Source organism: Sciurus vulgaris, assembly GCF_902686455.1.
Source record: "Sciurus vulgaris genome assembly, chromosome: 2".
NCBI classification, from domain to species: domain Eukaryota; kingdom Metazoa; phylum Chordata; class Mammalia; order Rodentia; family Sciuridae; genus Sciurus; species Sciurus vulgaris.
The window spans coordinates 26,719,817-26,863,523 of NC_136462.1; the positions used below are offsets into that span (position 1 = coordinate 26,719,817).

Sequence of the window (143,707 nt, forward strand, 5' to 3'; positions counted from 1 at the left end):
CCCTCCACTGGCTGGTTCCCTGAAGTGCCCGTTCCTCAGCTAAGGCCAGTCATTCAATATCCTGCATATAACCCCTCAACATATCATCCATTTCCTGTAGGGCTCTGCTGCAGATGCTTCTATAGTGCAGTGACTTTCCTTCTTGTCATTGCTACCATGACATTGTAAATCCCTTGGTGTGTCATGAGTCAACACAGGAATCCAAGTCCTCCTTTAAAGTCCAACAGACATCCACACCAAGCCCTACCACTAGAGGGAACCTAGAAATAAACACTTTCAGGGCAAGAAAGGGCCTCGGTTTTCCCCTAGTGGTCGGAGCAACAATAGCAGTGTTCTACTAGCCGAAAACCTTTAAAAACTCAGAAAAAGAAAACAGACCAACCTGGGTTGGAATCCTAGCTCAGCTACTGTAAGACCTCCCATGCCTAAGATTCTTATCTATAAACAGGGGCTATATCTGCTTCTCAGGCCTGCTCAGAGCCTAGCACTCCTCCTGGCACATACTATAGATGCGCAGGGCACGTTAATTCCCTTGCTTTCCAGTAGTCAATTGAGAAGCCCTGAGAACACTAGATGAGGTCCAGAAATACCATACCACCTCCTTCTGTTCTCCAGTGGAATGGCCAGGTCCTGGTATGGCAGAGGACCAAAGCAGAAAAAAAGAAAAGAACAACTCATCAGAAACTAGGCAATTGTGTTAAAAAAAAAAAAAAAAAAAAAAAAAAAACCAACCAACCACACACAATGCCCAAACCAACTGCAGCAAGCAATTAAGGAACAATAGCTAAATACTTTCTATAATTAGAGAAAAACCATCGCAAGTGATCAGAGATGCTTTGTCTGCACTGACCCTCTGCACCCGAAGATCTTGGCACACGTGAAATGCAGACCGGGGACAGGGATCTTGGGTCTTTTTTAGTTTTCTTGAGAAATTAAATCTCACACTACCCTTCTGTTGCCAGAGAAGGATGGCAGAGGAGGGAGCGAGGACCCTCTTGTCTGCAAAGAAAGGCAGCTGGAAACATGAGCCTTGCCGAGTGCAAATTCAATCCTGTGAGGAGAGCATCCTAAGCCCCTCCCTGAGGGCTACCATCATGCCAATGGCAGCAGGTGGGTGGCTTGGCATCTCCAGAGGAGGAAGAGGCAAATGGGCTTTGGCACCCACCTATCATGTCCCATTTGCTAAAATCTCAGGAGCAAAACCTTACCATGCACAATGGACATTCCAGGCAAATGGGTTTTTTTCCACAAATAGGAGAACTGCTCTCCTAGTCTTGACAGCAAGAGCAGGCAAGCTTCCTCACCGAACCCCAGCTCCTCCCAGGCCCTGCTATTCCCCAGGCCTCAGGTTCCCAGTTGGAGCGTCCTTATCTCTTCATTCTCCCTAACCCCTTATCACCACCTCAGCCTATGGACACTTCCTGACCTCTTCCCATCTCATCTTCCCCTTCCTCCACATTTCTATCACTCCAAGTCTAGACTTGGAGTCTAGTCTTTTCCACAGACTTCTGCCTGGTGCCCCTTCTTCCAGACTCCTCACCCTCATAGGTATTCCACAAAACACCACCCTACAGATTTCCTAAAGCACTACATTCACTCTGCCATCCTCTACACCAGGATTTTTTTTTAACTAAGGCTCAAATTCCCCTGATGGCACAGTAGATCATTTTCAGTGGTATGAACATGTTAGTGTCCCACACAGGTGCCCTTCACCAGGACAGTGCACTACATTATGGGGTCTCTGTGAATGTTGGCTTTCAAGAACACATAGCTGCCCCATTCTTCAGAAGACTGATGGGGCTGAGAGGAGTTTCCTCACCAGGTAATGCCTGAAAGGCTTCTCCCTTCCCCCCCACCACATAGCCAATGACTGACAGATACAAAGCACAAAAGGCCAGCCCCTTGGCCTAGAGGAGGGATACTCTTGAGGTGCTATTAGTGCTCTGTAGCTTCCTGTGGGGGAAAGGAACCTGTTTTAGTTAACTTTCCATCTCTGTGACCAAAATATATGACAAGAACAATTTTGAGGAAGAAAAGTTTATTTTGGCTCATGATCTCATGGTGGTCCAACATCATGGCGGAATGGTGTGGCAGAGGAAAATAGCTCAGAACATGGCTACCAGAAAGCAGATAGAGAACTCTGCTCATCAGGGACAAAATATAAACCCCAAAGTCACACTCCCAGTGACCCACTTCCTCCAACCCCATCCTACCTACCTACAGTTACCACACAGTTAATCCATATCAGTGTGTCTGGTCTCAATCTTGTGATCCTCCTGCCTCAGTCTCTGGAGTTACTGGGATTACAGGCATGTGCAACTATGCCTTACACTAGTTCGGTACTTAAATAAGCATTAGAAAAAAGTATAACTAGTACATCTCATTCAAGTTATTAGGGACACTGTTTCACAGGGTGAATTAAATTTACATAATAAAAAAAGTGATAAGAAGCTAGGAATAGTAGTTAGTACACACCTATAGTCAGTCCCAGCCGCTCAGAAGGCTGAGGTTGCAGGACCACTTGAGCTCACAATTTCCAAACAAGCCTGGGCAAAAGAGTGAGACCCCATGTCAAAAAAAAAAAAAAGTAAGAAGAGATTTGGTTAAAAAAAAAAAAAAAAGCACAGTGTTACAGGAGAGTCTGGCAGGAAAAACAAGGAAGTCATACCTGAGTGCTAAAGTCTGGAAAACACTGTCAAACTCAAATACCCAGAAGCAGTGATACTCAACCAAGGCAATTTTGCCCTCAAGAGAAATTGGGCAATTTCTGAGACACTATAAGTTATCATGACTTGGGGGCTGCTACTGGAAACCAGTGGATGGAGGTCCAAGGTGTTGCTGGACATCTTACAATTCAAAAACAGGTCTCTACCACAAACATGCTGTCAGTATCAATAGTTCTTTTTTTTTTTTTTTTTTTTTAATAAATGGAGCTAAGTTCAAACTCCAGACTTGGCATGAGCAAGACTCTCTTTCACTGAGTGCTCTACCTGTCCAGGGCTTTCCTGCCTCTGTGAGCCTCAACCAACCCTTCCCATGCTCTCCCTCTTCTGAACATCTCATGCTTATTCCTGACTCCAAATACACGCTCTTGTTATTTCTGCATCCCTATTCTTTCATCTCACCCAGCCTTTAAGTCAAGTCTGTATCTTTCTCCCCAAAACTTATTTCCAACCACTCTGGCACATACCTTATGTGTATTAGTCAAAATCTTCCTTTTGGGACTAGGAATGTAGTTCAGGGGTAGAGTGTGTGCTCAGCATACATGAGGCCCTGGGTTCAATCCCCCAGCATAGACATGTCCCCAAAATTTCATTGTTACTCAATCATTATCATAACCCTGTTGGTTTAATTTAACTAATACTAAATTCTTAAATCAGTGGTCCAGTCTGTTTACCCTTGGTAGCTTCCTAGGGATCATGACCCCTTGAAATTAAATGCCTTTGTATAAATCTTTGTCTCTAAGCACAAATGCACACAGCTAATACATTTTGAAGGGGTCTCTTAAAAATAGTAAAAACCACAACAGTATCTCTCTACTACCTTCACTTTCATTACCATGCAGCTAGTATCTAGCACCTGGCTAGCCACACTTGAAATCAGTCCCAGGAAAACAACTATTCAAGAGAATGCATGCATGCATGCATGCATGCACACATATATATATGAGCACACCCAATAAAGTTACCTAGGAGGAAAAAGACGGTAAAAATTGGGGAATATCTCAGTTCCTCGATTTTCCTGCACAGATTGACTTCCTTGTAAGTTTTTCATATTTTCATAACTATGTATTTCACCAGACTTTTTACTCTTGTAAACCCAAGTAGATTGTACTGTAGCTAGAAAACATTTAATTTGAATTGGTATTTTCATTTCAAAATACTATTAACTAAATGTACCTTTGCCAACCCCTGCGCACCTTGTGCTTTTGTTTCAAACATTCAGAATCTAAGGAGCAGCTATTGGTGAGGATAAGGGAGAAAAGGTTTTGGGGGATTGTTCTGCTGTCATGTATAACTAATTAAGGCAAATAATTAAAAATAAATAAAATATGGTTGGCAAAAAAATTTTTTAAAAATTTAAAAAGAGAGAAAAGGTGACAGCAGTCTTTTGTTTCCAAATCCAGTGAGCTTTATTGCAGCAGGATGACCTCGAGGCAGGTCATCCCTAATTACATCCAAGGCCATCACGTAGATATGGAGATACGGGGCCAAGAGGACTTGCTTTCTCTGGCACATTCTCACATCGTGCCTTCAGGAAGATATTCTGTTTCTCAACACTGGAGTGCTAATTTCTTTGGGAAAAAACTAAGTCAGTTTTACAGAATACCTGCAATTCAATTCTGCCTGGAAAGAACACCACTTGCCTTCCAGGAACATTTACTGGGTGTCTATCATGTTCCACATACTGAGCCACGTTTATGTGGAACTGAGCCTTGCTTTGCGGATATTGGTACAAGATGATGTTCCTGCCCAGCTGAGAAGCCAGTCCAGTGATGGTCCAGTGATTGATACGGATTTTTTTTCTACAATCAATTTGATAAGTGCTATGTAATGAGAAGCAATGTTTATGGAAAGTCATTGATTTGGATGAACCTCCCCACAGACCACACTAGAATGGAGTCACTTGTGCTAAGTCATCAAACTAAACTTTGAAATAGGCCAGCTTAAAAAAAAAAAAAAAAAAAAAAAACAGGTGATTCCAGTCAACCTGAGTCACCATCATAAAAAAAAATCCCATCTGCTTTTAACCTTATAAAATGATTTTGAAACAACCCAGTCTGCTCTTCTGTTCTGTTTCTGCTTTCTTCAGTCCTTTTTCTGACTATAAAAGCTAACATCCTCTGTTCAGTTCATTGGAACGCTCATTCTATTTTATAGAATAAAGTGTTGCCCAATTCTAGAATTGTAAATATAAGATGTGTTAGTCAGTTTAGCAGTACGATAAGACCTGAGATCATCAACTTATAAGGAGAAAATGATTTCTTTTTGTCCCACTGTTGTTGCTTGTTTTGGGTTTGGGGTTTGCAGCACTGGGGATCAAACCTGGGGCCTCATAAGTGTGAGGCAAGCGCTCTCCCCTGAGCTACACCCCCAGCCCACCATCTCACAGTTTTGGAGATTTCAGTCCATGATCCACTGGCCCTGTTGCTTTGCAGTCTAAGATAAAATAACATGTGGCAGAGCAAAGCTGCTCACCTCATGGTCCCCTAACACATGGACCTTTAGGGAATTCCACATCTGAACTAGAACAGCTGTTTAAACTAAATCTGTCGTAATTATGTGTTTTGAGGGAGGACATGTGTGAAGTAACGTTGGGGTGGGGTGAGGTCCTTGGTCCCTGATACAACGGAGCACAAGGAAATCTGGAATTCAGCAGCTGGGTTCTGGTGCCCGCTCTCCCACGTTCTGGAGAAGAGACTCCAGGCAAGGCATTGATGGCACCTGCAGGTCAAAAGGAGCAACTAAAATTCCTTCTGGAAGTCCAGAAGGAAATACAACAACTTGATGGCCATTGTCTCTGAGTAGTAGGGATGCAGGTGAGTTATTTTTCCTGGTGTTTCCTTCTATTTTTTTTTTTTTTTTCAATTTCCAAGAGAACAAAATCCTTTGACCACAAAAGAATCACTGAAGTTGCAAAAAGTGGTTTAATCCTCAAAAATATGCAGCAAGATCTACTCTTTTAAAGCATATTCCCTCCTTTCCTCCTTATCTATCTATTGTTCCTCAAAGGTTAGTTTTTAGGACCTACTTCAAAACCACTTGGAAGACTCAAAACACAAATTCCAAGCCCTATTCCCAGAGCCAGACGTTCTGGAGTGAGGCCCAGAAATCTGTATTTTAACAAGCTCCCTAAATGATTCTTTTCTGCACCATTAGCCTGAACCACTGCTGTGGAGAATGAAGCATTACATTCATATCAATTTTCCAGAAGCTAAGGCTCATCCACATTTATAACTTTTTTTAAACATTATACACATCCCTCTAAAATAAGTTTGCTGAACAAGTTTGTTTTCTTGGTGGTTGGAGGTCATGTCCATGAGATAGAAGGGAATTAAGATGCCTGCTTTCCTTCAGGGCATATCGTGTTGTAGGTGGTTAGTTCACACTCACTAAAGGAATCCTGGGCTCTGATACTTTTATAGTTCTCTCAGTTTTGTTCTATCATTCATCACCCAATGTCTATTATTTCTTACTTTTAAAAAATCATTCACTTACTACTTCCACACACACACAGATTGTCCCACTTAAAGAAACCAGGGCCCCTTAGAGAAAATGGCTCATTCCACATCTGGTCATGGAAATGCATAAGATGATCCTGGAATATTTTCTGTATTGTCAGCTTTTCATTACAATAATGAAATATCTCAGGCAGGCTAACTTGAAAGAAAAATAGATTTATTTTAGCTCACAGCTTTGGAGATTGGAAGTCCAACGGCGTGGCACAGGTTCTTGCAAGGGCCCCCCTTGGCATATCACATTGTGGTGGGAATACGTGGGTATTTTCCCCTCTTCTTATAAAGCCACTAGGACCAATCATGGGTCCCCACTCTAATGACCTTATCTAATCCTAATTGTTCCCTAAAAGTCCCATCTCTAAACACTAGAGTTAGATAAAGTTTCCACCCTTTTGATATCATTAACATGATTTGGGGGACTAAATTCCTGCCTGAGTTTGGGAGACCAAACCATATTTAAACCACAGCAATCTTGTTTTGTTATGGGGCGCAACTTAAGAACAGACCAATCACCGCTGAAAAGTCCAAATTTGAGAGTCTTTATTAAGCCAGCCGACTGACTGTCTCACACAATGCCCCAAAAAATGGCTCCTGGGAGAACAACCCTGAGACCACAGGGTTGTAGGGGTTCTTATACCAAAAATTACATTAATCATAAGTGTCGGTTGCTATGATTCAAAATTACACATTAACATCATGTGATCATCGACAGAGGGCAAGTGGGTCAAAATGACCCTTACCTAGGTACAAACTAAAGAATGGTTACTAACATCCACACAATCACTGTTCACATGGTACATTGTTTAGGAGCAATAGGAATCAAAAGAGAGCAATTTTTCTTTACATAGGAATTGTCATTATGTATTGTTAAACATGTCACACTAAGTAACTGATGATGGGGACAGAGGTAGGGTGTTCCCATGGAGGAAACTTATTTCCTACATAACATGGAGTCTCAGAGCAAAATGGAGTCTGTTTAGTCATTTCCCTTAGAGTCTGGCCTATAACATTCTCATGGAGCCAGAACTGTCAACCCATCATGGTTTCATCAGAAATCAAGGAACTTATCAAAGCCTACTGGGATGGGTCAAAAAGTCTCAGAAGTCAACATGAAGGAACTCCTACTTACTGAGAGTGGGACAATTTGAATCAATGAACTCAAGCACATCAAGGACTTTCAAATCCCTGCATATAGAATGATAACAAAAAAATTATTAGTCATTTCTGAAAAAATCCTAGGAAACCACCTGTTTTAAATATTGATCATTACAGAGAATCAGGCATTTATTTCCTCTTTCCTTTGGGATCTATTCTGAAGGGAGATAAAATAGTTGGTAAAAAGGAATTCTCTTTTAAAGAAATTATTCCAGCTAGTAATGGAAAAGGAATGACAGAATTAGAACATCACCAATTTTTAACCCCTAACCACATATGCATGCAACAACGATCATAAGTGGCTGCAAGCATCACAAAAAAGACCACCGGATATTGGACCTGTCTGAAGACGTAAACACCACTCCCCAAGAGTTTGCTTTGTGTCTCTCCCCACCCCACCACAAAAACAAAACTCTCTGATCAAACCTCTACCTCTAATGAAGAATTTACAGGAATGGCTGGGCATGTTGGCACATGACTATGATCCCAGTCACTTGGGAGGCTGAGGCAGGAGGATCACAAGTTCAAGGCCAGATCTTGGACAACATAGATCTTGTTTCAATTTTTTTTATTTGGGTGTGATAATAATACTTTGAGGTCTTTGAAAAGGAGCTCCTATCTTTCAGAGAAACATCCTGAAATACTAGCAAATGAAATATGATGTTTGAGATTTGCTTCAAAATAATCTGGGGGAGGAAGAAGGAAGTTGACCCTGTGTCAAAAACTACTAAATCTTGTGGTAAGTTTGTCAGGTTAATTTTTCCATTTTCTCTACTTTTGAAATGTTTGAAAATTTTCATAAATAAAATGTCCTACAAATTCATGGTTGAACTTGAAAATTTCAGGGAAGAAAATTTCAATTATCCATAATCCTACCCTACTGAGATAATCACTACTATCATTTTATAGTATATCCTTCTAGCCTTTTAAGTAATATATATCATAGAAATCCTGCTGTGAATATCATTTTTTAACTGCTTCTTCACTTATGATGGTATTTTTCCTTGTCATTAAAAAAAATTCCAGAATATTATTCTTACAGTTTTCAAAGGAATTTCAGTTCCTAACATTTATTTAATCAATCCTTTATTTCAGCTATTAAAATTTTTGTTGCTATGAACATTCTTGAAAATCTTTATTTTGGGATACCACTGATTTTCTTTAAAGTATAATTACTAGTTTAAAGAATATAAACATCTTCAGGTACTTAAAACTGCCAAACTGCCCCCCAGAAAGGTTATATTCACTTATGTTCCTAATAATAATGAGGTAGAATTCCCTTTTTCCCAAAATTTTACTCTTCTGGAAGCTTTTAATTAGCCTTATTTAATAAATAATTCTAAGTCAAAAGGGCAACTGACAAGTGTGTTGGAACCAGACAAGTCTATCTTTAAATTCAACTAACTGTGTGACATTAGGATAGTTATTTAACATCTCTGGGTCTGTTTCCTCATCTCTACAATGGGAGAAATAAAAACAGTAGGAAGTTATTGTCATTGAAGATCATAAATACGGTGATATATTATCTATAAATTTTCTAATACAGTGCCTGGCTTCATAAATGTTCACTGTAACTATCATTATTTTTGTCACTAATACATCTTTGCTCCCTGTAGGACAAAACTCATGGCTATTTCCCTTTTCGTGAAGAGTCCTTTTTCCTTGCTTCTGCGGTCAAGCCTGTATTTAAGCTAGCTCGTGGATAAGTTAGGGTGCTCTGGGTGGTTGCAAGCAACAGAAATCCCAGTCAAACTTACGTGGCTTCAGCACTCAGGTAGGGGCTCAGACATGTCCTGACAGATCTTGGTGATTCCCTTGGCTCTTCCCTTCTGAGTGTTCTTTTGAGCACCATACTAATGTCCCTAGAATAAGAGCTTTTAACAACAACTAAATCTACATGCTTCCATGTGAACAAAGAAAGAATCCCTGCCTGCTACAGCCTATTGGCTCTTAGATTTATAGTGGACAGGAGAACTGTTTTGCTTTCTTTTGGGGTTTATTACAAAATAACGAGCCCCTAAACAGATCTGTACATATGGACATTTGCATTTACATATGACAGAAGAAACCTGTAGATCAGTGAGGAAATAAAGACTTTTAGATAAATGCTATTGATAAAATTGAGCATCGTGTAGAAAAAAAGTGAAATTACACTGCCTCCTGTCTCATATCATGCACAATATGCAATTCCAGGTGGAACTGACAGTGTAAAAGGAATAAATATAACCTCTTACAAGATAAGGCCTCAGGACAGGAGAGAATTTCTTAAACAAGACACAAAGAGCACTAACCATAAAAAAAAATCGATAAATTCACTTACTTCAGAATTAATTTTTTTTCTGCTCATCAAAAGATACCATTGTGGGCTGGGAATATAGCTCAGTTGATAGAGTGCTTGCCTTGCAAACACGAGGCCCTGGGTTCAATCCCCAGCACTGCAAAAAAAAAAAAAAAAACCATTGTTAAAGCAAAAAGTCAAGCAGAGTGATGGAAGATATTTGCAATAGATAAAGGACTAGTATTCAACAACATGAAGAATTCTCACAGAGCAACAACAAATAATGTAACTCAGCAATAAACACGCAAGAGGCTTGATCAGAAACTTCACAAAAAAGAAAATCAAAGGGACTCCCCTTTAGTAATCACGGAAGAGCAAAATTAAATTGATACCATTGATATATATCAGATGTAAAAATTTTAAAGATGAGCATATTTAATTTTGTGTGGCGGGCGAGATCCAGGGCCCAGGGTTATGCCATGTGCATCTAAAGATGGCGACTGGCAGAGAGCAAATGGCATCGTGATTATGCCTGGAGAAAGGCAGGAAGCGTTTACAATTGGCTGTATGATAATCAGTTCAGCTGCCTAGCGCGTGGACAGATATACTTTACATGTATGCTTGAGCTAGTGATCGCTTGACCTTTAACAGGATTGGATGGACATATCTGGTTACAATTGCATATGCATGAGACTGCTTATATATTGAGGGTTTACCTGAATAAACGAGAAGCTGCTTCATGAACTTCTGAAGAGTATGTGTCTTTTGTCCCGCTGGTCGGGCCGTAAGAGCAAGAAGCAGCACCGAGCCCCAAGAAGTGACCCAGGCTAGAAGCGGCAGAAATCAGTAATTTTGGAGGGGATCTTACTGCAAGTGGGAAGGTAAACTGAATCAACCACTTTGGAAAACATTTTAGCATACCTATAAACATACCCTATGACTCAATGATCTATTCTTTAAGTGTATCCCTAGAGAAACCAATGCACATATTCAAGGGAGTATTATTTATTAATAATCCCAAATTGGAAACCACTCAAATGTTCACCAACAGCAAGATAGTAAGTCTTATACAACCTAAACATTACCAATTCTAATAAAAATAAGTAAGTAATAATACTTAACACTTATAGGGTACTTACTATGTGCTAAATACCATTCAAGGGCTTTAATATATCAATATTAACAAATATAATACTATATATATGTAAAATCATTGCAAACACTAACCCAGATTTACTATGTGCCAGGTACTATTTTCTACACATAGTTCATAATTCATATATTTGGTCATTTTATCTTCACACTTAACCTATGAAAAAAGGTAGTATTATTTTGTGTATTTTTCACATGAAGAAATTGATGTTAAGAAGTTAACTAACTTGCTCAAAATCATGCAACTAGTGGTAAAGTTGGGAATCTGTCTCCATGGAACATAATAAGAAAAGGTTCTAAGGCAGAACTTTAAGAAAAATCAACAGATAAGAAGTTAATAGGGCTGGGGATATAGCTCAGTTGGTAGAGTGCTTGCCTTGCAAGCACAAGGCCCTGGGTTCTAATCCCCAGCCACAAAAAAAAAAAAAAAAAAAAAAAAAAAAAAGTTAATAGGCAAAGGGTAGTCTCAGGAATATTAATAAATAAAAGGGAAAAATTCACTCGGTTCCCAGTAATCTTAGAGATAGTCTGAGGAAATTTAGAGGGCAGAATGTTTTTTTAAAAATAAGTTTTATTGAGACATAATTCACATACCATAAAATCCACCCTTTCAAAGTATATAATTCAGTGGTTTCATGATATTCACAAAGATGTACAACCACCACTAATATCTAATTTCAGAACTTTTTACTTTTCAATACTCAAAAAGAAAGAATTCTAACCCATTAGCAGTCATTTCCCTTCCCCACCCCAACCCAGGCAACTGCCAATCTGCATTCTGTGTGAATATGCCTGTTCCCAAAACCTCACGACAATGTCTAGTTTTTTGTGCAGCGTTCTTTCACTTAGCATTCTTTCAAGGTTCATATATGTCAAAGCATGTGCCACCAATATCTTGGTTTTGGAAATGCTGTATTTTGTTTATCTGTTGATTCACTGATGGACATTTGAGTTGTTTCCATATTTGGGCTCTTATGAAAAATGCTGCTATGCACAATTGTGTACAAGTTTTTGTTGGAAAAGATGTTGTTATGGTTTGGATGTGAGGTGTCCCCCAAAAGCTCATGTGTGAGATAATGAAAGGTTTGGAGGAGAAATGATTGGGCTCTAGCCTTAACAGAATCAGTGAATTAATCCCTAAAGGGATTAACTGAGTGGTAACTGGAGGCAGGTAGGGTGTGGCCGGAAGAAGTGGTTGGTTGGGGGTGTGGCTATGAGGTATCTATTTTGTATCTGGAGAGTGGAGTCTCTCTCTCTGCTTTGGGATCTTCATGTGAGCTATTTCACCGCACTCTTCTGCCTTGATGTTCTGCCTCACCTTGAGCCCTGAGGAAAGGAGCCTGCTGTCTATGGACTGAGGCCTCCAAAACTGTGAGCCCCCAAATAAACTTTTCCTCTGCTACAATTGTTCTGGTCGGGTCACAGCAAAAAAACTGACTAAAACAGATGTTTTCATTTCTCTTGGGTGTGTACCTGAGAGTAGAATCTCTGGGTCATGTAGTAACTCTATGTTAAAGATTTTGAGGAACTGCCAAATCATTTTCCAAATGGTCCGTACCATGTTATATTCCCTCCTTCCTCCATTCCCCCCCCCCACTCCCCATTATGTGTCATCATCTGCTTATCAGAGAGATCATTCGTTCTTTGGTTTTTTGAGATTGGCTTATCTCACTTAGCATGATATTCTCCAATTTCATCCATTTGCCTGCAAATGCCATAATTTTATTATTCTTTATGGGTGAGTAATATTCCATTATATATATATACATATATACCACAGTTTCTTTATCCATTCATCAATTGAAGTGGATCTAGGTTGGTTCCACAATCTGGCTATTGTGAATTGAGCAGCTATGAACATTGTTGTGGCTGTATCTCTGTAGTATGCTGATTTTAAGTCCTTTGGGTATAGGCCAAGGAGTGGAATAGCTGAGTCAAATGGTGGTTCCATTCCAAGTTTTCTCAGGAATCTCCACACTGCTTTCCAGAGTGGCTGCACTAATTTGCAGTCCCACCAGCAATGTATGAGTGTACCTTTCTCCCCACATCCTCGCCAACACCTATTGTTGCTTGTATTCTTGATAATCACCATTCTCATTGGGGTGAGATGGAATCTTAGGGAAGTTTTGATCTGCATTTCTCTTATTACTAAGGATGGTGAACATTTTTTCATATATCTGTTGATTGCTTGTAGATCTTCTTCGGTGAAGTGTCTGTTCATTTCCTTAGCCCATTTGTTGATTGGGTTATTTGTATTCTTGGTGCAGAGTTTTTTGAGTTCTTTATATATTCTGGAAATTAGTGCTCTATCTGAAGTATGGGTGGCAAAGATTTTCTCCCACTCTGTAGGCTCTCTCTTCACATTACTGATAGTTTCCTTTGCTGAGAGAAAGCTATTTAGTTTGAATCTATCCCAGTTGATTTTTGCTTTTATTTCTTGTGCTATGGGAGTCCTGTTAAGGAAGTCTGATCCTAAGCCAACATGTTGGACATTTGGACCTACTTTTTCTTCTATAAGATGCAGGGTCTCTGGTCTGATTCCAAGATCCTTGATCCATTTTGGGTTGATTTTTGTGCAGGGTGAGAAATAGGGGTTTAGTTTCATTCTGCTGCATACTGATTTCCAGTTTTGCCAGCACCATTTGTTGAAGAGGTTATCTTTTCTCCATTGCATATTTTTGGCACCTTTGTCTAGTATGAGAAAATTGTATTTATTTGGGTTTGTGTTCGTGTCCTCTATTCTGTACCATTGATCTACCTGTCTATTTTGGTGCCAATACCATGCTGTTTTTGTTACTATTGCTTTGTAGTATAGTTGAAGGTCTGGTATTTCAATACCCCCTGCTTCACTCTGCCTGCTAAGGTTTGCTTTAGCTATTCTGGGTTTCTTATTCTTCCAGATGAATTTCATGATTGCTTGTTCTATTTCTGTAAGGTACATCATTGGGATTTTAATTGGAATTGCATTGAATCTGTTTAGCACTTTTGGTACTATGGCCATTTTGACAATTTTAGTTTTGCCTTTCCAAGAACATGGGAGATCTTTCCATCTTCTAAGGTTTTCTTTAATTTCTTTCTTTAGTGTTCTATAGTTCTCATTGTAGAGGTCTTTCACCTCTTTTGTGAGATCAATTCCCAAGTATTTTATTTTTTTCGAAGCTATTGTGAATGGGGTAGTTTTCCTAATTTCTCTTTCTGAAGAGTCATCACTTATATATAAAAATGCATTGGATTTATGAGCATTGATCTTATATCCTGCTACTTTACTGAATTCACTTATGAGTTCTAAAGGTTTTCTGGTGGAATTTCCTGGTTCCTCTAAATATATAATCATGTCATCAGCAAATAGGGATAGTTTGAGTTCTTCTTTTCCTATTCATATCCCTTTAATTTCCTTGGTCTGTCTAATTGCTCTGGCTAGAGTTTTGAGGACAATGTTGAATAAAAGTGGTGAAAGAGGGCATCCCTGCCTTGTTCCAGTTTTTTAGGAGGAATGCTTTCAGTTTTTCACCATTTAGAATGATACTGGTCATGGGCTTAGCATAGATAGCCTTTACAATGTTAAGGAATGTTCCTACTATCCCTATTTTTTCTAGTGTTTTGAGCATGAAGGGATGCTGTATTTTATCAAATGCTTTTTCTGCATCTATGGAAATAATCATGTGATTCTTGACTTTAAGTCTGTTGGGAGTCTTGTTAAAGAGATTCAGGTCCTAAGCTGACATGATGAAGATTTGGGCCTACTTTTTCCTTCTATAAGGCTCAGAGTCTCTGTTCTAGTGCCTAGGTCTTTGATTCACTTTGAGTTGATTTTTGTGCAGGGCAACAGATAGAGGTTTAATTTCATTTTGTTACATATGGATTTTCAGTTTTCCCAGCACCATTTGTTGAATGGGCTATCTTTTCTCCAATGTATATTTTTGAAGCCTTGTCTAGTATGAGATAACTATATATATATATATATATATATATATATATATATATATATATATATATGTGGGTTTGTCTCTATGTCTTCTATTTTGTACAATTGGTCTGCATGTTTATTTTGGAGTCAATACCATGCCATTTTTGTTACTTTTGCTCTGTAGTATAGTTTAATGTCTGGTATTGTGATGCTTCCGGCTTCACTCTTCTTGCTAAGGATTGCTTTGTCTATTCTGGGTCTCTTATTTTTCCAAATGAATTTCATGATTGTATTTTCTAGTTCCATGAAGAATGTCATTGGAATTTCAATAGGAATTGCACAGAATCTGTATAACACTATTGGTAGTATGGCCATTTTGACAATATTAATTCTGCCCATCCAAGAGCATGGGAGATCTTTCCATCTTCTAAGGTCTTCTTCAGTTTCTTTCTTTAGTGTTCTGTAGTTTTCATTGTAGAGATCTTTCACCTCTTTAGTTAGATTGATTCCCAAGTTTGTTTTTTTTTTTTTTTTAGGCTATTGTGAATGGTTAGTTTTCCTAATTTCTCCTGCAATGGATCATCACTTATGTATAGAAATGCATTTGATTTTTTAGTACTGATTTTATATCCTACTACTTTGCTTAATTCATTTATGAGTTCTAGAAGTTTTCTGGTGGACTTTTTTGGATCTCCTAAATAAAGAATCATGTCATCCACAAATAGTGATAGTTTGAGTTTTTCTTTTCCTATTCATGTCCCTTTAATTTTCTTTGTCTGTCTGATTGCTCTGGCTAGAGTTTCAAGGACAATGTTGAATAGAAGTGGTGAAAGAGGGCATTCCTGTCTTTTTCCAGTTTTTAGAGAGAATGCTTTCAATTTTTCTCCATTTAGAATGATGTTTAAAAAATTTAAAAAAAAGAATGGGGCTGGGGATATAGCTCTGTTGATAGAGCACTTGCCTCACAAGCACAAGGCCCTGGTCTAATCCCCAGCATTTCAAAAAAAAAAAAAGGAACAATGTTGGCTTTGGGCTTAGCATAGATAACTTTTGCAATGTTGAGGAATGTTCCTACTATCCCTAGTTTTTCTAGTGTTTTGAACATGAAGAGGTGCTGTATTTTGTCAAATGCTTTTTCTGCCTCTATTGAGATAATCATAAGATTCTTGTCTTTAAGTCTATTGATACGAAGTATTACCTTTATTGATTTCTGTATGTTGAACCAACCTTGCATCCCTGGGATGAACCCCACTTGATCATGGTAAACTGCCTTTTTAATATGTTTTTGTATGCGATTTGTCAGAATTTTATTGAAAATTTTTGCGCCTATGTTCATGAGGGATATTGGTCTGAAGTTTTCTTTCCTTGATGTGTCTTTGTTTGGTTTTGGTGTCAGGGTGATACTAGCCTCATAGAATGAGTTTGGAAGGGTTCCCTCCTTTTCTATTCAAGGAATAATTTGAGGAATATTGGTGTTAATTCTCCTTTGAAGTTTTCGTAGAACTCAGCTGAAAATCCATCTGGTCTTGGGCTTTTCTTGGTTGGTAGGCTTTTTATGGCGTCTTCTATTTCATTGCTTGAAATTGATCTGTTTAAATTGGGTATGTCCTCCTGCATCAGTTTGGGTAGATCATATGTCTCTAGAAATTTGTTGATGTCTTCAGGATTTTCTATTTTATTGGAGTATAAATTTTCAAAATAGTTTCTGATTATCTTCTGTATTTCAGGAGGGTCTGTCATATTTCCTTTTTCATTATGAATCTTAGTAACTTGAGTTTTCTTTCTCTTTGTGATTTTTAAAACAGAAGCAAAAACTTTGTGTCTTCAATCACACAATTCCCTTGATCTATCTTTTGTTCTCTTTTGACAGCATTACAGGTATGTGAGTCACATCTCTCTGCCATGAGGACAACAGTGCATAATGAAGGGCAACTAACACCCTCCACTTTGGGACTGTGACTTATCTTCCCACATGGCCAACTGCATTCCACATGTGGATTTAGGCACACTGTGTCAGTTCTATCACTTCTAGAAATCTGGATCTTTATTAAAATTCTACCAACTTTTAAATGTCTGAAGCTAACTGAAATATTTTAAAGCATGGGAGGGACAAACAGTGCTTCCGGAGGCCAAACTGAACACACAAACCCCAGAGCTACCAACCCACTGGTTTATAGGACCTGACTGCGCAGTATTTAACTTTAAATGCCCCTCTCCAAATTAGCACAGGTGCTGGTACAGAGACAAAACTTGACAGATTTTTGAAAAACAGTTGATATCTACTTAGTACTCACCCTGGGTTAAGCACCTAGGCACTTGATATTCACTACTTCATGTCATCCCACAGCCTCATGATGTGGGTAGACTTGCTAAAGTTTTTAGAATGAAGTAATGATGGAGGTAGGGCTCTTTCTTAGGTCTGTCTGACTTCGGATTTCTTAGATAACATCATCTGCTTGGGAGATGCTGGTTAAGATGATGTTCTAGGAATTAATTTGACAAAATTATTCTATGTGCATGTGTAAACTCACCACAGAGAATTCCACCTAATGTATACCTATAAAGTGCCAGATTACTCACTTGCTATTTGCATTCTTGGGAAGTTTACATATTATTTCTAAGTCTCAATTTCCCCATCCATAAAATGGAGAGGGACTGAGAATGTGGCTCAGGGCTACAACATGTGCTTAGCATACACAGGCTTTGGGTTCAATACCCAGCTTTTAAAAAAAAGGAGGGACAGATGGATGGAACTGGAAACTATCATGCTAAGTGAAATAAGCCCATCCCCAAAACCAAAGGCTGAATGTTCTCTCTGATATGTGGATGCTAGCACACAATAAGGGAGGCAGGGTAGAGAAGAATAGAAGTACTTTGGATTAGACAAAAGAGAATGAAGGGAAGGGAGGAGGACAGAAAGAGGAAAGACAGTGGAATGAATCAGACATAACTTTCCTATGTTCATATAGGAATTCATGACCAGTGTAACTCCACATCATGTACAACCACAAGAATGGGAAGTTATACTCCAAGTATGTATAATATGTCAAAATACATTCTACTGTCATGTATACCTAAAAAGAACAAATTTAAAATTGTTTTAAAAGGGAGAGACAGATAAAATAACCACTCATAGGGTTGTTCTAAGAAGCATAAGCACAGAGGAACTCATCAACAATCAATAACCAATATTATTGTCCCACTGTTTCTTAATTATAGCCATCCATACCATATGCACTACAGCTCCTTAGCTTGCAAACAGGCATATTTTGGTGGAATATCTATCTTGTTACTAGAGGAAGAGAATGAAGTAATGTAAGAAATCACTTTAGATATCAGATGGCTGCCTCCTGAGCCAACTGCACACTTGATAGGAATGAAAATGATCAAAACAAATGACAGGGCTCAGAGCAAGGGGCAAATTGTTCCCCTGCCAGGCTATTCAATAGAAAAGGGAATAGTTCTCTTGGGTCTAAAGCTGCATCCCCAGTGGATCTTCACTGCTTTTATCCCCTTAAGGTTAGAGCCAACTTTCAAAAGGAATAATTAAATCTAGAAAGAAATAGGGTCAGCAGGTCTCACAATGCTTTTAAACAGAAAATCTCAGAGTGTGCAGAGGAGGTGGCTGAAAGCAAAGCTTCTTTCCTACTCATCAACCTGAAGAATTGCTCAATTCCAGGAAGAAAATATAGGAGCATGTCTCACCAGCACGAGTTGACCCTAACTTTAACATCATCTACAGGGTTGGGGTGTAGCTCAGTGTTAAAGCACAACCTAGTATGCACTAGACCCTACGATCAACTCTCAGTACCACAAATAATAATAATAATAATCTAAAGTAAAAAAATGTATGCTATCCATAAGTTGACACATTTCAGAACATTTTGGCTTGCTTAAGAAAAATTACTGATATATTTAGTAATCATAAAAAACAGATTGCATTCATGATAACAAAAAATGAAAAGCCTAAGAATTCATATCCTGAGAGATGCATTCAACTTGTGTAAAGACAACTTCAAAATGTTGTTGGAAGGTAAGAACTAAAATTTTAGTAAGGCAAAACCTAAACAGTGCTACTCAGTGAGAAAACATAAAATTACAAAGATATCAGCTCTCTCCAAGTTAATTTACAGACAACTCAATGCCAATCATGATGCCTCCATTTAAAAAAAAAAATTAATTCAGGCTGGGGATATAGCTCAGTTGGTGGAGTGCTTCCTTACATGCACAAGGCCCTGGGTTCAATCCCCAGTACAAAATTAATTAATTAATTAATTAATTAATTAATTAAAAAAATAAACAATTCTAAACTTTAATTAGGAAAAAATGAATAAATGAATACTTTATCATACTTTTTATTCAATTGTTTCTTCATTTCATACTTTTTATTCAATTGTTTCTTCATTTCATTGCTTTTATAATTTATCGAGACATATTTCATATACTGTAAGATTCATCTTGTTAAAGTCTACAGATTAGTATTTTTCAGTATATTCAGAGTTGCACTATCATCAACTCTAACTAAAACAAAAAACAAAACCCTAACAAAACCCTCATACGTATTACTAGCCATTCACTTTTCCTATCCCAACCCTAGGAACCCCAGGTAGGTAACTACTAATCCACTTTATTTCTCCTTGAATTTGTTTTCCTGGACATTTTATATAAGGAGAATCATACAACTGTTCTTTAGGTACTGACTTCTTTCACTTAGCATAATGTTTTCAAAGATTCTGTAGTAAATGATTTAACCTTGCCCAGAGATCAGGGCTTTGGCCTTACCTTCTGGTAGGTAATCTCTGAACTCTTAAAATGTCATACTTAGCATGAGTCCCTTTGTTTGCCTGGAGGTCTTGAGTTTTTTCACTCCCCACCGCACCCCAAGCCAGGGACGGAACTGAGGGCCTTCCACACACTACATAAGCACTCTGTACCCCCAGCAGCTATATCCCCAGCAGCTTTTCACTCTCTTGATGGTATCCTTCAAAGAACAAAACTCAAGTTGATTTAGTTAAGTTTATCTATTTTTTCCTTTATTACTTATACTTTGGGTGTCATGTCTAAGAATCCTTTGCCAAATACAACATCATTAAGATTTATCCTCACTGGGCATGGTGGCGCATGCCTGTAATCCCAGTGGCTCAGGAGGCTGAGGCAGGAGGATTGTGAGTTCAAAGCCAAGTTCAAAGCCAACCTCAGCAAAAGTGAACACTAAGCAACTCAGTGAGACCCTGTCTCTAAATAAAAATACAAAATAGGTCTGGGGATGTGGCTCAGTGGTCAAGTGTCCCTGAGTTCAATCCCCAGTACCAAAGAAAAGAAAGAAAAAGATTTACCATTTTCTTTTAAGAGTCTTTATAAGCTTTTCATTTTTATTTTTTACTAGAGATTAAACCTAGAGGTGCTTTACCACTAAGTTACATCCCCAGATCTTTTTAAAATATTTTAACTTTGAGACAGAATTTTGCTAAGGCAAGTTGCCCAGGCTGGCCTCAAACTTAAGTTCCTCCTGTCTCAGTCTCCCAAATCCCTGGGATTATAGGCATGGGTCATTTGTGCCGTTAAGAGTTTTAAAAGACTTAAAAACAAATGTGTTAGGCTGGAAGTATAGCTTAGTGGTAGAGTGCTTGTCTACCATGCATGCAACCCTAAATTCAATCCCCAGGACCACAAAGAAAAAAAAAAGTCTTCCATTTAGGTCTTTCATATGTTTTTAATATTTTTTCTGTCTTTGAGATGGGGATTTCACTATATTTCCCACTTACCTGGGCTCAAGGAACCCCCCCCCCCACTTTAGCCTCATGAGTAGCTGGGACTATAGGGATGCTCTTTTGTACTCAGCTTGATTAATTTTTTAATATTCTTCCTTTTATCCATGTTTTTATTGGTGCGTTATAGTTGTACATAATAGAAGGATTCATTGTTATATATTCATAGATGTACATGACATAACAATACAATTTGGCCAGTCTCACTCCCCAGTATTTCCTCTTTCCCTCCTCTTGTTCATCTCCTTGATCTTCCTTCAATTTTCATGAGATCTCCTCCCCAACTTTATTTTACTTTTTCCTCACTAGCTTCTTCATATAAGAGAAAACATATGATGCTTCACTTTCTGAGTTTGGCTTGTTTCACTTAACAAAATGTTTTCAAGTTCCATTCATTTCTTATAAGTTTTCCAATTTATTGGAATTATAAGTTTTCAAAATAGTCCATAAGGATCCCCTGGATTTCTATGATGTTATTTTCCTTTGCATCTCTAATTTTTATTAAATTGGTTCTTCCCTCTTTCTCTTTCAGTTAGTTTGGGTAAGGACTTACAAAAGTTGTTTATTTTTTCAAAGAACCAACTCTTCATTTCACTGATCCTTAAATTTTTTTTCTTGATTTCATTGATTTGGACTTTGATCTTAACTATTTCCTTCTTTCCCCTCATTTTGGAATTCATTTGTTCTTGGTTTTCAAGGGCCTTGAGATGCATGATTAAGTTATTTATTTGATCTTTCTGATTTTCTTATGTAGGAATTCTTATCTAAAAACTTAACTATAAGCCACCTTCAGAGGTTCTATTATGTTTTAACAGTATTCTTGTTTTATACTAAGATTTTTTTAGTTTTTCCCCAATTTATTCTATCACCCTTTTATCATTCAAAACTATATTGTTCAATTGCCATGTATTTATATAGTTTCTGTAGGGTTTTTTGGTGCTAATTTCTATGCTTAGATAAGATGCAAGGAATTATATCAATTTCTTTTGTATTTGCTAAGAACTACCCTATGACCTCGATTATGATCTATTTTGGAGAAGTTTGCATAAGCTGCTGAGAAAAAAGTGTGTTTGGCTGTCGTTGGATCAAATATTCTATAAATGTCTGCTAAATCCCATTGATTTGTAATATTTTCCAGGTCCAAAGTCGTTACTGAACTTATGTCAGATGAACTATCTATCGGTGAGATATGTGTTGCAGTCACCCCATATTTTTGTACTAGGGTCTACCTGAGGTTTTGAGTAATGTCTGTTTTATGTAAATAGGTGGACCAACATTTGAGGCATAAATATTTACTATCATTATATCTTCTCATTGGGTTGTTACCTTTACCAGTATGAAGTGACATTCTTTGTCTCTTCTAGTCAATTCTGGCTTGAAATCTCCTTTGTTGGGCATGAGAGTAGCTACTTCTGCATGTTTTAGACCTCTGTTTGCATGGTATATCAATTTCCAACTTTTCATTTTCAGCGTGTGGCTCTTTGCCTGTAAGGTGAGTCTATTTCAGATAACTTACAGTTGGTCTTGTTTTTTAAATAATTCCGCCATCCTGTGTTTTAATGGGAGAGGTGAAACCATTTTCATTTAATATTATTATAGAGAGAAATTTTTAAAGTGATGCCATTTTGATTTATTTCTAATTTTTAATTTGGTCCTATTTCTCATTTGTTTAGCCACTTTTCAAATGCAGTGAGGCCTGGGGTTTGTTTTTTATTTTTCTGTGCAAAATGTTTCTTCAAGTATTTTCTGTAGAGCCAGTTTAGTAGCCATGAATTGTTTTGGTTCCTTTTTATCTTAAATGGTTTTATTTTTTCTTCAATTCTGAAGGATAGCTTTGCTGGATATAACAATCTTGCTGGAGTTATTTTCTTTCAGGATTTGGAACACATCATTCAAATCTTCCTGGATTTTTAGAGTTTGAGCTTAGAAATCAGAAGTAATTCTGATTGGCTTTCATATAAATGTGACCTGATATTATTCTCTTGAGGCTTTTAAAATCCATTGTTATTCTATAGGTAAGGCATTCTAATTAATATGTGTCGTGGATAGTTTCTTTTTTGAACTTGTGTATCTAGGGTTCTGAATGACTCATGTGTCTGAATGTCCATTTCATTCTTGAGGTTTGGAAATTTTGTTATTTCCCTGAAGAGGTTATCTATACCATTAGCCTGCATCTCACTACACTCTTCAATACCAATGATTGTTAAATTTGGTCTCTCAATGTTTTCACAGAAAAAAAAAATATATATATATATATATATACACTCTGAATATAGAATATATATATATATATATATTCTTGTCATTACTCATTTTCCTTAATACTGTCTGAATGTTCAAGGATAGTTTCCTTGTCTTCCAGTTCTGAGATTTTTTTCTTCTGCACAGACTACTCTATTAGAGAGACTATCAAGTGAACATTTTTTTAATGTATTGTGTCTTTCATTTCTGAGATTTCTGTTTGCTTCTTCTTCAATATCTCCATCTCCTTATTGAATTTCTTATTCATATCTTGTAGTGAATTCCTTAATTAATTCAGTTGTTTTTCTGTGCTCCTTGGAATTCAATGATCATTTTCATAATCATTCTTTTAAATTCTTTATCTGATATTTCATCCACTTCAATATCTTTCAAGTCAGTTGTTGGAGAATTACAAACTTTAGGTGGCATCTTGTTACCTTATTTTTTCACATTTCTAATATTCCTGGGAATGGATATCTCTTCCACTCTTATGTGTGGGCCCGTTTTAGAGCATAGTCTTCTCTTACCCAAGTCCTACAATGATCTAGATTGAGACCCCTCATAGGTGTCATATCCATTGCTTTTGTGTTACTTCTCTCTGTATTTGCTGCAGAAGTATATGTCCATGAGTGAAACCTGTAGACTTCCTCCACCCATTCCTTCTTTGGGCCTGGTCATTAGTTTGGGGTTGTTTCTCTTCATCTTTGAAGTAAATATAGCTGCATTTTGAGTGTGGTTAATTTGTGTTTGAAGCAAAGTACACTGCCATTAGGCTGAGTTTAGTTCAGCAGCAGTCTCTACCCTGTGAACTTTAGTGTCCCTATAGATTCCCAGTACCTCACAGAAAAGGGGGAACAATCACAACCAACAAAGCAAACAATATATGGCATTAAAATAAATACCCAGCGCCTACTATGATATCTACAACACTAATTACCACAAAAAAAGATAGGAATGGGGGGGCCTCAGCAATCGCCAACAGCAAAAACAACAAATAACCATGAACTAGATGAGGAATTAAACAGCAGGTGTCAACTATATCATCCATAGTACTAATAACTGCAAAAACATGAATGGCAGGAGTTAGATAAACCAAATAGCTCTAAAATATGGTCAAAATATAGTTCATTAAGGGAATGTGATAGGGAAATAAAAATGAAAAAAAAAGATTTTGATGGAAAATGAAGAAAATATTTCCACCGAGGTGGTCAAAATAATAGATGAGGACAGGTGACCATTGCATATGTCCAACTGCTGTTCTTTCCATTTCTTCTTGGGTTATGTATTGAAAGAACATGTGCAACAAGTGTATGACAGCTGGGTTTTTTAACCCCTTCCACTTTTTGTGTCACTCACCAAGCTTCCAGCTGGAGGAACCTAAAACTGAAACTGGTTGAAATAGCTCTCAGATTCCCTTCTCATCATTATAAGGTGGGATGGAATGGGAAGTACTATTGATTGGAGTTCTGTCCAGATAGACCAATCAGCACACTCCCAGAGTGGGACTGCTGCAGATTTCTAAGAAGAGAGTTCTGTCAGCTGGGACTTAGGTCTAATCAGGCCTTAGGGTTTTGTTGGGTGGTATCTGCTCTGGTGAGATTAGATCAACACATTCCTAGGGTCAGGTTGACCTCTACTGGGGGTCTGAATTTCGGGAGCCACTCAAAAATTCTACTCACAGGGGTGGGAAAGCCAATCCTCCACACAGCCTGCTGCCCATGAGTACCAGCTTCCCTGGCTTAGACCCTGACTGTATTTGAACCTGCCTGTTCAGTTTCTCAACCCCCTTGAGTTGGTCATATAAGCCACTAGACTCACAAGGAAAGCAAGTGGCACTCCCCTCCATTTTTCTGACTTGAATCTCCCTGGATTCAGTCTTTTCTGTGCCTGTTTCACTCACATTCTGCTAGGTACACCCTAAGACACACTGTAGGCACTTACTGGGACTGTATGCAATGTTTGCTATGATCTCATGGGATTCTGTTGCAGCTTAGCTTGGCCTCCTCAGGACTGCTCCTCCTTGGCTCTCTGCTTGCCAGTTAAGAAATACACAGCACTTTTCGAACACCAGTTCACTATGCAGCCTCTGGATTAGCTACATTCAGGCTGCTTTTCTGATCTGGCAGATTTTTCCATGCCAAATCTCTGTGTTATCCCTCCACTTTGCAGCTCACCAGCACCAGGGTCCCTGCCACAACTAGCTTGGCTCCAATGTACTCTTTCTTGTTTTTTGCTCAATGCTCCCAAATTTCTGAGACATGTTTGTGTGGTGTGTGTGTGTGTGTGTGTGTGTGTGTGTGTGTGTGTGTGTGTTTTCCTAAGAGACTCTGACAGTCCAATATTAATTTCAGTGAATTCTCTCTTTAACCTGCCTCAGTGGGAAGCAGTACTCCCGCTGCTTGAATCCTGAGATCTGGAACAACTGGAAATACAGTCTTCCTCTAATCTGCCATCATGAATCACCTCTTGAATTAATTTTTTTTTATATATGGCATGAAATACGGATCCAACTTCTTTCTTTTGCATAAGGATTTCCAATTTACCAGCACCATTTATTGAAAAGACTATTGCAAAATAAAACCTCGGATGGTTTGGCACCTTTGTCAAAAATCAGTTCACCATAATCATGTGGGTTTATTTCTATTGATATATGTGTCTATCCTTATGTCAGAGCTACATTGTCTTGATTAGGATAGCTCTGTACTAGGTTTTGAAATTAGGAAATGTAAGTTCTCCAATTTTGCTTTTTTCTTTGAAAAGGTTTCTCATTTTATGTTTGAGCATTAGGGAATTCAGATTTTGTGATTATGCTATTTATACTTATTTTGCAAGTTTTTGTCTGTTCTGTTTCTTCTTCCTTTATTTGTTGATGTTTTATTTTCTGTTTAAATCACTTTTACCTTACTTAGGAAAAGCAGTGTACAGCAGAATATTGTATGTTCTAGGAGTAAGTTTTATTTAAAAATTAACTCTTAGTCAGGAGTGGTGTGCATGCCTGTAATCCCAGCAGCTAGGAAGGCTGAGGTAGGAGGATCACGAGTTCAAAGCCAGCCTCAGTAACTTAGCAAGACCCTGACCCTAAACAACTGAACAAGACCCTGTCTCAAAACAAAAATTTAAAAAAGGGCTGGGGATGTGGCTCAGTGGTAAAGCACCTCTGAGTAAAAAAAATAAAATAAAAATTAATGTAAATTAATTCTTCCAAGAGATTTTTTTTTAATGTGACTGGAATTTAACAAAATAAATTAGCTGCACTATAAATTACTATACACAAACTGGATTTTTCTTTTTTTGGTACAAGAGATTGAATCCATGCCCTCATGAATGCTTAGGTGGACACTATATCAGAGCTACATCCCCAATCCATTTTATTTTATTTTATTTTATGACAGGGTCTCACTAAGTTGCTTAGGCTGGCCTCAAATTTGGAATCCTGCCTCAGCATCCAGAGTAGCCCGAATGTATGCCACTATACCCAGACACAAATTAGATTTATCTTCAACTTTAAGAGAAGTTTTGAACATTTTTATAATGGATAGTTTATCTGGGTTACATGGTTTTAGTAACTAGGGTTTCTAGGACACCATTTAGTCAAAATTTAGTAAGAGTCTGTATAGTTTGCCTTGAATAAACTACTTCTATCATAGTTGTTGCATTGGGGACAAGGACTGGGAGGAAAAGACTTGTGGAGGAATGTGTAGAAATAAGGGACTGTATGTGTCAACTTGGCTATTTGGTCACACATCATTCTAAATGTTTCTGTGGTAGGATTAATACTTAAATCAGTAGGCTTAGAGTAGCTTATCTTCCGTAATATGGATGGAACTCATCTGATCTTTGGAGGCCTTACTAAGACTTTGCTCTTCTCTCTTAAATTTGTATTGTGAACAATTTCATATATATTTTTTCATATATATGTTCTTTCACATATATATATATATATACATATACACTAACATGCGTATGTGTATGTTGTATGTGTATATATGTAGAAGTTGAAACAATGATTCAGTAAACACCTATACAGCTCTGCCATTCAGTCTTAACAATTGTTAACATATTGCTATATTTGTGGTCTCTCTCATTCTCTCTTACTCTCTGGCTGTAAACACACACTTATTTTGTTATGTTGAACTATTTCAAAGTAAGTTGCACACATTTCTTCCCCAAATTCTTTGGCACACATCTCCTGAAAATAAGGATGTTCACTGGGCATAGTGGCATACGCCTGTAATCCCAGCGGCTTGGGAGGCTGATGCAGGAGGATCACAAGTTCAAAGTCAGCCCTATCAACTTAGCAAGGCTCTAAGCAATTTAGTTAGACTCCATTTCAAAACAATAATAAAAAAAGGTCTGGGATGTGGCTTAGTGGTTAAGCATCCCAGTGTTCAATCCCTGACAACAAAAAAATATAAATAAAAATATATAAAAGAACATTCTTCTACTTAAATATGATGTCATTAATACTCTTAAAAATTTAACTAAAATTCTATAATGTAGTCTACTACAAGTCCATATTCAAATTTCCCCAAATATCCTACAAAAAACTTTTATAGTTTTCCCCCAACTAGACCAGAATCCAATCAAGATTTGTTTATTGTATTTGATATGTCTCTCTTCAGTCTCTTTACATTTATTTTATAGACATTCTATGATATTAACATTTTAAAGAGTCTAGACCACTCTGGATTCTTGCTTCCTCATGCTGTCAGAAATGTTCCTTTATCGCCTGAATTTCTTATCCACTGGAAATTAAATCTGGCCTGATCATAAAATTGGGAAATTTTTTAAAATGAGAAATTTCCTATCGGAGACACCTAATGTCAGACTGTCCCACTATTAGTGATGTTAAAGTGAAGATATTAAAGAAGTTACATTTTTTTTCTTTTGTAGTTACTAAGTAACCTTTGGGTCTAGGCTTTTCCTCCCACCTTTGGATCTAGCCTTTTAAAGTATATTTTAACGAAAACCAATACTTCGGTGTTAAAAAAGTGTTTTAAAGATTGGGAGAGCAGAAGAAAGATATCTAAAAAGGAAGAACAGTGAGGTGCAGCAGCTCTGCTTTTTACCAGAGAGTGATAATAAAGCTTCACCAGTAACTTAAACATAATGGCATCAGAATCCAAAGTACTGGTATTAAAATAAACTCAAACATATAGCATACAGGAGAAAAGAATGTGTCACATAGCTCTGAAACCATTAAAAACCCTTACATGGTTTGCTACATGCTGCTAATTTGGGGATTACATTTTTGTTCTGTCTTGATGTTCTATTTTAGAGCAGACATGTCATCAGATTCCATACGCCAGAGCTGATGTGAACTCCCCTTTTTCCTTCTATAGTATGAATAAACTCTCCTTTCCTATGGAAGTGTTACATCAGACCTTGTTGAACTCACCACATGTGAGTTCCTGAGCTCAACTACTGGACTTCGAAGTACACATTAACTTGTGTTTGACCAAAACTTTGAGAGCTTAGGCCCTGGCAAGGCTGTACTCTGTCAGCCACTTGTCTATGGGCAGATATCAGGCTTCAGAAGGCCTTGGAATTCTGAGGCCTCACCTGCCAACACCTGCATCATCCTCTAACATACAGGGACTTAACACATCATATTGTCCTGGGTCTTGCCAGTGGTAGTTAAGCCAGCTTCTCCCAAGTACTGATTATATAAAGCTATATCTTGAACTTTAATTAAATTTTACTTCACGCAAAGGTCTGTGTGCACTTAATTGAAAAACTGGACTTGAATAATTTTGGAACTCATTATGTGGCTAATGTACCCCACTTAACTAGTATATTTACTAGTGAGCTTTTATGCTCCCCCATTTAGGCAGTGTGATTCTAAGAAAAACCTCAATTAATCATGTGATTCATAAAGTCATATTCTGATCAACTCATTTCCACCATACACAATACAACATTCATTATAAGGTAACCCAGAAATAAAATTGAGTTCAATTGCTTCACTTCATAGATGCAAAACATGAAGCCCAACAAGTTCAATAAATTTTAAGGTCAATTAAGTTAAGGACAGAAAATCATAATTATTTTTTGAATGTTTACTCTATGCTAGATATTGTTCTAAGCACTTTACATGATTAACCTGTTTAATCCTCCCAACAACTTCATGAGACACGTTATACTTACTTTACTTATTTTGTTTTGCCAGTGACAAAACTGGGAGACAAGCTAAGTGACTTATCAAGGATCTACAGGCAACTCAAGAAAACTGACTCCAGAATCTATGCTTAACTGATCTACCCTACTCTAGCAAGTTATTCTATTTGTGGCTACATAGTCACAACTAGTTAGGAATCAAATTAGGTTCTATGTTCTCTGAGAATAAATTCTACCCTCTATAGGGAATTCTAGGAGTGGAAGGAACAGAGTGTTTCTTGCAACCCAGCACAGCACTGATTCTGGGGTTGCACTGGGCTCTCTATTATGAGCAAGTCGCTGTTAAGTATCTGTCATGATGGGGGATGGATGAGTAAGGAAGATCCAGGATCCCAGAACACCAAACCCCTCTCCCACAAAACCAAACAAAGCACTAGGTCTTGAGGTATGATATCACATCATTTTCGCAAATTTGCTTTCTTAATTATGTTCTGCTTAAACTACTATTAAAGCAGGTTGCCATTCTCTTATACACCCCAAGGACAGCAAGGGATCATGACTGGTGCAAATGCCTCACATGATATGCCTCTGTGGAAAAAGAAAATAGATTGTAAGTGCTCTTCTCCCTCCCTTTCTTTCAATCTTACATCCCAGTTCTTGGTCTATGTCTTACTGATTTCCCAGGTTAATTATTTTAACCTTGTCCTTAGTGGCCTCTTTTGTCTCTCATTGCCATAGAAACGCAATCTGCCACAAGAGTTGTCTTTCTTGGTTGTTTCTTTGACCCAGGCCCTCTACTTAAGCCCTCCTTCAGCTCCAAATCAGGTGATGAATTAAGTCTAAGCTCCTTGATCTTGGCTGCAGGACCTTCTCTAATTTGCTCCTCTTTTATTCTCTTTTTAGAAATAATATATTCCTGGAACAAAGGTTAAATCAGACTATTGTCAGCCAAAATAGTAACTCTAAGAACTAATGTATTTATATAGAATTTTTGGAAAAGTAAAAAAAAAAAAAACTTACCTATACTTACCTATATTACCCACATTTAAGTCTCACAATCAGTGCATTATAATAATGTATAATATATATAAACACACACACATACACATACACACAACAAACTCTCACAATATTCTACCCTTTTAAAAACCTGTCACCCTTTCACTTAACATCATTGTCCCCAGAAGGCTTTTACATTTGGAACTTTACTAGTGGAGTGGAATGGGACTGTGTAGGGAATAAAATAAAACGGCTTAAAAGGCATTTCCTCCAGTTTCGTTTTTCTGCCTAAGGAACGCCATCTCAGGTCACAGTGTACGAATGACGGGGTTATATCATTTCCTAAATGCACTTGCTTCTGACTGAAGTGATTACCGTGATAAACCGCTTGGTCTGGTTAGGAGTACAGTGTGCTACTGTTCAAAGAACTACAAGTCCCACAAGGCCTTGCGGCCAGGGCGCCTGCGTACCTCGTGCTCTTTCCTTTCCGCTCCTTGTCGCCGGGAAAGGCCCGCCCCGCGGCGCTGTCGCTCGCCCTGGAAGAAGCGGAAGAAGATGGCGCTCACCAGGTGGGTTGTTGATTTGGGTCCTCGATACGGAAGGGTCTGGGAGTAGCTACCTTTTTCTTTTCTTTGTCTACACGCCCTCGGGCGGTGACCAGGCCTGGGGCGCAGGACGACGTGGGCTGAGATCATGGCTACACCTTCCCGCTGGCCGCCGCTGCGACTAGGCCTCGCCGAAGCCGGGGTCTTTCCTGAGGGGCTTCCCGGGTGGAGTTCCCGTTCCTGTGGCCGAGAGGCACGGCATGGCCTCGCGCTGGAGTCTCACGTGTTCTTCGCTTAAGCTTCACGGCGGGTTGGAGAGCGCTCCCGCATGCCCGCTGCTGGGGTGGGCGCGGAGGGCCGGTGGAGGGCAGCGCCTTAATTCCCTGGGAGGAGTGAGGCGCGCGGGAGGCGACTTCGCGTCTTTCGGGCAGTTTGCGATGATCTTTCTCCTGTTTCCAGAAACTAGAATTTTTTGGGGGAAGAAAAGAGTGTGGGGGCGCTGGAGGCGGAACTGAACAGAGATTTTAAACTGGCCTCAGTCGTGGCTGCTGTCTACTAATATGCACCTTTGCTGAGCACTTTAACTTTGGACCTTAGAATTTTTTCTGTAGATAGAACTACCTCAGATTATTTTGCTATTCTCGGTTGCCTTGGTAACCGAAGGTAAAGCGCTCCCGCCATTAATAAAATAGATGCTGTTAAGTGGGAAATTCCAAGAAGTTACATAACTCTTGCGACCTTGCTGCTCCATCTAAGTAGAAAAACTTTCCACCCGAACTCAACAGTAAAAGTCTGTTGTCAAAGAGGGCGCAAGGAAAGTAATCTTTTTAGGACCTCAGCTTGAAGACCTGTAACGCACTTCATTCAGACTCCTCTTATATTTCCTAACTGATAACAGCATGAATCCTAAAAACGTTTTAGTTGTAGAGAATTACTGTTACGTACCTGCCCTATCCAGGAGTCTTTTGTACAGAAGGAAATATAACTTTTCAGTGGCAGAGAAGATGGGGTACTGGTACAATCATAAGACAAAGAGCAACATAGTGCTTATTTGTTTAGTACCAGCCTAAGTACAAAAAGAATTAGATGCAATGAGCTGTATAGACTGAAGAGTTTCCTTTAGTAAATGATAATAGTCAACAAACATTTTAGTATCCTCCGTATGCCAAGCATCACAATAGATATTAGTAGAGTTATGAATGAAGAATTTTTGGAAAAGTGGAATTGGAAATGAACACCCAGGAACAATACCACAGATATGGTGGGTATTATGTGCTTAAAATTGCATTGGCAGATTGCAGTCTTTAAATGGTCAGTTTGGGGGACTATGTTGCTTTCCATAGGTTCCATCTGGTATTCATTGGTGTCTTTTGTAAAATCCTTTATATAAACCAGTAAAGGTAAGTTTTTGTTTTGTTTTTTTTTTTAAGTACCAGGATTTGTACCCCAGGGTACCACTGAGCTATATTGCCAGCCCTTAATTTAATTTTAATTTTATTTTACTTTGAGACAGGGTCTTGCTATGTTGTAGAGGTTTGGCCTTGAATTTGCAATCCTCCTGCCTCAGCTTCCCAAGTAGCTGGAATTATGGGCTGTCTGCTATCATACCTAGCTAAGTAAATGTTTGGGTTTTTGTGGTTGTTTGAGCCGAGGTAGTACAGCCAGTGAGTCAAAAGCCAAGACTTGAAATTGGCATCTAACCTGTGGGATCTGGAGCTATCTCCACATAGACAGTATCAAAATTGAATTGAATTAGAAGATACCCAGCTGGATACACTGAAGACCCTGCAGGAGAATTGATTGCTTAATGTGTAAGGGAATCATCCCACACATTTGGTTTCCTAAATCTTACATCTTTGTTGATTGTTGAGTGAGATAGCAGGAGAAAATGGTTTTCCTAAATCATTACATTCCCTATCTTCATGGAGCTTACATTCTAGTAGGACAGACTATATATGAGTAAAATCAATAATGCCTTCATTAATAAATGCTGGGAATAAGAAAGGATTAGATTGTGACTCAGTCTGGAGAAGTGGCTACTTTGGACAAGGTACACCTCTGAGGAGGTGTAATTGAGCAAGACTTTAATGCTAGGGTACCCAGGAATTGGATTTTTTTTTTTTTTTTTAGTAGGGCCAAGTTGCTGAGGCTGGCCTTGAACTTGCATTCCTCAGGCCTCAGGCTCCTGAGATTATAGTGCCCAGCAGGAGAAATTGTTCTTAATAAATAAATAGAATATTGTCTAATGTAAAGAGCCTGAGACGGCTTCTCTGAGTAAAGGTGAGAAAGCTATAGTGACTTAAAGATGGTGAAGGCAAGGGATGGAGTCAGTTCCCCTTGCAAACATTTAAGGTACTCCTACAGTGAGCTGGACAGTCCTGGACATTTAGGGTAAACTTGCAGAAAGCATAATTCCTAACCTTAAATTGATCACTATCTAGTGAGAGAACAATAGGTAAATGAATAGATGATTACAGTTCAGTAAGTAGATGTTCTTGTAGTGTTGTGCTGAGGGTCTAAAGAGAGCATAGTGTGGGGGCAGCCAATACCAATTGGGAAATTGTGGAATAAGCCCAACAAGTTGAACATTATCTAGATACTCTGCCAACTAGTTCATGAATGTTCTCATTTAATGCTCAAAAGAATCTCATGTGGTAGATATTCTTTAGTGATCTCTCAATATAGGTGAGAAAACAGGTTCAGAGAGGTAAGTAACTTACCCAGGTTTTTTTTAAGTGTCATAAGGTAGATTTTGAACTCTGAGCTCTTAGCCATTTTATTTATTACCTGACCTTCCCAAACTGGTAAACCCTCTGTTGAATGCTGTCATAGGACTCTATTTTTTAATACTTAATGTATTCATAATTATGGATTTGTGTGATTGTCTTTCTTCCTCATAAGACTCTTAAGCTTTCTCAGTTTATACTCTCATTGCCTGTCTAGTATAGTGTTTGCACCCAAGTGATCAAGAAATATTTTGAGGTGGGTGGGAAGGAGGTAAGAATGGAGGAAAGAGGAAGTGTATAGAGGGAAAAGAGGTGGGAGGGGTCGGGGGATAACGGAATGAATCCATGTAAAAGTATGACTACACAAATGGTATGCCTTTACTTCATGTACAAACAGAAACAATATGTATCCCATTTGTGTACAATAAAAATAAATTTAAAAAAGAAGAAATATTTTGAAGAACTGAATAAACTCTCCTACATATTTAGGTGTGCTTGCTAGCCAAGAATCACATAGGAACTTGAATTATTTTTCCCTTCAGTGTTCATCTACTGGAATCCTTTTTTTTTTTTTTTTTTTTTTTTTTTTGCTTGTTTTGTTTCAAATTTGGATATCATTATGATAACATAATATTTTAAAGTTGTTAATAATATGGGGTGGGAGTCTGCTCTTGATTCCTCAAAGGAAAAAGCATCATAGGAGAAGTCACCTGAGAGCCAATTTGCAATAATCAAATTAAATGTATGAGTTTTTTAAAATTCTGACTTATTTTCTATAGCTTTTTACCTGCACCTACTCAGCTGTCTCAAGACCAGCTTGAGGCTGAAGAAAAAGCGAGATCTCAGCGATCACGGCAGACCTCACTGGTCTCCTCCCGAAGAGAACCCCCACCATACGGGTACCGAAAAGGCTGGATACCTCGGTTGTTAGAGGTAAAAACGGATGTTCTGTTTTGATATATTAAATTATGCTGGAATTTATTATCGTATGCTTATAAAATAAATTTAAACCCTCTGATTATTAATGTCAGTTATAGAAATTCTAATTGTGAGCTCTTGAGACATCTGCTTCCTTCAGATTTATCTTTTTCTTTTTGCTTATTGTCAGTGGTTTGTGATTCCTAGAGAACTGCACCATTAGCCAGACTACTAAACATGTACGTAAAGAACTAACATACCCTTTATGAATCTACGTAGCATGTGGACAATAATGGTAAAATAAGAGGTAAAAATAAAGTGATTTTTATGTTTGCGTCCACCCCAACTTAAAAAAAATAACATATAACCCTGAAGAGATAGTTTCCTCCAAAGAAGCTCCAGTAGCATTTCCTTTGCTGAGTTTTTTTTCCCTCATCTGTTTTCTTCAGTTTGAGAATGTTAATTAACACATGTCTGATATTCAGATTAGATAATGTTTGGGGAAAATGTGAGAGGCAAAATTTTATGATTGATTAATAGGAAATAGAGGAGAAGGAAGAATCTAGAGTGATCCTTTTTTATATCTCCGCCTTGTTTCCAAAGAACAAACATCTCGACACCACCTATTCTCCTAATTACTCAGGATCCAATACATACATAAGTCAGTTCAGTTGCATTTTTCTTTCCCTGATTGCAGGAAAACCTTCCCATGCTAGACCACTGTGTTAGTCAGCTTTTGGTTGCTGTGACCAAAATACCTAACCAGAGCAGCTTAGAGAAGGAAACGTTTATTTGGGCTAATGGTTACAGAGGTTTAGTCCGTGGCTGGCCAACTCTTGTTTTGGACCTGAGGTGAGGCATAGCATCATGGCAGAAGGGCAAGGCTAAAGATAGCTGCTCACTTCATGGTGGCCCAGAAGCTGAGAGACAAGGGGAAGGGGCCACAGGGAAGATGAATCCAGGGCACACCCCAGTGACCCATCTCCTCCAGCCCATAGTTACCATCCAGTCAGTCCATTCAAACTGGGATGAACTGATTAGGTACAGCTTTCACAATTCAGTCATTTTACCTCTGAATATTCCTGCCTTAACATAGGAACGTTGGGGGGACATACCCAGACCATAACAATCACTTTCCTTATCTTGAGAGAAAACAAACATTTGAGGTAAATATTTTCTTACAGAAGACATACTGTGCTTTAATCAGCCTTTTTCTTCTCCCTCTCCCAACATTCATTCTGATTACTACAAATTTTCCATCATATCCCAAAAAATGTATGTGCCCTATTAAACTCTAAAATGGCTATACTTTTTTGCACCCATTTATTTTCATTGTATCACTTTCTTATATTCTGTTCTTATGTAGTTAACTTTTAATTCACACATGGGAGAGCTCTTGCCTTTTTCATATGCCTCCAAGTGGTGATCATAGTATTTTTTTAATTGAAACTTGTTGCTTAGAATCCTTTAAGAAGCCATCTGTATTCTTTCTCCTGGCACCACATGTTTGTCATTCCCTTGCCTGTCAGACTCTACAGAGCCTACAAGATGAACCCCAAGATAGATTGTACCTTGCCCTTACATATTTTGGGGATTTTTTTCCTCAGCTTTCCTATGGTCTTTATGAATTCCTGTGTGTAAAGACCAGCCTTACTGTATTGAGGGGTTTTTGTTGTTGCTTTTGTTCTCTCAGGGACTATAATTTGTGAGAAACAGCAAAATGAAATCACTGGGGTGTCTATAATGCCCTTTTTACCTGGAGCAAAAGGTAATGATTGGCATTAGTTAATTGAAGAATTCAGTTTCTCTTGAAATTATATCTTTTTTTAGCTTCTCAAGAGATTACAGAATGGGGGTGGCAGGCCTCATTTTACGTACAATGGAATCTCATCTTTGCATATCAGCTTTATGACATTTGGCTGCTTTTTAAACTCTTAATTAATTATCAAAGGTTTCATGTATCTTGGTGCAACAGAACTGTTTATTTGAAAATCAAACTAAATGGCCAGCTAATCTGGAAATGCCATGGATGCTTTGAGGGGAGCAAATGTGCTGTGGAAGAAGGCATTTTGTTCTAGTCTTCAGAGTAAAAGCTATGATTTTCTGGCAAGCTTAATGACCACATAATGCTACATCTACAGTTCTGAAGTGCTTATTATAGTTGAAGAACTCTAGCAAATCTGAGCATGTGTCAGATTGATGGTCTGGGTACTTTTCTTAGGAATGCTTTAACTATTTCTGCCTAATTTACAAGATAATTTCTCTCTTCTGTTTATTTTCATATATTTCAAATCTCTCAGCAAATAAGCCTAGTGTATCTAGGGACTCATATATGCTAGGTTTATCAGAATATTGCTTGAAGAAGTCTTGTAAAAGTGGATTTTTTAATAATTTTTTCATCAGACCCTTCTAAATGATGTATGTTTTTCTTATCATTCTTAGTAGTGCAAATTGAGTATTCTTATCTGAAATCCTTGGGACCAGAAGTTTTTCAGGTTTCAGAGTATTTTTCTAGACTTTACTGGTTTAGCACCTCTAATCTTGATCATGAGAAGTTTAAAATCTGAAACTTTGGAAGTCTATTTCAACCCTCAAAACATTTTGATTTGGGGGCTGGGGCTATAGTTCAGCGGCAGAATACTTGCCTGGCATGTGGATACTGGATTTGATCCTTAGCACCACATAAAAATAAACAAATAAAATAAATGTATTCTGTCCATGTACAACTACAAAAAAAAATTTAAAAAAAAAAAAAGTTTTGATTTTCAAATTGGGGTTTCTTGACCTATCTTAGTTTGGCTTTTTTTTTTTTTTTTTTTTTATTCTGTTTAGTTATACATGACAGTAGAATGCATTTTGACACATCATACCTAAATGAAGTATAATTTCTCATTCTTCTGGTTGTACACGATGTAAAATCATATTGATTGTGTAGTCATATATGTACATAGGATAATAATGTCAGATTCATTCTACTATCCTTCCTAACCCCATACCGCTCCTCTCCCTTCATTCCGCTCTACCTAATCCAGGTAGAGGAGAATTTTCTTCCCTAGCATGACCCTGCCTTACTGTGAATTGAAATCAAATATCAGAGAAAACATTCTGCCTTTGGTTCTTTGGGATTGGTTTTTTTCACTTAGCATGATAGTCTCCAGCTCCACCCATTTACCAGCAAATGCCATAATTTCATTCTTCTTTAAGGCTGAGTAAAATTCCATTGTGTGTGTGTGTGTGTGTGTGTGTCACATTTTCTTTATCCATTCATCTGTTGGAGGACACCTAGGTTGGTTCCATAGCTTAGCTATTGTGAATTGAGCTACTCTAAATATTTATGTGGCTACGACACTGTAGTATGCTGATTTTAAGTCCTTTTGGTACAAACCGAGGAGTGGGATAGCTGGGTCAAATGGTGGTTCTAAATGTTTTGAGGCGCTTCATCCCACTTTCCATGATGGTTGCACCAATTTGCATTCCCACCAGCAATGTATGAGTGTATCTTTTTCCCCACATCCTCGCCAACATTTATTGTGTGTATTCTTGATAATTGCCATTCTGATTAGAGTGAGATGAAAACTTAGTTTTGATTTGCATTTCTCTAATTGTTAGAGATGTTGAGTATATTTTTCATATATTTGTTGATCAGTTGTATTTCTTCTGTGAAGTGCCTATTCAGTTCCTTAGCCCATTTATAGATTGGGTTATTTTTTTTCCCAACCCTTTTTTTTTTTGGTAGACGGACAGCATGTCTTTATTTTATTTGTTTATTTTTTTGTGGTGCTGAGGATTGAACCCAGTGCCTCACATAGCAAGGCAAGTGTTCTGCCACTGAGCTACAGCTATAGCCCACCCCATCCCCACCCAGCCCTTTTTTTAATTTTGAGACAGTGTCTTGCTAAGTTGTCTAGGGCCACAGCCTCCCAAGCCACTGGGATTACAAACATGTGCCACTATGCCTGGCCCTTTTTTTTTTGTCAGTGTTAAACATCATTGCCAACACTGTTTAGCTTGTACTTTAGAAGTGTGAGCCCAGTGTAGTAGCATGCACCTGTTGTCCCAGCAGAGGCAGGAGGATCACTGGAATCCAGGAGTTTGAGATCAGCCTGGGCAATTTTGATTCCATCTCTTCTCCTCACTTTATCCCCCCAATAGTAATACTCATATACCTCGTGTGCATATGTGTGTTTCCTGCACACACTCACACGTGTGTTTTCCAAGTTGGGAACATAGCCCAGAGTAAGAATGCTTAGCATGCTTAAAGCCCCAGGTTTCATCCCCAGCATTACAAAAAGAAAGAAAGAAATGTGGTGACTCATTTCTAGCTTCTTCCTATCTTTCTTGCTTCTCATATAATAGTGAGTAAATGTTGTGTTTTTATTTTTTTAGTGCCCAGGATTAAACCCAGGGTCTTGCTGTGCTAGACAAGTGTTCTACCTCTAAGTTACTTCCCCAGCCCAATGATATTATTTTAATAAAATTTAATTCCAAGAAAAATTCTTTATAGTTCTGCCCCTGAGTACAGCTTTACCTCTTAACCTGCGTGTGTGTGTGTGTGTGTGTGTGTGCACGTGCATGCATACATGGATTTTCTTATTTTCTGTCACATGTATCATCCACATTGTTGGCCTTGAGCTGGAAGCACTTTCCCGATATGTGTTCTACCTGTGCAACCTGTGTGTCAGTTCCTCTGTCCTCAGTACACTATTAGCCTCACTGGACTTTTGTTTCCCAGAACAAGCCAAGCTCATTCTTGCAGCGGGGCCTTCACATTTACTGGTTGCTTTGCCTAGAAAAATGCTTGCCTCAGATCTTCCCATAACTGCTTTATCATCATTCAGGCTTTAGCTTACACATTATTCCTGTTGCTTCTTAACAAAGGCTTTAACAAGCACCCTATTAGAGTAGCACCTGGTTCCAGGATCTGTATTACCCTCATGTCACTCATCATGAACCAGAATATATTTTTTATATCTTTGCTCACTGGATTGTAGGCTCTACAATGCTAAAGACTCAATGATTATTTGTTGAATTAATGAATTTATCTTGAACCTCTAATTATTATTTAATCTTCCTCTTATTCATTTTAATATTCAGGATTTTGGAGATGGAGGTGCCTTTCCAGAGATCCATGTGGCCCAATATCCACTGGATATGGGACGAAAGAAAAAAATGTCAAATGCACTGGCCATTCAGGTGGATCCTGAAGGAAAAATTAAGTACGATGCAATTGCTCGACAAGGACAGTCAAAAGACAAGGTAATGTCTCATTGGGTGCTCTTTTAGTTTTTTCGTTTTCTCATTGACAAATATTTTGTGAAGTTTTTTTTTTTTGTTTTCTTTTTGTTTTTGTGTTGTAATAATAGTAGCAGTGAAGTTAGAGACACAGCTAAAATGGTAGAGCTCTTGCCTACCATGCACAAAGTCCTGGGTTCAGTTCCCAGCACCAAAAACCAGAAAAGTAGCAATGAAGTATACTTAGGTTAGCTTTGGTATTGTATCCAACAGTGACTTGTCCTTCCAAATTTTCCACAAATTGTTGATAGCTTGGGGAAGGGAATTGAACCCAGGGATATTCTTAACCACTGAACTGCATCCTCAGCCCTCTTTATTTTGAGACAAGGTGTCACTAAGCTGCCAGGGCTGACCTTGAACTTGAGATCATCCTGCCTCAGCCTCCTCAGTAACTGGGATTAAAGGTATATGCCACCATGCCTGGCTTGGTGATGACTTTTATATATATGGTTTTTACTTAATTTTATATTTCAAATACAAGTATTCTATAGTTCTGACATTCTAATTTTTTTAAAGTCTACAATTCTAAAACCCCAATAAAGTCAACTTTTCTTTTTCAGCTTTTGTTTTTTGCAGTGCTGAGGATTATACACAGTACTTCAGTTCCCTCCATGTGCTTATAGAATACATGTATAAGTGCTTATTCTATTTTATTTAAATTTTTGCATGTGTGGTGCTGTTTGTTCATCCAAGGGCTTTGCTCATGCTCTACCACTGAGCTATACCCCAGGTCTTATTTAATAGTTCATTTGGATATAATAAACACTAACTTCTTTTGTCCTAGATTAAGTACTGAACTAGCTTTTGCATCCAGATTTAGGATGGCCCTGCTTACAAAGTAATCCAAAGACCAAAAATAAATTTTGCTTAAAATAATCTTTTACAAAGCAGTTATGCTCAGAGCCAAGGAATTATTTTTGAGAAGACCTAGTTTGGTTTTTTTCCCCCCTTGTAAATAAATACTTGAGATAGAAGTAAAACATTTCTTTAGAATTGATGATGTTGGGGAAAAAAAAATACCTGAGAGCTTTCAGAACCTATCCTTTGTCCCCCCACTCCCCCCAGACTTTTTCATTTTGCCATCTAAAATAGCCCTGCAGCCATCCTTAGTCCTGCATCAGGACTTTTGAGCTTTTGGAAAAAGGCAGACATTCAAATTCATATCTCTAGCCCTGCTCCTTTCGTGCTTCCACCACGTTGTATGTAACCCCTTCTCTCCGTTCTGTCTTGTCCTGAACAAATGGCTCACATCTATTTCAGTATAAAGACAGAAGAAAACTGGCAACTTTATTCTGCATTTGCCTTTTTCTTTTTGTTTCCAAAAGAAATATCTTTTCTCTGAGCCTCATCTTTTTATTTTAAATTTCCTAGTATTTATATTTCGAAAGTTATAAGAAATGGTTGAAATTGATTATAATCACAGAACTTAGTATCTGAGCCTCATCTTGCCATGTGTATTCTGGTTCACAGTCCCTTCTCTTTCCCTCTGAATCTCACATATTGTTATTCTTCTCAACTGTCTTTTAGTTCTAATGTTTCCTTCCTATTAACATTCGAATATGTCTGCTTTTCTTATCTTTTGAAAGAAAAACTTCCTTGACTATCCTCAAAGCTCCCTCTAAGCTACCACTTAATTTCCACTTAATTTTCTTCAACTTTTCTCAAGATTCTTTAAAGAACTTGGTTTCAGGGCTGGGGAGATAGCTTAGTTGGTAGAGTGCTTGCCTTGCAAGCACAAGGCCCTGGGTTCGATCCCCAGCACCAAAAAAAAAACAAGAACTTGGTTTCACCCTACTTCACCTCCCTTTAACTCTGTAATTCACTACAGTATGGCTTCGCCTCAGCCTATTTGTGAAGGTAGCTTTCTGAAAAAGTCCAAGGTCTCTAACACTTTTTCACAATGCATTCTCCTTAACTAATGTAATTTATTTCCTCTAGGTTCTGTTGTCACTCATAGGTTGATAACTGTTCAATCTGTGTCTCCAGCCCAGTTTTCTTTGCTAAGCTCTTTTATCTTATTGTCTCTAAGGACAGGTATAGAAAGGTTTCCCTAAAATGCTTAATCAAATCCAAACCTAGGGCTGGGGAGATAGCTCAGTCGGTAGAGTGCTTGCCTTGCAAGCACAAGGCCCTGGGTTTGATCCCCAGCACCGAAAAAAAAAAAAAAAAAATCCAAACCTAATGCATAGCTTGTCTCTTAATCTACCTGCTATATTCTCTAATTCAGTGAATGGTTGTGATATCTCTCTAATTTCCTATATCAAAGACTCAGAGAGTTCTGTTTCCCCTTATTTTATGGATTTTTAAAATGTTACACAAGTAGTATATTCTCATGGTAAGATACCAGTGGTATACAGTCCTGCCTGGTTTTCTTTTCTTTTACCTGCCAGAGACAACTAATGTTACTACAATGATATATATCTTTCCAGACTTCTGTTGTGGATTTAGATACTGACATATATTTTCTCACTTTATATATGCATATCCATTTATAGATTTTTTTATATGAATGGAATTTTAATGCACCTTCCTTTGACTTTTTTTAAAATTTATTTTAATTAAAAATCATAAATTTACATAGGGCAATATTGTTTGATTCATTCTGTTATTTTTTTTCCCTTCCCCCGACCCCTCCCACCCCTCTTTTCCCTCCATACAGTCCTTCCTTCCTCCATTCTTACCACTCTCCTTATCCCTAAACCTAAACCTAACCCTAACTCTAACACTAACCCCTGACTTTTTTTTTTTTTTTTTAATGTTTTGAAAATTTTTGTTAGGATACATAGGGTTGTGTCTTCAAAAAAAATCTATGTAGACTTCTATGTGTGGTAATACCCTAATTTTTAAAGTATTGGTAGTTTTAATTTTTTTTGCTATTGCAAACAGCACTTTATTTAAGATAAGATACAAACCTCTTTTTGTACATTAGTGTCTATGTAAAATAAATTCTTAGATGTGGACTTAACTGATCCAAAGGATATTCCAGTTTCAGATGTGATACACACTGCCAGTGTGTTATCCCTTTGCTTAGCAATCATTCTAGTTCTTTAGTTTTCTTTAGACCCTCCATCTATTTAGGAACCATGCTCTGTCTAATTTCCTTAATACTTCTCAGTTATATTCCCTCTCTACTACTTATTTCAGGCTATTATTGTTTCTTGCTTGACTTAGCCACAGCAAAAGCTGAGCCCATCTATTTGCCATTTGTCTTGCCTGCTAGAAAAAAAGATACATCGTGTCTGCCATTCTCTCTCCTCTGCATATATACATAGAAGCATGCATGCTTACAGTCTTTTCTTGTCTTCTGTGGTCTCCTGGATAAAGGCCAACCTCCTTATGGTGTGTTTCCCCCCTTGCTTACCTTCCTAGTCTAGCCTCAATTCTCAGGACCAGAATACTGAAATAAAAAATAAACGGTTCAGTTTTAACCATATTTATTTTCAGCATAAAATAATCATTTTAGTGATTGTAAAGAAGAAAAATTTTTCATGCATTCTTCCACGAAGAACTACTTTTAGTTCCCATAATACAGCACAGTCTCTCTTATCTTGAGAACTTTCGTGGACTTTCTTCTCATGCCTGGAGTGCTCTACCCCTAAGTTCTATTGCTTTGAGATCTCAGCTTATTCTTTACTATTCCAGGATACTCTCCCTGATCTTCCTAACTACATTGGCTCTCTCCTCTCTAGTCCTAGTGTTTTTCATAGCAGTTTAACACATCATTTGACAATGAACTGTGTTGGATTGGCTCTTTCATCTTTTAAGTGCCCGAAAGCTTGACACACAAACATTTACTAGTGTTCCTTGGGTGAATAATAGCAGTATTCATTGTGTAACAGAAAACCACTTCTTGCTGGGTGTGGTGATGCATACCTGTAATCTCAGAAACTTGGGAGGCTGAGGCAGGAGGATTGCAAGTTCAAGGGCAGCCTCCCCAATTTAGTGAAGCTCTAAGCAATTTAGCAAGACCCTGTCTCAAAAAATAAAAGGACTGGAGGTGTAGCTCAGTGGTAAAGCTGGGTTCAATCCCTGGTATTTAAAAAAAAAACTGCATCTGAAATCATTGAAGAAGCATAATCTACCCCTGCAAAAGGAAAATGAGATGCCTGCACATGAAGGATTTATACTGGAAGCCTTCACTGGACTCTAGCTGCATTTGTTTTGGTACATCTCTCCCTCTGGGTTAGTCACTTCACTGGTATATGCTACCTCTATTCTTACCAGTTAGGAAAAAGCAACATTTTAGGGCAATAATTAGACATTGATAGATGCTAATATTTCAAATAAAGAATTTTGTCTGGTTTATAGGAAATGTCTGAAAATATTTTTATTTATGTAACAACCATTTATACTGATAGTTATTTTATATCAAAAATAGAGTAGACCATTAAAACTGAACCATTTATTTTTGGATTTCAGTACTTTAACCCAGTAAGGTTTCTAAAGCTTTGTTCCTTTGTACAGTGACATTATTTATATGCATACATGCTTCTCTATAATGCAGCCACTAGCACTGAACCCAAACTGGTAGTTTAAAGAAGAAGTACCACTCTCAAGTTTGCACTGCTTTTTTCCTTTTTTTTTTTTTTTCTTTTTTCTTTTTTAAGGAAGTGGATGGATTAATGCATGAAATTTTGGAATGCATTTAATAATTCAAATTTAAGCACACATTATATGCCATTGGCATTTTGAGGGAGAGTGACATTGCTTGATTATTCTGTACTGTCTTGAGCTTTGTAGAATGTTTAACATAACTGATTCTACCTATTAAATACCAGTAGTGTCGCTCTCCACCACCATTGTCTTAACCAGAAACATCTTGTACATTTATCAAGGCTACAGGAGGGGAGCTGGAGGTGACAGCAAAACTGTGTTTGAAAATCATTGACTTACACATGAATGGTGTGAATCTATATTGTGTACAACCATAGAAATGAAAAGTTGTACCCCATTTGTGTACAATGAATCAAAATGCAGTCTGTAAAAATAAAAAGATTTTAATTTAAAAAAATCATTGATTTACTATTTTTTTAAAAAATGGGAATCGACTACTTACTGTACCAAATGGAATTTTTAAAATTCATGATCATTTAGGAGACTTATGCAGAATTCTCGACAAAAGATGAAAACAGTTTTGGGGATTTTTAAATTTGTATTGTAGTGCAAAGATTTCTAACTTATCTCAGAAGGATCAGATAACAGAATTCTTACTGAAATATTAATAGAAAGCAGGAATGGAAATGCTAGCTAGCCAGGCACAGTAGTGCATGCCTCTAATCGGCACAAGGATTGCAAGACAAGGTCAGCCTCGGTGACTTAATGAGGTCCTCGGCAACTTAGCAAAACTCTGTCTCAAAATTAAAATTAAAAAATAAAAGACTAGGGGCTAGGGCTATGGCTCAGGGGCAAAGCACTTGCCTAGCACATGTGAGGCACTGGGTTCGATCCTTAGTACCACATAAAAATGAAATAAAGGCATTCCGTCCATATACAATTATAAAAAAATTAAAAATAAATAAATAAAAGACTAGGGATGTAGTTCACTGGTAAAGCACCCCTGGATTCAATCCCCAGTGCCCCTCCCCCCAAAAGGGAAATTCAAGCAATAGTTATTAAGAGGTAAGGAGAATGAGTCAGGATTCCAAGAGGTAATATTTAGAGCAAGTCTTAAGGCCATTGCTCTCTGTACATGTGAAGTAAGTATTTGTGTATATGACTTATCGGTAATATAAAATTAGGTAGAAGAAACTTTCTTGTAATAATCTTGGTAGAACTAACTGCTTCTCTTCATTTATGAACTTCAGTGATAAATCTTGAAATAAAGACCCTAGTATGTTTTTATTTCTGAAATAATTTCATAAGAAAATGATATATACATGATATTACCTAAAAGAACGCCCTTTAATTACATCCTAAAAAAAATTCCTTAACAACTTTAAACTATGATAAATGAGATGTTATTAATATTTTAAATAATTATACAAAGTAAGCCTAAAGATAGTGTTTTTTACCTTATATTGTGAGTATGTTGACAGACTTATCCTTTCATTTAGTCCAGTTCTTTCCAATTTCATTAATAAGAAATTATCTATTTTACAGATGAGTTACTGCTTTATCTTGTTCACAAAGCTCATTTATGCTTCTACCTTCAAGGATATATTGTAGTTTTCAGATAACCCTATCGAGCCCCATTACCTCCTGGGATGTACTGAGTCTTCAGCACATTTGGTTCTCAGGCTATAAAAATTGGGGGTTTTATACTTAATTACTGTGGAGGAATCTTGCTCTTCAAATGTCCTTCACTCTGCCTTGTGAGATGGTAGAGTCTTACTGATGCTCATTTAAAGGGTTATTAACTTTAGAATACCCAAATAAGAAACAGGAAATGGCTCTTGTATGCTAAATTAGTATTGAGACTTTATGTTGAACATACATGACTACTAAGGAGCTGTTTACTTAAGAATCTTCCTAAAATGATTGCTCTGTGAAAGGGATTAACTCTTCATAGTCTAGGTATCTTCTATAGTGTTGTTATTTAATTTTCAATTTGTGTGATGTGGATTTTTCCTTCCTGAGAAAAAGACATTTGATATGTTTTAGAAGCTATGTGATCTTAGTATAGTGAGCCTATCTTCTCATTAAAATGGGCTTTAGGGTTCCTTCCAAAACAAAACCTTCTTAAAGGATGATAACACTAATAGCTCACATGTCAATAGGACATCTTGTGCTAAATTTGTACTTTCTTACCTGGTCCGTCTTCTCATTGCTTAGAGAAATAAGCTAGAGATTTCAGTTTATAGCTATGAGATAGTTTTTCCTGAGAAAGCAATAACTTATCTAGAAAGTTCTTAGCTGAACGCAGTGGTATGCACCTGTATGTAGTCCCAGCTACTCTAGAAGCTAAGGCAGAATGGTTCCTTGAGCCCAGGAGTTCAGGGCCAACCTGGGCTGTCTAGCAAGATCCCATTTCTTTAAAAAGAAAGAAAGAAAGAGAGAGAGAGAGAGAGAGAGATTGGTTCTATAGGACCTAAAATGTAGTACCTGTAGCATGTAATAAAACTTCTCCAAATTATTTATTAATTTGTACAAAAAATTAACTGAATAACTCCTATGCACCAAGCATTGTTATTGGCACCAGAGATACTTTAATGAATGTTCTCATCAGTAATATGGCTATAATCATCATGCTTACCTCTTAGGGTTGATACAAAGATCCAATTAATTAATGTATATAGTAAAACAAAACAAAATAGTGACACATAGTGTGCTCAATAAGTATTAGCTATTTTTTATTTTAATAAGGGGAAACAGTAAACAAGTAGAATAGATAAATAACGTCATGCTGTGAATAGCACTTTGAAAACCGAAACAAGTGGGGTAAAGCAGAATGGTTGAGGGAGTGGGGCTGCTGCTTTAACAAGGCCAGTCAGGAGGCCTCACAGTATAGGCCATTTTAATCTGAGATAGAGATGAAGAGCTCACTTGAAGAACAGGGAACAGTACTCTCTGTAAAGGTCCAGAATTGGAGGAAAGCATGTTTAAGATACAGAAGCGCATGTGTGGCTGAAGCATGAGTGAAGGAGTGAGAATTTATAAACGGAGACTGATGCTGCAGGCAAAGCCAGGTCAGATCAAGTAAGCCATCAAATGTCTTTTGGTCCATTGTTTGAAGTGGGAAATTAGGAATAACGTGCATTTCCCTAAACTGTTTTAAGACCTGTCATTTGGTAGAACAAAATTATTAATATAAGACTTTGACTTACAGTTTCTTCTATAGAAAACTTTGGGTCTCAAATGCCTAGGAATTTTGTTTTCTTTCATATTCATAAGTTGTTCTTTGTCAAAAAATTCTAATTAAAGCATTAAAATCTAAAATGCTTATTATTGTAGCATTTAAATTTCTGTAATCTCTATTTAAAATCTACTATATGCATTTTTATGAAAATATTTGAAAACTGTAGATGTCTATGAAAGTAACTAATATTTTGTTTTAGGGGGGTGCCTGTCACCCATTGTCAGCCTAAAAGAATCTATGTTGGGCCTAGTAGAACTCACAACAGTCTTAAATTTTGGAATAAAATAAGTTATGTATATAGGATGTGTTTTGTTTTTTCTATTTCATTTTTTGTCTTCTCATGGAAGAAAATGTTCTGGGATTTTTCACTGTGGCACATATTCATTTTCTTAGTCTATGAATAGAATTGATGGCAGAAAAAGAGAAACATTATAAATAGGATGAGGTCAATGAAATTTTCTAGGCCCAGTGAATTTGGAAATTATTTGGTAACCTGACTTAAATTCTGATGAGTTTTTAATCCAAGATAATGATTCTTTGGGCAATTTATATCATCATTAATTTCAAGTCCTAGTGAGCCTCAAAAATAGAGATCACTGATGCATAAGATTTTTTTGGCACAATTTATTTGGATTCTGACTTGATTAGAAGATCTCAAATAATTTAAATGCATCGGGTCAAAGGAAAATTATTAACTTAGAGCTCAGGCAGCAATTTGTGTATATAGCTTAAGCTTTCTTGGTTTTAAAATCAAAAAGACAACTGAGTGTCCCAAATTTATAAGTGTGCTGAGAGGACATGTTGACATCTGGAATGACTTAATGAGGTTGCATTTTTTTCATTCTCTGCTTTTCTTAAGCTTGCTTGTGTTTGAACATTTCAGGTCATTTATAGCAAATACACTGACCTGGTTCCAAAAGAGGTTATGAATGCAGATGATCCAGACCTACAAAGACCTGATGAAGAAGCTATTAAAGAGGTAACTGGGAACTGATATATATAATTATCTTAGATGACTTTTTACATCCTTATTAACTTCCAAACCACTCAGTACAATGTTTCTTATTTCAGATAACAGAAAAGACAAGGGTAGCCTTAGAGAAATCTGTATCACAGAAGGTTGCTGCAGCCATGCCAGTTCGAGCAGCTGATAAACTGGCTCCTGCTCAGTACATCCGGTATGAGACCTGGAAGTCTTAGTTTCAGTTCAAATTTGATTTGACTTGGGAATTCTGGTATTCATTCACTGTCCTACATAGTCATAATTATAAATGAATTGTCTTGAATAGGGACTTGTATTGACTCTTTGCAAACAGTTTAAAGCAGAATTTTTTAAGATGTCCACTTGAAGATGTAAGCTGCCACTGTTATTTCCAAAGTATTTTTTTGATTGTAGAAAAGTTACTTGTGTATGATCCTAACCACAATTGTTACTTTTAGTTTTCCTTTCAACTATAATAGACATCTTTATAATCCTTCTAAATGTTGAGGAGTTTCATTCAACTAAATGTTTCTGTGGACAGATGAATCACATATAGACTTTAAGAAAAAACTCAGAGCTGCCAGGGCTGCTGCCATTATTCTTTCTTTGTTTTACTACTTAAGATTAATCAAAAACTACTGTAAGGTGCCTGCTGGGATTTTTATGTAGGTTATTTTTCCTCAAACACACGCTTAGAAAATAGCTACTATTTTCTAGACCTCCTCTTTGTAAAACTGAACAATTGCACCTTCCATATTAGAAAGTGGATGAGGATGAATTGCTGACAAACCACTCCAGTTTACATTGTTTGAATCTCATAATTTCTGCTAATTGTCTTATTTTTGTTCCTGATGGCTCTGCTTAGGTATTTTGTAATTTTCTGTTAATCCTTTGTGAAAACATTTGAAAATGTAGTCTTTAAGATTGTAATGGGAAAATACCTACTGAAAACTTCAATTAGTCACACCCTTAGTTTCCGTCTTTCTTTAGATACACACCATCTCAGCAAGGAGTAGCTTTCAACTCTGGAGCTAAACAGAGGGTTATTCGAATGGTAGAAATGCAGAAAGATCCAATGGAACCTCCAAGGTTCAAGTAAGTACATTGCTTCACAAGAATGAACCACTGTCCTTAAAGATATTAGAGGAGAAAAGTGTCTCAAATGTCCATGAAGCAAATGGATAAACTGGTCTATTGATGCGTGGAATATTACTGAGCAGTTAAAAAGAGGGGGAGCATGGGTGGCACATGCTGTAATCCCAGCAGCTCAGGAGACTAAGGCAGGAGGATCACAAGGTCAACGCCATCCTCAGCAACTTAGAGAGGCCCTAAGCAACTTAGCAAGGCTTGTCTCTAAAATACAAAAAAGGACTGGTTGTGTAGTTCAGTGGTAAAGTGCCCCTGGGTTCAATCCCCAGTACCCAAAAGAAGTCTCATTAAAAAAGAAAAAAAGTATATTAATATAATAACATTGATGAATCTCAAGATCATCATGCTGAGTAAAAGGAGCCAGGCAAAAACAACATACATATAATATGATTCCATTTATATAAAACTCTAGAAAATGGAAACTAATCTATAGTAATAAAAGGTAGATCAGTGCTTGCCTATGGGAAGGAGCTCAGGTCAGAAGAAGGAGAGACAAGAGGTATAGGTAGGGACAGTGCACAAACTTCTGGGGCAATGGGTATGTTCACTGTCTTAATTGTGATCCTTCCACAAATGTATCTTTGTGGTGAATCAAATTATACACTTTAAATATGTATAGTAAATTATATGTCAGTTATATCTCAATAAGCTGTACACATGTTGTTTAGTGCTGTGATAATGCTGGTGTGTCAGCTGAGTAATGATGACAGCATTGACCGTATTTTATTAATTGTTGGTGCCAAATGATAGATGTATGATGGGCATTCACTATGTCTATTTTGTCTGTGTTTAAAGCTTTACTGAACAAAAAACAAGAAGGGGAGTTTGGCAATACAATAACTAATAAGGGAAAAAGTATATCACTCTCTGTGTTTGATTTATCCTTCAGGATTAATAAGAAAATTCCCAGGGGACCACCTTCTCCTCCTGCACCTGTCATGCATTCTCCTAGTCGAAAGGTATTTGCTATAGTTCAAAATTTTATTTTTACTCATGATTATTAATTTTATAAATAAGCTCCCTATGCCTACAGGTACATGTTACCAAACTGATCAGTTTTCTTTTATCAATATCAAATAAGGACCCAGTCAAGACTACAAAGTATTGGTTCTAGAATACATATGAGAATGTATGCAAAATTTTAGCTATTAGTTTTATTATTAGTAGCTTCAATCCTTCTTTTAATGAAATGAACAGAATCTGTTTCATATGATGGCTATCCTTATATGAAATGAATACCATGGGTTCGTTAGTTCTTCAGTTGATAATTGCCTTTTTAGGTAAATTTTTTTATTACCCCAAAAGAACAAGTTTTCATCTGAAAGAGAGCCCATCACTTTATGGAAAAATACCAGCCAGCATTTGTAAGTGTCAGAAATAATTTCTAGATTCTTTTCCATTTTTCACTATAGTTGAAATTATTACTAGAATCCATGGTATGGGAGCACAGTATGTAGTGCTACCAAACAAATGGAATTTTACACTTTGACAATGTCTGTCCATATGTTGTTGTATGTGGAGGAGTCTTTGATGAGAAAAATCGTACTTGGGTTTTTAGCTAGACTGCGAATCTATAAAAATACTGCTTCTCTTGCTCTTTTCTCAACTCAGATGACTGTAAAGGAACAGCAAGAGTGGAAGATTCCTCCTTGTATTTCCAACTGGAAAAATGCAAAGGTAATTAAGTTGTTATTAGTCTCTAAGTATTATAATCTACTACTTCAGTTGAAACTTTAGCTTCATATCTGAATGTTCTCAGAAAGGAGTGCCAGGGACTGAGGGTTATAGCTCAGTGCCAGAACTCAAGTTTTGCTAGTGTAGGCCATGGGTACAATCTCAAGTACCAGCACCAAAATTTAAAAAGACTAATTTGTGCAACTTTCTAAAATGTAAATGTTAGTACAGCATGATCATGGGTACCATGTAGAGTCCTGTAGTGAATTTTAGCTGACACATGGGGCACAGTGGCATACACTTGTAATCCCAGCAACTCAGGGGTCTGAGGCAGGAGGAACTCGAGTTCAAAGCCAGTCTCAACAGCTTAGCAAGGCCCTAAGCAACTTAGGGAGACCCTGTCCCTAAATAAAAAATAGAAAGGACTGGGGATGTGCCTAAGGTTAAGCACCTCTGGGTTCAATCCATGATACAAAGAAAAGAAAAAAATTAAACCAGTCTCAGTGATGATGTGAGAAACTAATAGTAAATCTTTGGATATTTTCAGTACTTTAATTTTCAACTATTGGTCTCTGTTTATAACATTGCAGGTTTAGGCCATTTAAATCCTACATATCTCTACTAATACCCAAAGCCTCTAGGAGTTACTGAGAATCTGTAAAATGTGGGATAAATTGCCTAATCACTATTTCTCATTCTCCAAATTATATCATGATTCTGTTTTTGATGAGGGAAGAAGGCCAGTTTAACCCATGAGTTAAATGTAAGTTGTTCCTTAAAGAAAGTGATGTACTGTTGAGGTCCCACAAGAAGATTGGCTAATCTGATTTAGTCTGATTAATACATACGTAAGTATGTGATATGTTAAGTATTTGATTCTGTAACACTTTGTTTTGTTAGGAGACATGGACTAGAGGTCAGTGTTTGGGAATCTAGTCAGAAATCTGGAAGAACAAAGGAAAGCCTCAGAGTCACATGGATGTTCAAATATTATCCATGTAATGTTACCAAAATGGGATGAAAACTGCAGAATGTAGAATCTCAGTTACTTAGCAAACTTCCCACCCACCATTTACTAAAACTTAAAATCTAATAAATCATTAAAACAGCATGACAAATTAATAGCAAGATTATCTTGATTTGTGCTACCTTTGTATGACTTGATACTTCTACTCATGGAGCAACTATTTGGCTATTTGATAATGATTTTCTTTTATCGTACTCCACATGAAAATCTGTTTTTCGAGACCTTGGACTCTGAAATACTGTCAGAGTTTAAATCCTAGTTTATCCACTATCTATACAACTTTAGGGACATTACCTAAGCTCTCTACCTCACTGTCTTTATCTGTGAAATGTAAACAGTAACATTACGAGATTTACTTACTGTGACAATCAATGCCATGGGTGTGAAATGCTTTATCCTCCATACAAAGCACTCATTGTTACCTGCAGTTATTTTGCATAATTGTGAAGAAAGATGTAAGAAAGAGAACTTCATGCTCTAGAATGAACAGGTCTTAATTTCATTTTAAGTAATTATTATAGCTCTTCTGTACTGATATTTTCTCTCTGCTTTCACCCTTCCTAGGGTTATACAATTCCATTAGACAAACGTCTAGCTGCTGATGGAAGAGGACTTCAGACAGTACACATAAATGAGAATTTTGCCAAACTGGCTGAAGCACTCTACATTGCTGATCGGAAGGTTGGTCTGTTACAATTTTAGTTGTTTAAATTTATGATAATTTGTAAGGCCATTCTTGTTTACCTAAGGTACTGTCAATTTAGCTCTAGTACTGAGTATCTAGAGAGACTAACCTGTAGTGTGGGAGGTTCTAGTTGCAGCTCTGCACATGGTTCCAGCCTGTGTGTACTTGTGCACACACCCTGCACCAACAGTGATCCACCTCCCTCACGACCTGCTAGAATGATGATTCCCTAAGCTGATCCAGCTTTGCAAAGATTGTTAGGTTCTTTCTGTATTACATAATTTCCCAAAAGGGTCAGTTACAGGGATTGGTAGGTAAACATTCTGATAAATTGAATGCTACTTAAAATCGCATAAGGGTATTGGCTGTTGATATTAAATATTATGGTATTAATTTGTGAACTTCAAGTTTGCATGGCATGTTTTCAGCACATAGAAAAGAATGTCTTCTTTATCACAATGAGTACCCTTATAAACATTATCTCTTTAAAAATTTAGTCAGGTATGATGGCATACTCCTATAATCCCAGCTACCTGGGAGACTAAACCAAGCCGTTCAAGTTTGAGGCCAGCCTAGGCACCTTAGCAAGACCCTATCTCAAAATAAAATAAGAAAGTAAAATGGGGGCTAGGGATATAGCTCACTGATAGAGCACCTGCATAACATGCCTGAAGCTCTGGGTTTGATCTCCAGCATCCAAATACATATATCAATAAATATGTATATCTATTAGGCTAAAATTTTGTCTTAGGTTGGAGTCTTGCTTAAATTTATTTTTTGTTTTTGTTCTTTAATTGTTCTGAGAAGAGGTTTTGCTAGTTGTCCAAACTAATCTCAAACTCCTAGGCTTAAGTAATCCTCGCGCCTCGACCTCCTAAGTACTGGGGCAATAGGAATGCAGCTCCGTGCTAGCTAATTTTTGATTTTTAGATTGTTTCTGAGAATACATTGGTGAAACTTGACTTACAAGATTGATTGGGGTCACAATAGTTTCGGCCATTAAAACACTCCCCAGGGTGAAAAAGCTAACTTTGTGAAGTCTTCTAAGGCAGGATATCGTATTTTAATCAGCAATAACAAATATGAATTCTATTTAATTGCTCTTTCAATCCATACTTTAGTCAGGGAGTTGGATGACAGCTGTAAATATTTATCCCACAATAGTGTCCTGTTTAACATCAGATTTTACTAACAGGCTCGGGAAGCTGTGGAAATGCGTGCCCAAGTAGAGCGAAAAATGGCTCAAAAAGAAAAGGAGAAACATGAAGAGAAACTTAGAGAGATGGCCCAAAAAGCCAGAGAGAGGAGAGCGGGGATCAAAACCCATGTGGAAAAAGGTATGACGTTCTCTTTGTAGAATTTACTTGATGAATAGTATGTATCTCATTTTAGAAAACCTCTTTATTGTCTTTTTGTTTTTTAGTTCATACAAAAGTAGTAAATATAATAGAAAACTTCTGATATTTCAGAAATAGTGTAGAAATGGAGAGTAAACTCTACCTTACTAAGCTGAAGCAGCAGAAAATAAAAGTATGTATTTGAAGGTGAGCCTTTATTATGGGACTATACTAGAATTTTTGGGAATTTTAAGTTCTGAGCAATATATAGTTGGCCTTCCTAATCCTCAGAAACCACATCACAGATTGAACCACTGGTCCAAAGAGGGGAAAAAAATAAATAATCTATAATCTAGAGATGATTGAAAGTATAAAGGAGGATGTGTGTAAGTTTTATGGAAATGCCATCTTATTTTATATAATGGAATTCAGTATGCATGCATTCAGGTATCCCTGGTGAATGGTGGAACTAATCCCCAGGGGATATCAAGGAATGGTACTTTAAAAATCACATTATTATTTAGCTAGGCATGGTTTAATCCCAACTATCCAGGAGACTGAGGCAGGAGGATCACAAGTTCAAGGAGAGCTTGAGCAGCTTGGTAAGAACCTATCTCAAAATAAAAAGACTTAGAATGTAGTTCAGTGACGGAGTGATAGTTTCCATGTACAGGGGCCATGGTTTAATCCCCAGTATTGAGAGGGTGGGTATTTATTATTCAAATGATAGGCTGATGGGGGTTTTTTTGTTTTGTTTTTTTCTGTTTTGTTCTTGAAATTTAGAAAGAAATGAGATTTCCAACTGAGGAAGTCAGCTCACCCATATGGTAAAATAATCCAGTTTTTCTCTCTCACAGGCTAATGTATTCTCTAATCAATACAATTGCCAGTGTTCTCTCTGGTTTTATTTGGTGGTCTCCATTGGTGTATTAATTCCATTAGAGTACAATGATTCTCATTAAAGAAAATTTGTTAGGGTGACTTTTGCTTCATAATAAGTCCTAGACTAGTTCAATTATTCATTCTTTCATTAATTCAGTTCATATTCAGTACTTACTGTGTGCAGGATTTTTTTCCTAGACACAATATTTTCCACTACGTGCTTAGGGTGGTATGCGGGTAAGCAGTCAACTTCTGCTGAGTGTAGACAAGACAGTTAATCATACAGTAATGTGTGTAACAGTGTAATAAAAAGTAATAACTGCTATGGCTAAAAATAAAAACCCAGGAGAGGGTTATCAGACTGGACTCACTTCTGAGATGATAATACTAGCACAAAAACTTAGAAGTAAGGAAGTAAGCCACGTGGCTCTCTAGGGGAAGAGTATTCCAGGTAGAAGGATAAGCAAGTGCAGAGGCCCTGAGTTAGGAGTATACCTGTGTACTCAGAGACGTGTGGGGAGACTCGTATGGCTGAGGATGGTGAGGAAGGAGAAATCAGAGATGTCAGGGTGGTTAGGACAGGTGGGAAGAGTAGTGACCAGCCAGGATCACACAGTCTTTCAGCCATTGTGAGGACATAGCTTTTACATCAAGTGACAAAGGAAAGAATTGAAGAGTTTTGAACAGAGCAATATTGCCACCTTTATTGAGGTATAATTGGCAAATGAAAGTTATATATATTTAAGTTGTATAATGTGATATTTTGGGGGGTTTTTGTTTGTTCATTTTGTTTTGTGAGACAGGGTCTTGCTTTGTTGCCCAAGCCGAGCTCCTGAAGTCTCTCAAGAAGTTGGGGCTGTAGGTGGGCTCAGTGATATGCCCAGACTAAATTTTGTAGGTGTTGTTTTTTTGTTTTATTTTGTTTTGTGGTGCTGGGGATTGAACCTGGGGCCTCGAACATACTAATTAGCACATGCTCTACCGCTGAACTATACCCAACACGCACCCCAGTGTAATGTTTTGATGTATGTATACTTCATAAAATGTTTGCCACTGTTAAGCTAATTGGCCTATCAGTCATCTTGCATAGTCAGGTTTTATTTTTACCTTAAAACAACACAGATTGTGGGCTGCAGTTGTGGCTCAGTGGTAGAGTGCTTGTGTAGTATATGTGAGGCACTGGGTTCAATTCTCAGCACCACATATAAATAAATGAATAAAATAAGGGTCTATCAACATCTAAAAACAATTTTTAAAAAACACTGATTATTTTATAGTTACAGACATCAGAAATCTAAAATGGGTTTCAGGAAGCTAAAATCAAGGTGTTAGCAGGGCTGCTTCTTCCTGAAGGCATTCATTTCCATGCCTTTTCTAATTTTAGAGGCTTCATGTTCTTTTGCTCATGGCCATTAGCTAGCAGTCATGTTGTTGTGATCTATGCCAATGTCACATCTCCTCCTCTGCCTCTCCTGCCTTCCTCTTTTTTTTTTTTTTAATTAAATTTTATCTTTTTTAAAGTTTTATTGGAACATTTTAATTATACATAATGGTGGAATTCATTGTGTTTTATTCATATATGCATATTTCCCCAGTCCCTTTCTTTACCTCCTCTGCTTCCTCTCCTGTTATATAGTCAGTTTTTATATTTTTGGTGAGAACAATTAAGATGTGTCAACAAATTTCATTTATTCAACATAGAATTATTAAATACATTCACCATGCAGTACATTAGCTCTCCAGAGTCTATTCATCCAGCATCAGTGAAACATTGTACCCCTTTAACCCTTTAACCCGCATTTTTTTCTAACATATTTCTAAAAGATTACTCTGGCCAGTATGTTAAAAATAGAAAGAAAACTATATCCCAGCTACTCAGTAGGCTGAGGTAGGAGGATCACAAGTTAAACACCAGCTAGACAACTTAGTGAGACCCTGTCTCAAAATAAAAAGGCCTAGGAATGTAGCTCAATGGTAGAGTGCCCCAGTACCAAAAAAAAAAAAAAAAACTATGGCATGGGCATGGACAGAAGTAGAGAAATTAATTATTTGTAGGGTTATAATAAACTGGTATGAAAGAAAAGTAGGAATCATGAATAACTCAAGGTGCCAGGTGTGGTGGCACATGCCTATAATCCCGGCAGCCCAAGATGCTGAGTTAGGAGGATCGCAAGTTCAAAACTGGTCTCAGCAACTTAGCAAGGCCCTAAGCAACTCAGCAAGATCCTGTCTCTAAATAAAATATTTAAAGGGCTGGGGGTGTGGCTTAGTGGTTAAGCACCCCTGGGTTCAACCCCTGGTACCAAAAAAAAAAAAAAAAAAAGAATGGCTCAAGAACTTTTGACCTGAGCAATTGGGAAGGATTCAACTGCCATTTACTAATACTGGAGAACAGGATCGGAAGGGAAAGATTAGGAATTTGGTTGAGGACATGTTAAATTTAAGATGAAGGTGTTGAGCAGGCAGTCAATTATGGGAGCCTAGAGTTTAACTGTAGGGAAATAATTAAGGTTGCAAGTGGTAACCCACTTCCTTAATCATATATGAGGTAAGATATAAATGTCTGCCCGTTGTTCTAAATACTAATCCAAATATTTAGAAGTAAAATTTGTTAGATTGGAGGTGTAGTTCAGTGGGAGAGTATCAACAGGCACAAGGCTCTGGGTTCAGTCCTGTGTACTGCAAAAAAAGAAAGAAAATTTGCTTTATCTAAGTTGTCTCAAATGATTAAAGAAAAAAAGAAAGGAAAAACAGAATGGTTCTTAAAAAATTTAGTTTGAAAAGTCTGTTGCCAACATATATAGAATGCTTCATCCATCAAAGACTGAATACACTTTCGTTTTTTATTTTTTTAGTTATTGATGGACCTTTATTTTATTCATTTATTTATATGCAATGCTGAGACTCGATCCCAGTGCCTCACACATGCAAGGCAGGTGCTGTACCACTGAGCTACAACTCTAGCCTGCCTGAATACACTTTCTTTTTGGCAGCACATGGATCCTTCTCTAAAATAGACTATTTTAGACCACAAAGCAACTCTTAGCAGATACAAAAAAATAGAGATAATACCTTATATCCTATCAGATCATAATGGAATGAAATCAGAAATCATTGATAAAATAAAAAATAGAAGTCACTCTAAATAATATGCTGTTGGATGATAAATGGATAACACAAGAAATCAGGGGTGAAATAAAAAAATTAGTGTGGGGAACAGTGATTTGAATAATGTTTTCTCACAGTAAGAGATGTGCCTGCACTGTGAACTTACTGTGCAAGGGTGCAGGTCAAAACTGCCCAGTTGCTATGGTGACTTCCTGTTTAAAAGAGGTTCCGTGCAAGGCACAGGACTATCAGTTTTGACCCTGAGTTCAGACACCAGCTGCCAGGGGTAGAGAATTATGAACACAAGTAGATAATTACAATAGGCTTTGTCCTTCAGCCTGCCTGCCTGCTTCAAAGAAACTTCCTCACAGAAAACCCTTTTGATGATAAAAACCTATGTAATAAACGTGCTGAACTAGCTCTAGTCATTGTTCCTGCATCAGAGGATGGTGTTCCACTTGGTCCCAGCTTTCTCTCTTAAAAATCAAATTTCTGTCACAAAAAGGAAGTATATGGGAGATGGTGGGCTTATTAGCTAATCTGATTTAATTATTTTTGCATTATAAACATCAAAACATGTTGTACCCCATAAATATATACAATTATTATTTGCCAATTAAAAAAAAAGTCAGTGGCCATATATTAGTAAAATAACTAATATATTTATTGAATACTTAATATAAGCAGTTTACATGTATTACCTCATACAATCTCTTCAGCAGCCTTTGTGCATTGGTGCTATTATTGTCACTGCTTTACAGAAAAGGAAATTACAGGTCAGAGTGGTGAAGTAACCTGCACAAGGTCATATTGTTAATTTTGTCATTTAGAAGCAGGATTTGATTCCAGACAGGCTGGCTCCAAAGCTCATACTCCTTTCTGTACTGTATCCTCCCAGACTCGTAAGGGTAGAAAAAAGTGAAGGAAGACATAAATACAGTTAGGGATAAAGATGGCAGCCAGTCCCTGTGGACCACAAGCAAAGGGTTCCTTATTCATTAGAATCTTTTAAAATATAAGGAAAAACTTACGCATAATTCTTTTTTCCTGACAGTGAAATTTTCATAGAAAAATTGAAAGTACTGTGTATTGAACACTCATATCCACCCACCTAAAATTTACATTTCATTTTTTTAAAAATCATCCTCTCTTAATTTGCTTTATCACATGTATACCCATGTTTCTATCCATTTATCAGTCCACTGTACTACTTTGTACATGAAGACATCACTACTGTACACTTCAGTTGTGTGCATAATTCCAGAATTCACGTTCAAAAAGTTCTTCCACTAATACAGTGTGATGGCACATTCCTGCAATTCCAGCTACTCAGAAGGCTGAGGCAGAAGGATTGCAAGTTCAAGGCCAGCTTGGGCAATTTAATCAGAACCCTGTCTCAAATTGAGAAATAAAAAGGGCTGGGGGCATAGCTCAGTAGTAGAGCATCCCTGAGTTCAATACCTCTTCCTCAAAACCAAACAAAAAATTAAACTAACACTGTTTATTAGACTTGAATCAATTGCAAGTGAGGTTAAAAGGCTGAGTGTGACTACATAGAAGTATGTGGAATTAAGGTTAAAGAATATTATTCAAAATATTAATGGCTAAAATACAGTGATGAAGTGATTTTCAACTGTGTTCACACAGAGGATGGGGAGGCACGTGAGAGAGATGAAATCCGTCATGATAGACGAAAAGAAAGACAGCATGACCGGAATCTTTCTAGGGCAGCTCCTGATAAGAGGTATGTGTTATTCATTGTAAATATGAATGTGAAGAGGATCTTTTTTTATTAACTTTTGAAGCAGAGTTTTACTTCACTAATATCAGTTTTGCTTTTTCTTCCTTTCATTTTTAGTTTGCTAATAAGTTGGCATCTAATTTTCTTGTGCTTAACAATTTTGTCTTAGCAGAATTGACTATCCCTAGAAATAGTCTTTTCTTCCATCACCTTATAGGGTCATTTAGAATTAAGGGTGGGAATGTAGATAAAAGAATTCAGATCAAGTTTGTGAAGAGGAAGTAGTGAACAAGGCTGTTCTGATCTGTTCTTTTCCTATTTCAAATGGTGAGACAGATGATGTGCCTATGTTTTTAGACAGGAAATAAACTACCATACCTTTATTGACATCCTTTCATAATGCAGAATGCTGTGTCCAGTACAGTGGGCAGAGGGAAAGAAGTTTTGAAAGAAGTGAAAATTTGAGTAGTTAATTTGGGAAAATTTACGAAGCACTCTTAGTAAGTTACAAAATGGTATAAAACAAAAAATACATGTGTGGGGACATAAAGTAGGAATTGGGAAAGTTTGTAGTTCAGCAAAGGCTGAGGACCACAGTTGCTAAAAAGTGGAGGAAAGCTGTAATACAAAGGTGAAATTCTGAGTAGTGTTTAAATACAAATGTAAAACGTCTTCTTCTCGAACCATTTTCCATGCTCTGATCATCCTAGCTGCTGATACAATCCATTTTTTAAGTTATATCTTACATTATATCTACTGGTGGTGGTGGTTGTTGAAGTGGTGTATTTCATCTCCTTGGATAAATATAGTCATGGAAAAGCAAAGAATCTGAATTCAGTTGTGGATAAATCTACAAAATAGAAGAAATTAAATAGAGGAATTAAATTGAAAGGGTTCAATTAATGACACTCTTGGTTAGAATTTCCTAAGTTGTAAAAATTTAAATGACTTTGTACATAAATTGGGCCCTTAGAACCAGTAAAGTGACTGAAAATTGATAATGTGGAAAAGCCATAAATTTGTGATTGGATGAAAATCAGATTGTCTATGGAAATAATTTTAAGTGCTAAACGTCTAGTAAAATTAGTGATGACAGTTACCATGGTTTCATTCATTAGTGCATATGTACTAAAACCATAGAGAAATCAAATTAAGCCAAATATTTAAAATTTAGATTAAATCATTGACATGTGTTCCTCAGGATTCTAGTAGGATAAAATTATAGACTGGTTAGGTAAAAGAGCTGATCGTAGTGTGTGGAAAACAATTCATATGGTGCATCACTCAGCATCCACTTCCCAAGCCTTCATCTAATGATAGCAAATATAGACCATAGCAGTTTGAATTTTAGCATGGTTCTAAGGTGATTGATTGTAAATAACAAGAACCAATCTATTGGATGTTTTTTTGAGCTAACACAAAAGTCCTAATTGTAGAACCCTACCTCCTCTAATCCTATATCTGAAATGATATAACAGCTGCCAGCCTGATTATACATTATCAGGGAATATATGTTCACAAGATATAAATATGACATATTCATTTCCTTTGCTTCTGAGATTGGTTTTATTTAAATTGAATATATTCAACTTGTCTGTAAAGAGCGTTCAGTTAATTATATTGTGTTTGTAATAGGTCAAAGCTGCAGAGAAATGAAAATCGAGATATCAGTGAAGTCATTGCTCTTGGTGTGCCCAATCCTCGGAATTCCAATGAAGTACAATATGACCAAAGGCTTTTCAACCAATCCAAGGTACAAGGAGTTTAGAAACAGCCTATCTTGTGTGTTGATATGAATACCTATCCTTAGGGAAAAGAAAACTTATATGTCTTAGATTTGGATTACCAAAATTTGGCCACTGTGGTGGCAAAAAAAAATTGGATATTGTTACTTAAAAGACAAGATGAAACATTTCTGATTTTGACCTCTTGAATTTGGATACAATTCAAAGCACTCAGTAGAAAATGAAAGAAATGGGGTGATTAGGTGATTCTGGTATATCTTTTATTTGTAAACTAGAGCCAGTGTTCTGGCTACCTCAGTTTTTTTTTTTTTTATCTGTGGTTTTTTTTTTTTTTTTTTTTTTTTTTTTTTTTTTTTTAATGCTACAGAGATATTTCAACTTGAGAACTTTTAAAAATTAAGCCAGAATGATTGTCAGAAAATCTGATTTCTAGGGCTGGGGTTGTGACTCAGTGGTAGAGCGCTTGCTTGGGTAGCATGTGTGAGGCACTGGGTTTGATTTTCAGCACCACATATAAATAAAGGTCCATCAACAACTAAAAATATATGTTAAAAAAAAAAAGAAGAAGAAGAAAGAAAATCTGATTTCTAGTTCTGGAGGTCATTAACCAGTTAGGACACTGTTTCTGTTTTTTTTTGTGGATGCTAAGCACACGCTCTGCCACTAAGCTACATCCCCAGACACAGTGTTAATTCACCTAATGTTGATTAGCAACTATGCCTATGTTAGATCAAAAATAGATATGCCTTCCCCTTCAAGGAATCCATAGTCTACAGGAGAAAATAGCAGACAAGTGCATGCACACTTGTGTTCATATAAAAAGACAACCTATGCCTCAGCCTCCAAAGTAGTGGGGATTACAGGTGTGTGCTACCACACCTGGCTTACAGGCTTTTTTGTTTTGTTTTTTTAAGCACTGAGATAATACAACTAAAAGACTTAGAACTATGTCTGCAATATAAAAAGCACCCAACAAATTATAATAATTATAATAATATATAAGAGCTAACTTAAATGTTTTCAAATCGTCCTAGAGCCTCCAAGTCATATAGGACTTTATCCTTCTATATCCCAGTAGAACTTACACTTTTGTATTCATAACCACACACTTGGTGGGGTGCATTCCTGTAATCACCTACTCAGGATTACAAGTTTGAGGATAGCCTGGGCAATTTAGGGAGATGCCATCTCAAAAAGGACTGGGAATGTAGCTCCATGGTATAGCAATTACCTAGCATGTGTGGGAGGTCCTGGTTTCAATCCCCACCATCACCAAAAAACAAAACCATATGAAGGGCTAGGATTGTGGCTCAGTGGTAGAGCACTTGCCTAGCATGTGTGAGGCACTGGGTTCAATTCTTGCCACCACATGCAAATAAAAGTTCATAACAATTAATAAAAATGTTTTTTAAAAAAATGAAAAAAAAACATGAAGTCATTTAGCTAATAATTAAATGATGTAATTAAGATTGAAACTTGAATGTCTTGACCCCAAAGCTTTGTTCTTAATCGCTATATAAAGAGTTTAATCAGCCTGAAAAGAGTTGGTTTGAAGGTTCCACCTAAGTATTTCCAAGACTCACCTGTTACAAGCTTAAGCTGAAAGCATTTAAAAGTTGCTAGGAAAATATTTCATTTGATTTTAGATTTTCATTGAGGGTCTTGTGTGTAAAAGTGAAGTTCTCAGGCAATTAAGGGGTGTAACTACTCTAAATGGCATCAAAGAAGTATTTTATCATTTTTTCATCTTCTTGCCACCATGTATGTACAAGTAGAAATTTTTGAGTACCTGCTTATAGAAGCATCCCAGTTATGCTTTGTTTAATAATGTAATAGTTTTTATTTTTTTTTATTTGGTGGGAGGGCACTGGGAATTGAACCCAGGGGGACTCAACTACGAGCCACATCCCCAACCCTTTTTGTATTTTATTTAGAGACGGCCTTGCTAAGTTGCTGAGGCTGACTTTGAACTCATGATCCTCCTGCTCCAGCCTCCCAAGTCACTGGGATTACAGGCCTACACATCCCACTTTTAATGACTGCTTTGTTAGTTAAAACTTGAGTGCCTTTGTCTTCTCCGGGGAAGGACCCAAACATCATGTGAACAAAAGTTATGTATTTTGGAGTTTAACGAAGACTTTTTTTAAATTTGAAGTTCATATTTTTGAAATGAGAGCTATAAGTGAGCATTTATTCTTCATATAAGTATAATCAGATTGTTTTTAATAAAATATATTTTCATGCATTTTCTCACAGGGTATGGACAGTGGATTCGCAGGTGGAGAAGATGAAATTTACAATGTTTATGATCAAGCCTGGAGAGGTGGTAAAGATATGGCCCAGAGTATTTATAGGCCCAGTAAAAACCTGGACAAAGACATGTATGGTGATGACCTAGAAACCAGAATAAAGACCAACAGGTACCAAGGCAGACAGTTCAATTTCAGAGTTTACACCCATGAAATAAGTGGTTCATAGTTCCTTCTATTTTTCTTTAGATTTGTTCCCGACAAGGAGTTTTCCGGTTCAGACCGTAGACAGAGAGGCCGAGAAGGACCAGTTCAGTTTGAAGAAGATCCTTTTGGTTTGGACAAATTTTTGGAAGAAGCCAAACAGCATGGTGGCTCTAAAAGACCCTCAGATAGCAGCCGCCCCAAGGAACATGAACATGAAGGCAAGAAGAGGAGGAAGGAGTAGATATACCTCTCTTCAAAGGGAATGAACTATTATTACCTAGAACCCTAATGATGCAAGTCATGGGGGAACACTTTGTAAATGGTCAGGATATAAACCAAACCTGGGTGTCAGATCCCAGCACTACTTTTTACTACGGGAGATGGGGGTATTGAAAATTTTACTTTGAATTAATTTAGCTTTTTTAAACAGTGGGTTGTTTGTGCTTCTCCCACCTTTCAGCACTTACAGAACATACTGTCCACACAGAACTAAGACCATTTTGTGTGATACTAGTAGTCTTGGGGTAATATTTTACATAAGAACAACTGCTTATGAACAAGGTTACCCCATCCATGAGGAGGAGAATATTCATATATTAGGACTGTGCTACCAAATGAATTTTACCCCTATTGTGCTGTTTTACTTTGGAGTGGGGAAAATAAGGTCTTGCTTAGTACAACTATTTGTTTGAAATAAAAAACATTTAGACAAAATTCTCAGTTAAGTTTATTTAACTGGAAATAGTCAAAAATCCTTCTCTTCATCAGATGTTTGATCACCTTGCAACATTTTTCGTCTTTGAGCTTGAACGTGGACCTAAAAATAAATTAGCACTGTAAGGAAAGGCAATGTGTGCAAAAAAAATTAAAACTTCAGCAAGTACCATTTTATAAGAATATCGCATTAGGGACTGAGCACCCTCAAGCAGTTATTTGTACCTTGTTCTTGGGAGACTCCCTGAACTTTAATTTAAAATTATAAATCAATTTTGGCTCAAGATCACATATAATTATAATAAGTGGAAAAGTCAGGATTTCAACCCTGCTTTGCCCACCTTGAATGTGCACTCCTGTTTCCAGTGTCTGGTATTACTTATACCTGCTAACCATGAAAGGATCTTCCCCTGGTGGTAGAGCACATGCATATTACCTATGTGTGAGGCCCTGGGTTCAATCCCTAGCACTAAAAAATAAAGAGCCTTCGTCTGTTTCGCCACACCTTTTAGAAATGAACACTCTACCTACCACTCTTAACAAGCATTAAAGAACCTTGTCAGACCTAAATTTTCCCAAAATACCTGTCATTCCACACTTCTGACTTAAATAAGTAATACATGGAAAGCTCATAAGATATGTGAACATTTACCTTTACTCCATCAATAATATGATTTTCCTGTTGTATTGCATTCTGAAGTTCTTCTTCTGATGAAAACTGAACCCAACCCATACCTTTATGAAAGCCAGTCTCTTTGTCCTAAAAAATTTAAATAACAAAGGAAATGATTAATCATGAACTCTTTAACAAACTGATAACCAGGATTGCCATGTGCAATCCTGAGCAGAGATCAGTTCACCTGTGCCCACTTGTGAGCTCATCTGTTTTTTAGCCATTAAGTTTGTGGTAGTTTGTTATGCAACAATAGAAAACTAACACAAATACCTAAAGTTTTGTTGTTTTTTTTATCAGTCTCATCAATAACACCCATAACTTTATCAGTAAAGGCTAAACAGCTTCATTCTTTTGTTGTTGTTGTTGTTGTTGTTTGATACTAGGGCTCAATCCCAGGAGACTTATACCACTGAGCTATAACCCCAGCCCTTTTATTTTGACTAGGTCTTGTTAAGTTGCAATCCTCCTTTCTCAGACTCCCAAGTCATTGAGATGACAGTTGTGCACCACTGCACCTGGTTTCATTATTAATACATGTTGTTTGTTATGCTTTGATTTTTAAAAAGCAAGAGTTAGAGGGAAACAATGCCTTTTTTTTTTTTTCCCAGTACTAGGACGACACATGTGCTAAGGCAAGCCCTCTACTACTGAGCACCCCCAGTCCCCAATAGTTTTTTTTTAAAGATAATACTCACAAAAGGTACAGTACACTTTCGTATATGACCAAACTGAGCAAAGTGTTCTCTCAGCTCACCTGTACAAGGAGAGAAAACATACTAAAAATAGTTAACACATTTTGTTTTATAGCCTAGGTTGTAGACAGAAACCAAGGGGGTTTAGGAGTCCCCAGTCTTCTTGTGGGCAGGAACTTCTTTATATTTACTTAGCCTTAAGATTCAGCAAACAGCTACAGGACTGACCAAATTGCCATAATGTACCAGATTTGATGGTAGGTTAGGGACATGCTGAGCTGGCTACAGTCTCCATACTCAGCAAATACAAAGTATTTTCATCACACCAGATACTGTACAAGGTGTGTGAATTATAATCCTTGTGAGTAGATCACACAGAAGACAAAAACAATTACAATCCACGGTGTTGCCAGTTATATTAGAGGTCTCTAAACAAAATTCCAATTTACTCATGTAACTTAAGTTCATACGAGGCTAAATAACTGGTGCTTGAAAATGTGTTGTTGCCCTGCCCTGCCCTTCCTGCCTGCCTTCTCACTGCTGGCCCACAGTTCTCTAGATCTGAAGTCTTCATATCCTATCCCGTGGATTTCCACTTTTGTACATGTTGTTCTCTTCTATGTTATGTTAATGTTAATGTTCTATAATCCTATCTCCTTCCTAAATTGTAACTATCCTCCAGACTCAAGCCAAATATAGCCACTGAGTATGGGCTCCTATGCAACAACAGGAAACCTACCAGCCCTGTAAAAATCTCAAAAATATATAGCACATAAATGTATTTATTCATTGTTGCAGTGCTGGGGATCAAACCCAGGGTCTCATGCACACTAGGCAAGCACTCTTACCAATCAGCCACATCCCCAGCCCTATAGTGTACTATCTTAAAGATAAAAAACTACATGACCTCTTTTTCTTCTGAACTATAGTGGTTGATTTTGCTGGTTTTCATTTTATATTACTATATCTTGTAGTTCATCTAAATTTGATTGGTTCAACTCCCTACATTTGTGTTTGTAAGTCTTCTCAGCCCCACCATTACTCTATATAAGAATAAAAACCGTGTGAGATACACAGTAGGGCTTCAATATTGGCTGAATAAGTAAACAATTTACAGAATCTAGATTTCTGTAGGTCCCTAACAGTTGGTCAAACCAGCTGGAAAGATCAGATCACAGAACACGATACTGACAAAGCAAAATACAGTTAAACATGTATGTTTTATACCAACTATTATAAGTTCTAGAAAAGGCCTGGTTCCCAGTCTGTGGGCTACTGGGAGGTGGGAGAACTTTTAAAAGGGGGGGGGGGGGCTAGTGGAAAACAGGTCACTGGAGTACACCCTTAAGGGGATCCCCTCTCTTCCTCTCTCTCTGCATGAGGTGAAAGCCCTCTTCTTCCACATGCTCCCAACATACAGGTTATACTATGCTGCCATAGGCCCAAATAACCAGGGCAAGCAACCACAGACTGAAACCTAAAAAGAGGTAAAAATAAACCCTCCCTTCTTTGAGTTGTTCATCTCAGGTATTTCTATATAGCGATTAAAAAAAAAAAAAAAAAAAAAAAAAACCCTCTGGATGGTAACCTTTTTACCAAATCACCTATAACTGTTCAGGAAAAATAGCTACCAAAAAACAGGTACTTGTTAAATATTGGCTGACTGAGTGAATGAACTAAGAAAAAGTACTTCAAAGTTATGAAGCTTTAAGAGTTTTAGATCAGGCCAGTTGAGGTGGCACACTCCTCTAATCCCAACAGCTCCGAAGGCTGAGGCAGGAAGATGGCAAATTCAAAGCCAGTCTTAGCAACATAGGGAGGCCCCCCTAAGCAACTTAGTGAGACCCTGTCTCTAAAAAAAAAAATACAAAAAAGGGCTAGGGATGTGGCTCGGTGGTTCAATCTTCAGTACCAAAAAACAAAAAAAAGTTTTAGATCAGCCTTTATGGTAGAAATGTGCATCTACTAGATGCTGGTAAAAATCCTCAGCCTTTTTCTGAAACATTATTGGGTTTGGTCTTCACCACCCACATACTGAAAGATGGGGCACAAACCAATCTGCTTCCTACCTTGCTACTCTCATTTGAGCCACCAAAACAAAGAAAATGGCCAGTTGCTGCTGGTGCAGTGATGAACACCTGTAATCCCAGCAGCTGAGGAGGCTGAGGCAGGAGGATCTGGAGTTCAAAGCCAGCCTCAGCAAAAGCAAGGCACTAAGCAACTCAATGAGACCATGTCTCTAAATAAAATACAAAATAGGGCTTGGGATGTGGCTCAGTGATCAAGAGCTCCTGGGTTCAATCCCTGGTAACAAAAAAAAAAGAAAGAAAGAAAGAAAGAAAATAGCCAGGTGCAATGGTGCATGCCTGTAATACCAGCTAAGCAGGACATTTTTAAGTTCCAGGCCAACCTCACAACAAAGGGAGTCCCTGTCTCAAAATAAAAAAGGGCTGAGGGGTAGCTGAGCAGCAATGCCCCTGGGTTCAATTCTCAGTGGGAGAAGGGGAGGACAACCTAAGCAAAGTAACCCTGTTTCATTCTTTTGTTGAAGGAGACTGGCCTATACATGAGAACATCTACCAAAGTTAATCATGGATTTTTAAGTTTTAGTAAGCAAACATAAAAACCTTAATACTGCAGCTAACAAGAGATTTCAGAATTTTTCAAACCCTTTATCGCCAGAATAAGCCTCTCCCATGAGCTTCAATTTTAGTAATCATGAAAAATAACTAGATTCGTTGAGTACTTTCACTCTAACAAATCTAAGAAGTGTATGTATAAACTCGCTTAATCCTCTCCACAATCCTAGGAGGTATTGTTGACGCCATTTTTTAGATGATTAAACTGATGCACTGCTGTGAGTTTCTTTCCCATATTATCTTCAGTTATTCGGGTTATTTTTAACTACCAAATGGCTGAGTTGGTTTTAACCCGGGCAGTCTGGCCTCAGAGTCCACTTCTCAATCACAATGTACAACCGCCGCCCAATACCCTGACAGCGATCCCACAAGCTTCTAAAATCTCAACTTGCCCAGAACTGAAAAGGATCCCCATCTCCCCTCAGCCTGCTTCTCCTAAATTCCAACGACACAACTATCAACGCTAGAAATCTGGAGGTGTCCTTCTGCTCTTTCCCTCGTTACATAACACCACCACCACCACCACTCTTCCTAAGACATCACGAAACCCCACTGATTTTGTTTTCTGAAAAACCCAAGTGGATCTGATCCCGCCCCTTTTACCTCTTCCCTAGCTCAGGTCTTCAGTTTTGAATTACATGTAATTGCCTTTTATCTCGTATCCATGCCTACCACCTTGCCAGTCACAGCGGTTCCTTCGAAATCTTACATTTCGTTACCAAGTCATGAACTTTTCCACCAAATCTCCAAATTACAGGAGATCATGAACTCGTGCTCTCAAAGTTCAGGGGCATCTCTAAGCAGTTAAATGTGAAGGAAATGTCTGCGCGCTGGTTTGCTTGGAAGCAAACTCGGCCTTCTAATGCCTCCACACGCTGACTTGAGTGCTCTGCACAACGCAGAGGTTTGTCACCGCGTGGACCTACAGATTCCGCCTCCCCCACATCTCCGTCACTCACTCGACGCCGCGGTCCAAGGGATTTTTCTGACAAAAGCAACCGGACGACCGATACTCGTACGCAGAGCCACAGCACCTTTCGCCGCGGAGGCTGCCATCTTTCGACTGAAGGAGCTCGGTCAGCGCGTGTCGTGACCTCGGAAGAACCCGTCGGAACCCGAGCAAGAAGATATGCTTCCGGGTCGGAGCGGTCAGGGAGCGAGATGGGGAAGATGGCGGCGGCCGTGGGTCCTGTGACAACGCTGGTCACCGAACCTGGGGAGGACGCTTTTCGGAAACTTTTCCGCTTCTACCGGCAAAGCCGACCCGGGACCACAGACCTGGGAGAGGTCATCGACTTCTCGGCGGCCCACGCAGCCCGCGGCACGGGCCCTGCGGCTCACAAGGTACGGAGAGAGGGGCGGCTCGAGCGCCAGCGTCACCGCGCGTCGCTCGGGAAGGGGCTCCCTCGCCTCTTCTCGCCGCCAGACCGATGGTTAGGGAGCGATCCGTTCTCCTGGGGCTCGGAGTTGAACTCTCCACCAGCAGTCACACGCGGCGACACAGCGTTACTCTGCAGCTTTCACCTTGCTTTGCTTCTCTGCCTCGGTCAGAATCCTGAGAGTTCGTGTTTGTTCCTTCCTTGAACTGTCCTCTGACAGCTCCACTTTATTACACGTAGAATCCCTTCGAGGGCCATCGTAGACTTAGGGTAGCGCTCCGCGACTTCTGCCAAACCTAACACCGAGTAATCCCAGCACTGCAGAGGGCGGCCGTGGTTAAGCCTTCCGGCATGAGACTAGTCACAGACTTCTCTGAGTCTTATGGAAGAGGTCATTGGAAGGATTCTGAAGTCATCTCCCCAAAATCAAAATAAATGTCTGAAGAGTACATATAGAACCCAAGCACTCTTCCTTATTTTTATTTTTGCCACTGAAAATTAAGAAAGGAAACTATGGAGAAGGTGTTGTAGGGGAACCACAACTGTAGCGCAGTTAAGTTTTCTTTACAGCCTACTTTAACCTTGAGAACATCAAATCCCTTAATTGGCCCTTGGTGTTGTCCATAGATGTCCAGATGAGGCATTCTTTGCAAGCACAGTTATAGCTCTCAATAAAACTAATCCTATCCTAACCCCGTACTTGTCTAGAACTTAGCTTCTCAGCGACTTCATTTGTTAGCATAATAGTCATAGAGTTCTCTGAATATTATAGGTGTGCACCTGGAGTGTAATATACTTGACTAAGAAGAAACCTTCAGAACCTTATTAGCTTCACTTTCCTGTATTTTATCTTAATGCATCAATACTTTTTAGAATATAAGTCACTGATAACCCCAGACATTTTATGTCTAGCACAGTACCAAAAATAGCACTCAAAAAATTCAGTATGTGTTGAGTGCATGAAAGCTTAGGCATTTAGTTCCCCAGGTTAAAGCAGATTTAAAGTAGCATATTAGAGAAATTGCTATCATAAAACTGGTGAGAAAGGAAGAAAGTGATGCTGACAATCTGGCAAAAGAGGAAGCAGAAAAACTGTTTTAGGGGGTGGTGGGGAGCAATACTGGGAATTGAATCCAGGGACTCATGTATGCTAAGCAAGCACTTTACAATTGAGCTGTGTACCCAGTCCTCAGGAAAACTTACTTTAGAAATCTCAGTGGTTTGGTTTCATTCAGTTTAGCACATAATAGACTACGTACACAGACATGCATCAACTCTGAAGGTGTTGCTGAATTATAATGCAGTACAAAGTGCGGCCTATTTAAGAGATCATAAAAGTGTTTATCAGTTGGAAAACTCAGCTGATAGGTCTCTTTGAGAGTTCCAGATAATTGTTTTTTGTAACAACTAGTTACATACTTGTCATTTGTTGGTTTTTTGTCTAGAAATCTCCATACTTAGAAAAGTTGATAGGACAAATGATCACTTATCTTTGAAAGAGAACTTTTGATGTAGTCTAAGGAAAGTCAGCTCCTAAGTTAATTTATTCATAGAAAAATTCTCTTAATGTCCTTGACTTAATGACTGCATATAATGAGCTATAAGATAAGATGCTCTATGTGCAAAGAAATTTTCATTAATTCCTCTTATTTTTATGTAACCAACGAAAGCAAAAATTCTAGCATCACTGTTTCATCTAGAAGAGAAAATGTTCTACTTTTAGTTAATAGAATTCTCAGTGTTTTATTGAAATGGAGTACACCCTCTCCGTTCTCTTACCTGCAGAGCACCAACCATATGCAAGGGCATCAGAAGTATTATTAGAACTAACCAGAGTAAATACTATTGTGACATGGGATATTCCAGTACACCACACACCTTCTATGTAAGTTCTATTAAGAAGCAACCAAAGGCCAGGTGCAGTGGCACACACCTGTAACCCCAGCAGCTTGGGAGGGCAAGGCAGGAGGATTGCAAGTTCAAAACCAGCCTCAGCAACTTAGCAAGGCCCTACGCAACTTAGTGAGACCCTGTCTCAAAATAAAAAATAAACAGGGCTACGATGTCATTCCGTGGTTAAGTGCTCCTGGGTTCAATCCCTGGTACCAAAGAAAAAGAGCAACTGAAGTATGGTCTCAAAGGAAAAGGTAGTCTTGAAAGCCAAAACCAGTCTACTTTAATTTTCCTATTACCACTTTGCTTAATTTTATATAATTCCTTAGTGTTTGTTAGCATACAGATGAAGAAACTGGCTTTAAGAAGTTAAGTAACTCTTCTAAAAGTCTCAGATCAAGTATCTGGTAGAGCTAAGATTAGAATCCCAGATGTAAGACTCTTAATTTGCCGCATACCAGAAATTTCTGGAGATTTGAGGTTCCTACGGTTGACCTTCGAAGTACCTCTAGCCCTCTGACTTCTGTTTCCTTCCTGCCAGGTGGTCAGATCTCAGCTAAGTGTGTCCTCAGTGAGTGAGCAGGATGCACATAAAGCAGGACTTCAGCCAGTCAGCAAGTGGAGAGCCTATGGACTTGAAGGCTATCCTGGTGAGTGCACCTGACCTCAAAGAAAGTTCTCTAATTTCATAGGAGCTATGAGCATGAAAGTAGAAAAAGGAGAAACAGACATAGGCATCCCACTTGTGAACACATCCTAAATTGTGTCTTACCTAAGGTGCCCATTTATTTGCATTCCCAAAAGATAGAAAAGTAAGCAGTGCCTGACTTATATGGCAGAAAGTGGCCAACAACAAATTAAAAATAAAGACAATGACTCTGGGCTCCCTGTCACAACTCTAAACTTCTACCAGAATCATTGTTTTAAATAGTACAATAACTCATAATGTCATTCCAGTCACATTTTCTAATGGTGTAACAACTTAAAACGTTGCTATCAAGGTTGACTATTTGAAAAGAGAATTACAGGGCTGGGGATATAGCTTAGGTCGTAGAGTGCTTGCCTAGTATGCATAGGCCCTGGGTTCAATCCCCAGCAACGCAAGAAAAAAAAAAATGTCCTCTGAAAAGAGAATTACAAGTAATGATCAAAAGTTCTAATAGACTACTTTAGGATTTTTAATTTAATGATGTTGAGTAGGTGACTTTATAGAAAAATTAAGGTAAGAGTAATATTAATTAATCTTTTATCTCTTGGAGCTGTTGTAGGCTAATTATTATAAACCATTTATAGGATACAGAAATGCCTTATTTGGGCCAGATAATCTTATATCTGCCATCCTGGATTTGGATATATTTTTTTGTTGTTGTTGAGATAGGAGACTCACAGGCTGTTCTCAAACTTGGGAGCTCAGTCCTCCCACCTCAGCCCCGGGAGTAGCTAGGACTACAGGCACGCACTACCACATCCAGCTCTGTTTTTTTCCTGAAAGACAAAATGTCAATGTTGTATTTGTGATTTCCAATTTAGGTCAAAAGTGGGAGAATCTTCAAAAAGAAGTATTAGTTTTCATTACTGTGAGCCAGAACAATGTTAGAGCTCTTACTACATTATGACTACTAAAATATTTGTTGAATATTGGGAAAGTGTAACAGCTATACTACTTCCTGTAAATTCTGTGTGAATTCAGGAGGAAAACAGTTGAGGGATGACTTTTCGATATGAAAGCATCATTCTTTGTGAGTTTGGGTAAATTGGAATAAGCGCATAAAACACTGCTGGTTGTTTTATGCACTTATTCCTTGGAATAAGTAATCTTAGCTCTAGTGCCTGTTTTCAAAGTCATGGTTTTCTGTCATCTAAGCCTTCTTTTCTTGTCAGATTGTACTACAAAGTTACCAGTTCCACTTCAGTTTTGTATTGTCCAAACCGATATGCCTGCTTTTTGAAGTTTTCTAGGTTTTTCCTGCCATTGTAAGCTGCGTTAAATAGAAGTGTAATGTCCAGAGCATGAGCAATAATAGCCTCCTGTTGCTCTGAGTTAATCAGAAGGAATGTGTCTTCTTCTGGATCCTACTTACTTTAAAGAAACCTGATTATCCCACTCCTAGGCGTATATATACTCAAAGGAATTAAAATCAGCATACTTTAGTGACATGGCCACATCATTGCTCATAGCTGCTCAATTCACAATAGCTAAGCTATGAAACCAACCTAGGTGCCCTTCAATAGATGAATGGATAAAGAAAATGTGGTATATGTCCACAATGCAATATTACTCAGCCATAAAGAAGAATGAAATTCGTAGAATGAGACAGACATTATTACCCTATATACATGTGTGGGGAAAAAAAAAATTTAATAAAATAAAAGAAGAAGATTGGAATTATGGCATTTGCTAGTAAATGGATGGAACTGGAGACTGTCATGCTAAGTGAAATAAGCCAATCCCCAAAAAATGGGGTTGGGGCTCGAATTTCACCAGATTGAACAGTAGGAATAGAGGGGAGGGGAGGGAGGGTGGGAATGGGAAAGACAGTACAGTAAATCAGACATAACTTTCCTATATACTAAAGAGAAGGTCAGAAATGATACTAGGAGGCTTAGTCCAACCGTCTAAGGACTACTTTACCAATGTTGCACCTAATTTGGGAAATATTTAGAACTGGATCCCAAAGTCTGTGTGTAATTTGTTTTGTTTTTCTATTTCACTTAATATGTGAGGGCAAGGGATGATAGAATTTTTTGTTTGATTGAATTGTATCTTCCAGAATACTTTCAATAAAAGGACAACTGGAGTCTTTGATGCAGGGGAGGAATCTGAGTATACCAAATCTGTTCTTATAATAGTGAGCAGGAGAATCATAAGTCTGGAAACCAGGACCTTAATGTAGGGGAGAGAGGTCTTGAAGGGGGAACATGATAGTATCAAACATTTGAAAAGTGGTCAGATACAAGAAGGAATAGAAAGCATTTAAGATGAATGGTTAAGGCATTAGTTCTGGTGCCAGGCTACCTGGACTTTTCCTGGCTCTATCATGTACCAGCTGACCTAGGGAGATTTTCTTAATCTCTCCTGGCCTCAGTATTCATGTATATAAAGACATATAGAAATAGTGCTTGCCTCATTAGTTGGCAACGGTACAAGACAATCCAAAACAATAGAGTGGAGAGGGTAGAAAAGAAATTTACATGCTTCGGTCAGCGCCTGGAATATCATAAGTGCTCAATAAATGTTAACCATAAACCAGTAGGTGTTTATCAGAAAGAATTAAACACCAATTTGGGGTTGCTCAGTGTCAGAACTCAAAACCAAATCAAGTTCAGTGGCACGCACCTATAATCCCAGCAACTTGGGAGGCTATGACAGGAGAATCACAACTTCAAGGCCAGCCTCAGCAGCTTAGTGACATCCTGTATCAAAATTAAAAATTTTGAGAGGAACTAGTGATACAGCTCCATACTAAAGGGCCTCTTGGTTCACTTTCCAGTACCAGGAAAAAAAAGGAGAGGGGGGACGTAAAACCAATGAAGACCAATGCATGCAGATTAAAGAGAGACAGATTTTTAACCCAATAAAAGGGAAACAACATTGAAATAGACTGCCTAACAGAACATTCAATTTCCTATAACTGTTCAAGGTTTGACTGGAACAGACGCATTCTTCCCCTAATTTAATATTTTGGGAGATGTTACCATCTTTATTTTGTGAAAAAATGATTATCAGAGATGGTAGGTTGCAGAGTTTTTTTGTTTTTGTTTGTTATATTCCTTCCCCCCCCCCCCCTGCAAAACATTGACTATCCTATCACTCTCCCAAATTATTTGGAGGCTATTTCTGCTAAATGGAATGCAAGGGTGGGAACCCCTAAATGGGTTCTACATTTTGGAGATGCATTAGAGGACGTATAAAGAATCAGATTAGCCAGGCACAGTGGCACACTCCTATAATCCCAGCCACTCATGGGTGGAGGCAGGAGGTTCACAAGTTTGGGGCCAGCCTTGCCAACTTAGCAAAAACCTACTCAAAATAAAAAATAAAAAGGGCTGAAGATGTAACTCAGTAGTAGAGGCTTCTGGATTCAATCCCCAGTATTGCAGCAGACCAGATTAGTGGTTAAACTAAATGACCATTAAGATGAATTTTTATGATTGATCAACTATGTTTATTGCCCAGCCTTTTGCAATGATTTTCTCTGCTTGTTGCATTAATTTACAGTGTGCCTAAATAATGAAATCCACCAAGAGCTTTCCATTTTTTCTTAGCAAGTGAAATTCTTTGCCATGTGAGATTTCCTTGGTGTCATCTAGTAATTAGCTTTGGTCATTAGGTCTAGTTTGTAGTGTAAGCTATCCATAATATTAAATTATCAATAACTTGAGGCTGGGGCTATAGCTCAGTGGTAGAGTGCTTGCTTAGCATGTTTGATCCTTAGCACCACATAAAAAATAAAGTAAAGGCATTGTGTCCATATATCTGAAAAATACATATTTTTTAAAAAATTATCAATAACTAAATTATTGATAGGATTAGTCAACTATAGTGACCAGCCTATCCTCAGTGAATATTACTAAGCTTTTTAAATTTTTCCTATATATGCAAGAATCTAAACACAAAATTTTAAGTTCTTTTAATAAGATTTAGTACAATGGAGAAATCTTCAGGTTATTTCCTATATATTTCTACTATATTAGCACAGGTTCCCTTCTGTCAGACTTCATGTGTTTTAAAATCCTTTGGAAATTCTAATAGTGGACCATTGATTTTATTGTTCAAAGACTGAAATGATTAGAGCCTCGTATGTACAAGGCAAAGATCTCAGGTTTGTTTCCTGTGAGGGGTAAATGGTTTTGTTTGTTCCATGTCCACAAGCTCAACTTTGTTGTCATTGACCCTGAGAGAGGGATTTATCAGTGAAGCCATGTTACCTTTCCGAAGCTCTGTTCTCTCGTCTGTAAAACTGAATTAATGACTTTCTCATGAAGTTATTGAAGATTAGTGACATAGAGTAAGATTACTAGCACAATGTCTGACACTTGGAGGCATCTTGTTTTTAGTAGCTACTATAATTAGTAACCTAACTTATTTAGTGTTAATTTGTTGTTATTAAACGTCGCCATTATCCTGTGTTTAAATTAAATGCCAAAGAGAAGAGAGAAAGAATAAGTTTAGTAATACCAAAGTTGTTTTTGTTTTAGCCTCAGCCCTTGTCTTTATTGTCTGCTTTTCCAAAGTAATTCTCCTTGAGGACATTTCCATAGTGTGTGCTCTCTGGTCTAGACCACGAGTTGGCAAACTGCAATCAGGGGCCAAACCCCGCCCCCCAACCTGGTTTTTTTTCTTTTTTTTTTTTTTTTTTTGCGGTGCTGTGGATTTGAACCCAAGGCCTGTGCTTGAAAGGCAAGCACTCTACCAACTGAGCTATATCCCCAGCCCCCTAACCTGGTTTTCTAAGTACAGTTTTATTGGAATATAGCCATGCTTATTTGTTTAGTGTCTCTGGCTACTTTCTACTACAGTGGCAAAGTTGAATACTGAAAAGAGACTAAATAACCCTCAAAGCCTAAACCATTGAGTGTCTAATCCTTGACAAAAAGTTTCCCAGCATCTTACCTTAACTAGATCTGAAGTCCAACCAGGCATTTAAGAGCCTCTAATTATTGCCAACATTTAACTTAAAAATGCTTGAGTTTCAGTCTCTTCATCTGTTTGTTTACCTTTGCATGAAGACTTTACACTAATAGAAAATTATTGCTTTTTATGTAATTTTACTGATTCCATGTCGTTCCTCATGATTTTTCCCCAGCTATTCTTTCTTTTGCTGAGAAGGCCTTGCTATATATCTGGTTGGGAAAACTGAGCCTCAGGGACAAACTTCTCAGCGTCTGGTGACCCCCACACTTACAAGCCGATGTTCTCATTCTTTCCTCTAAGGTGAAAAGCAGTTCCTTCAGTTCAGAGACAGTCCCTTCACCCTTCTGATTTCCCTTTATGTCTTTCAAGACCTTGCTCTCCTCCTTTCCTCTCTTTTATTTTCAACCAGTTCCTCAGTAATGGCTCACTCTTCACAGTCTATAAGCATATTTAGGTCTTACCAGTCACGAAAAACCATAAACTTATCTTTCAATTCTTTATTCTTCTGTGACTACTCCTTGATTTCCTTTTATAGACAGTCTTCTAAAAGGAATTGCTTGCTGGGGATATAGCCCAGTTGGTAGAGTGCTTGCCTTGCATGCACAAGGCCCTGGTTCAATCCACAGCACAATAAATAAATAAATACATACATACATACATACATACATACATACATACATACATACATAGAATTGCTTGTATAACCAACCATCCCTACTGTCCTACCTCCGGGCCCTTTCCTCAGACAAAAATTTTCATCTCTAATTTTTTTTTTTTTTTTTTTTTTTTTTTTTTTTTTTTTTTTAATTTTTTTTGGAGACAGTACTAGGGATCAAACCCAGGGGCTTGTACATGTTAGTCATGTGCACTACTACTGGGCCACATCCCTAGCCCTTTTCATCTCTAATTCTTAGAAAGTACCTTGTACATAATGAATGAGAATGAATCTTTACCATAAGATTATAGTTAAATATTATTATTTGTCATTGAAAGTAAAGAAAAATGAGGTTAGGTTAATGTCCATATCACAGAGATCTTTCCAACATGTTCTATAACTATAGAACATGCATCACATGATACTGAGAAGGTATGTATTCCATCTTCCTTCCCTATAGGATCAGTCAGGAGGCAGAAATCATTAATTGCTTTAACACATAACTTAATATGAGTGATTACTAGTCAGGTATTAGAAAATTAAAAAGACAAAAAGGGAGCATATCACAAAGGTAGGAACTATAAGAAGCAGCCACCACCCCTATAGGTGAGTGGGATTATTGAAGAAGATGTTGGAATTATTAAATTTAGTAGCTTTGGAAGAGGGAACACATACAGCTAGGGTTTTATTGGTTTGGTTTTTGATTTGGGGTTTTGTTTTGTTTGTTTTGTGGTGCTGGAGATTGAACCCAGGGCCTCACACATGCTAAGCAAGTGCTCTACTATTGAGCTACATCCCCAGTTCCAAGACTTAGAATTCTGAGGAAGGGGCACATTGAGACTGGTTCTAGTGATGTGGAAAAACAACATTAGAACCAACTTCTGCCCTCCAATCATCCATTAGTATCCCTGATGGGCACAGGTTAGTGGGGAGCCAGCTGGCAAAGAGGAAATGTAGTTGGCAGGTCCCAGCCTGACACTATGAAGCCAAACCAAATACAAAAAGGAATGAATTTGAAGCTGAGAGACAAAATAAATTAATAACCAGTGCTCCATTCATTAGAGGCAGACTTTCAAATCCATATTTCAGTTAATTTCAGTATAAGAATCCAGCCTTCTGTTCCAATAATAAATGAAAAAAGGAGTTTGAAAAGTCTCAGATGACTCTGTGAATGGTGATACCTGGTGAAAATTAGAGGGTGGATTTTCAGTTCTAAAGTTTACTTTAGGATAACAAAATAGACACTTAACTTTGTGGAATATTTGTTCTCTTTGAGAATAACCCAAAAAGCGAGAGATATTTGTATAGAAATGGGTGTTTGATAATTGTCAAAAATTAACTTTTCAGGCTAGGATTGTGCTCAGTGGTAGAGTACCTGCTTAGCACATGTGAGGTACTGGGTTCAATCCTCAGCACCACATAAATAAATAAAATAACGTTATTATGTCCATCTACAACAAAAATGTTTTTTTAAAGAAATTAACTTTTTATTAACTTGAAGCCTAACCAAAGGATATGGGGGTAAATGACAGATTAGTAGATATAAGGATGTCAACAAAAAGAAATGGTCTGAATAACTAATAGACAATTTTCCCTTCTCTCTTTTTTTTCCTACCTATCTTTTGTATAGGATTTATTTTTATCTCAAACCCATTTCTCCCAGGATACCAGTGGCACTGGGTAAAGCAGTGCCTAAAGTTATACTCCCAGAAACCTAATGTATGTAACCTGGACAAACACATGACTAAAGAAGAGACCCAGGATCTGTGGGAACAGAGCAAAGACTTCCTGAGGTAAGTCTTCTCAGTCAGAATAAAGTGTCAGTACTCAGCTCGGATCATCACAGTTCTTTGAATAAACTGTTATATCACAATGCAGTGAAAGTGACTGTCCTGTATTTCCTCCCTTGCTTCTGTGCACGTAGAACACAGTTGTTTGCCTTCCCTGGGAACATTTGGACAGATGCTTTGACAGTTATATTAAATTGAGATCATTTTACAGATTTACTTACTATAGCTTAGATACTGAGTTCATCCATATTAATCATTAAATTATTCATTTTTATTCAGCATTAACCCTTTTTTCCTACTTAAAATGAGTTCCTTTGAACACTTGTGGTATGCTGGGATAAAATATCATTGACAGCTCTTTACCCCTACTCTCCCAGATGGAGTCTGCTGCTCGTGTTTTATGAAAGGCCAGTTGTTCCTTATGGGAGAAGAACTAGTATTTGTGCCTTCATTCTGTTTCAGTATTCATTCCACAAATACTTATTGGAAGTCATTTGTGTACCAGGTATGATACTAGACATTGGATGCAGAAAGCTTAATAGGATATTCTTCCTGTACTCTAAGATGAATAGTCTATAGCAGGAATTCATTGTCTATAGGAATAATTATAATAGATTCAGAAACTGTTATCATAGGGGTCAGAAAAATACAATGGGAGCACAGAGGAGGAAATAATTAATTCTTCCAGGCAGGGTGGAAGTGTCAAAGAAGAAAAAGTGGGGTTTTTTTAAATTGAGTCTGTTAATCCTCTTTCTTCCTCCATTCATTTGAACTGATCTTCAAAAATGATTAAGGGTTTGTCAGTCATAAAAGTAAAAGGGCACTGAGCGCTGTGGAACGCACCTGTAATCCCAGCAACCTGGGAGGCCAAGGCAGGAGGATTGCAAGTTCAAAGCCAGCCTCAGCAAAAGCAAGGCACTAAAAATTCAGTGAGACCCTGTCTCTAAATAAAATTAAAAATAGGACTAGTTATGTGGCTCAGTGGATCAAGTGCCTCTGAGTTCAATCCCTGCTACCAAAGAAAAAGTAAAAGGGCTGGCTAAAGATACATACACCAGTAGAGCAACACTTGCCTAACATGTAAAAGGCTCTGAGTTTGATTCCCTGCACTGCAAGAAAAAAAAAAGAAGGAGGTTGTTCTGGGTAAAGAAAGCAGCCTGAACAAAGATGTAATATGGAAGCAAGAATTCAAAGACAAATAAGAAACAGTTCCTGTCTTCAAGGAGTTCACAGTTTAATCAAGGACAGAGACGTATAAACAAGTAATTAAATATAATTTGGCAGGTCCAAGTTGAGTTTATAAAATAAAATGTGAATAGTCATTTATATGGCTAGATAGGGGTAGGTTTTGGAAGATGCTTCCTAGAAGTCATGGGCAAGAGGAATGAAACATGAATCTGGAAAAGTAGATTAGGACCAGTGTGTACATGGTTTAATTATATAGAGCACCAGTTCTGGAATCATTTCCTGTGTTCACATTCCATCTGTGACACTTAACTCTATAAACTTGAGCAAGTTTCTTTTCTTTTCTTTTTTTATAAACCTTCACAACCCTGGGGATTGAACCTAGAGTACTCTACCACTGACCTGCATCCCAAACCCTTTTAATTTTTATTTTTGAGACAGGATATTCTGAGTTGCCAAGGCTCTCTGAAGATTACAGTCCTCTTGCCTCAGTCTCCTAAGTAGTTGGGATTGTAGGTATGTGCTACCACACTGGCTTGAGCAAATTTCTTAACCTTCCTTTGTCTTCTGACAGTCCTTTCTTTATTAAATAGTGTGGGAATGAAACAAGACAATAGAGAGAAATCCTTAGAAAAGTTCCTTTTAAGACCATTTTACCAACTTTGCATCCTCTTTAGTCTTAAGTGGCCGTAAGGATACAATTTTCAGAAACTGTCATACTGATTTTAACAAGGGAAATAGAAGATTTTTTTTTAAGGTGAATGGGGAAAGAAGACCCAAAGCTTTGTTGGTATGTAGGTTGTAGTACGAGCAGGAGCAGTGAGGAAAACCCTGTCATCAGCCGTTAGTAAGTACCTTCTTTAGAACTGAGTGAAATTAGTGAGAGAGAACTTATTGTTATTAAACCAGTCTATGTTTTCATTTCTTTTTTCCATTCTGATATATAACTGCAAAATCCCATCTGTCTTCTAAGATAGCTCAGATGAATTTCGGTAATAAATCATCCTTTAGACAATGGTGGGATACATTTTTTTTGTCTGATAAATTAGTAAGAATAAAAAAAAATGTGTTTGTCATATCTGATGTTGGCAAAGGTTAGAAGAAATTGATATGCTCACACATTGTACTGGGAGCATTGCAAATTGATTAGGTGCTTAGTTCTTGTTCTGTCACTATGTGATACGTGTTTCACTTTTCTCATGTGGGAAATGAAGGTGTTAGATGGGAAAAGCCATTCAAGATGATTGAATCCTGGTCATAGTCCTATGAACAGTACACAAAGCTCTCCTCACTTTCCCCGTCTGTCAGTGAAGGAGAGAATCTGTTGCTCAAATGTTCCCCTAGAGATTCTATTATCTGATAACGTCCTCCCACAGTGAGAACCAGGAATGAGAGGATTTTTCAGGATCCTTTCACTTTGAACTCTGAAATTCTACAGTCATTTTAAATAGGATATGAAGAAGAAATACTGGAACTTAGAAGCAAAAACAAGACTGCTCATAAAATTAGGGAATTTCAATTCTCTTTTGCGTAAAGTGAGTAGTTCAGCTATTGAGCCTTGTATAAGAAGCAGAAGACCAGATTGATCAAGCATGGCATATCCCAGTAGTAGAATGTGGTCATTAAAAAACTGTAAATCCAGCTCTCTCACAAATATGGTAGACCTTAAGAGTCAGGATAAATTCAGTTATTTCTCTCCATCTCTATCCCAACTACCTTGTTCTAAGCCACCATCACATCTTATTTGTAGAATACCACAGTAGCATCTGAACCCATCTCCTGGAGTGTGCTCTTGCCCCTCTACACAGAGGATAGAAATCATGTCATTTTTTCTTACAACTTCCTGGCGACTATGCAAATCTTATGCAAACTACCCAAAATTAGCACAGACTACATAAGTTAAGGTCACATCTCCAACAAGCCTGCTACCTTCACTCCAGACACCAACCACAAGTTTGGAAGGTTTCCATGTTACACTCACTTAGGACCAATGCTTATAAATTCAGGGGAGACCCATGATTCACTGAGGTCCAAAAATTGACCTACAACTCGGAAAAACATTTTACTTATGATTACATTTTTATTATAAAAGCTACAAATCAAGACCAGCCAAATGAAGACCCATGGGACAAGGTCTAGGAACTCCCTTGTCCTCTTTCCTATGGAATCAAGTCATATATGTCATCCTTCTAGCACATTCATGTGTTCACCAAGCAGTAATCTCTCCTAAACCTTAGCATGCATAATTTTTATTGAAGTCACATTATTTAGGCATGATTGATTAATTCATTAGTCACGTAACTGTATTACCTCTGCAGTTTCCCAGTCATCTCCTTAGCATAAATCTAAGTGAGATCCAAGGGCCCATCATGATTAACAGTGACAATCCTGTCATTCTGGAAATTCCAAATGTTTAGAAGCTCCCTCCTAAGAACCAGGGACAAAGGCCAGACAAATTTTTCATTATATAATAGCATCACGTTTTTTAAAAAATCCAAAATCTTTTTCATGGCCTATAAGGCCTAAATGATGTGGCCTCCAGCCACTTCTCTAACTTTATTTCCTCCATGCCTTTTCATTTGTTCCCTAGCCACATTGGCCTGCAAGTTATTCCATAAACACATCAGTTCCGCTCAGCCCCTTTGAACAAGCTTTTCTACCTAGGAAGCTCTTCCCTTGAATATCCAATGACTCCCTTACTTTGTTTGTTCTAATATAAGAAAGGCCTTCCTTTATCATTCAGTCAAAAATAGTCCCCTACTTACTTTTACTTTTTAATCCGCTTTCATTGACTTTTTTCTTCTCCAGTGTAAAGAACTTACCAGATATTTCTGAAATTATTGATATATTTCGTATCTTTTGAATTTTATATGTATTGTCTATTCAAAAATAAAATAGGACAAGAGAAAACGCAAATTAGTAGCTTACCATTTTTTTTCTCTATGTTTGCTTATGAAGTGCTTTGTATCCTTTTTTGTTTTTTTTTTTTTTTACACACGAAAGGTTCTTTCCACTGATACCCTCTGTGTGGAAGTAGAATTGTGCCTTTGCACCTTTCTACGCATTTATTTTGGGTTGGGTTTTATTTTGTTTTTGCAAGGCTGGGAATTGAACCCAGGACTTCACATATGCCATGCAAGCAGTCTACCACAGAGCTATATTCCAAGTCCAAGACTTTGTTGTTTAATGCTAGTTATGGTGTTTATTTTAGGGAATCAGATTATCTGATCCTTCCTCCTTTCACGGTACACCTTCCATAGCCCCTACCATCTTGAAAATTGTGTGATCTTAAGGCCTAGCATAGTTCTTTGTAAATATTAGAAGGTATTCAGTAACTACTATTTCTTTTTCCCCCCAATGCTGAGGATTGAACAAACCCACAATAAATATTTCAATTATGTTGCTATCTCCTATTCTAGCCCAATAAAACTACACCATTAAATTTGAAAAGAATTACTTGAGGACTCGGGGCTGGGGTTGTGGCTCAGTGGTAGAGCGCTTGCCTGGCATGTGTGAGGCCCTGGGTTTGATTCTCAGCACCACATATAAATAAATATATAAATAAAACTAAAGACCCATCAACAGCTAAAAAATATTTTTAAAGAATTACTTGAGGACTGTATAGTAGCTTTCCTTCTTGTTTTCATTAATTTATTAAATAATGGTTATTTGTGTCTTAGAAAATATTTGATTCTAAAACAACCATGAAGAAGAATAAAACTTAGTCCCTGTCTTTGAGGAAAGGACTTAGATGAGGAATTTACAACATGGAAGGTTATGTCCATGAACAGAGGGCAGTTTAGGGAGAGACTGGGAAAAAAGACTTCAAACGGAAGTGAATGTAAAACACGTATGAAAAATCAACTTAGGAAAATCTGGTAGTCTGATGACATAGTGAGAGAAAAGATAGCATTTCAGTAGAGAAAAATCGAGTGGTCCAAGTCATAGTCATGGAAGGTAAAGGGGTGGGACTTGTGGGAAATGCTTGGTGATGTACTAGAAAGGTTAGTTAGAACCAGATTATAAGCGGGTCGTATGTGGACTTTATCTTGTGAAGAGTGGAAATTTATCCATTTCAGTACCAAGATTTTTCACTCTAGAAGTCTGATTCTTGTGACACTAGGAAAAATAGTCTGAAAACAGTGGCTACAAAAGGCAAATTAAGAATTTAATAGCTCTTGAAAAAAATGATAAAGGCCTGGAAAAAGTCATTGTCAGCAGAGCTTGGTTATCAAAAGATTATGAAAAATGAAAGAAAAGAAGAAAACATTATCCACATATTTCCTTGAGGATGGCAATGAGGATAATATGGAGGCTTTTAGTGGAAATAAGGATTGGCAGAAGAGAAGAATGAACAGATTATCCTGAGCATGGTTTGGGGCATATTGGTTTTGAAATACCTGTGGTTTATCCAAGTTGGGATGTCCAGCATGCCCTGCAAATAGGGAGCTAAACTTGAGAGCAAAATCAGAGATGAGATGAGAAAGTTACACATAAAGGCCACCATGAAGTAGTGGGAGTAGACTTGATTTTCTCTTTGGGGAATTCGGAGGGGCATAAAGAGAAAAGAAAGTCATTAGCCTGAGGAAGCCTCAGTGCTGGGTGAAGAAAGTAGACCAGAAGACCCTGAGCAGTTAGAGGGACATGAAGGAAAACAGAAGAGAGGACTATTAGAGGCTGAAACAAGAAAATATTTGAAAAAGAAGAAAGGGGAGACAGGCTCGCCATGTCAACTAGGCCTGGATTTGACAGTTAAGTGATGTGATTGAAGCTGAGAAACTAATTTTGGTAGAGTAACATTAGCAAAAACCAGACTATAGTGAGGGAAAAGTAAAGGTGGCAAATACTGAGTTTTTTGAGAGTTTAATTGTGAGTGGAAGAACACATACAGGGCAGAGAGGTTGTCATAGGAGCAGGGTGGCTTGAATGAGAGGTAGAGTTGAAAAAAATGTTGTTTTGTCTTAAGTATGCAAAACTATTAAACAATATAAGTCAAGAAGAAATAATAAGTGCAGAGGAGGACTTGAAAATGGGAGAAGAAAGATTTCTTAATGGAGAAACCCAGAGGTTATATCAGGGGAAAAGGATGTAGTATGGGTAGAGAATTAGCGTTGGTGGGAAGAAGTAGGACCAATTCTGAAACCAGAAGGGAAGGTTGGAATAAAAATTTAGAGAAGTGTAGAGGTGTGGGAGAGAGAATTTGAAATTGGACTGGATCATTTAGGCCTGTTTCTTCATTGACCTAGAAGTGGGAGTAAGAGCAAAACTGAGGGCTTGAGATGTATGGTGAAGGCTTCAAACAGAAGCTGAAAGGATAAATGAGATAAAATATTTACAAGATGGCAAAAAGATGTTAGCAATTAAAGTAGCATTTGTTGTGATTGAGAGTATCAAGTTGAGAAAGGAAGAAAAACTGAAAGCACTCAAATACTGAAAAGAATGAGGTTCTGGGAATAAGAAATTGAAGTTCAGGTTCAATGGAAATGAGAGAAGGAAGAAAGCTGTGATCTTAGAGGAAAATATCAGAGTTGTGAAAGACAATTCCCAAACCTTTAAAAATAATTGGAAAAAATGTGGTATGGTGGCACACACCTGTAATCTCAGCTACTCAGGAGGCTAAGGCAGGAGGATCTTGAGTTTGAGAACAGCCTGGACTATTTAGCAGTACTACTCTTTCAAAAAAAAAAAAAAAAAAAAAAAAAAAAAATCTAGGGCTGTAACTCAGTGGTGGAGCACTTGCCTAGGAAGCTCATGGCCCTGGATTCAATCCCCAGTACCACCAAAAATAACAAAATTGAAAAAAGCAAATACTTGTAGTAGGATTTTGAAGGTTTTTGTCATAAATCCTCAGACTATTCTGTCCTGAGTGAGTAATTTTGCTTTCCCAGTGATTCAGCTAATTAATGTTTCATGCAAGCAAGAAAGTAAATACCAATGTTTAGTTATGGCACTTGGGTTGTCCACTGTACAAAAGTAGAAAAGCAGGCAGGAGTTCATTTCCACCCATTAGGGTTCAGTTGAAGGCAGTGCTTTAGAACATGATTGCTGAAGAAAATGCCAACACCAGGCACTTAGCTGAAACTGCACAGACCGCTGCATGAATACATTCACTGGGGGAGAAGGTGGCCAGCCCACAGATCCATCTTCCTCCTGCTAGTGCCTGGAGGAAGGAATGAGGGCAGTGCCATGAGAACGAATGATTAGGGTCATGCGTTCTTGAAAGCATTGTTTTGGATAATTGGGTAAAGATTTAAAGTTAGGTTAGGTGCCACCATATTTCCTACTTTGTTCAAACTGAATGTGGAAGCTCCATTGGTGCTGATCCTTCTTGGCTTCCTTTTGGATGAGTCAGATTTTAAGGGAGAACAGCTCACACTCTTCAGTGACTCCTTGGTGTTTCATGCTTGAGACTGTTCTGGAGGTGGGTTAAGTTTTGGCCTCATACTGTTCACAAAATTGAAGAGTGAACTTCTTGGAATCTTCATTACCCAAGCGGCCCATGGGAACAAGATGGGTCCCTAAGTAGTATAGTAATCCAAGAAATGTGTTGTGCTGGCTATTTTGCTCTCATATCATGAAGGCGAATGTTAGCAATTTTTGGCTACTTTTCTTCTAGAAAATACAAAGGTAAGAATTGAAATCAAGTTCTCAGAAGAGGATATGAAATGAGGGGTGGAATCTTGGACCTACCTCAATCCTAATACATTATACAAAGTATATGTATTATTACCTTCAAAACGGAACTGTCAAGGATCACTTTTCTTGCACTCAGCAGACTTTTAAGTTATTCTTCTCTTTTTGTTATGTGGACTGGGCTTAATACTTTTGAAAGTAAGATTCTGCTTTGGCTTCTTTCACATCCTTAGACTAGTCTCCCTCAAAAGGCAAACCTCAAAGCCTTTCTTACAGTGATGCAGTTAAGTTAAAAGAGAGATGTTCTTTTGGTTTCTTAAAAAGGATATAAATTAGAAAGATATATTACAAGAGCCAGGCATGGTGGCACATGTCTATAATCCTAGTAACTCAGGCGACTGAGGCAAGAGGATCACAAATTTGAAGCCAACCTGGGAAACTTAGCAAGATCCTGTCTGAAAAATTATTATTATTATTATTTTTTTTTTTTTTTGGTGCTGGGGATTGAACCCACGGCCTTGTGCTTACAAGGTAAGCACTCTACAGACTGAGCTATCTCCCCAGCCCCTGAAAATGTTTTAAAAAGGTCCAAGGGCAGGAGGCTGGGGATGTAACTCAATGATAAAGCATCCCTAGGTTTAATCCCCAATCCAAAAGAAGAAGGAGAAAAAGGAAGAAGGAGGGGAGCGGTGCAGGAGAGGGAAAAAAGAAAAGGTATATGATAGGATGGTTCTGCTCAGGATAATTTAGGTAAATTTTATTGTTAATGCCATAAAGTTGTGTTTGTTGTGATAAAGTATGCCCTGTTCTTAACATTAGACTGAATCTCTGATGGAAAAGTAGTTTATTGGTGCCATGTCAGATGTCTAAAATACCAGCACTTGGGCTGGGGAGGTAGCTCAGTGGAGTGCACCTACCTAGCATACACAAGGCCCTGGGTTTGATCCCCAGCACCACCAAAAAAAGAAAGAAAAAATACCAGCATCTTTTTACTAATAATGTAAAGCTGCATTATTGCTATCTTTATGATTCAGATCTATCTGATTTTGCTATATTATAATAGTGTGGATTCTTTGTCAAGAGTTAAATAATCTATTATTGAGAAATGGAAGGTATTTTGATTTGTCTTTTAGTTCTGTCTACAGTAGTGGTTTTCCAAGTGTGGTCTCTGCACCATCAATGTCAGCATATTTTGGGAACTTGTTAGACATGCACATTCTTGGCCCCATCCCAGATCTGCTGAATGAGTGTAGGCCTAGACTCAGCCACCTTAGTTACAATAAGCCCTCTGGATGATTCTGAGGCACATTAAAGTTTTAGAACCTCTAGGCATAAGCTAGTGGTATGGGGCTTGGGTTGTAGCTTAGTGTTGGAGCCCTTATCTACACATGTGAGGCACTGGGTTCAGTCCTCAGCACCACATAAAATAGATAGATAAATAAAGGTATTGTGTTCATCTACAACTAAAAATTAAAAAAAAAAAAAAAAAAAGAAGCTAGTGGGGTGCAGGCAAACTGTAAAACTTCCGTACAGCTTTTCTCTGGACCATCTAGATAATCAAGGTACCATCTATATTGAGTTTTAGATTCCAGTCTTACACACTGACTTCAGGCCTCCCCCTTGAAAGTCCTCCAGTATCCATAAAGCCATCATCTCTTCAGTAGCATTTTCATCTGTCTTAGAGATTGATTACCTTTAAATAAAGAGTTGTGTACAAAAGTTGCCATTAATCTCAAAATCTGCCAGTCCAGAAATAAGAAAGCATACTTATTTCTCTCTTGGGCTACTAACGTAGTAGTACATGTTCTCTGGAAAATATCAAGGAGTTCTTTTATGTGTACCTTTAACTATAGAAATATTGATAGAACTCAAGTTCTGTTAATAACTACCTTTTTTTTTTCTTTTTCTAGTTTTTATACACATAAATATTAAACAGTATATGGCCATATTGTAATTGTTTAGGATATGAGGGTGATGTGGCTTTAACTTCTATCGCCCCATTGATCACCAGGGTTGGTTCTTTTGATATAACTGGCTGCAGGTGTCCCCTTCCTCACCCCTCCATGTGCATCCCTCAGGAAGCTCTGTGCTCAGTGGACAGGGTGACCTTCCCCAACAGAGGAGGACCATTCTTCAGTCAAGGGTATATGAGTAGCTGTGCTCCCTGCTAGAACTTCCAAGACAAGCTCTGAAGGTCCATGTTGTACTTGTTTTGATCTGGCCAAGCCTTAAGTGTCTTTTTCCCTAAATTATTAGTCCTGTTGAGGGGCCCCAAGACCACACCCTAGTTCAGTAATTCACCAGGAGAGTTTATAGGACTCAGCATATAATTGTTCTCACAGATAAGATTTGTTAAAGTAAAATCATAAGCATCAAAATCCGCAAAAGGGCAAAGGAACATGGAGCAAAAGACCAGGGAAAATCCTGCACTAGCTTTTAAGGATCCTCTCCCAGTGAAGTCTCAGCAATGAGTTATGACAAAATGTGTAAAATGTCTGCCAAAGAAGCTCAGTGCCAGGTTTTTAGCAGGGACTGGTCACATGGGCAGTCCCTACCTGAAACTAACAAAATTCCAAACTCCCAGAAGGAAGGCAGACTTCAATATAAACCATTTTGTTTACACAAATTGTTGAGGCACAGTGAGCCATTCTTACCAGTTCAGTGAATGGTATGAACCCTCCCACAATCCAAATTCCAGACACCAGACAAAGACCATCCCTGAAGCAGGCCTTCGAAAGGATAGCAGTTGGGTCTTCCAGGTCTTTTTTCTGCATGCCTGTTCTAAATAAGTGTTTTCCTTGTTCCCTTCCTTTCATCAGTTGGTCTTGATTTATGTCTGTGTTGTGATGTCCTTCTTACAATGTAAATTCTATAAGGACAGATAGCATCAGTTCCATGAACTCCTTGTCAGACAACAAGATGAGTGCCACTTACATGTGGGCCTCCAGTGGATCCTTCACTTTCATGCTTTCGTACCCATGTTGCCTGCTGCATCACCCCCTGTTTAAATACTGGCCATTCTTGGATGCCACGCACAACTGCCCTGCATACCACAAAACCTTAACTAATTAGGCAATTGACTTTGCACTTTGCTTTTTCTTAGTTCTCATATCCTTCAAAGTCTGTGATACTCACTTTAGTAGTTTCATGCTAGACTTTCTATTGCCTTTAACTTTCCCTTCATTTCTACCCAAACTTTCCATTTTATATGTTCATTTCCTTTCGGAATATAAATCCCTTAAAGGAATCCCATCTTTGGTACTAGGGATTGAACCCAGGGGTGCTTAACCACTGAGAAACATCCCTGCCCCTTTTTTATTTTTCATTTTGAGACAGAGTTTCACGGAATTGTTTAGGGCCTAAGTTGCTGAGGCTGGCTTTGAACTTGTGATCTGTGGCACCCAGCTTTTTTTTTTTTTTTTTTTTTTTTAAGATTGATTAATAATGTAAATTACATAGAGAATAATTATACAAAATGTTTAGGCCTTGGATTTTTAGATATTTAGAGATGAACCAAACAAGCTTCCTCTTTTTAGAAAAAGAATAGTTAATCCCATAGATTTATTTCTTCAGATAAAATATAATTGCAGGAAGGATACCCCTGTTTTACTGACATCTCCTTTGGTTTGAACAATGGAATGACAGAAACCCAATCATTTTCAGTGGTGCCATAATGGTTAGCTAAGCCTCAATTATCTGAGCTGTGTTGTACAGGGTTAAATAAGTCATGTTACACCAGTTATTTTTTATTGTGTACTATTAGTACTCTTGGTATCATTAACAAGTAAAGACATTTCTATTACCATTTTTGTTTTGTTTTTCTTGCTTTATGATTATTGAGATGCTAGAAACTTGTCATTTCAAGTTGGTCCCATTTAGCAGAGCATTTAGAACTAAAGACTAGAAATTGGAAATGCTAATGGTTTTTTACTGTTACTGTATTCTTGGTCAAGTCGTTTATGTTTTTATTTTCCCTGTAGCCTTGTCTAACAGCTTATTCTGTGGAATACTAAATTTAGACTCCAGGGTTCATACAGAGAGCTGTTGCTGATATTTGAAATGAATAAATTCTCTCGTTTGCAATCTTTTCAGGTATAAAGAAGTGAATAAACGGAGACCCCGAAGTCTACTAGAGAAACTGCGTTGGGTGACCCTAGGCTACCATTATAACTGGGACAGTAAGGTATTCAGATTTTTTTCATTCTTTTATTTTCCATTTGTGAGCTTCTTGAGTCTGTATAGTTGGATTTCTCCCTAGTCAAGCTCAAAGTATCACCACATAGCAGGAACTGTCTAGAGCATAAATTACCCATTTCTGGTAGGATCTCTTTCATGTATGCCCTCCTTAAAAATCTCCCTTCAGTTATCTCAGGACAAATGAATAATTTATCAGGAGAAAATTTTGTCTTCATAAACCCTCACGTCATATTATTGCATCAGAAGTCATCAATTCTGTCTCAAAATCTGTTTCAGGATATAGATTTCTTTTTACTGTTTTCAAAAGCAGTTCTCGCCAGGCTTGGGTGGCACACGCGTATAATCCCAGCAGCTTGGGAGGCTGAGGCAGGAGGATCTCGGGTTCAAAGCCATTCTCAGCAAAAGCAAAGCCATAAGCAACCTAATGAGACCATGTCTCTAAAGAAGTGCCTCTGAGTTCAATCCCTGGTACCAAAAAAAAAAAAGAGGCAGTTCTCAATTATCTTCATATTCATTATTGTTTGGAGTTTGTTGAGCATTTATTTTCTATATAATATATGCCTGGAGTTTTTAAAAAAATGCTCTCTATACTTGACAGTGTTTTCTTCCATCAATTCAAAAGAACTTTCAAGATACAGATTCTAGATACCTTTGCCTACCAGGAGATGCCAGATAAATGTCTGGCCAGGAGAGAGGTGGGAAAGAATTTCCTATAGTTAAGAAAGCTCCGTGTTTTCTTGAGCTACAGTTTCTTCTTTTCTGTCCTCTGTGCTTCAGAAGATATATCAGTTGTCACTAGTAGTATTGTGTCTCTCATGTCTCAATGAGATGGTTATCACCAAGTGAAAGAATTCTGAGAGTAAACTGAGGACTGGGGTATATAGCTCAGTGGTAGAGCACTTCCCTAGCATGCATGAAGCCCTGGGTTCCATCCTCCGCATTGCAAAAAAAAAAAAACAAGTATACTGAATAAAACATATTGGTATAGAGCATATTCTCTGCCTAACCAGTTACTTTCTGAAAACTCCATTGTTTTAGTCAACCCAACTTATTAACAAGTTTATTAACTGCTTCATATAATGACAAGTGTTGCTTTAAAAAAATGTGTGATATAATTCTTTCTTTCAGTGACACAGATTCAGTATGAAACTAGATGTTTGTGTTCAGGAAAATGGCCATGTGAGGGTCTTTGAGTTAGACAGTTGGTGTTTGAATCCTGCCTCATAAGGTGTTTGTGGGTAATACCTGTAAAGTGATTACCATGGTGCCTGACTATTCTAGACAGTAAGATACAGTAAAACAAAAGGAATTAGCTTTTTTTTTTTAAACCAGGGTCTTGTTAAGCTGTCCAGACTGGCCTTAAACTTGCAATCCTCCTCTTCTAAGTCGCTGGGATTAGAACCATTTACCACTGTGCCTGGCAGCTATTGTTTTAAATATTTTAGATATTTATTCCCAAGGACCTCAAAGTTAACCTCGTTTACTAAGAAAAATAGAGAAAATTATCAACAACTCTGAATGAGAAATCAAAGTTTTTTTAAAAAAGTGAAAGCTTAGGGGATGAGACATGACAAAATATAGTATTTTTTAGTTAAAGAGAGTGTGTAGCACATAGATAGTTTGGATAGGTTGAAAAGCCCTAAAAGGTAATTATTTCATCATAGCAGAGGCCATCTAGAGCTCAAACGGGAGTCCTGACTGGTTGATCTTCTAAAGGAATAAAGCTTAAATTGATACAAGGAAATCTTAATGTTCTTTATACTTTTAGTTTTAAGAATTAAATAGGAGCTTTTCTTATTTGCAGTTCAATAGAAGAAGAGAAAACTAAAAACAGAAGTTCTAACCAAAGAGGTAGACCGTCCAAGATCTCACAGAAGTTTTCCTTATATACCTATAAGTTAAAGTTCACTTCTGGACAAAATAAATCCCTTCTGTCCAGAGCTGTGACTATTGCTCCAGCTAGAATGTATCAGGAAACTAATGGATCTGTGAGAGAAAAGTGGATCAGTTTTGAGGTTGATTTATCAAAGGAAGAGGTGGAAACAGAGGAACATCAAGAGGAAGGAGAAGCATGTTGGTCTGCTGCAGGCATGCACAGCCCCAGAGCCCTCCAGCTCCTCACACGGGAAATGGAATGAAACCACAGCCTTGGTGTTCTTATGAATTGTATGCAGGAAGATCTTTTAGAAAGGTTTTATGACCTTTGTTTTTTGGGTTGTTGGTTTGTATGTGTGCAAGAGACAGAAGGTATTTGTAATCCTTAGATGCTAAAAACAGAAGCAGTTTAGAGAGAGAAGTTTTGGAAAATGACTTCTTCCATTTTAAGGTCCTACTTGACCGTGATGTGAGTCAGACTTAATTCACATGTTTTGAGCATGTCATCTCATCCTTGTTGCAAAGCCTTGTTGTAAGGTGGCTTATAATATGAGTTGCCTTTTTTTTAAATAAATTTTTTATTTTAGGATAATTTTAAACATATAGAAAAGTTGAGAAGACAATACAGAAAGGTGCCATACCCAGTTCCACCACTTATTAACATCTCTCATTAGTGTGGTAGCTTTGGCTCAGTTAGTGAACTGCAGGCTGGGAATGTGGCCCCATGGCAGAGCACTTCCTAGCATGTGCAGGGTTCAGAGTTGGATTCCCAACACCATGAAAGAAGATAAAACAAAACACTAGAAATCAATTAATAAACCAATATTAATAAACAATTATAATTTAATTCAGATTTCTTTGATTTTTAACAAATATCCTTTTTCTGTTCTAGAATCTCGTCCAGGTTACTATATTACATTTAATTATCATGTTTCCGTAGGCACCTCCTGACAGTGACACTTTTGAGTTGCCTTTTTACCCTAAGAGAATTAGCCTGCTTAGGATTAAAGTAAACTGGAGAGTGGTGTAATAACCACTTCCTGTATGCACTCCAAGCACTGTGAATCTGTGTCATTACTACTGCATAGCATGGCCTCCTGTATAATAGGTGCTCAGTATTTTGAATGATGTATTATTAGATTACTGGTTGCCTCAAGAATAGATGGGTAAATAATGCTAGTTATTATTACTTTGGAAGTTAGAGGACGTAAAAATGGTAATCTTCTGCCACAGTTTACTATTCCTGAGATCATTGTTTATTTTTCTTATTTTCCCTACTTTTACCAAAGAAATACTCAGCAGATCATTACACACCTTTCCCTTCTGACCTGGCTTTCCTCTCAGAGCAAGTAGCTGCTGCCTGTGGATTTCAGGGTTTCCGAGCTGAAGCAGGTATCCTGAATTACTACCGCTTAGACTCCACACTGGGAATCCATGTAGACAGATCTGAACTAGATCACTCCAAACCTCTGTTGTCATTCAGGTAAGCTGGTTCCAGAGATTTTGAGTTACTTTTATCATTTAATTCTTTTCTCTAAAGCATTTTAAGCTAAAATAAAGACATTAAACTTTCTTTGAATGGCTGAACTCTATGTAATCTTTCATTTCTGGGCATCTTAACAATGTATCATAAAGTAAAATTAGCCCAGTCCTCTATGAGCAGTGCCAAGTTACAGTTACTATTCTGTTTAAGTTGCATGGAATATGCCTTTTGTAATAAAGATATCCTCCGTGTTCTGTGGAAGAAACAGGTAGAAGACCATAAAGCAAAGTGAGCAGCCTTTTTAGAATAGTGGAGCAAAATCCAAAAGCCTGAGTGTTTACTCCAGTCTCCCGAGACATAAGTTTAAATTGGTGCTGAGTGCTACGCCAGTATCTCAACAGAGAGAGTGCCTTTCGTTAATGCCTTATCTTTATAGTGAAGGAATGATACACATTGTGAAGGATGCAAACAATTTTATTGAAAGGCTAAAATCTTAAAAGATACTCAATAAAACTTTATATGAATAATGTTAAAACTCAGTTCTTTACTTGCTTGTTTCCTTCATCAAATTTTATTTCACAACAGATCTATGGGCTGTCGTAAGTATAGGTAGCAGGTCTTGGGTTGATCACTGAGAGACACAAGCCAGAAGAGAAAGATATTAAACTGAATTGATAAAATAATGCAGTTGGCAGTAACTTTGACAATCATAGTTAATAACAGAAACTTCCTATTTTTACCTATTTTTTTATAGCTTTGGACAGTCTGCCATCTTTCTCCTAGGTGGCCTCAAAAGAGATGAGGCCCCCACAGCCATGTTTATGCACAGTGGTGACATTATGGTGATGTCAGGTTTCAGCCGCCTGTTGAACCATGCAGTCCCTCGAGTTCTTCCACATCCTGAGGGGGAAGGCCTGCCTCACTGCCTGGGGACTCCTCCCCCAGGTATCCTCCCCAGAGATTCAGTGGTAGAGCCCTGTTCTATGGAAGACTGGCAGGTGTGTGCCAGCTACTTGAAAACTGCTCGTGTTAACATGACTGTCCGACAGGTACTAGCCACAGACCAGGACTTCCCTTTGGAACCCATGGAGGAGAAAAAAAAGGACATCACCATAGAAGGTTCCTGCCATCTGGATGACCAGAATTGCCAAGTAAAACGGCCCAGGTTACATCCTAACAGCTGAGACATAGAGGCAGGTCTTATATTGCCATGGACTCTAGCACCAGGACAAACAAAAACAGACAGGGAAGGACTCATCCTGATCACACCGTTGCCTTGAAACCCATCCTGAAGAGTAAACTGCTTTCACTTTCTCAGACACAGTCCAATCCTAGTTAGACGTCAGCAGTGATGTGTGTGGATCATATGAAAGAGGTATGATGATCCACACAGCATTCTCAGCCTCTGCCGTTACCTTGAGGAAGATGGAAGTAAGTTTACAGATCTGTGGGATCAAAATACCTCAGATTTTACTACTGGGAAATATAGCAGCACTGTCCCAGTCACAATCAAAGTCTTTGATCTCTTCTTCCATCCTCACTGGCTCTCACAGAGGAATCACATGTATGGATGACAATAGAACTGAATTGTCCCCTGGAAAAGAATTAATCACAGCCATCAATTTTGCCTAGAAGACAAATATATGTAAACCAAACAAAAGGGAAACAGTAGTCTCTCCACATCTTTTGGGTCTCCAAACTCTCCTGTTGGCTTTTTAATGCAGTTTTAATTATTGAACTAAAAATGTCCCGAGGGTGTTCTGTTACTGTTTTCTCCGTGAATAAACTCGCTTAGTTTTAAATTAAAGATCTGTATCTGTCTTTGAGGGTTAGTCTGTCTGGGATTGGTTTTTTCCTCTTTTTATTTGCTTTATTGTTCATGCTATTGAAGCCCTCTGGCTGTTCTGCCCCACTCCACCTTGCTCTGCCCTAAGTATTCTTTGGCTGTCTCACAGGAGAAACACTTGATAGTCCAGTCACTGTTGTCAGTATTTGACTTGAAAGATGCAGAAAGCACCAATCTTCATCTTTGTACCCCCAACCAGCCCAGCACACTGTACCCTGCACACAGTACTTTACATTTCTCTGGACCTCTGTTATCTCACTCATAAAATGAAGAAAATATTTACTGCCATCTTCATAGGGGAATTTTGGTATTGAACAGGGAATTCAGTGCTCTTTTCTAGAAACATGATGTAACAGTATTGTCTTATTACTACTTGGGCTCTAGAGATATCCTAACTTATGTTTGTGTGACAGTGAGCCAGAAGCCACTTTGATGCCCAGTCTTTTTGACGTGTTGTGTTGGATTTGCATCTCTCCTCTGCCCTACTTCTCTTTTTGGAGGTGGGAGCTGGGGAGGGACTGGAGACTGAACCCAGGGGCACTCTACCTGTACCACTGAGCTACACCTCCAGTCCTTTTTTATTGTAATTTTTATTTTTTTATCTTGAGACAGAGTCCTGTTAAGTTGCTTAGGGCCTCAATAAGTTGCTAGTCTTGAACTTGTGGTCCTCCTGCCTAAGCCTCCCAAATAACAGGAATTACAGGAGTACATCATTATAGCTGGCCCACAAGGTACCTTACATATGACCCACTTGAAACCAACATACTGCCGTTTGTTTGTTTGCTTTTTCTTTATAATAGATGATAACTTCCTGATGGGGTAATTCTATATCTGAAATCTAGAATGAAAACCTAGGAACAACATTGTCTAACAAAGAGGCATTTTAATGAAATTCTTATAAAGTGCTAATAGGCACTACAAATTATATTTTAGAGGAATATTTGATAATTAGAAACAATATGTTAACTGAAAACAGCTTAAAGCAGTATACACAGGATTCACAAATTTTTTATGTGTACATACATAGAAAAAGCTAACATTCTTATGTTTTCCAAATCTTCTACAGCCAGCATAAATTGTTTTGAAAGCCTTCCTGAGATTTTTCAAGGGACCAGTGTGGCACATGCTGAGTCAGCAGCACCAGTTTTGTGAAGCGTCTCATTGTGTCATTTCTAGTTGTCTTCCCTGATCAATCTGACACCCTCTCAGTTTCTCTGATCTTCCTCTTTCTTTAGCATATATCTGCCAAAATGGATCTTCTCGCTACGCTGTTGTTATTTCAGTAGAACCTCTCATCTGGCTTTTCCTAGAAGGGTGCCAGGGCCTCGGTGAAACATAGATGTATTGCTAAGTAGGACAGACTCAGCAAGATTTGGCTTTCCAGTCCAATTTTCTCAGTTCCTTTTTCACTAAGATAAACTGGTCTTATCCCTTTTCCCTCAATTTGAAAGTTGTTTATTAGAGAGGGGGAAAAAGACCCTAATATCTTTCGGTGGATTCAACTAAGGCAAATTAGAATGATAATGAGGCAGAAAGGAATCCTGGGAGCGACTTGATCTCAGGGAATGAGGCTGGAAGAACTGAACAGGAGACTCCTCACCTGTTTCAAAGGTTGCAGCAGAAAAGCAGTGAATTTCTAGTTTCTTAGCCTGAGTGCTAAAAAAAAAATTTTTTTATGTTTCTTTTGATCAGCTACCTATCCAAATTTGAGCCCTGTGGAAATTGGTTTTGTAAGATACAGAAAATGACAAACCCCAAAACAGTGTGACCTGGGAAGGGGGAGTGAGGAAGAAGACAACACATTGATAACATTGATCCTTTCCCAATACATCCTTTCCTAGTGGCAGGACCATCCCTGGGAAAGAGATATCCATCAAGCCTTAAATGGCAGTCTCTGGAAGGAAGCCAAAGTATTGATCCTTCCCCAAGTAAATCCTCTCCCAGTGACATACACTGGGACCCTGAAGGGAAAGAGATAAGCACTGAACACTGACCCCAGACCCTCCATTCTTCCCAAGTAAAAATATTGCCCAGTAAAAACATTTCAAATTCTCACAAATCTGTTACCTGAGTGCCCACACCTACACACTCTGTTGATAATTACGTCACCTGTCAGTGTAACCTATTTAAGCACAGACTCCCCCTTTGACCAGTGGCTCATTTTCTATCAGGAAAGTGGGTCGACCAGAGGCATGACTCCACTGCGGAATATAGGCTCTGCTGACCCGTGACGTTTGCACCAGGCTCAGTCATTTTGGGGTAACAGGTTTTTTTGATTCTCAGCTCATTTTGTGGTTAAGAAAGATTTCCTATTAAGATAGGTAGAAGGAAAGTGAATAGAGTGGTTATCAAGAAAGCTTTTTTCTTTCCTCTGATGGAAATGGAACCCAGGGCCTCATGCCTGCTTGGTAAGCGCTCTATCACAGATTCACACCTACAGCCCAAGAAAGCTAAATTTTAATAACAATTGTAACGCTTAGCTCTGTGACCTTGAATAAGTAAGTTACTGAGCCTAGCCTCTGTTTACCTTTTTGAGCCCGTTTTCTGATCTATAAGTAATCCTTATGTTACATACCAGCTCTGCAATACTGTATTTCTAAAATGAGAAGTTAATTCCATAGAGAAGCTGGACAAACACAAAGCAAAGCTATCCCAATAGGCAAGATTTTTGGTAAGGAAATCAAGTGTTAACTAAAATTAAGAGAAAAACAAAAAACTCAAACTTCTTAGAAGAAAACATAAAAAGATGCTCACCTCACTAGTGGTGAGAGATATGCAAATTATTGCAGGATGGAAGTTTGTTCCCAGTCATTAGGCAAAACTAACCAAATTATGATCTCTAGGCTCCTCTCTCTGACTCATGTTCTACCTGCCTTCAAGGGATCCAGAATCTGATCAGTTCTTTTCACCTCACAATTAAAACCCTGGCCCAAGCCACAAACATCTCTCAACAGATCCTTGCAATAGCATACTATCTGGCTCCTTCCATGCTGTCCCTACCCCTGTCCCCACAGTTTACTGTCAATAGCAGCCAGAGTAAGCCTGTTAACAGCTAAGGCAAATCACGTCACTTTTGTGCTCAAAACTAAAGTCAGTACTCACCCTGAACACAAGCCAGGTCCCATCAATCACCTACAACTCCCTACCCCAATTTGGCCCCCGTTTTTCTGTTGGTCTTCTCACCTACTCTTCCAGCCCCTGGCCTCCTTGCTCTGCCTCAACATGCCAAGCACCTTCCATGCCTTGGCATGGGTGGTCCTTGGCCTACAACACTTCCCAGGGATTTGTACTCAACTTCCTTCAAGTCTTTGCTCCAATAGCACCTTTCTTAGCAAATCGCCATGGCAACTCGGTAGCCTGCGCAAGGCCAGTCTGAGCGACTTAGTGAGACCCTCCTTGTCTCCAGATAAAAAATAAAAGGGGTTGGGGGTGTGGCTCAGTGGTAAAACACCCCTGGGTTCAAGCCCCAGTACCAAAAAATTAAAAGGTATAGATATATACACCATATTACATATATACATACATGTATACACACATATATATATCACCTTTGACTTTACCAAACCCTGTTTTTCATAACATTTATGACATAACGTTCTATGTAAGTTACTAGTTAAATAATAATATGATAAATAATTTGTTTCCGTCTACTGGACTATAAGTGCCACAAGGCAGAGAAGGGCCCTAGTGTTTAGAATGGTGCCTGCTTGTCTATTAAGTGAATGGCCACCTCCTTGGTGAGGATATGTGACTGTTACACTGCTGTGGAAACAAATTGGCAAAACTCACCATGTAAGGTTCCATATGCAGTCCGATCCACACCAAAGATGGCCCCTGAGCGGCTTCTTCTTCCCATAAGTCTCGGCTTCCCGCCACCTATTTTCCCGCCGGCGGCAAGCCGGACCAATCAGAAACCCACACGTCACTTTCTCCCTTAACCCGGAAGCCCCAAGAGTATATATGTAAGCCTCATCTTGTAATAAAGCGGACTTCTCCGGTGACTTGCCAACCGTCTCCATCTTTTATTGGTGCCGAAACCCGGGACGGAGTTAGCCTTCATCGGCACTCCGTTCCTCTGTTGGCAGGCCACTCTCGTCCTCTTGCTCCGGCGCTAGCTCTCCACACTCAACACCGGCTTCGAAAATTCGTAAGTTTCCCCCTGGAAGAGCACACCTTACCTCAGCTATATGCGGGAGTACTAGCCGTGACCGTCCGGTAGCCTCCCGACGCTGAGTTAAGGGGGGACAACCTCCCACCACGACCTTCATGGTCACAGTGGACCCCTGTGCCCTTCCGTCAGAACACAAAAGAGGCCAATAGAAGACACTTTATGAGGAGTGAGGAGCTTAATCTACCCCCAGCGAACCCCAGTCACCTTTCCTCGCCACTGCCTAAATCCAGTACTGGTAACCTCGTGGCCATCTGGGTTCCTTACCCCTTTGGGAATAGCGATCGAGGTGACGATCTCCATTGCGCTTTCCCTTCCGTTCCGTCTCCGGAACCTCCGGATCCTTCTCAAGGCATTGGGGACGCCCTTTACCTTGTAGATTGATCCCCCTCCGGGTCTCTCTCGAGGCATTGGGGACGCCCTTTACCTCGCAGACTGCTCCCTCCTCGCCCGAGGTCTTCCGCTCCCTACACCCTTCTTCCCTCTAACCATGGGGACCTCCCCATCTTCCCCGGTGGCAGACACGCCCCTCCAGTGTCTCCTCAAAAATCTAGGACCTCTTTCCCTTAAGCCTGACATCAAACCCAAATTATTGACAAAATTCTGCACTCAGGATTGGCCCCATTACCCTCTAGATAACCAGAACAAATGGCCCCCTGAAGGCTCTTTAGATCCAAATCTTTTAAGGGACCTTTTCAACTATTGCCAGCGCCTGAACAAGTGGAAGGAGATCCCTTATGTCGAAGCTTTTAGGTTACTATCCCAAAACCCCTCACTTTGCACTACTTGCTCTCCCTCCCAGGCTCTTCTGGCATGTAAGATTGCTTCCCCATTGTCCTCTCCTCCCCCATCCTCCTCTCTTGATTCTTTTGACCCCGCCGATGAGCCTCCCCCTTATAGGGCCCCTCCTCTCAACCCTATACTCCCGGAGCCACCTTCCTCCCCTCTCCCCCCCCCCCCCCCCGCCCCGCCTTGGCTCCCGCACCCATAGCTCCTACACCCACCGCTCCACCTATTTCCTTCAGCCCGCCCCTCACGCGCTCCCACGGACCCCCTCCGGCCCCTCCCACTTTTATGGCCCCATTAAGGGAGGTAGCTGGAGCTGAAGGTATTGTCCGTGTCCACGTCCCCTTCTCCCTGGCTGATTTATCTCAGATGGAGCGCAAATTGGGCTCCTATTCCTCCGATCCTACCACTTACATAAAGGAATTCCAATGGATTTTACAAGCCTACAGCTTAACTTTTAAAGATATATTTATGCTCCTCGCCAACACCCTCCTGACCGAGGAACGGCGACGGGTTTGGGATGCAGCTCAAACTCATGCGAATGAAACACATCGCACAGACCCTACTTTCTCTCTAGGGCCTGAAGCGGTCCCAGAAATCGATCCACAATGGGACTACAATACAAATCAAGGCATACAAGCCCGAGATAGGTTTGCCTCGTGTCTCATTGTGGGTTTAAAAAAGGCGGCCTGCAAAGTAGTTAATTTTCAGAAGGTCCAGGAAATTATCCAAAAAAAAGGATGAAACCCCCACTGAGTTTCTAGAGAGGCTTACTCAGGCCCTCAGGCAATATACCACACTGGACCTGGACACAGATGAGGGCCGTCATATCCTTATGACCAGTTTCCTAGCTCAGTCCTACCCCGACATTAAGGCCAAATTAAAAAAATTGGAACATGGACCGGCAACTCCTCAAAGTGAGATTCTGTCGCTGGCCTTTAAGGTTTTCCATAGAACGCCTAAGGCATAAGGCCAGGCAAACTGATTTACTAATGGTTGCTCAAATGATCAGGGGGACTCCTCATCTTGTTCCCCATTCACAGAAATTCCCGATCCCTACAAGGGCCCCTCCTGGAGCTTGCTTTAAATGTGGAAAAGAGGGTCATTGGTCACACTCCTGTCCTCAGCCGTGGCCCCCCAATAAACCCTGTCCCAAATGTAAACAAACAGGACATTGGGGCTCCGATTGCCCCTTCTCCTGAAGGGGTGAAGGACCAATCGCTAGAATGCCCCCCTCTTGTCCTCCGATAGTGGGATTGGCTGAAGAGGACTGACGGAGCCCTGGGCCACACCCGACCCTCAATATCACCACTCGCGAGCCTAGGGTAACCCTTGTAGTGGATGGCCAGTCTGTCACCTTTTTATTAGATACAGGAGCAACCTTCTCACTTTTGACAGAGTTCCATGGTGCCACCACTCCTAGTTCCACTCCTATTGTCGGGGTAGGAGGGAAACGCATATATCCACTCAGAACTCCCCCACTTCTGTGTCGCCTTAAGAATTCCTCTTCACATTTTATCCACTCCTTTTTAGTCATGCCTCAATGCCCAATTCCCTTGTTGGGACGGGACATTCTTTCCCAATTCAAGGCGTCTATTTCCTTCCCACTTTTCGATGCCTCTACTTCCTTTTTTATGGCCCTATTGCAGGATCCTACCTCCTCACATCCACGTATCTCCCACCCTGTTAACCCCTCAGTTTGGGACACGGACAATCCCTCCATAGCTCAGTGCCCCCCAGTCTCCATCCAATTACGGGACCCTACCAAATTTATTCATCAGCCTCAGTATCCCTTAACCACCTCTACCCTTCTCGGACTTTCTCCCATTATTTCTGACCTTCTTCGCAAAGGATATCTACGTCCCACTCAGTCCCCCTATAACACCCCCATTCTGGTATAAAAAAACCTAATGGTTCCTACCGTTTGGTACAGGACCTCCGCTCCATAAATGCCGCTGTCATACCCATCCACCCTCTTGTTCCCAATCCCTACACTCTACTCTCTCTCATCCCAGCTTCTTCCACTCACTTCTCAGTTCTGGACTTGAAGGATGCCTTCTTTTCCGTACCTCTAGACCCTTCCTCACAGGACCTTTTTGCCTTCACATGGACCGACCCCCACACACGACACTCCGAACAGCTCACTTGGACGGTTCTTCCTCAGGGTTTTAGGGACAATCCACATCTATTTGGACAGACCCTCTCCCATGACCTCAAAAATTTCTACCCCACTTGTCCTCTCTCCACACTTTTGCAGTACGTTGATGATCTCCTTCTCTGTAGCCCCTCTTGGGATATCTCTCAATGGGACACGGCTGCCTTGCTTAACTTTTTGGCCCAACATGGATACAAAGGGACACCTTCTAAAGCTCAAATCTCAGCCTCCCAAGTCACTTACCTAGGGTTCTTACTCACACCACAACATAAATCCATTACAACTGACAGGAAACAAGCCCTTTCGTCCTGGCCCGTACCTAAAACCAAGGCTGAAATTCTTTCTTTTTTGGGCTTAGCAGGGTATTTCCGTGCTTGGATCCCTAACTTTTCTCTTTTAGCCAAACCCCTTTACGATCTCTCTAAAGGAGACCCAAATGAACCACTCCCCTCCTCCCCTAAAACGCCTTTTAATAACCTACGTCTCAAACTCCTATCCGCCCCTGCATTACACTTACCAGATTTAACAAGGTCCTTTCTTCTCTATGTTCATGAAAATCAGGGACAGGCCCTAGGGGTACTGGGACAAATGCAGGGCCCCACATTTGCCCCAGTAGCCTATTTATCAAAACAACTTGACCCCACAGTAAGGGGATGGGCCCCTTGTCTCAGGGTCCTTGCAGCTGCCCAAAAACTACAGCAGGAAACTTTTAAACTTACTTTTGGAGCCCCCTTAACTATATGCTCTCCACACCATCTAAAGGATCTCCTAGCTTACAAGTCCCTGCATACTTTACCCCCCTCACGAGTTTTAGCCCTAATTACTTCCTTTTTAGAAAACCCTTCTATATCCTTCCAATCCTGTTCTCCTCTCAACCCAGCCACTCTAATTCCTGTTCACCCTACCCCAGAGCCTCCACTTCACAACTGTCTAGAAACATTACAATCCTTAACTCATTCTCCCTCTACCATTGTCGAGGGCCCCTTACCCCATGCGGATCACAATTGGTTCACGGATGGATCCTCATATAGAAGTCCAACAGCCCCCAAAGCTGGTTATGCCATAGTCTCCCTAACAGCCACTATAGAAGCCCAACCTCTCCCTCCGGGTACCACCAATCAGCAAGCTGAACTTATCGCGGCAACCCGAGCATGCATTCTGGCCGAAGGGAAAACCCTAAACTTATACACCGACTCTAAATATGTGTTCCACACACTCCTCTCCCATTCAGCAATATGGAAAGAGAGAGGATTTATGACAACTCGTGGGAACACCATTACCAATTCTGACCTAATTCACAAGCTATTACAAGCGTCCCAACTACCCACGCGGCTCGGAATTATCCACTGTAAAGCCCATAAGAAGGACAACTCTCCTTCTACACAAGGAAACCGATTAGCTGATGCTGCTGCCAAGAACGCGGCATTTAGCGAGTCATCTGAGACCCCACCCTCCATTCTTCACTTGTCCTCTCCCAGTCCAATCCCGGACAAGAAACTTCTCTTTCAAATGCTGCATGACCTGTTTCACTCCAGTCCTCAAAGCCTGTCTCGTTTCTTACAATCCTTCTTTCCTCTCACATCCCAAGATAGAGAAATGCTAAAACAACTTTCTCAAACTTGTGTTATATGCCAAAGAACCAACCCTAACACCACTACAGTTCCTTACCCATATCCCTCACATCAAGCCCGCGGTTCCATTCCGGCGGCAGACTGGCAAGTTGATTTCACACACATGCCTCCTGTTCGCCGACACCGGTACCTCCTAGTTTTCTTAGATACCTTTAGTGGCTGGATTGAGGCATTTCCTACTACCAACAAAAGGGCCTCCACTGTCGCCAATCACCTCCTTACCTCCATCATCCCACGCTTTGGGATGCCTACCTCCCTTCAATCGGACAATGGACCGGAATTCACAGCTCAAGTAATCCAATCTCTCTCTCAATCTCTAGCCTTACCCTGGGATCTACACTGCCCATATCGTCCTCAGGTAAGGTTGAAAGAGCAAATCGATCCATAAAGGAGACTCTCACCAAACTTTCCCTAGAACTCCACTTAGACTGGATTCGCCTCCTCCCTCTGGCACTCTTTAAACTACGCTTACTTCCAAAGAAACCTACCAATTTGTCCCCTTTTGAGGTGATGTGTGGAAGATCTCCTGTACCCCCCGGAATCGTTCCTACCTCCCTAAACATCCCAAATACCCTCAGCCTTCCTCTCCTTTCTCACCTTAGAGCTGAACTTTGGAAACATCAAGACTGGTTACTTCCCTGTCCTCTTGCAACCTCCCCTCCTCCCTCCTTGAACCCAGGGGATCTTGCCTATTATACTCCACCAACCACACCTGAACCCTTATCTCCTAAATGGCTGGGACCATACCCAGTAATCCTTAGTACCCCCACCGCAGCTAAACTCATCCTACCTTCTAACGAGACCACTCCTTGGATCCATATTTCCAGGTTAAAACCCTGCCCGGCTGACCAAGAAGACTCACCCCCTACTCCTCTGGATCCTGACCCTATAAATACGGGCAAGCCGAACATCTACATCAGTTCCGTGGATCCCTCTAATCCTTTGAAACTCCGTCTCTCGCGCCTCTCACCCATTCAGGATGAATGATAACTTCCTACCTTTCTGCTTTTTTCCCCTTCTTTTCCCTGACCCTAGCTGGATTTGGTCCACCTGTCAACAAACTGGAACTCATTAAAACCCTATATGGACAACCCTGTGCAACTTGCAAAGGGGCCTCAACCCCGGGAGCAGTGACCACCACAGGGAAAAATTATGTAGTTGCCTCCCTCTATTAGGTCCACTTATTGGAGTTCTTTGCATCATTTTCTTCCTCCCCTGTCTCATAAGGTTCGTTAGACACCAAGTACAAAAAATTTCTAACCAAGCCTTTAACCAGCTTCTCCTCAGGAACTATCAACTGCTACCTACTGGGAACAATGCCTGGTGACGTCCTGCTATGATGGACTTCCCCCAACTTCTTCCAAGGCTAATATCCTTTCTACGGACCTTGGACACTGATGCATGGCTCCTCCACCCGACTAATGACTACAATGAATTCCTAGACCAAATTGAGGACTTATGGCTCCAAGGGAGTTTTATGGACTTTACGGGGGACAAAGTAATATATTATCTGACATGGCTTATTATACAATATAATAGCCAAATCTTTGTTCTCCCCTCACAACCAACCCCCCTGCCCCGGGCCCCTTGACGACGCCCCTGATCAGCAGGAAGCAGCCAGATTGAAAATCAATGTCCCGAATTCCCATAAACCAAAGAGGGGGGAATGTAAGGTTCCATATGCAGTCCGATCCACACCAAAGATGGCCCCTGAGCGGCTTCTTCTTCCCATAAGTCTCGGCTTCCCGCCACCTATTTTCCCGCCGGCGGCAAGCCGGACCAATCAGAAATCCACACGTCACTTTCTCCCTTAACCCGGAAGCCCCAAGAGTATATATGTAAGCCTCATCTTGTAATAAAGCGGACTTCTCCAGTGACTTGCCAACCGTCTCCATCTTTTACACCAGAGGCTAATTATTGGTGTTTATGTAAATTTTATTCTAGCAATTTACTTCTAAGTCTCTTCTCTGTAGAAACACCTATAGCTGGACATGCTATGTGTAAAAGATGTTCATTGCAGTGTTATTATTCATAATAGTGAAGAGCTGGAAACAACCCCAGTATTAATCAGGCTAATTGAATGATGACTCATAGACACTGTGAGACAAATGAAAACTGTGCATCCGTTCACAAGAATGTACTGACATGAAAAGCATTCAAAAATATATTGGTAAGTGAAAAAAATTGCAAAATAATATATACCATCTAAAAACAGATATGCAAAATTATTATGCATATATAAATGTACATATAAAAACTAATGGAGGGAGATCCAAGATGGCGAACTAGAGGGAGGCTGCGTTCCTTGTCGCTCCGTAACACCGGTTTCAAGCAGGGGATATCTGTTTCTCGGTGAGGCAGTTTTTGCTGCTTATCGATCCCCTGGTGTTTACCCCATTTGTCCGCTGTGATCACCTGCAGTCTGCCAGCATATAGACGCCTTTTTTCAGTGCAGATTGCTCACTGTCAGGCATCTATCATCCACCATTTGCCTGCCTCTCGCCTGTCCATCACCTGCCTTACACCTATCCATCACCCAATGCATGAGGTTCACCTCCTGATCTTCCGACAACAGTCAGCAAACTGATCGCCGACTACCGGTGGAGCACCAGCTGCCTGCTGTCGCCTGGAAGTTCACTGTTACAGTACCTGCCGGTTTGATTACACGTGGCTGCCGCCATTTTGAGACAACAGTCAGGCCCGGTGGGACCCCTGGCCGGACTGACTGAGCCCCGTCTCCGGGATACCTAAGCCCGACTGATCACTCCCTGCCTCTGTGGCCCTCACATCGACTGACTGCTCCCTGCCGCCAGGACACCCAGACCAACTGACTGTGCCCTATCACGGGGACCCCAGACCGACTGCACCCGGCCTCCAGGGTCCTGCAACCACACCAAACACACCGGACCTCCAGGACCCCTGCCGGACCAACCGCATCCCGTCTCTAGGACCTCCAGCTGATCACGTCCACCCCTGAGCTGCAGCTCCCCATTTGCCAACACATTTGGAAGCCAGAGCCACCATCTTGGATAATCCTGGAAGCCTTAGCTCCAATCTTTGGGTGGGGCAAATCCCATCCTGCGACGCCTGCTGGAGGCTTGAAGCTCATTGTCAGGTACTTCTCATGCATCAGGCTACTGAACACTGGGAGGTTTCATTAGTATATGACTTTTATACAGTAGATTTTCTTTTTTCTCCTTTTTAAAAAATTTGTTTTTATTTCTTTACTTTTCTTCCTCTCTTTTCCTTTTGTTTACCTGTTCCCTCGGAGTCTCTCTCTCCCTTCTTTGCATGCTAACATCCGATTTCTTTTGATTACACTCTCCCCCTTTCTATTTTCTAGAACTTCTGTATATTCTTTTCTTATCTCATTAACAGCCACATTCTACATCCCTCTGCATCCTCTTTGTCCTCCATTAGAAACTGCAGACCTTATTGCAAACCTGTTTGTTTTACCGAAGATAATATTTGAACTCATTTTGTTTACTATGACAATTTTGTTATTGTCCCCATAGGGGCTATTTGGTCAAGGATTGCATAGTGTCTGATTTGGGCACTGCTAATATTGATCTCCCCTTAAAGAAAGGGTTTTGGCAAAGGTCGAATGATATCGCTAATAAGTGGATGAGGACACATAATGGGGGGACGGAGGGGTTAGTGTTGGGGTTAGAGTTAGGGTTGGGGAGGGGGGCAAGAATGGAGGAAGGAAGGACTGTATAGAGGGAAAAGATGGGTGGGAGGGGTGGAGGGAAGGGAAAAAATAACAGAATGAATCAAACAACATTACCCTATGTAAATTTATGATTACCCAAATGGTATGCCTTTACGCCACGTACAAACAGAGAAACAACATGTATCCCATTTGTTTACAATTAAAAAAAAAGAAGAAGAAGAAGAAAAAAAGAAAGGGTTTTGGAAACCTATAGGGCCACTATAAGCCTATAGGGGGAAATCTGCAATACCCCACATCTGCACTGCTAGAGGGGAAGATACATGAACAACATGAAAAAACAAGGGAAGAAAATGATCCAAACAAATCTAGATTCTATATTAATAGAATCCAGTGACAGTATGTTAGAAGAAATGTCAGAAAAGGACTTCAGATTATATGTGATTAAGATGATTCGCGAAGCAAAGGATGAGATAAGAGAGCAAATGCAGGCAATGAATTATAATACCAATAAGCTGAAAGAGCAACTGCAGGAAGCAAAAGATCATTTCAACAGAGATAGAGATTATCAAAAAAAAAAAAAAAAAAACCTTGAAATGAAGGAGACAATAAACCAAATAAAAACTCAATGGAAAGCATCACCAAAACACTAGACCACTTGGAAGACAGAACCTCAGACAATGAAGACAAAATATTTAATCTTGAAAATAAAGTTGCCCAAACAGAGAAGATGGTAAGAAATCATGAACGGAATCTCCAACAACTATGGGACATCATGAAAAGACCGAGTTTAAGAATTATTGGGATTGAGGAAGGCACAGAGATACAAACCAAAGGAATGAACAACCTATTCAATGAAATAATATCAGAAAATTTCCCAAGGGCTGGGGAGATAGCTCAGTTGGTAGAGTACTTGCCTTGCAAGCACTAAGGCCCTGAGTTCAATCCCCAGCACCGCAAAAAAAAAAAAAAAAAAAAAAAAGAAAGAAAGAAAATTTCCCAAACCTGAAGAATGAAATGGAAAATCAAATACAAGAGGCTTACAGAACACACAGAATCACAACACATCCACACCAAGGCACATTATAATGAAAATGCCTAACATTCAAAATAAAGATAGGATTTTGAAGGCCGCGAGAGAAAAGCATCAGATTACATATAGGGGGAGACCAATATGGATAGCAGCCGACTTCTCAACCCAGACTCTAAAAGCTAGAAGGGCCTAGAACAACATATTTCAAGCTCTGAAAGAGCATGGTTGACAATCAAGAATCCTATACCCAGCGAAACTAACCTTCAGATTAAAAGATGAAATAAAATCCTTCCATGATAAATAGAAGTTAAAAGAATTTACAAATAGAAAGCCTGCGCTACAGAATGTTCTCAACAAAACTTTTCCTGAGGAGGAAATGAAAAACAACAACGGAGGTCAGCAAAGGGAGGAACTACCTTAGAGAAAAAACACTCAAAGGAGAAACCAAGCCAACTTAAAAACCAAAAATAAGCCAAATGACTGGGAATACAAATCATATCTCAATAATAACCCTGAACATTAATGGCCTAAACGCATCAATCAAAAGACATAAACTGGCAGAATGGATTAAAAAGAAAGACCCAACAATATGCTGTCTGCAAGAGACTCATCTCATAGAAAAAGACATCCACAGACTAAAAGTGAAAGGATGTGAAAAAGCCTACCACTCACATGGACTCAGTAAAAAAGCGGGGGTTTCCATCCTTATATCAGATAAAGTGGACTTCAAGCCAAAGTTAGAAGGAATAAAGAAGGACATTTCATACTGCTTAAGGGAACCATAAATCAGGAAGACATAACAATAGTAAATATTTATGCCCCAAACAATGGTGCATCCCTGTACATCACACAAATCCTTCTCAATTTTAGGAATCACATAGACCACAATACAATAATTCTGGGTGACTTTAATGCACTGCTGTCACCACTAGATAGATCTTCCAAACAAAATCCAACCAAAGAAACCATAGAACTCAATAACACAATCAATAACCTAGACTTAATAGACATATATAGAATATTCCATCCATCAACGAGTGGATTCACTTTCTTCTCAGCAGCACATGGAACCTTCTCGAAAATACACAATATGTTATGCCACAAAGCAGCCCTTAGGAAATGCAAAAAAATAGAGATACTGCCTTGTGTTCTATCAGATCATAATGGACTGAGAGTAGAAATCAATGACAAAATAAAAAAGAGAAATTAGTCCAACACCTGGAGACTAAATAATATGCTATTAAATGAAACATGGATAACAAAAAACATCAGGGAGGAGATTAAAAAATTCTTAGAGGTCAATGAGAACGACAATACAACATATCAAAATCTCTGGGATACTATGAAAGTGGTGCTAAGAGGAAAATTCATTGCATGGAGTGCATTCCAGAAAAGAATGAAAAGTTAACAACTAAATGACCTAACATTACAGCTCAAAGCCCTAGAAAAAGAAGAACAGAATAACAGCAAAAGTAGTAGAAGACAGGAAATCATTAAAATCAGAGCTGAAATCAATGAAATTGAAACAAAAGAAACTATTCAAAAAATTGACAAAACAAAAAGTTGGTTCTTTGAGAAAGTAAACAAAATAGACAAACCCTTAGCCACACTAACAAAGAGAAGGAGAGAGAAGACTCAAATTACTAAAATACATGATGCAAAAGGAAATATCACGACAGACACCACTGAGATACACAACATAATGAGAAGCTATTTTGAAAATCTATATTCCAACAAAATAGAAACTACCAAAGACATTGACAAATTTCTAGAGACATATTGTCCTCCCAAACTGAACCAGGAGGACATAGACAATTTAAACAGATCAATATCAAGCAATGAAATAGAAGAAGCCATTAAAAATCTACCATCCAAGAAAAGCCCAGGATCAGACAAATTCTCAGCCGAGTTCTACAAGACCTTCAAAGAAGAACTCATTCCAATACTTCTCAAAGTATTCCAGGAAATAGAAAAGGAGGGTACCCTACCAAACTCATTATATGAAGCTAATATCACCCTCATACCCAAACCAGGAAAAGACACATCAAGGAAAGAAAATTTTAGACCAATATCCTTGACGAATATAGATGCTAAGATCCTTAACAAAATATTGGCAAACTGTATCCAAACACATATTAAGAAAATCGTGCACCACGATCAACTGGGGTTCATCCCTGGAATGCAAGGATGGTTCAACATTCGTAAATCAATAAACGTAATCCATCATGTCAATAGACTTAAGGATAAGAATCATATGGTTGTTTCAATTGACGCAGAAAAAGCATTCGACAAAATACAACACCCCTTCATGCTCAAAACACTAGAAAAAATAGGGATAGTAGGAACATACCTGAACATTGTAAAGGCTATTTATGCTAAGCCCATGGCCAACATCATTCTTAATGGAGAAAAACTGAAACCATTCCCTTTAACAACAGGAACAAGATAGGGATGTCCTCTTTCACCACTTCTATTCAACATTGTCCTCGAAACTCTAGCCAGAGCAATTAGGCAGACTAAAGAAATTAAAGGGATACGAATAGGAAAAGAGGAACTTAAGCTGTCACTATTTGCGGTTGACATGATTCTATATTTAGAGGATCCAAAAAACTCCTCCAGAAAACTTCTAGACCTCATCAATGAATTCAGCAAAATAGCAGGCTATAAAATCAACACGCATAAATCTAAAGCATTTTTATACGCAAGCGAGGAAACAGCTGAGGGGAAATGAGGAAAACAACCCATTTGTAATAGCCTCAAAAAAAATAAAATACTTGGGAATCAATCTAACCAAAGAGGTAAAAGATCTCTACAATGAAAACTACAAAACATTGAAGAAAGAAATTAAGGAAGACCTTAGAAGATGGAAAGATCTCCCATGTTCTTGGATAGGCAGAATTAATATTGTCAAAATGGCCATACTACCAAAAGTGCTATACAGATTCAATGCAATTCCAATTAAAATCCCAATGATGTACCTTACAGAAATAGAGCAAGCAATCATGAAATTCATCCAGAATAGCTAAAGCAATTCTTAGCAGGAAGAATGAAACAGGGGGTATCGCAATACCAGAACTTCAACTATACTACAAAGCAATAGTAACAAAAACAGCATGGTATTGGCACCAAAATAGACAGGTAGATCAATGGTGCAGAATAGAGGACATGAACACAAACCCAAATAAATACAATTTTCTAATACTAGACAAAGGTGCCAAAAATATGCAATGGAGAAAAGGTAGCCTCTTCAACAAATAGTACTGGGAAAACTGGAAATCCATATGCAACAGAATGAAACTAAACCCCTATCTCTCACTGCACAAAAATCAACTCACAATGGATCAAGGACCTTGAAATCAGACCAGAGACCCTGCATCTTATAGAAGAAAAAGTAGGTCCAAATCTTCATCTTGTTGGCTTAGGATCAGACTTTCTTAACAGGACTCCCATAGCACAAGAAATAAAAGCAAGAATCAATAACTGGGATAGATTCAAACTAAATAGCTTTCTCTCAGCAAAGGAAACTATCAGCAATGCGAAGAGAGAGCCTACAGAGTGGGAGAAAATCTTTGCCAATCATACTTCAGATAGAGCACTAATTTCCAGAATATATAAAGAACTCAAAAAACTCTGCACCAAGAATACAAATAACCCAATCAACAAATGGGCTAAGGATATGAACAGACACTTCACAGAAGAAGATCTACAAGCAATCAACAAACATATGAAAAAATGTTCACCATCTTTAGTAATAAGAGAAATGCAAATCAAAACTTCCCTAAGATTCCATCTCACCCCAATTAGAATGGCGATTATCAAGAATACAAGCAACAATAGGTGTTGGAGAGGATGTGGGGAAAAAGGTACATTCATACATGGCTGGTGGGGCTGCAAATTAGTGCAGCCACTCTGGAAAGCAGTGTGGAGATTCCTTAGAAAACTTGGAATGGACCTACAATTTGACCCAGCTATCCCACTCCTCAGCCTATACCCAAAGGACTTAAAATCAGCATACTACAGAGATACAGCCACATCAATGTTCATAGCTGCTCAATTCACAATAGCCAGACTGTGGAACCAACCTAGATGCCCTACAATTGATGAATGGATAAAGAAACTGTGGTATATATATACAATGGAATATTACTCAGCTATAAAGAATAATAAAATTATGGCATTTGCAGGCAAATGGATGAAATTGGAGAATATCATGTTAAGTGAGACAAGCCAATCTCAAAAATCCAAAGGGTGAATTATCTCACTGATAAGCGGATGATGACACATAATGGGGGGGGAGGAGGGCAAGAATGGAGGAAGGAGGGACTGTATAGAGGGAAAAGAGATTGGGAGGGGTGGGGGGGAAGGAAAAAGATAACGGAATGAATCAGACATCATTACTCTATGTAAATGTATGAATATGCAAATGGTATGCTGTTACTCCACGTACAGAAACAACATGTATCCCATTTGTTTACAATAAAAATAAATAAAAAAAAAAAAACTAATGGAAAGCTGGGCATAATCCCAGCGACTCAGGAGGCTGAGACAGGAGGATCAAGAGTTCAAAGTCAGCCTCAGCAATGTTGAGGCACTAAGCAACTCAGTGAGCCCAAAAAACAAAAAAACACCTGAAGTAAAAAGTAAAGACTGTTTTCTTCCTGTGCATATGTTTGTGAATGCACTGGGGTAGGGGAGATAAATCCTTTAATGTAATAGTGAGAAGGAGAGATTGGGTGGTAGGAGCCCCTTTCTACTCCATATACTTTTGTATTGTCCAATTTTTTTATGAAAATATGTTCACATTTTATTTATGCATAGAAAAATTCATAAAGAATCTTGCAATGATAAAAAAATGGAGTAAATCCATCTTTCTCCAAACTGGACATTATGTGTTGTTAAAAAGATCCAGTACTGGGTCAAATGATGCAAAAAGCAGCCGATGGCTACTACACAAGGGCTCTGATCCTAACGTGTGGGTCCTCTGTGGACTGGCTAGAAAATGCACGGACCCCTTTCCAGGCAGGAGAACCACCTCTTGTTTTGTACACCCTAAGCTCAGGTACCTTGCTTGCACTGATCTACCTTCCCATGAAGATATCAGACTTGGGCTTTGGTTGCTAAAGCAACAACCTTGAGGTTGAGCCAACTTGTGAGGATCACAGTCTTCCCCTGAAAAGAATTACCGTATTGCTCTAGGGATGAGGCTGGGCAGATAGCTCTGAAGTCCCCAGAGCCTTAAAGTTTCTTATTTCTGTTAGCTCTGGTGATGGCCCAAGGGAAGAGAGGTGAAGTCTCTGCTGTTCGGGGCACCCTGCGAGGTGTTTGTGCATATGTGTGTTCCAGCTACAGGCTGGGTTCCCTTTTCCTGTTAGGTATTAACTGTCCCAGCCCCAGTAGTGAGATCAGGCCTACAGAGGTGCTCACCAGTGTGCTCCACTTGCTCCTGTTGACAGTAGGCCCGGGCTGCGGAGAGCCACTAGACACTGGCCCCACAGACTCTATCTATTGCTAAGAGGTGCTCAGCAGAAAGCTCCAGGCTCAAGTGCAGGAAGAGTGAACAAGCTCCCTCTCCTGCATTTCTGGCTAGTGCATATTTTTCTCTATCTCTAAAGACATTCATGTTATATGTGTCACTAACCCACTGTCCCTGCCTTTGAAGGGGTCACATGGTGAGAAAATTGCCTCAAGGGCAAAATAAACATCAGTGTGAATGCTATGGGTCAGGCTTTGAGCCCTTGCTGTGTGTTTATCCAGCACCACTGAACTTCAGTGAAGTGAGTCGCTGTGTGAGTGAATGTGACAGGCATGCTGCTGGTCTCGGGCGCCACAGGGAGTGGGGAAAACGCTTGCCTAGTCACAGAGCAGGCTCGGGTGGGCCAGGCACCAGGTGCGAGAGGAGGGCCTTTAACCTGGAGAGGGCAAGCCCAGGCTTCCCGGAGGAAGTGACATACAAGATGATAAAAATGAGCCAGGGCTATCTTCACTACCCTCCTGTTTGGCCAAAGACATTTATTAACATACCAGTCTCATTCCTCTTGTAGGATTAAAAGTATCTGGGAACTTGTAAGAACATTCTTAACCTTAATAGTTGTGATTATGTATGACTCACACTGAGAGAATCACTGGGTTTGTTCGTTCCGCATAGCACTATCTGCTCTGGTTTGTTTACCCCTTACTGTGTCCTCCAGAGTATAAATTCATGAAGGGCAGGCCTTTCTCTGTCTTGCTCAGGGCAATATCCCTCAGGCTTCAAATAGTGCTTTGTATATAGTGGTTGCTCAATAAAATGTTTAAGGAAGTAAATTTCCTTGGTCTTTTCTTGGTTGTTTTTGTTTTTTGATCAGGTATAGAACCCAGGGGCACTTAACCACTGAACCACATCCCCAGCCCTTTGTATTTTCTTTTTATTTTGAGACAAGATCTCACTAAATTGCTTAGGGCCTCACTAAGTTGCTGAGGCTGGCTTTGAATTTGTGATCCTCCTGCCTCAGCCTTCCGAACCACTGGGATTACAGGCATGCCCGGTTTCACCTGGCTGCCTTGATCATATTCTTAATGTAACATGGCATCCCACAAGTCTTTACAAATAACCAGCTGTGGAAAGACGGCAGCATTCACATTTGCACATAGCCAGGCGGCCTCTTTTTTGAGGGACTCACTGCTAATTCTGAGTGGTAATGTGGCTAGACAGGTCCTTTCAGCACCACAGGGCAAGACTTACCCAACTACTCGGAGTGCCTCAGCATTCCACAGCAAGACAGACACCTATTAGACTACAAAAAGCAACCAAGGGCAGGAAGTGCAGCCCAGCACCATGAGCAACTAGAATCAGGAAAGATGCTGGAGCCACCGCAGCCGCCGCATCCCCCTCCCCCACACCCTCCGCCCTCCCTGGTCTCCCTCTGCCTGTCTGCCTCCTGCTCACCACAAATCTTTGCTGATTTTACCTGCACGGTGCTGGGGCCTAATGGCACTTTAACATCCCTACCTCCCAGGGTGATTAACCCAAACTCACATTGCTGGGGGAGAAACAGCTTGACGTTCTTGGGGTCAGTTGTCTATTCGTAGACCAGTCACCTATGGCCAGGGAGGCAGGGACAGTTGATGAAACATAGGACTTAATTCTTCAACACCAAAGGAAGGACAGGGGATGGGTAGAAAGGAAAAGATTAGGGGAAGAAATGATGGGCATCTCTATTGACATTCATTGCTAAATAAATTTTCCTTCTAGAATGAAGTGCTGGAGGATATTAACCCCAGATCATTGAACCAGGAGCTTATAGGTGCAGAACCTGACAGCTTTCTTTACCAAACACCGCTCCCAGGCCCTCCCCTAAACAAAGCCCACCAGTGCCCCAGCGTCATTTCCCCCGCGTATCCCCTCTTGGGTTTTGTTGGAAGGTTGGAGAGGAGGTGAGGTATCTGGTTTCCCCACAGTCCCATTGCTTTGGAGACCAAAGGCAATTGAGGTGCTTTCAGCCAGAAAAATATAATTTAAGGGCTTGGCATCTGGCTGGGAGCGGAGAGCTATGTTGCCATGGAAATGCCTCGCTTCATTTAACAGCAGCATATCCCTGAGTTTGGTCACATCCACACTCAGGCACACAGAGCACCCTGTCAGCAGCCCCCGCGATGCGCACACACATACCTCTGGCAGAAATCCCTCTGCAGGATGCAAAGCCCATTTCCGGCACCCTCCTTCCCATCACTGACACCCACACTCTTCATACCCTTTCCTGCATCGCCTCTGCCAATCACAGAGACTCCCAAAACACCCCCAGAGAGCACAGAGCACTCCAGGGAACGGGGATTGCCTCGTGAGGGCAAAGCCTCTTTACCAGGCCCACGCCACACGGAAAGAAGGCTGCGGGATCCATCTGCTTTTCCAGTGCCCCTAACCTGTATCCCTAGCTCCACCTTCCTTCCTGCATCTTCATGTCATTGCCAAGCCTTTAATGATACTGGAGGAGCAAGGAGTGGCGCCGGCCACTGTACACAAATGCTTCTCTATTTCCTGAGAGGATGGGGCTCTGGGGGTAGGTATGAAGAGCTCAAGCCCTGCAGTGATTACCCCAGGTCCCTAAGACCCTCTCTTAACCCAGGCACTGATAGATCAGGTGACTTACAGCAGAGGGACACGAACAGACATTTGAGGATATTCACTGCATTTCACTGCTATCTATAGTAGTGAAAAATTGGAAATTGCCTAAAGTGTCCACTAACAGGAAATAGGTGAGTAAATTGTAGTGCAGCTGTCCAGTGATGTATCCTATGGAGGTTTAAAAGTTATATAATCCACATATACTGACAGAAAATATGTTGTATTATATGTAAAGTTTGATCCTGCCTGTGTTTTTTTTAACATTTGAAATTTACATGCATGTGGATATTTATATTGTATAGGAAAAGGTCTGGGAAGTGTTGAATCAAGAGAAGGGTGAGCCAGGCGTGGTGGCTCACAACTGTAATCCCAGCAGCTTTGGAGGCTGAGGCAGGAGGGTCGAGAATTCAAAGCCAGTCTCAACAATTTAGTGAGGCCCTAAGCAACTCAGCGAGACCCTGTCTCTAAATAAAATCCAAAAAAGCATTGGGGATGTGGCTCAGTGTTTGAGTATTCCTGGGTTCAATCCCCAGAAAAAAAAAAAAAAAAGAAGAAGAAGAAGAAAAAAGGTGATGGGGACTATTTTAGTTATCCTGGCCTACATAGCAAACCACCCTAAAGTTCAGTGGCTTCAAGCAACAACTCTCTATTTTCCTGAACCACAGGTTGGCCAGGTAGCTCCCTGCTGGGTTCCCCAGAACTCACTGATGCAGCTGTGATCCATTGGTGCTAGCTGTCAGGCAGACTGTCCCAGTCCCGCAGATGGCCTCTCATCATCCAGAAGGCTAGAGTGGCTTCTCTGGTGGCCCAGAGCAATATTCCAAGACCTCAAACGGAGAAGCAGCAAGACCTCTGCAGGCCAAGGCTCTGGAGCTTGATCAACATCGTTGTATCTGACCTGTTCTACTGGTCAAATCAACTCCAAAGTCAGCCAAGTTTCAAGGGGTCAGGGAATAGACTCTGCCTCCTGTGAGCAAGGGTGGCAGAGTCACATGGCGTAAGGGCAGGTTATTGGGATGGGAAAAATATATAGCCATTAAAGAGCCATGGGTGCCTGCCATGTTTTACTCTAGGTATAAATTCTGTACTTTGTGTTCATGTGTTACTTACGTAAAAAAAAAAAAAAAAAAAAAAAAAAAAAAAAATCTATGAGACATAAAAAAGAATGATGAAAGCTTTGTCGACTCATAATCCAGAAAGAAAAGTCAAAGATATCTTTAAGTTTACTAGTCTGGAATGCTAAATTATGGCAAGATTATTTTAATCAACTCTGAGGAAATTAAATATGGAACATCCCAGGGTAGAAATGTGACATCATTGACTAGTGATTCTGTGGGAAAGAACCATGAATTTTAAAGAGCAAAGGAAGAAAGTGTAACTATTTCACCAGACTCTCACTTTATAAGAAATAAATATAATCAGCCTTCGAAATAGCTATACATATGCAACAGATGTATGTTATCCATGAACTATCAAAATGGATGGCACAATTTTTCATTCTCTGTCACTGCTTGCTGGATATTAAGTACATTCCAGAACCACATGTTCACTCACTAAATGGAATAATCCTCCCTGTTAAGGACTTTGGGGGTTTTTTTGGTTTGTTTTTGTTTGTTTTTTAAGTGATTTCCCATTCATACAATATTCCTGCAAAGATGGTTTGGGCCATTAGCATGGGTGATTTAACAAAACAATACCCTCAAAGTCTTGGGGAGGGACTGGGGCTGTAGCTCAGTGGCAAAGCACTTGCCTAGCATGTGTGAGGTACTGAGTTTGTTCCTTAGCACCGCATTAAAATAAACAAAATAAAGGCAATCTGTCCATATACAACAAAAAAAAAAAAAAAAAAAAAAAAAAAAGTCTTGGGGAAACAGGACCAGCAAAAAAAGAAAACAAAACCTTATTTTCAAAGTGGCAAGTTTACAGGCTGCAGGGGAGCTCAGTGGTAGATTCCTGCCTAGCATGTGTGAGTCCTGAGTTCCATTCCCAGTACTACCAAAAAAGAAAAAGCACAATAAAGTGGCAAATTTTATTTTTATTTTTTATTTTTATTTTTAGTTATAGATGGACACAATACCTTTATTTTATTTATTTTTATGTGGTGCCAAGGATCAAACTCAGTGCCTAACACGTGCTAGGCAAGTGCTCTACCACCGAGCTACAATTCCAACCCCAGAAGTGGCAAATTTGAAGTATGATAACCCCAATAAGTCCTGAGTGAGGGCCTGGTCCATGTGGAGCACTGTGGAAAGCAGCACCAAGGTAGCAAAGAGTTCCCAGGACACAACAGAGAGAACAGAAGAATAAGATATTAGATTCCAGAGACAGAGACATCATCTGAGCTCCCAAACTTCTGGAGAAGAAATTATGTACACAAATAGGACCCCAAGATGTAAGGGAAGGATCTGAAGGAGGAACATTCTTTCTCACTTATGTTAGTCAGCTTTATGTTACTATAACAAATACCTGATATAATCAACTTATGAAGATTAAAGGTTTTCAGAGTTTGGGAGGTTCCTGTTCATGATCAATTGGCCCTAAGGCTTTTCCTCCAGTGGAGATGCAAAATGCATCATTGACAAAGAACAAAGTAGAGCCAAACTGCTCTCCACATTACCAGGGAGCAGAGAGGAAGAGAGAGAAGACTCATAATTCCCTTTAAGGACATGCCCCTCGTGACCTAAAGACGTCAAATAGTTTCCATCCCTCCCCATAGCACGATGCTAGGAAGCATGCTCCACGTGAACCTTCGGGGGACACTCGAATCCAAACTATATCATCATCCGAATGTTTCCTTCCTGTGAAGGGTGGAACTTCTAGAATTCTCTGCCCCTTATTGCACCTTCCTCCCTGGTGACTGTGGGGAAGGGACAGTGACTTGCCCTTAATTTGACGCATATTTACACCTGTCTCTCATGGGCATGAGTCCTCCTGCTGAATGGAAGTCCTCCCTTCTCCAGGCCTTCACCCTGCAAGGGGAGGTCTTGTGTTCCTTGGGACTGGGTGGCTAAGGTTACCTAGCCTCTGGGGTTCAATAACAGCAGGCTCAATTAGCTTAAGGCCTATGACCTCAACCTTCAATCTGGCCTCTTTTCACTTTTTTTTTTTTTTTTTTTTTCGGTGCTGGGGATTGAACCCAGGGCCTTGTGCTTGCAAGGCGACCACTCTACCATCTAAGCTATCTCCCCAACGCCTCTTATCTCTATTATCTCTATTTCCCTTCACATGTTTGTTTTTTAAACTCTTTCTCAACTGCAAAACCCAAGGAGAGGATAAGAGGCTCTTTATTAGATTCCCTCTTGAAGGCTGTATTAGTTACTTATAGCTGCCCAGCAAATCACCTGCAAACGTAGTGGCTTGAAATGATGAATATTCATGATCTACAGTTCCTTCAGAGCAGCGCCCCTGGGTGGTTTGTGAGGTTCAGAGTCTCTCCTGGGGGTGCAGTCAAGCTGCCAGTCAAGGAGGCATTTGTCTGCAGCTTGATGGGGCTGGAGCTCAGCATCCAATGCAGCTCTCGGGTTTGCAGTACATGCACCTCCTCTCCACAGTACTGCCTGACTGACCTCAGGATGTGGCATCTGCGTCCCCTGAGAGATGACCCCAGTGGCAAAGAGGAAGAAGCCACAGCAACTTTGACAGCCTGGTTCCTAAAGTTGACCATCATCAATTTTGCCTTATTTCCTAGAAGCCATTCACCAGGTCCAGCCCAGGAGGGGAATTAGGCTTCCCCTCTTCAGGAGAACCTGAAAACACTTAGGGATTTTTTGGGGGGGGTACTGAGGATTGAACCCAGGGGTGCTTAACCACTGAGCCACATCCCCAACCCTTTTTTATTCAGAGACAGGGTCTTGCTGAGTTGTTTAGGGCGTTGCTAAGTTGCTGAGACTGGCTTTGAACCCTCCATCCTCCAGATTCAGCCTCCTGAGCCACTGGGATTACAGGGGAGTGCCAGTGTGACCCACAAATTAAAGGAAAATTGACCTGGCTTTCACACAGCCAGACAAAAGCCGGAGAAAAAGAAGTCACTGTTTCAATCAGCTTTTGTTGAAAACTCACTCACTGCTAGTCTTTGTGACCCACATCTTACGTAAAGACAGAAAAACTGGGCCCTGGGTGTGGCTCAGTGGTTTGTCTAAGTATGTGCAAGGGCCTGGGTTTGCTCCCCAGCACTGAAAAAAAGAGGGGAGGCGGGGAGAAGGAAATAAATCCTGCAAGATCCTTCAACTCAAGAGCTGGGGGAAAGAAGGCAAACCCCTGTGTCCTCACTTTGGAGGATGCCCCTCCCTCCCCACAGGCTTGAGGGACGGTGCTCACCCAATGCCCTTGACCCCCTTCCAGACTGTGCTCTGAGCACCAGGACTCCAGCCTGAGCCTGCTTCCCAGGCCTGCGCAGCCTCCTCCTCAGCTCCTCCTGGCTAGCATGTGCAGCCCTGGGCCCAGGGAAGCTTGTTGTAGGATATGGACAAAGTTATGTCATGCAGGCTGGGGTGTGGGTGTCCATAGGGACAGAATGAAAATGAGCCTTTGCTGGGAAGGGGTCAAGGCACTGAGGTCCGGGTTTCCATAACACGTCCTGCGCTTACCTACAATCCAGCAAGTGCACCTCAACCTACTGTGAGGGGCTGATGTGAGCGGGATGTGGGCACAGGATCTCCACTGCCCAGGGCCTGCAGCCCCTCTGCAGAGGTGTGGCACCACTTCCCAGCCCAGGCCTCCCTCTCGTGGCCAGTTGGGGAACAACAATCAGAGGCTCCTTCTGGCTCTCCAGAATGGACAACCTCTTCCAGAACCTGCTCTCCAAAACACATTTCTGATCCTGTTGTCCTTTTCTTAGAAACCTCAAAACTAAAGAACAAACCCTCTGAGCTCTCCCTTTCCTGACACACCTTCGAGGAAAAGCCTAAGCCCATGCCTATCAGGTATCACACAGAACTCTTGAGCACAGCACAGAGCACACAGGGCACATTTTCAGGGTACTCAGATCCAGCGTCCACCCCCCCCCACACACACACACTTCCTCCACCACCTCTGTCACATACACTCATGCAAAGGTACACACTGTTTCTGCCTCACACACACGCACACACACACACACACACACACACACACACACACACACACTGCCTCCTCCACCCCGGCTTGCCACACTGCACACACCTCTATGCTTAAGTCATGCCGAAGAGCTTGCTTTTCAACAAACACACCTCGATCTTCGTGCCTCTCTTCTGGCCACCCAGCTGTGTCCATAAAACAAACATTTTTTTCTCCATCAAGACTCACGTCATGGCTCATTCGTGTCTTCCTCTGGCCCCCGTGGGCGCATCAGAAGCCTTTTGCCGGTTCCCTTAAGTACTGGTACAGAACAGTCACTAACCATCACTCTGCCCATCCCGTCCTGGAGGCTCTGTGGGCACTGTCTCATTGTATCCTCGTGCTGACCCTGAAAGTCAGGCACTACTGTCACCCCCAGCATACAGAGGAGGAAACCTCGAGGAGGGGGTGACGCCAATAGCAAGAACAAGAGCCCGGGTGCCAAATGCCCTCCTCGACCCCCTCACCACCTCCTCAACCACGGCGCCTTGCACCAGGGTCCTTGTATCCTGCCACTCCAGAGACTCCAGTCAGAGCCCTGTACCCTCACCTCTGAGTCCCTGGCACGGAACTCCGTGACCCTGTGCTTGGCACCTGGGGGGCCCTTCTGTCTATTTCCTGAACAGGACAACAGACAGGAAGGGAGAGCTCGCCTGCTGCTGGGTTTTTGTTTTTGTTTTTTCCAATTTTTTCCCTCTTGGTCTGCATGCTGATTCTAAATCTCCCACCTAAGGCTAATATTCCTGTTGCCCCCATACGGAGCCAGTCTGACATAATTCAAAAGGTAGGGCAGAAGCTGTGGACTTCATTTGCAGTGGGAAGAACTCTAGATTAAGAGTAAGAAACAGGGTGTAAGTTTGGACTAGTTGCAAAACAGCCGATCGTCAATTCCCCCTCTCTAAATTAATTCATCCCAATTGTCCAAGAATGTTAGAGTTTGTGCCAACACACCGACTGCTCCCTCGGGACCCACTGTATCTCCTCCATAAAGGGGGTCTGACACAGACCTATGGGCCCTGCTTTCCTTCCTCCCAGACCGACCACTCCTTCTCCTTCCTTGCTTCCTTTCTCCTGCTCTGCTGTCTTCCTGTCTCACTCTTTTCTCTAATTTAGACAACAGCATTAAATAAACACTTTTTTGTGAACCTCGAGCACTCAGGTTGCTAGGCTGCATCTGTTTCTTCCACCCCCTCCCCCTTCAAAGTGGAAATATAAGGTCTCTTTTTTTCACCGAATGTTTCAAGTTAGAAAGCGAAAGTTGAGTGTCCCACTACAGCGAGATAACCACCTACAGTTTGGTTGATAGCATTCCCGACTGGCCCAAGAGCACACGTGTTTATCATTTCATTTTAATTAGAATCATAAATAAAGCTCTCTCTCTTTCCCTCTGTAATTGTATTCCAGCAGTCCTCGGTTGCAATCATAGGACTATAGGACCTTGGACAAGAGCCACCCAGATTCATTCCAACAGAATTCTCTAACTTCACTCGGTGGGGAATAAAAATAGGGAATATTGGAACCTCTAGTTCCAGAAGATTATTAAGGTCCTTAACACTAATTGGTCATAAGAGCTCTCTGTATAAAATGACCTTCATTAAGCCATAGGAAAGACTTTTTACACCAATCAGAGCAAGACTCCAAGGAAGTCCATATCCTTCCACCCTCAAAATGACAAAATGCAGGGTTCTCAGATAATTTCCTTGCTTTCCCTTAGGACCAGGCAGAGATTCACTTGAGGGGTGTTCACTCATTCCACGAGCATGGGCCATGGAAATGGCCATACCAACACTCGGTTCCTGCCTTCAGGCCATGGGCTAATCCCTCTGCTCCATAGATGGGCAGGGGCTCCAGGGTAAAGTACTCTGCCCAGGTTAAACTCCAGACTTGTGTAAAGTGATAATTACTGGATCACGCTACCCAATTCATGCGAGATTGATGCATAAAAACCTGGAAAGCAGATTAATCATTTTTAAATAAGAAATAAAACTTTTAAATAGATTTATCAGCTACTTGTGTTTGCTGATCAGTACACTCTTTCCCTGTGGGTTATAATTAAAGTGATAATAATGATATATACATGTGTGTGTATACATATATATATATATAAAGTATAATAATAGTAGTCGCAATTATTGTGTTGAGTGTAGCTAAGTACTATGCTGAATGTTTTAACTTCATTTTCTCACATAACACTCTCTATAACTTCACGTGGTAGGGACTATGTTTATGACCACTTTGCAGATGGAGCTTGTATGGCGACACACACCTGTAATCCCAGCAACTCAGATACCTGAGGCAAGAGGATTGCAAGTCTGAGACCAGCCTTGGCAACTCAGCGAGAACTTGTCTCAAAAAATAAAAAGGGCTGGGAACATAGCTCAGTGGTAGAGCACCCCTGGGTTTAATCCCTTGTACCAAATAAATAAATAAATAAATAAACAAATAAATAAATAAAAATTTAAAAAAGAAGAAAAAAGAAAGAGGGACTGAGGTTGTGGCTCAGTGCCTAGCATGTGTGAGCCACTGGGTTCGATTCTCAGCACCAAACATAAATAAAAGAATTAAAATAAAGGTCTATCAACATCTAAAACTATTTTAAAAAAAAAGAAAGAAAAGAAATGCATAGAGCAAACAAACAGGAAATCCAGACTCAAGCCCAGTTCTTCCTGCCACCAAGACCCAAGCTCTGAATTGCTCTCTGATTCTCTTCCCATCTGGCAAACTAGACTGGAATCTGCACTCAGAACCAGCAGTGTTAGGTGGAGGCCTTTTCACAGCAGTCTCAACACAATCACGTACCACCAAGAAAGCACTGGTCCCAACTACCACAGCAAGCAGACCTGGAAATCTATTTTCCCGAGGCTTTAGGAGAAGGGGAGTGAAGGGTAGCACTTCCCCAACATGTCTTCTCAGTGCCTGTCCCCAAAGCCCCCCAGCCCAGCTACTGTCCACAGACCTTCCTCCTCCCTCTCGATGGCTTCCCAGCCATTCCTTCCGGCCTTCTCCCTCCTTCAGGATCTTCATGTACCCTGATTGCTCATCTCAGAGATCATAGATTGATGACCCAGATGCAGCCTACGAAAGGGTTTCCCTTGTTCTACACAGCATTTGAAAGCTTCAAATTAGTTGTCATTATTTTAAACCAGCAGATTTCACATGAAAATTTGATTTGCAACTAAAACAACAACCACCTTTGCTGACATGAGCAACAAGATGTTTGGGGAAGAACAACAGCTGCACGGATTCTTCAGTTATCCATTTTCTCCTTTCCCCACCTACTAAACCCCAATCTCAGGGTCAATTGCTCTTTATCATCTAAATTATCAGCCTGACCTCTCCAGGTGTTCAATTTCCCCAGCCCTCTCTGTTTCTTTATTTAGATACCACAGCATAATAACTGTCCTAGGCAGACTTTGGAGCCAACCTTGGGTGGATTTTTCTGTCTTGTCTATGAATATATTCGAACGCCTTGTAAACGGGCCACTGATTAGGAAGACTGTAGCTCTAAACAGGTTCTTTTTGGAAATTCTAGGCCAGGGCATGTCATGGTGGTCAGAAAGCTGACCAGGAGAGAGAAGGAGGGAGGGGGCCAGAGGGAAGATGCAATGACTGACTTCCTCCATCCTGCCCCACCTGCCTATAGTTACCACATGACCCCTGTGTTCAATCTCCAGTACAAAGCAATAACAACCATGGTAGCTCATTTCCACCAACCCCTTTTCCTATGCTTCCTAGCTTTCTTCCAATTAAATTGGAACTATGTGACTTGGCTCTGGGAAATGGGCAGAAGGGATATATGTATCATCCTCAGGAGGAGTCCCGAAAAGAACCTCCCTATCTCCAGCACACTGACTATGCTGATTTCATGAATGGGAGTGAAGGACTCAGAGAAGTCGAGGACAATGATGGGAGGGTTCAGGATCCCTGAGTCACTAGCCAGAAAGGAACCACTTGGGAGAACCCATAATCTATGAGTGGAAAATAGTCTGCTATGCTGTCAGGCTTTGGAGACTTTGGGGTTGCTTTTTACAATAGCTGGCACTAATCATTCTAAAACACACAAAAATGGAATTTGTACTGCATATGCCTTCTAGTGCATTAAAAGAAAACTTAATAATGATATAGTTTTAAAATATTTTTTTTAGTTGGCAATAGACCTTTATTTTATTTATTTATTTATATGCAGTGCTGAGGATTGAACCCAGTGCCTCACATGCCCTAGGCAAGCGCTCTGCCACTGAGCCACAACCCCAGCCCATAATGATATATTTTAGATTTTCATCATGTGTATGTTGAATTTAGTTTAGCTCTTTGTGAATTCTTGGTAAGCAAGGACTATGTCACCATAGTCCTTGAATCGCCACAGTCTAAGTGTTGGGTGTCATGCATAGAGCCAGGGGACTTCTATGACACTGTTTGAGTCAGTTTAAGCCTCCAGATCCATTTTCCTTCCTCTGCTCTTGATCAGAGTGGGGCTGGCCCCTGTGAACTGCACTTCCAGGATTTCCTGTGTCAGGCAACGTCTTGCTCTGTCTAGCCAGTGGAAGACTGATTATGGTGGGAGAAAGGAAAAGGCCGGGCAGGGTATTTTCCCCATCTCTCTCTGCCTTTGTAGCTTCTTCAGCAGTAGCTGAATCTCTTCTGTGTCTCCAGCTCCTGCTGAGCTGCCATCTGCCCTTCTAATTTTCACCAACCGACTGCCATCCATGGACTCTATAACACCACCTCCACTCTTCATCCTTTGTTACAGACTGGACATTTTTGTCCTCCTCCAAATTCCTATTTTGAAGCCCAGGTCTCCAATATAGTTATATTTGGAGATGGGGCTTTTATGGAGGTAATTAAAGTTAAATGAGATAGAGGTTGGGGCGCAGGCCTGATGGGATTGGTGTCAGCAGAGAGCTCACTGGCTGTCTCTCAGTGTGTATACAGAGAGGTCACATAAGCACACAGCAAGATGGCAGCTGCCTATAAGCCAGGAAAAGAGGCCTCAGAACAAAACCTTGACAAGACCTTGATCTTGGACTTCCCAGCCTCCAGAAACATAAGAAATACATTTCTGCCAGGTATGGTGGCACACGCATGTAATCCCAGTGGCTCAGGAGGCTGAGGCAGGAGAATCATGAGTTCAAAGCCAGCCTCATCAATTTAGCGAGGCCCTAAGCAATTCAGCAAGACCCTGCCTCTAAATAAAATACAAAATAAGGTTGGGGATGTGGCTCAGGGGTCAAGCGCCCCTGAGTTCAATCCCTGGTACCCCCAAAAAAAGAAAGAAAGAGGGCTGGGGCTGGGGCTCAGTGGTAGAGTGCTTGCCTGGTTTGTGTGAGGCACTGGGTTCAATCCTCAGCACTCCATAAATAAATGAAGGTATTGTGTCTATCTATGACAAAAAAAAATTTTTAAAGAAAGAAAGAAATGTCTGTTGTTTAAACCACTGAGTCTACAGTACTTTGTTATAGTAGCCCAGACAGACTAAGACCCCCTTCTACCTCAGGGGCAATGGTAGCATCCAATTTATTTCAGGGCTGTGTCACTGTCCCCTATGGGCTTCTCAGCTTTTCTGTCACCAATTCTTTGCATTAAGTTCCCTCTTTTCAAGTAATTTTCCAAGTGGTTTCCCTTTTCTTTGTTGAACTCTGAATATTCACTGCATCATTCTTGCAGATGTTATATCGGCTATGATACGTGTAATTCCAGCCATTGACAATATAGTGTGGGGCATGAGAACACATTCTAAAATTAGACAGGAACAGGGGTGTCACTCAGTGGTAGAGTACTTGCCTAGCATATGTGAGACCTTGGGTTTCATCCCTAACACTGCAAATTAAAATAAAATAAAATAAGGCTGACCCAAGTCTGAATCCTGACTCCAACCATTTTGTAGCTGTGAGACATTAGATTCCCTAAGCCTCAACTTCCTCATCTGCAAAATTAGGATAATACTAACATCCATCCCTAAGAGGAACCAGTGCTTGAAACGGATTTAGCATAGTACCTGGCATTAGAGGACGTCTTCATTAGGTGTAAGCTGAGGTAATGGAAGCTGGAAAAAAGCTGGCAATGTCAACTAGGATTGCCGGTGTTCTCAACTTTCTGACAGCACTGTGACCTTCTTGTGAGACGCCCTAGGAACTATTAATAACCCCCTCATGCCCAGGACAGAGACTAGACCATGGAAAAGCTCAGAAAGGTAGATTGTCCTTGATCTTGTAATTGCCACAGAATACGTTACATTACGACTGCCCTTTTATCTGTGCTGCTGAATGCTGGCCCTGATCTTGCCCTTGGTTCCTGAGCCTTTCACCAAAGGACTCCAGTGCTACAGAATCCTGTCTTGCCTCCTCATCCACCCCTCACACATCCGACTCTGCCCCCGTCACTAAGGCCTTAGAGTTGTTACCCCTGAAAGAACTGCTCAGCACTCCAGACCAAGAATCAGCAGGCTATTTCCGCAAAGTGCCAGGTAGTATTTTAGGCCTTGCCAGTCAGGTGTCTGTTCCATCTACACCACTTTGTCTCTGTAGTGTGAACAGAGCCATAAATGAATGGGTGTGATCCTGTGCGTAAATTTTTGTTAGCAAATTTTATTTATGGACACTAATATTTGACTTCATATAAATTTTCACGTCACAATATGTTGTCATTCTTTGGCTTCTTTTTAACCATTTAAAAATGTAAAAGACCAGTTCTTAGCTCCCAGGCAGAACAAAAACAGGCAGACGCACAATTTGGCCTGCAGATCAGTTTCCTCTTGGCTTTGGTTCAAGTTCTGTGCTTTTGGTTGATCTCTTTCCTTTGCTGTGTGAACGTGTAAGTCACAGCCTCTCTGGACCTCAGGTCTTTGCCAGTAACGCTGTAATAGCAGGGGTCTACCTTTTCAAAATCTCCCACCAGGATGGGGTGGAGAGAGGGGCAGCAGAGCAACTGTAGGGGGTTTTGTGTGTGTATGTTGTTTTTGTTGTTGTTTTTAATCAATTGTATTGGTTAGGTTTCCAGGTAAAAGTCCATTTATATTAAAAAAAAAAAGTCCCCCTCCTATAAACAAGTGTGTGCAACTGCTCACTGGCCCGATGGTTTAAACATTTTTCCTGCCTCCTTACCAACACAGAACAAATGCATCGGTAACGTCTGAGACGTGGCAAAGCGCCCTCGCGCCCCGGGCCTCGCGCTCCCTGCGCAGCAGGGCGTGCGCGCGTCGGGTGGCCCCCTGGTTCTGGGAATTCGGGGGCGAAGCCTTGGCGGGCCCCTCCGCGCGCCCCGGGCCTGGTCCCGGCTGAACGCCTCGGGGCAGCCCTCCGCGGAGGCGCTTGCGCCCGGGCCTCGCGCGGCGGAGACGGCGGAGGGTGGCGGAGAGCTGGGGTCGCGGGGTCCCGGGCTCGGCCTTCCCAGAAACCACGGCCGACCTCCCATGCCCTCCGGTCTGCTTCCCCGGCTTCCTTCCGGCGCTTTCTCCAAACACATCCTTCCAGTTTCCCGGGCTGGTCCCCCAGCAGGGCGACCTCGGCCCCTGACCCTTCCCGGCACAGCCGGCGAGGCGCGGGGCGCTGGGACGGGCGCCCGGCCCGCGCCCCGCGCGGCTGCTCCGAAGCTCCGGGCGCCCCGCACCGCTTCCTCCTGGTGGCCACGCGGGAGCCCGGCGACCCGCAGGGCAGCACCCTGGCCGCCAGCCCCGTTCTGATCCTCGCAGGGAGCCGCTATCAAGACTGACCCCAATCTATTTCCGTGAACTTTCTGGAGAGAATGGTTGTTGCCAGCGATTGCCTGGAAACATGCAGGAATCTCAGCCTAAAATAACCGGCCGACCTGATTTTCACTCCTGGCGGGGAGGGGAGAGGACAGGGCTGGGGGTTGGGGAAGTCTCGTCCGCTCTTCGCTGGGGCCTCTCTTTCCCCTCCTCCTTTCTCTTCCTCTTCCTCCTCATTTCGAAAAATCCCCAAGGGATTGAATAGTGACTTTTTTTTTTTTTTCTTTCTCCCTTAGTACCAGGGATTGAACCCAAGAACGATTAAGCACTGAGCAACATCCCCTGTCCTTTTGATTTTTTTTTTTTTTTTAATTTGGAGACAGGGTCTAGCAAAGTTGCTTAAGGCCTTGCTAAATTGCTGAGGCTGGTTTTGAATCTGTGATCCTCCTCACTCAGCCGCTGGGAACAGGCGTGTGCCACCGCACCCAGCTTAAATATTGATTGAATAACAGGAACTTCTCGGCTACCTCCAGAGTTCATTGTTACCTCTCTCAGCTTTTCTCTCTGCTGTTGAAATCTGCTTTTCTTTCTCAGGCGTGGTGGTCCCTTCCTACCCACGCCCTAGTGTACCTAACCTTTCCTCCCTTCCTTTCTGCCGCAGTCAACATAGCACTTTAGGGGCATCAGTTAACTCATGCCTGCCCTTTCTTGAAGAATTTACTGTGCACACGGGCGCCCCCCCCACACACCCTCCCAGGGTGGGGCCTCCACACTGTTTGAGCGTGTGACCTTGCCCCATGACCTTGTTAATTGGACACGGATGTACATGACTCACAACTAGATCTAGCATGCTCTCTCTTCTGGACTTTGGAACTGGCCTTGAGATGCTAGTTGTAGCCTGAGTTCTTTTCTTGAATGCAGGAAATGCAGCTGGGGTAGAATCAGTGAAAATTGGTCCATAGAGAAAGAACAAAGAAGGATGCAGAGCCTCAGAGAGGCAGAGATGAGCCTGGAAGACAGAGTAATTGCCTAGGTGTGGGACAGCTTTCCGGGTCCTATTTTCTGACCTTTGGGATTAGCTGCCTTGTGTCCCTTGAGACTCACAAAGAATGTATTATCAGTCTGTATGAATTAGTATATACTTGACTGCAAGTAAGAGGTAACCTACATTTTAGTGACTTCAGCCATTAGGACCCTTCCTTAAGAAACCCAAAGGCAGGCAGAGCCAGGTGTGTTCAACTCAGCTATGTCATTGAGGACCCAGACTCTTTCCATCATCTGACCACTCAGTATGTTGACTCTTCATTCATGCTGTTGCCTCATGGTCTCAATGTAACTCCCATTGCTCCAGACATCATGTCCCTAGGAGGAAAGGAACAGGAAAAAAAGGGGGCTCAATTTTTGTTAATAAGGACAAATCCTTTTTTCTCAGAGGCCCCACTGAAAAGGTCTTGTTATGTCTAGAACTGTCATTTATCGACACTATGCAAGGGAGGTTGGAATAGTCAATGTCTGGCAAAGGGGAGTTGGATTTCCATGATTACCTTAGGCCAAGTATGTTTCCTGGGGCTGGCAGGACCCTGCTTCTCCCAGATCAAGAGTTCTTCCCTGTACCTGAACAAAGTCATTAGGGAAGAAGGGGAAGAGGAGGTGGAACAGGGGTGGTATAAAAAACAATATCTGTCACACCTTCCCCAAACTTTCTATTGCATTGAAGTTAACTTAATTGCATTTGTTATGTGTAACCAAAAGAATATGGAGTAAGGCACCCATTAGAGGGCATGTGTCAGCTGGGCACAGTGGTGTGTGTCTGTGGATCCAATGGCCCGGAAGGCAGGAGGATCCAATCTGGGCAACATAGGGAGACCCCATTGCTTAAAGGCAAGGAAAGCGAGGAAAAATGCCTCTTTCCATTTCTCAGGTTTGCCTAATCACTCTTGGTCTCTTGTCCACCCTTACTTCTCACCCCACTCCAGAGGTGGAATGGGGTCCATGGTTGGTGTGGGACATGTTTCTCCACCAGGGTAAGGGTGATCTGTCAGCCGTTCTGGATTATGAGGTCTGGTTTTCGTCTCTCCTTCTCCACCAGGCCACTGGGAGAGAGCATGTGCACATGTTGCAGATTCAACTTCCCCTTTAGGAAGGCTGCCCCCAGACTGAACTGGAGGCGAGGAACCGGCCTTCACGCTGGGGCCACGTACTCCCAGATCACTTGTAACTGTGATAAAGGTTGCGTTTTGCCAGTTGACATTTTTGTGAGCTACATAATTTGTGGGTACAAAATAAAAAATTATAAGATAGTGACAGCAGAGCACTAAAGCAAGTCAGGGCCCTGTGCAACTCACACAGGTCTCACACCTGGGATTCAGCCTTGCATTTAAGTTCAGCATCAATGACTGACACTGCTGGACTGTTTCTCAATTGGTTCAAAACTTTGGTGAGAAACAGGGCCTTATTTTGGCCTTTTTGAATTCCCCACATCTCACAGGAGTTCTCAAAACATACTCCTTTTCTTCCCTTACCTACTTCCCCAGTACCCTCATGGACATGCACATACCAGAGTCTTACTCAGGTCCAGCTAGCTTAGATTCACCCCTATATTTTGAAACCTTATCAGAGGCTACCACACTTAGCTTATCTAGTTTTTCTTTGTTTATGTATACTTTTGGCATCATATCTAAAACCAGTTATGTGATCTGTGGTTATATTTATGTCCATGTTTTCTTCTAATGATTTAATAATTTTACCTCTTACAGGTAGGTCTTCTATCCATTTTGACTTGGTTTTTGTATATGGTGTGAGGTAGGGGTCCAGTTTCAAGCTTTGGCATATTGATATCCAGGTGTATTAGCACCATTTGTTGACAAGACCATTCATTCCTCCCTTTGAATGCTCTTGACACTATTATTAAAAATTAGTTGGAAAAAACCAACTGATTATAAATGTTAGGGTTTATTTCTAGATTCTGTATTTTATTACCTTGACCTATGTATGTACTGGTATACCAATAGCACACTGTCTTTATGATTTCTGCTGCATAGTAAGTTATGAAATTGGAACAGATGAGTCCTTTTGGTCTTTTGTCAAGATTGCTTTGGCTATTCTGTGTCTCTTACATTGTCATGTGAATTTTAAGATCTATAATATCTCAAAAAAGGCAGATGGATTAGGCTAGCAATTGCATTGAACTGATCAATAAATTTGGGAAGAACTGCCATCTTTGTGTGTGTGTGTGTGTGTGTGTGTGTGTGTGTGTGAGTGAGATGTTGGGGATTGGACCCAAGACCTTGTGCTGAGCTATATCCCCAGCCCCAGCATTGCCATCTTAATAACCTTGTCTTGTAATCTTTGGAAATGAATTATCTTTCCATTATTTATAATTGCTTTATTTTTTTTCAGTGCTCAAGATTGAACCCAGGGCCCAAGAATGCTAGACAAAAGCTCTGCCACTGAGCTACTTTCCCAATCCTCCTTCAATAATTTTTTCAACAATAATCTGTAGTTTTTTTTTTTTTTAAAGATGTCGATAGACCTTTATTTTATTCATTTATCTATATGTGGTGCTGAGAATTGAACCCAGTACCTTGCACATGCTAGGCAAGCGCTTTGCCACTGAGCTGCAACCCCAACCCATATTCTGTAGTTCTCAGTGTATATATCTTATACTGTTTTTGTTAGGTTTGTTGTTGTTGTTGTTTTGTTTTTGTGGTACTGGGGATCAAACCCAGGGGCACTTTACCACTGCCTTATATTATGTTATGGTTTGGATATGAGGTGTCCCCCAAAAGCTCATGTGTGAGACAATGCAAAGGTGAAATGATTGGATTATGACAGGAGGTAGGGGTGATTTAATCCTTGGAGTGATGGCTTAATTTTCTGATATGGATTAACTGTGTGGTAACTGTAGACAGGTAGGGTGTGACTGGAAGAAGTGGATCCCTGGGGTCATGCCTTTAGGGTTTGTATTTTGTCCCTGGTGAGCAAAGCTCTCTCTGCTTCCTAACTGGCATGTCCTGAGCTGCTTTCCTCCTCGACACCCTTCCTTTATGATAGGGCCAGAGCAACGACATTGGCCGGCTACGGATTGAGACCTCTGGAACTGTGAGTGCCGAATACACTTTCCCTTCTCTAAAATCGTTTGTCAGGTCTTTTGGTCACAGTGGTGAAAAAGTTGACCAAAACACATTCCCAGCCCCCTTTTTTTTTTTTATTTTGAGACAAGGTCTCTCTGTGTTGTGGGAACAGACTGGTTGAGAAGCAGGAATCAGCACTCGGAGAGGAGGAGAACTCCAAACTTTATTTTTTGCCTGTGGGCCCAGAGGAAAACAAGACTCCAAATTCTGAGCCCTGATCCACAGTTTCTCACGACATTTATAGGTTATTTGGCATCATCTTAGACCCATCCTATCGCTGGGGCATTTTTCCTCTTTAAAAAAAAAAAAAAAAAAAATCCCAATCTATGCAGCCAAAGTCCTGTGAGGGTCTCTATCATAAAGCATGCTCACAGAAACAGCTGAGAAGAAATGGCTGTTTTCACAGGCACCTGCTGCATTTCAAGAGGGAGTAGTCAGACTTCTAGGGCAGTTACTTACAATCCAAAGGTTGGGATCCATGGTTAAATAGACTTCCTTGAGAAAGGCTGAGAGAAAGGAGGGGAACTGACCCTTTCCCCAGGCAAAGTTTTCTTACCATAACATTATTATGATTTCATTTCACAACTAGATCTGGTTTTGCCATCACACCTGTATTGGAGGTGGCCTTGAAGTTGTGACCCTTTTGCCAAAGCCTCCTAAATTGCTGGGATTATAGGCAGCACCAACCCTCCTGCCCAGCCTTTTGCTAATGAAATTGTTTTCTTGATTTCATTTTCAGAATATTTATTGTTAGTATGTAAAAATGCATCTGGTTTTTGTATATTAATCTTTTTTTTTTTCTGGTACTGGGGATTGAACACAGGGGCACTTGGCCACTTAGCCACATTCCCAGCCCTATTTTGTATTTTATTTAGAGACAGAGTCTTAATGAGTTACTTACCACCTTGTGATCCTCCTGCCTCAGCCTTCTGAGCCACTAGGATTACAGGTGGGCACCTCCGTGCCGAGTTATATATTAATCTTGTATCCTAAAACCTGTTTAACAGACTGGGGATATAGCTCAGTTGGTAGCGTGCTTGCCTTGTGAGCACAAGGCCCAGGGTTCAATTCCCAGCACCACAAAAAAAAAAAAAAAAAAAAAAAAAACCTGTTCAACTTGTTTATTAGTCCTAATAATTTTTTAGTGGATTCCTTGAATTCTGTGTATAAGATTATGTTTGCTGGGCACACTGGTGCACTTCTGTAATCCCAGTGGCTCAGGAGGCTGAGGTAGGATGACTGCAAGTTCAAAGTCAGTTTCAGCAACTTAGCAAGACCCTGTTTCAGATTTTAAAAGAGAGAGAGAGAGAGAGAGAGAGAGAGAGAGAGAGAGAGAGAGAGAGAGAGAGAGAGAGAAAGAAAGAAAGAAAGAAAGAAAGAAAAGAAAGAAAGAAAGAAAGAAAGAAAGAAAGAAAGAAAAGGAAGGAAGGAAGGAAGAAAAGGAAGGAAGGAAGGAAGGAAGGAAGGAAGGAAGGAAGGAAGGAAGGAAGGAAGGAAGGAAGGAAGGGAAGGAAGGAAAGAAGGAAAGGGACTGGGGATGTGGCTCTGGTTAAGAGCCTGTGGGTTCAAATCCTGGTACCAAAATAAAGATTGTTGTGAGCAGAAATCATTTTCCTTCATCTTTTCTAATCTGAATGACTTTATTTCACTTTCTTGTTTAATCACCCTGCCTAGAAGTGGTAGTACAAGTTGAATAGATGTGTTGAAGGCTAGCATTGTCTTGTTCCTTTCTTGGAGGATAAAAGCATTTTAGCATTTTAGAATTTTAGCTGTTTGTGTTTTGTGAATGCCCTTTATCATGCTGAAGAAATCCTGTTCTTTCCTAGTGCATGCTTTCATCATGGAAAAGTCGCCCCATGCTTTTTTGTGTGACTATTAAAACGACTATGACCAGGCACAGTGGTGCATGCCTGCGATCTCAGTGACTCAGGAGGTCAAGGCAGGAAGATCGCAAGTTTAAGGCCAGCCTCAGTCACTTAGCAAGGTCTTAAATGATTTAGCAAGACCCCTGTCTCAAAATAAAAAATTAAAAGGGCTGGGGATGTAGCTCATTTGTAAAGCACTCCTGGATTCAATCCTTCATACCCCCCCCCCCCGAAAAAAGGGTGGTTTTTTTGTCCTTTATTAATATGGTACACAAACTGTTTTTGGTTATTAAAACAAACTTGTAGGACTGGGGTTGTGATTCAGTGATAAGAGTGCTTGCCTAGCACTGTGAGGCACTGGGTTTGATCCTCAGCACCGCATTAAAAAAAAACTAAGTAATAAAAAATTTCTTAAAAATTTTAAAAACTTGTAGTCCCGCTCTGTTATTAGGTCTTAAAACATTATGATTATAAATAGATGCATCATTTTTAAAAATGGTAAGAATTGAAAAGTAAGAAGACAGTGAATCATCTACAATACGAACAAGGATTTTGGGGTCTGACTCAGATACAAATATGTGAAAAGATGTATAAATAATCCCACATGATAACTAAGCCTATATCACTAATTCCTATTTAGTTCATGAGAAAACAAATACAAATGAGAACACAAGTACCTTAACTATAAAACAGCGTATACTGAGAGCTCTGTGTTTTGATGGGACTGCAGATTGGGTACCACTGTTCTAGGACCTGCACCAGAAGTAAGTGACATGTGGTATGCTCAGCCTAGACTGTCTTGTTTCTTGGTGACTGCTCATCCTGTTTGTTTTCCTGAAATTCTCTTCCCATCTTTCTATAACTCTTATTTTTTCTTAATTATCATGCCTGGAAGGATATACATCAAGATACATTATTAGTGCTCTCTGGGTGTGGTGGCGCACACCTGTAATCCCAGCAGTTTGGGAGGCTGAGACAGGAGGATCGCCAGTTCAAAATCAGCCTTAGCAACTTAGCGAGGCACTAAGCAACTCAGCGAGACCCTGTCTCTAAATAAAATACAAAATAGGACTGGGGATGTGACGCAGTGGTTGAGTGCCCCCGAGTTCAATCCCCAGTACCAAAAAATAAAAAGATATATTATTAGTATTTTTAATTTTTTTCTTGTTTTGGCTTATATTCTAACTTCCTTCATTAAATACATTGTTTTTTAATATAAAAATATATTTTTTAAAAAGACCCCACTCATAGATATTTCACCAAGAAAAATGAAAGTTTATATCCACACAAAGATTTGTACACACAGATTTAAAGCACCTTTATTTACAATAGCTCCAAACTAGAAAAAAGCCAAATGTCTATCAACTGGTGAATGAATAAACAAAGGGCTGTACATCCATACAACGAAAACTATCCAGCAACAAAAAGGAACAAAAACACAATGCAACAATGTGGATGCATCCTACAATATATTGAATGAAAGATGTCAAAGAGAAAACATACTATGTTATTCCATTTGAATAACATTCTGGAGAATGCAAGCTAGTCTATATGGCATAAAGTCTTGAACAAGGAATGCATTAGCTTTGCATCACTTCTACAAAATATCTGATGCAGCTAACTTATAAAGAGAAAAGATTTATTTAGCTCATAGTTTGGAGGTTCAAGTCTGAGATTAGGCAGCCCCATTTGCTCGGGCCAGGGGAAAAGGCACAGGATGGCAAGGAAGGGGCCTGTGTCTTGGTTAGCATGAGTTGCAGTAGTATCTGAAGCCAGGAAACAGGCCTGGGGGCCCATAACCCCCTTTGAGGACATACCCTCAGTGACTTAGGGCCTCCCACTAGACCCCACCTCTTTAAGGCCCACAGCATCTCCCCAGGCTGCCCCTCTGAGGACTAAGCTTTACATATGGACCTTTGGAAGACACTGAAATTACACTAACACCATGGGAAGGGAGGGTAACAAAGGAGGGAGGGATTCCAAAAGGTACCAGAAGTCTTTTAGAGGACGATGTACACGTTTATTATTTTGATTGTGGAGATGAATTCATAGGTGTACACATATCAAAACTCATCAAATCATACATTTGAATACATGTAGTTAGCTTAATGTCAATTATCCTCAATAATACTGTAAAAATGATATGCTGAGAAACTGTTAATAGTTAGGGTGCTTTAAGTTCCACCGAAAAACAAAAACCCTACAAAACTCCAACCTGCTTAAACAAAGAAGTGTCTGGTGGAGGCTTCAGGCACAGTTCTACCAGACCCCCAACTCCGAGTGTCTTGAAGTGCTCCACCCACTTCTTACTGATGCTGACTCCTTTTTTTTGGGGGGGTGGGGAGGGGACCAGGGATTAAACTCAGGGGCACTTAATCATTGAGGCACATCCCCAGTCCTTTTTATATTTTATTTTGAGACAGGGTCTCTCTAAGTACCTTAGGGCCTTGCTAAACTGCTAAAGCTGGTTTTGAACTCACTGTCCTCCTGCCTCAGCCTCCCGAGTTGCTGGGATTACAGGTGTGCACCACCTCATCAGGCCCTGACACAGGCATCATTCTTAGGTGGCTTTCCTTATATATCTTGTAAGCTTCACATTCATCTGCCACTCCCTCTGGGGGAAAAGATAGGTTTCCTTCCCCTGACCATTAACCATGATTGAATCAACTAAACTCCTGAGCCCATTTCTGTGGCAATAGTCTGGGCAAAAGTCAACTCACTTTTAAATAAATAAATATTACCTTGGGTGTGGTGGTGCACACCTGTAATCCCAGCTAGCCAGGAGGCTGAGGCAGGAGGATCCCAAGTTCAAAGCCAGCTTCAGCAATTCAGTGAGGCCCTAAGCAATTTAGCAAGACCCTCAAAATAAGACTCTCAAAATCAAAAATAAAAAGGGTTGGGGATGTAACTCAGTGGTTAAGTGCCCCTGGGTTCAATCCCAGGTACTAATAAATACATGCATGCATATATAAGTACATACATACATACATACTAACCAGTGAAGGAAAGTGGAATGGACAATGGAGAAGCAACCAGCTAAAATGTGGGTATAGATTGGTCAGCATGGAAAACTGATCTGGATTGAAATAAAAGGTGTTATGCTTTAAAAGATAATATAAAATCCTCTGCCTGATCTAAATCCTTTCTTTTTCAGGAAATCAATGGAGAGTTCCCAGAAACGTAAACAACAGAGTAGCACTCTTCAAGATATAGGTTAAAGGGCTGAAGAAACAGCTCACTGGCAGCGTACTTGCTTAGCATTCACAAGGCTCTGGATTCAACCCCCAACAAAACACACACACACACACACACACACAATATAGGTTAAAATGACTCTTTCAGACAAGATAGCAGGCAGCAGGCAGCAGACATGATTGATTTGCAGTAGTACAGGATAGGAAAAAATGTGAGGAAAAGTTAGGAAGGTTTTTGTTATGGGGCGCAACTTAAGAACAGACTGATCACAACTGAGAAGTCCAAATTTGAGAGTCTTTATTAAGCCAGCTGCCTGACTATCTCACACAATGCCCCAAAAAATGGCTATTGGGAGAACAGCCCGGACCATAAGGTTGTAGGGGTTCTTATACCAAAAATCACATTAATCATAAGTATCTGTTGCTATGATTCGAAATTACAAACTAACATCATGAGATCATCAACAGAGGGGGAAGTGGGTCAAGATGACCCTTACCTGGGTACAAACTAAAGAATGGTTACTAACATTCACACAATTACCATTTACATGGTACATTGGTTAAGAGCAATAGAGATCAAAAGAGCAATTTTTCATTACATAAGAATTGCCATTTTGTATTGCTAAACATGTCACACTAAGTAACTGATGATGGGTACAGAGGCGGGGTGTTCCCACTGGAGAAGCTTATTTCCTACATAACATGGAGTCTCAGAGCAAAATGGAGTCTGTTTAGACATTTCCCTTATAGTCTGGCCTATAACATTCTCATGGAGCCAGATCTGTCAATCTATCACATTTTCAGGGTGAGAAGAGTCCCAAAATATTTTTTTTTTCTTTCTTTCTTTCTTTTTTTTTTTTTTTTTTTTGAAAAAGGTAAAAGAAGGTTTATTGCTTTGCTAGCAAAGGAGAAACACAGGGAACTTCTGTCCCAAAGGCTGTGATTCTGCTCATCAGCAAGAATAGGGAGCTTTCATTTTACTTATTTATGCATTTATTTTTTAGTTTAAAAAATTTTTTTAAGTCATTACTGGACTTTCATTTAATTTATTTATATGTGGTACTGAGAATCAAACCCGGTGCCTCACATATGCTAGGCAAGTGCTCTACCATTGAGCCACAATCCCAGCCCAGGAACAGAGAACTTTTAAAGAGGTGATTCAAAGGCTACATTCCATGTGTTCTCTGTTGGAGTTGTAACTCACTTGTTAGTTTGGGAGATGGTCCTTTCTGAGGTCTTCTGGTAACATCCCCCAAATTTGTATTATTTCATTCCTATGATGGGTGTGTACTCAAAGAGAGATAAATCTGCCTAAAATGGGAAAGAAAGGTAATCCTGTTTCCCATGAGATTAGAGAGGGATAGAGAATATTGAGGAGCAGGGAGAAAGGAAAAGAAAGAAACACGTCAATTTTAAAAATAAGTCATAGTGGCAGAGCAGCAAGGGCTATATTCTAAGCATACAGTGGGCCACTTACATTTTCCCATTGTCAAGTTCTACATTCCAGTTCTATAGAAAAATGGGTGATGACCTCTTCAAGTTGCTTCCTGCTGAAAGAGGGTGAAGCTGGGGAACAAAATGTCTTTTTTTTTTTTTTAAATGTGGATCACTTCCTGAATTTGCGTGTCTTCCTTATGCAGGGACCATGCTAATCTTCTCTGTATCATTCCAATTTTAGTATATGTGCTGCCCAAGTGAGCACAAAATGTCATTTTTAAAAGAAGTGGTTTACCCAAGATTATGTAGCATAGCCAGGTAAATACAAAGAGTGATGGGAAAGAGAGTGTTTTGTTGTTTTTTTTTTTTTTTCCCTGTAACATTGCCTAAATTACTGAAAATCTTATAGATATCCCTACTTCCTGCTTCTTACTGTCATCATATCCAACATGGTCAGTAAAATGGTCCTGCATTAATTATGTTTGTCCACCATTTTTTTCCGGTAGCAATACCCATCTCTTTTATTTGGGAAATCACTGGCCTCAAATGAGTGGAGTGGAAAGGTACAAGATTCAGGCCTGGCCAATCAATTCAACATCCATCTGAGGCCATGGGAGTCCACCTCAAGGGGATTACAAAAAAGAGGCACTGTCTCTTGGCTAAGATTTTTGCTGTTTTTGTTTTTTTGTGGTGCTGGGTTGGAACCCAGGGTCTCTCATCTGCTAAGGAAGCACCCTACCACTGAGCCACACCCCCAGCCCCTTGGATGAGATTTGTATCATTATTATTATTATTATTATTGGTACTGGGAATTGAACCCAGGGGCACTTAACCACTGGGCCAGATCCCAGTCCTTTTTTTTTTTTTTGCTGGGGGTGGGAGGGTGGGTCAGGTAACTGGAGATTGAACTCAGGGGCACTCAGCTACTGAACTACATCCCTATCCCTGTTTTGTATTTTATTTAGAAACAGAGCCTCACTGAGTTGCTTAACACCTCACTTTTGCTGAGACTGGCTTTGAACTTGATGTCCTCCTGCCTCAGCCTCCCAAGAGGCTGGTATTAACAGGTATGTGCCACGGTGTCTGGCTCCCTAGCCCTTTTTATTTATTTATTTATTTATTTATTTTTTGAGACAGGGTCTCACTAAGTTGCTGAGTGCCTTGCTAAGTTCCTGAGGGTGACTTTGAACTTGCAATCCTCCTGCCTCTGAGCCACTGCATAAGGGTGCACCACTGTGCCTGGTACTTTGGCTGAGATTTTAAAGCAACTCTTACTAGGTGCCATATCATCACATGGTGAGGGCCAATATGGAAATCAAGTCAACTGGAAAGGACACCAAACCAAGGATGAAGACAAATTCCTAATGATATCACTGGAATATCTGAATCCAGTCAGATCTATCCCTGGTCTTTTTGGTTATTAGAACCAATAAATCTCCTATGTGCTTGATTTATTTTGAATTCAGTTTCAAAACTGCAATTCAGAATCCTGACTAACACCACCACTGTCATTGTAATTGTTATCTGGATCACCACCCCTTTTTCTC

The 143,707-nt window shown here is 39.9% G+C and overlaps 3 protein-coding genes across 3 annotated transcripts; 2 read left to right on the top strand and 1 right to left on the bottom strand.

Moving 5' to 3' along the window:
- The first annotated feature begins 30,338 nt into the window (after positions 1–30,338).
- SNW1 (SNW domain containing 1) lies at positions 30,339–64,610 on the top strand. Its single transcript, XM_079130178.1, has 14 exons — positions 30,339–30,424; positions 33,906–34,059; positions 39,139–39,300; positions 48,015–48,110; positions 48,203–48,309; positions 49,104–49,208; positions 50,152–50,221; positions 50,874–50,939; positions 52,528–52,644; positions 53,844–53,985; positions 59,623–59,719; positions 61,352–61,469; positions 63,718–63,881; positions 63,960–64,610. The coding sequence occupies exons 1-14, from the start codon at positions 30,411–30,413 to the stop codon at positions 64,156–64,158; spliced, it is 1,611 nt and encodes a 536-aa protein (XP_078986304.1). The 5' UTR covers positions 30,339–30,410; the 3' UTR covers positions 64,159–64,610.
- A 16-nt stretch (positions 64,611–64,626) lies between these two features.
- On the bottom strand, positions 64,627–69,726 carry SLIRP (SRA stem-loop interacting RNA binding protein). Its single transcript, XM_079130193.1, has 4 exons — positions 69,598–69,726; positions 66,003–66,061; positions 65,284–65,391; positions 64,627–64,734 (listed from the first exon to the last, which is right to left on the bottom strand). Exons 1-4 carry the CDS (start codon positions 69,692–69,694, stop codon positions 64,663–64,665), a joined length of 336 nt encoding a protein of 111 aa, XP_078986319.1. The 5' UTR covers positions 69,695–69,726; the 3' UTR covers positions 64,627–64,662.
- Positions 69,727–69,799: 73 nt separating this feature from the next.
- On the top strand, positions 69,800–97,189 carry ALKBH1 (alkB homolog 1, histone H2A dioxygenase; the record flags this gene model as incomplete). The annotated part of the gene is made up of 6 exons (XM_079130191.1): positions 69,800–69,982; positions 72,452–72,560; positions 79,831–79,993; positions 91,901–91,991; positions 95,170–95,363; positions 96,118–97,189. 6 exons carry the CDS (start codon positions 69,800–69,802, stop codon positions 96,545–96,547), a joined length of 1,170 nt encoding a protein of 389 aa, XP_078986317.1. The 3' UTR covers positions 96,548–97,189.
- Between the last annotated feature and the right edge of the window lie 46,518 nt (positions 97,190–143,707).

Excerpts from the sequence above, each read along its gene's own strand:
- SNW1 (XM_079130178.1), top strand. Across the intron at positions 59,720-61,351 it reads AGGGCAGCTCCTGATAAGAG|GTCAAAGCTGCAGAGAAATG; the intron begins GTATGTGTTATT and ends TGTTTGTAATAG. Across the intron at positions 61,470-63,717 it reads GGCTTTTCAACCAATCCAAG|GGTATGGACAGTGGATTCGC; the intron begins GTACAAGGAGTT and ends ATTTTCTCACAG.
- SLIRP (XM_079130193.1), bottom strand. The coding sequence starts at position 69,694 with ATGGCAGCCTCCGCGGCGAAAGGTGCTGTGGCTCTGCGTACGAGTATC. Across the intron at positions 66,062-69,597 it reads CCCTTGGACCGCGGCGTCGA|GTGAGCTGAGAGAACACTTT; the intron begins GTGAGTGACGGA and ends CTCCTTGTACAG. Across the intron at positions 65,392-66,002 it reads GAAAGTGTACTGTACCTTTT|GACAAAGAGACTGGCTTTCA; the intron begins GTGAGTATTATC and ends TAAATTTTTTAG.